Source organism: Perna viridis, chromosome 2 (assembly GCF_037379345.1).
Source record: "Perna viridis isolate PV_CMFRI_1.1 ecotype Kerala chromosome 2, ASM3737934v1, whole genome shotgun sequence".
In the NCBI taxonomy this organism is placed as follows: domain Eukaryota; kingdom Metazoa; phylum Mollusca; class Bivalvia; order Mytilida; family Mytilidae; genus Perna; species Perna viridis.
The window spans coordinates 6,676,070-6,778,207 of NC_142446.1; the positions used below are offsets into that span (position 1 = coordinate 6,676,070).

General features: G+C 33.3%; 1 protein-coding gene and 1 non-coding gene across 6 annotated transcripts; one reads left to right on the forward strand and one right to left on the reverse strand.

Annotated features, from left to right (window-relative positions):
- Positions 1-2,576: 2,576 nt before the first annotated feature.
- Positions 2,577-81,257, reverse strand: LOC148623475 (serine/threonine-protein kinase Nek9-like). 5 transcript variants are annotated; one of them, XM_088565283.1, is made up of 25 exons: positions 81,113-81,257; positions 74,041-74,218; positions 72,789-72,841; positions 68,712-68,782; positions 66,633-66,738; positions 64,642-64,691; positions 61,978-62,059; positions 59,820-59,989; positions 57,591-57,705; positions 55,125-55,199; positions 54,243-54,305; positions 49,506-49,650; positions 41,166-41,366; positions 40,611-40,657; positions 34,144-34,302; positions 32,791-32,896; positions 30,991-31,152; positions 27,821-27,988; positions 26,143-26,193; positions 25,042-25,056; positions 13,934-13,951; positions 11,216-11,406; positions 10,174-10,377; positions 7,898-7,981; positions 2,577-5,795 (listed from the first exon to the last, which is right to left on the reverse strand). In XM_088565283.1, the coding sequence occupies exons 1-25, from the start codon at positions 81,236-81,238 to the stop codon at positions 5,706-5,708; spliced, it is 2,730 nt and encodes a 909-aa protein (XP_088421409.1). In that variant the 5' UTR covers positions 81,239-81,257; the 3' UTR covers positions 2,577-5,705. The 5 variants fall into 5 exon arrangements, with proteins under 5 accessions (XP_088421409.1, XP_088421410.1, XP_088421411.1 ...); XM_088565284.1 differs by lacking the exon at positions 25,042-25,056; XM_088565285.1 differs by lacking the exon at positions 13,934-13,951.
- Positions 69,044-69,291, forward strand: LOC148623476 (RNase MRP). Its single transcript, XR_015920464.1, has one exon.
- Positions 81,258-102,138: the final 20,881 nt, after the last annotated feature.

Consider the following 102,138-nt stretch of genomic DNA (forward strand, 5'->3'; position numbering starts at 1 on the left):
AAGATGTACCGGTACATATTTGAAAGCAGTATAGCCAGCAGATAAGGTATTTATGATGTTCATTTTTCCATTAACTTTTCATTTTTCGTACTGGCATTTTGCAAGTTAGAGTTTTTAGCAAATTTCATTTTAATTTTTTATTATTTTGAATATCATTGTGTCAGGTTAATGGATTTGATGCTAAGGTACCTTGTTATAGTGAGTACTTATAACGAACTTTAATGGGTATTTTGTGTAGGATTATAGTTAACTGTGGGTATTACATTTAACTGCTTGATTGTTGAGTTGTGCTCTATTTATGTGTTCAATCTGTTTTGAACATGCAAATGCAATCTGATTGATTATATTTGTTTGAATATTTGCAATAATGTTCTATAATTTGCATCTATTTAATTAGTTTTGTATGCGTCTTATACGTCTCTTTGTTCTTAGTTTGTAGATCTTTTCAATGTCTTCTGATTCTGAATTAAAAGTAATTCTATATTCATGTTTTCTTTGGGCCATTAATTGCTATCGAGCCCCACTTGGTCACACTTGTTTTTCGTTGGACTTGTGGTTCAATTTGGAACAAAAGTTTTGCCAATAGTCTGTTCTAGCAATTTCTATAGTTTTTGAAATGACTTAAGTTCTTTTTTATATTCTTGGTGATCATTTTCGGATTTTGACTTATTGAAAATACGTTCTTTATTACGTTTTTCTTTTTTTAGCGTCAGTGCATTGTTGAGTCCACCACGGACAATTTACTCGTTCATGAACAGTGCCGTTGGTTTTTGGTATTGCAACATCTGCTATATTTGTAATTGCTTGACATAAATTGTGATTAAAGAAATCAATGTTTTGACTAATGATGTCATTAGGATCGACATCTTGACATAAAGTTGAAAAAAGTCGCCAATCTGCTTTATGAAATTGCCAACGTTTGGCTGTACAGATATTTGTCTTGATGGTTTGGCATATAAAGTGGTCAAAATAGGATAATGATTTGAACCTAAGGAGTCAGAATGCACATAAAACAATTAATTGTTCGCCAAAAGAGGAGATGTTAAGCTAATATCCATATGTGAAAGTGAACCATCGTGGTAGCTGTGTGTGCCTGTACCGTCATTCAAAAATATCAAATTATTATGTTCAATCAAATTTTCTAAAATTTTACCATTTTTGTCGGTTGATGTTGACCCCCATAACGAGGATTTGAAATTAAAATCTCCAACAATGACAATATTGTCTTTAACCTTATCAATAACATTTGCATAATCTTCTAATTTAAGATCTTGATCTGGGGGGTCTATAAATGTTAAAAATATTGATAATTTTATCTTGACAGTTAACTGCAATACCAATGGATTCGATAAAATTTGTGCTAAGAGATAGTTGAGTAAAATTTAAATCTTTTGCTACATATATGGCAACATCGCCGCCTTTTTGTTTTATTTTACCCTTAGTAATTTTAGTAGCAACTCTGTTTTTAGTAACAGGTTGATGATATCCTTGTAATTTGCCATATTTTTTATCAACAAAATGGATTTAAGGTGTGGTGTTTGAAAATTTTTTTACCATACTTTGCACAATTGGTCTTAAGGTCACTGTGACAGTCATTGATGTCAGAGTTTTGTGATTTTGATTAATTCCCTGCGGCTGTTCGCTTTGGAGTAATGAAGTGACAGGTGTTGTTTTTACAGCCTTGGCATAAGATTGATTTTTATTGTCATTAATTACCACAATTTCCGGTGAGATAGGAAGTAGTCTTCCAGTGGTGTCACCTGTTTTGGGTTTTATGGCTTCGGTGTTGTTTTTAGGTTGACTTTTAGATTTAGCCTTTTTGACTGCTTGGTCAAAATTTAAATAATTAACATACATCTCAACTAAAAAATGCCACCTGAATTGACTAATCAAAGACCCGTTTTTTACTCATGTTATTAACTCAATCTCATTTTCAAACACATTAAGCATATGTAAAATACAGAGACTCAACAGTTACATGTAAAACTCCGAGCTCGGCTCACTGCTGCTTATATGCAGAACGAAATCATATGATAGTCACGTGATAATAGCAAAACCATGTGTACATGTAAACAGATTAAAGTCACTTCCATTACACAATGTATGACACATAGACAAATATGTCATAATTCAAACTGGCTCTCTGACACTAACTAAATAACTTACAATTTTTACTCTATGGAAGCCCACAACTAATACATGAGGAAACAATGTATTTTTCATATCCTGGATTTTCTCTCTAGTTCACTAGTTACAGCATTAGTAGTATATAGTTTATACATTGTATGCTCTCTAACTTCATATTTATACATTGTAAAAGAAAAGGACTGGATAAGTATGATTTAATTTTGTCCATTCCATTTTGTTTTTAGCAAAACAAATTAGTTAAACCACACCATTTTCAGAGAAAGCAGCATAGAAGTGATATATAGTTCAGGTTTAACTAAAGATAGAAGCTCAGAAACTTCATTACACATTTAACATAGTGAAATAAGCTTTCTAGCTTAATGAGCAGCCATATTTCTTTTTGTACAAATGTATTTCTGCACTCTCCATTTTGTTAATAAAAATAGAGCTATATTGAAAACGATTTTATTTACAAAAGTTGAAATGATATTGTCAAATAAAGGTAAAAAAAATCTAAATAGTTAACAACTGATAAAATGGACGGTACCTATATAAAATCAACTGTACTAAAGCACATGATACGCAAATATTTAGTAGGCGTGAACTTTCTATAAACTCTCTCTCTATATATACATACAAGTACTTCACATAAACATTTGTATGAATCCTAGAAAATTCTCGCCCAGTGCCTGTGGATACACATTTCTTCCATTATTTAGTCCAGTAAGGCAAAGAAAACTTAAATGGTAGATTCTCTTACAACCTTCTTAATAAAAATATACAGGGTGGATGGGTGGATTTTATTTTTTAATCTTACCAGATATTTGCTAGTCTAACTTTAGCTATATGAAGTATAGATATGTTCTAAATCCATAGTCAAATCAGTTTCAGAGGAGAAACATTGTTATGAATGATTTATGTGAAATAGTATCTCAGTATTCAAGACTGACTCAAAAAAATCCTGATTTTGATATTCCTGACCCATTATTTGTTATTTATGTCAATTTTTTAGGGGTGGGAGAGATGAGAATCTACTGATCAATTTTATTTGGCCTAACTTAGAAAGGAAATATGAAAGGGTTTATCTTAAATGTAGATAAAAACTATCAAAAATATGATAAAAAAATAGTGTTCCATTACCCAAGAAATTTCAATTTCAAAGGAAGATAAATCTCACGATACAAGCAAATCCTACTGATTGTCCAAGAAATTTTGGTTCAAGTTTGATCCATTGAAAAATGTAGTCATGTGAGCACTAACAAGGTGTAATGGAAAGACTGGCAGGGTTTGTGGCAGGAACAAAAAAATCCACAAAACCTTATCATACAATGTGAGGACAGATAGGAATATACCATAAAATTTCAGTCAATCAAAAGAAAGACATGTGAAAATCTGAATAAAAAATATAAAAAAATTTCTAACAGAACTCAGGTGATATACGATGAAAGTAATTCTCAAAAAAAATAAAAAGATCTTTAAAAATCAACCATATCAAAATAAATGATCAATATGGCATAACAAAAAATGAATGCATGTGTGTTTATACAGGATAGAACACATAAAAAACATTAAAAAATATATTGTGGGTTACAAATTTCCATGTGTAATATCCTTATGATAGAATATACAGCCAAAAAAAAAAAAAATATAGCAAAATTCAACATGCTTAAAATGTAGGAAATAAATTTTCAACTTCTCTATAATATGAGGTGCACATTTTCAATATGTATATAATTACTGTGTAAAGTCTGAATTATATTGCTTGAATACTTTTTGAGTAACAGATTACACTGTTCACAACATAAAGTGACAAAAATGGTTAAGTTCAACGTGCTCAAAATGTAGGAAAGAATAATCAAGGGAACCAAGGTTATAGCGGTAATCAAAAGAATGTAATCCAGGGACAAAGACCAGACACACAACAAAGAACATGAAGTAACTAAAATCATACATATAAAGTAACAAAAGCAAATGAGCAACTCGGACTCCACTAAAAACTGGGAGCATGGACCAGGTGCACTAAATATTAATTAAATTTCTCCATAATCTTCACTATATATATATAATCACTGTGCAAAGTTTGAATTATATTGCTTAAAAACTTTTTGAATTACAAATTACACAAAGTGAGTACCCATTAATGTGACAGACCCATGGACAAATGCACAGACAGAGTGGAGTGGCTACTAGGCCTACTGTCACCGTTGGTGACACAGGTAAATAAATGTAAAAGATACTACCTGAAATGTGTATCAGTACACAGAACCAAGACATAGCTACAGTTAAATGTGAAAAGTATAATTGTTTTTTCTAAAGAGTCTGAAAGTATTGTGGGCCTTCAAAATACAGCATCATTTAGAAAAAAACCTCTTTTTCAATATCTAAAGGAATATGTTAAGTTTGTATCAAACCTTTAAACATTGCCATGAAATTTAGTAAAATGTGTGTCTTCCTTGCTAACAAAATTTTTTTACAGATCTTCATTGGCAAATGCAGCTTTACTGTGTAAGTTACGTCAAACTGGCAAAAAAACTGGGTTTTAATAAAACATATTTTGATGCAGGAAAAATTGGCCACATGCATCAATTCAAATATGCTTAACAGAACTATTTCCCCCAACAATGACCCTTTTTAAAATTATACCCTTCTACAACATGACTGAGTTTAAAGTTTTTTTTCTGTGTTATAACATCATTTTACTAACAAAGAATGTGAGCAAAGTCATAATAAAACTGCTTAGATGTTTGAAGAGTCAGTCTCTGTAAGAATCAGGCAGTGGGTGAAACATGATATGAAATAACCCACCACTTTGCAATGTAATTTGACTATATGTACCATCAGAATCAACTAATGAAGAGAAGATTATATCAATTTGGAAAAATTATTTATAATTTCGATAAAATGCATTGCAAATGAAATTTCAAGTGCTCAATCGTAAGCTTTCTATTGTGGCATAGTTCAATTTCATAGAGATCCAAGTATTTTTCCTCAAGTTAATGTCCAGAAAAATTTAAGGTTTTAGTCCTTTTTGGTCCCTTATTTCTAAACAGTATATGTTATTACCTCCAAAATTAATCCCAGCTTGACTTTCATGGTATGGAATAGTGTGATAAAATTTTATCAAGTGTGATACACTATTACTCAGGCTATTGTGAAAAAACCCCCCAGAATTTTTGCATTTTTGGCCCCATTTCCTAAACAATTTAAGTCATTACCTCAAAAAATCTATTGCAGCCTGACTTTTCTGGTATGGATTTCAAAGAGATCAATGCACTTATGCTCCACTTATTGTGTGGATTCTTCATTTTGAGTTATCACGCAACGTGTGGATGGACGGACGGACGGATGGACAACGTTATTTCATAATACGTCCCGTCTATATAGACAGGTGTATAAAAATGGACACAATGCTGACCATGACATTGCCATAACATTACAAATATGACAAGTTTTTTTGCAGTAAGATCAAAGTTTTATACGGTAACTTGGAAACACAATTCACAAAGAATGAAAAGTATAATACTACTCAGATTTCCAATTGTTAATGACTGTCACAAGTCATCAATAACACAAAACAGTTATGTTGTTTCAGCTGTCTTTTGGCTACTTGGATGCTTTACTTCACACTCTGCCAATTTTGTTGCCTGAGTTTTTACGAGTTCTTTTAACTGAAGTGAAAAAAAAACATAATACAGTGAGCATAACATATAGTGTAACTTGAATTCTATGTATCACTACATGAAATATTTAGTAAACTGTAACAAAAATCATCATATTTTAATTAGAAACTGTTGCTATGCAAATAACATTATTTATGTGATAAGTGTTCACCAAGATAGGTTTCCTACTATTTAAGTCGATGTTCTCCTAAATAGGTCCATCACAAAGTCCATGTAATGCTAATAGAGATCCAAAATTCATTCAGATCAAAATAAAGCAGGTGCACAGCATCAATTCCTGATACTACAGTAATATTCATGAAGTGGGTTACATGTAGTTATGGACAGACAATGGATACCCATTACTTCAATCTGAATCCACAGTTAAACTAGAAGGCCTGTATTGCTCACCTGGAGCTCATTTCTTAGCTTGTGAATATTTGAAGTCAGGAATAAGGAAATATTTCAGCAATAGAAACCTTTCCCCTTTCTGCTAAGGTCTAAAAGTACAAGGGTTGATCATAAGGGGCACTTCATCAATCCAAATTCTTTCCATCTTTCATCATTTTAAAATATTTATTAAAAAACATTTCTTGACTTTCAAGGCAATAACTTTTATAAGAAGTTATCTTACAACTTTAACTAAATGGAGCCTTATTTTAGGGATAATTTCATCACTTGAATAATTCTCTCTAACTGTTATAGTTTACAAAATATTGGCTAATAAAGAGCATCATGAAGTGCAGCATGTTAAGACTGCAGCATGTTGAACTCTGTTCGCTTGGGGGAAAATATCAGTTTTTAAGCATAAAGGACTTACAGTATATTATGGTAACAATATACCTGATATAGCACAAAATTTGAAATTCAATTAAAGGTGAAAAAGGTTGCTTAATATCAAAGAGCTTTGCCATTAATCCCTGTAACCACAATATAGACCATAAAAGATATAAATTTGATAGAAGAATGCAGGCAGGGATTTTTATAAGGAATCTAATAATTTTTTTCCCCCAAATCAGATAAATTTAACAAAAGATTTTTTTTGGTGGGACCTCCTTTGACCCCTTGCAATGTGAAAACGAAAAGAAATATCTGAAATCTAATTAAAAATTTCATAATGATCCAATAAAAAAAATTGCTTAATAGTAACAACCATTTCCTCCTTTTAGCCCTTTATTTTCAAAAAGGGTGGGGCAAACCCCCCAAAACTATAAAGCCTAAGAATGAGGTGTTTCAAAAAGATCAGATATGTTTATCATTAGGAGGGGATTCAAAAGTGTGACAGATAAACAGAATGACAGATTGCCACTTTAAAGTTTATAAACTTAGGGGGAGATGATGACTTTCTCACATGGAAACTGTATTTTTTTTATAATGTATAGTATGTTTGAGTTTTATAAATCTTAAAAAAAAAAACAATTCTTCACAATAATTTAACTTTCCTACTGTAGATCCTTTTCTATAGTACATACAAACTCTGGAAAATATTTTCCAAATTTTATCTTAACCAACAAAAACAATACCTGTAAGGCTTAATGTAATATTAATTTGACGTATTCTACTATTTTTGTATGCTCAAGAATTAGAAGATCCATTTGAATATCTATAGATGTCAATTAACCATTACAAAAACATGTTTCCTAATATAGGATATTCAAATTAATTGAAGTGACCTAGCTTTGTTATGTAGCCTGTCCACGGGGATTTCTGTTTATATTCACATCAAATAATCAAACAGCTGTTCCAACATTTAAACAGACAAAATTAAAGTATTTAAAATCAAAATTGCATTAAGCCCAATGTGAATTTCTTAGTAACTGAATTATTTTGAAAAATGATTTTACATGTATATGATTTTTTTGCTCAAAGATTTATACAACTGAAATGACAGAAACTACCAATAGATCAATAATGCCTGTTTAAATGGTAAATAAGAAAATATCAGAATAAACATTTATCTAAATATCATGAAATTATTTGTACAAGACATGACATGAAATCTCATTCTCATTCTAATTTAGATTTTGAAAGTATTCTGCTTAACAAAAACTGCCATGGCTGAGAGTTAAAAAAAAAATTGGAATAAAATGAAACAAATGACAAGGGTTTACCTCCTTATTCTCCTTCTCTAACTCTGAGATCCTTTGCAGCAATTGACATACAACTAATGACGATCTTTCCATTGTCATATGGTCCTGCAGAAAAAGTACACTCAATTAAATTAAGGGAGCATGTATAGACTTGACAGTAAACTCTAAACAGGAGAAACAAAGCTTTAATGTCTATAAAAGGAATAGCACCATTTCCATTCCATTTTGTAGGGACGTATGTCTTTTTTTAATGTTGATTTGACCAAGCAGAAATTTTAGGTAGGTGATTTGGTAAGGAATTTTCAGTTTTCTGTTTTTGAATTCTCCTAAAACCACTCATAACCAGAAAATGAAAAATGTGTCCAAATCAGTTTATTTGTTAATTTCGTAGAACAAACATTCTGATAGTATTACATAGCAGACAAAGTCCCCTACATTTAGAACACTCATTCTGATAGTATTACATGGCAAGACAAAGTCCCCTAGATTTAGAACAAACATTCTGATAGTATTACATGGCAAGACAAAGTCCCCTAGATTTAGAACAAACATTCTGATAGTATTACATGGCAAGACAAAGTCCCCTAGATTTAGAACAAACATTCTGATAGTATTACATGGCAAGACAAAGTCCCCTAGATTTAGAACAAACATTCTGATAGTATTACATGGCAATAAAAAGGATACCCTACTTACTTCTAAGTTAATCAAGTTTATATACAGAAGTATTTACTATATCCAATGTAGTAGAAATAATGACATTATACAACTCATTATCAAAACAAAACACCAAATATGAAATCATTATAGAAACAGCCTGACAAATATGAGTAAGATATGTAAGTAGACGAGCAGGTGGATGAGCAAGCAATTGTTTTTTTATAGTCCTTCAAACAATTTGTACAAAATAAGTCCAAAATTGGTTCCATTGATTTTAAGGATTAAAGCTTAGTTGACCAGTTGCTCTATAAAAGAATATGCATACTTTTTAATGGTTGGATTTTCTTTTCTCTTATAAGTAGTCATGAACAAACTAGGCTTTAAACTTGACACAGCTCTGAATTTTGATAGTCACTTTTTTGCCCTTATTCATTAATGGTTCCAGTCAAAACCTGCAAAATCCCAAACTTCCTGTGGGGATATGGCATTTTGTGGCAAAGTTTCAAAATGATCCATTCCTTTTCACTAAGTTATTATCTAGAAATTAGAAAACAAATACTTGTTTCTGGCCCCTTTGTGACCCCTCATACTTAATTGGCTCAAGTCACATCCCATAAAAATCAATCCCAGTTTTCCTTTTGTGGCATGGCACCTTGTAGTAAAATGTATATGAGATCCAGTCACTTTTACTCAAGTTATTATTTGGATCAGAAAAATGCTTGTTTCTGGCCATCATTTGGCCCCTAATTCCTACAGAGGTTCAAGTATTAATCCCCAAAATTAATTCATCTTCCTTTGGTGGTATGACAATTTGTAATACAATTTCAAAGAGATTCATTCATAAATAGTCAAGTTATTGTTTGGATATCAGGAAAATGCATGTTTTTGACCCATAATTTCTGAAAATATTCAATAAGAAAATAGGAGATGTGGTACGATTGCCAATAAGACAGTCATCCATCAAAAGCCAAGCAATGAACAATTTCACTTCTACAGGTCACTACACCGTCTTCAATGGTGGGCAAAACCCATACCATTAAGCAAGCTGTATAAGACCCCAAAATAGATGATGTGAATTTACATAAAAGACAAAAATTGACCTAATCTTATGAAAATGAATATCAATGAACATAAAAAACAAGACCCTGAAAATCAATCCAAGTCTTGACTATTGTAGTTTGGAATATTGTGGAACAATATCACAAACATTCCTATGCTTTTTAAAGTCGAGTTATATAGTATGTAGTTAAATTCTATGAAATGCTGTGTCTAGGCCCCTTTGTGGCCCCTAATTCTAACATGATTGAGGCCATAACCCCCAAAACAATACCAACCTTCCCTTTGTGGTTTGGAACCTTGTTATAATATTATATAAAAATCAGCCTACTAGTACTCAAATTATCGCACAGAAACCAAGTGAGGATGACTACAATGGGGGCAACAGTGCCATACCAAGACAAGACCACAATTTTTTTGCAGTCAATCATTGAGGTAGTCTACCCATATGCCAAATATCAAAAGATTTCAAAGTTACAGACTGGTTCAGACATTTAGATGGACCAACTGATCAGTATAGGGCACCAACCATTGACCACAAATACAAGATTACTACACCCTAATTTTACTCAGTATCTTACTTTATCAGGCACAACTTCAAACTGTCCACTTGAATTATCTGATGATGGTATTATTTGCTTTGTTGGTGGGTGTATAATTGGTGTTGACATGGCAACAGACATTTGATTGGTTGATGACTGTACACTGGATGGATCTTGCCTGCCTAGATTGCTTGGTATCTGCTGATTTATAGGTAAAGGAATAACCTCTGCATCTTCCAATTCCTACAGCAGAAACAAATCCTAACTAAAAGTGTATAATAAATATACTTCTCAGAATACAAAAACTATAACTATTGAAATTATTTTGATATTTTACTATATCACATTTTGTATAACTTACAAGCTGGTATCATCTCCAAAAAGCTGGGCAAGGTGTTAATCAATTATACTTTTAAAAATCAAAACAGCATAAATATCTCATATTTTTATATAAAGCAACAAAAAAAAAAAACAATATTTAGGCCCTTAATTCCAGTCACATCCTCCAAATTCAATCCCAACCTTCTTTCAGGGGAATGGAACTTAATGGTACAATTTCAAAAGATCCATTCACTTTTTATACCCAAGTTATCATACAGACATCAGGAAAATGTTTAATGAACACAAAGTGCCAGATGCCATTCCTGAAAAAAATATTCAAAATTTTGGCAAAAAAAAACCTTCTCTATCAGCCATATATAGAAAAAAACGTTGATTCAATATTGTCTCCATAACTTAATGTTTAGATTTTCAAATGACAATTTAGACTACAGCTGCTGCTGAAAAAAAACATTCATAATTTTAGGGTGAAAAATATTTTTCCTCTTGACAAAAAAAAAATTGTTCGATTATTTTTTATAAAATGTTTACAGGTTTATACTTGTATAAAAAAAAAAAAAATGTTTGATTATTTTTTTTTTATACAAGTATAAACCTGTAAACATTTTAAATGTATTGAGAAAGAGCATGACAACCAATAACCCACATAGAATATTGTAGGTTAATCACCAAGGCAACCAGAAAATTTATCGTGTTAGTCAAAATTTCACTTGAAATCATAAAGAAAAAATATCATACATACTGCCTTTAGCCACTCAGGAAGCTCAGATTCCTCGGTCTCCTTAGGAACTATAGACCTCTCAGTTAGAACTTCAGGACTTGGAGGAATCCCAGAATCCTTTGTGCAATTGGGTATTTCCTGACTAGATATTTCTTTAGATCCATCACTGAATGCACTATCCTCTTCTGTTATTGTTGGAGAGGGAAGAACAACTGAAATTTAAAAACAGAGCTATGGAAGGACAAAATGTGTGTACTTCAATACTAGTACATTGTAATGTACATACTATAATGACAGTAAAAATGACAGATCTGACACTTAGCTGCTTCCATAATTAATCAATTATTCCATATAAAAGATAATATTGACTAACGTACTCAATTGCCATTCTAAGCATGTCTAAATAACACAATCATATTATAATTTTTGTTTTGGCAAGTGTCTTGTGGGCATACCTTCACATAGGTATTCCACTATGGCCATGAAGTAGCATGAAGTGCATGATAAGAACCTTTTCCCATATTTTTATTAAGAAAAAGACATACTGCAAGACTTTGCATATAAATTACTACTTTATGACCAATAAGAAAAGAATATATACCTGTATATACATTGTCAAATTCAGGTTTAATGACTTGTGTGTATCTATCTATATTACCTCAATATAGGTCACATTCACACTAAAGTCATAGCAGTTGTGATGTAACAAAATGTGAATGTGAACCAACGTATAAAATTGATTATGTACCAATGTATTGTCAAAGGGGTTTTAAATTAACCTAATCAACAAGATTGCTACAAGTAGCCATATGACCCCCGCTGCTGCAAAAAAGTTGAATTGCAAAAGCCCCATAACACCTGTAAAATTTGTCAAATCAAAATGGCGATGCAATCAGATCAACTACATATGGAGACTAAAAATCCTACAAAATTTGAACAAAATTTGTAGAATGGTTTCCAAAAGGTTCAGTCCACAAAGTTTTCCTATAATGTAGCATGTACAAATTAAGCAGTCTTATAACTCCTGTAAAATTTGTCGAAAGCAAAATGGCTGTGCAATGTGATCAACTACATATGGTGAACAACCGTCCAACAAAATTTGAACACAATCTGTTGAGTGGTTCCTGGGGAGTTGCATCCACAAAGTGTGACAGATGGGTGGAGGGACAGCAGTATTTCTATGTCCCCTTCGGTGGTGGGTGACAATTAAGTAGGTCCAGTGCAAGTCTAGTGTTGGTAAAACATAACATCAAATAAAATTCAAATTCTTTGACTAAATAGACAATTATTTTGACAGATCAACAAATCTGTCAAAATTAAGGAAGAACATGTGTTAAATATACCAACCCATACATTAACTGGGTAGAATCCACAACAACAAAAAACACAACACAAGATCTTAAAAAATTAAATCCAGTTTTTCTTATGCTTAGTATAAATTGTAGGATAAAAAAGAACTTGGTAGATTATTATCAAAGCCTTTTTCCCTTAAAAGGGAATCCCTATGGTTTTGTCCACAAGTAGAGCCAATTTTGTAAAAATCAAAATTTTTCACTGAAAGCTGTAGAAAAGAAAGACAAATTGACAGGATAAAGAAAAAAATTAGAAAAATCAGGAAAAGACAAAAAATCAGCTGCTGTCTAAAGTCCAAGTCAGCTGTTGGTCCTGCTGAAGCCAATACCTTATTGTAATCTAAATCAATGTTTTGTTTAATTAAACATGTGTTTTTAATTATTATTATTCATGTATATGTCCTCTTGCACAACATGTGTTGTGTTTGAGGTTGTTTAATTAACTCTTTGATTGTTCCTGATTTTTTTTATTTGTTTGGTAACTTTAAAAATGTATTTGCAGTCCTCCTCTTTTGATACAGACAAATACCTGTTCTCTCTGACATAATAATGAGTTAAAAATACTTAAAAAAAAATAACAGGGTAAAATTTACTCTGTGTTGCCCACACCAAAGGGGTAGTGCCTTAAAACAAGGGTTTGGGAATAGTATAAAGTTAAAAAAAATAATAGATTCAAACACTGCCTACAGTAGAAGTGATTCATGGTGTAGAAAAACCCTACCATATAACTATGTCTTTTTTTGTCTACATTTGCTATATTATCACTTAACAATAGTCTTTTCTGTTTTCAGATATGAAATTTTGAGTAAACCATACATTCTTCTTCCACTAAAATCAACCAAATCACTCTTGCAATGTGCCAATTTCATACACAATCTATATAATTTTATCTCGAATGTGCAACAACCGAGTGACAAACTAAGACTGGTTATGCGGTCTGTAACTGTCTCTAAATGATAAATTATAGTGAATTTGGTGGGTTTTTGACATGCATGAATCACCCACTGTCTGATTTTTATGAAGGCTGATACTTAAATACATTCATGGTACTAGCACATTAAATTCTTCATGGCTTATGACCTTGTTTATATACAAGTAGCCTTTATATTAGTTTGGTTTGACTATTAGAGAACACTTTACAGCAATCAGAAAGCATTGCAGAAAGCAAAGTAAAAAATCCAGCTAGCTCAATAAAATGGCGTTAGACATCAATTTATAATTTGTATGAACATGTTGCATTCAGTCCTTTATACTGAGATAAAAATACTGCTGTTCTTTTATATTTGAGTTATATTGCAGCAAAGCTGTTCATCATAAGCTACAACTAAAGCTGCATTATAATTTAACAGGGCCAACAAGCATGCATTACAATCCCCATAGATCTTACCTTGGCGATTATGTTTGCCTGGGTGAAAACACATAAAATTTATCTTCTATTCACAAACTTGCAATGTATCACAACAACTTTGATAACTGACTATAACCTGCTAAAGAGACATGTTTACGAGATGACAGAATCTCACTTAGACCTAAATGGGCAACAATACATTCTTTATGAAAACAGTATTAACTGAATACTGTGAGCTCACAAAGAGAATACCCATGCATTGAATGCAGTTAAATGTGCTCTCACTAACCACTTCAAATGTTTCCATTACTTTACATGTTGAAAAAGTAATTTTCAAAGTTTCAATGTATATTCCCAGGACCACTGTTACATACCATAGTGAAGCTGGAAAAATAAGGCTTTCAAAATCATTACACTAATGGTACTATGATGATCTTTCAAATTTTGCACAAAATTTACTTGGAAAAAAAAATAATAAAAAATCCAATTTTTCTGATAACTGACAGCTTGTACGAAAATTACTCACACATGTAAACAATGTTCATACACTTTTGTAGTAAATTACAAATATGATTTTAAAGCACACATTCTTAGCTTTATTTTGACTACTTTTGACCAATATACACACAGATTATGCACTTACAATGCACAGATCTAGGTTCAGTGTGTTTTTGGTACTACATACAAGGGTGGCACTTTGACCCAGAAGTGGTAAATTCTGACAGTATCTATATTCCTTCATGCATAATACATATGATGCCTTCCCATAAGAATTTCATTTGAATCCCTTGAGTGGTTTAGGGAGCATTGTGGAGTGGTTTAGGAGAGTGGTGGAGTGGTTTAGGGGGAGGTATGGAGTGGTTTAGGGGAAGTTGTGCCTTAAGTTTGATTCTTTAGAGTGTGCTTACAAGAATGTGGACAGATGGACGAAAGACAAAGAGACAGATGAAAAGATTCCTATATACAACCCTGAACTTTGGTTGTGGGGGTATAATAAATCAAACAGTAATGAGTTATAACAAGGTCAATAAAAATCGATAATTCTAAAAGAGCAAAAACCAGTTAGCAACATGTAACAATGTTGTCAGTATAGCCTCAAAAGCACAAAATAATGATATTTGAATTCAAAGACTTTCTTTATAATACCCTCACCATCCTACATCAATGTTTAATTCATGTATCCAATGTAAATATAAGTTTAAATCAATTCCTCTTTTTAATTTGAAACTATTTCTGCATCTTACCATGGTTAATTGACTACATGGTAATTTGAAAGGTACATATTTATCAATAAAATTTAACAAATATAAGTATAGAGCTAATAACTTACTTGTGGTTTTTTAACTGGAAACAAGGACCACTCAACCGGATATTCTACAATATGGACATATGGCAACGTGTAGGTCAGGGCAAAAATTCATCAATTAAAACTTTTTTATTTTTATTTTTAATTTTAAAATTAAACCTTCTATAATTTCAAGGATTAAAAAGGTCTTAATACACATGTATATTAAGTCAACAAGAAGTATTTATATACTTGATTCAATTGAAGAAACATTTGTGGGTTTGGGAATAATGAATATTTCATCTGGAATAAAGTTGAATTCTGTCTTTATAGTTTTGAAGGTATAAGCCAAAAGGTGAAAATCATAAGACTGGCATTTCATGTTTCACAAACCCCCTTAGTAAAATGGACAACAGACCCTTCTCATCTTAACTATATACGTATGTGTGAAAAATTCTCAATCCAAAGTCCTCCCATGAGGAAGTATATGTCATATAGTCATAGACTACTTTACAGGTAGAAGAGTATATGTCCTACATGCTCATGGACATTGACAACCCTGCAGGTTAGCGACTATATGTCCTACATGCTCATGGACATTGACAACCCTACAGGTTAGCGACTACATGTCACACATGCTCATAAACAACCCTGCAATTAAGAGAGGATGTCACATATGTTGATGGACACCCAAGAAGGAAAGAGAGTACAAAGTTATATGTCACACATGCTCATGGACAACTCTAAAAGTAAAAGTGTGTAGGTCATAATGGTCATGATCTACTCTACAGGTTAGGAGGGTATCACAGACACCTTACAGGTAAGAGAACATATGTCACACATGCTAATGGACTATTTTGCAGGTAAGAGACGGGGTGGATCCAGGATTTGAGTTAAGGGGGAGCATTAATTGAATTAAATGCAGTGAAAAAATATTATTGGGGTTAAACTTATGGTAAAAAAAAATTGTTCTTACAGATTTGGGGGGGTGGGGGGCATACACCCAGTACGCCAGTCCTTGGATCCACGCCTGAGAGAGTATTTGTCACACATGGTAATGGATAACCCTGCAGGTAAGAGAGCATATGTCACACATGCTAATGGACTATTTTGCCGGTAAGAGAGTATTTGTCACACATGGTAATGGATAACCCTGCAGGTAAGAGAGCATATGTCACACATGCTAATGGACTATTTTGCCGGTAAGAGAGTATTTGTCACACATGGTCCTGTACAACCCTATAATAAACAAAAACTAACATTCAAGAAAAAATGACATTTTTTTCAGCTTTTGAGGTGATATGCTGGGTACACACCAATGAATCTGCACTTGTTAACATTGATTTTTTAAGATTATTTCACCAACAAAAAATATCAGAAATGATTACCATAGTGTAAGCAGAAAACAACAGAATTACACTTTTTAAAGGTAAAGCAGTAATACGACTTAGACCATAGAGCTATTTAAGGTAACCAGTAATACGACTTAGCCCATAGAGCTAGTTTAGGTAACCAGTAATACGACTTAGGCCGTAGAGCTAGTTAAGGTAACCAGTAATACGACTTAGACCGTAGAGCTAGTTAAGGTAACCAGTAATGCGACTTAGACCGTAGAGCTAGTTAAGGTAACCAGTAATACGACTTAGCCCGTAGAGCTAGTTAAGGTAACCAGTAATACGACTTAACCCGTAGAGCTAGTTAAGGTAACCAGTAATACGACTTAGACCGTAGAGCTAGTTTAGGTAACCGGTAATACGACTTAGACCGTAGAGCTAGTTAAGGTAACCGGTAATACGACTTAGGCCGTAGAGCTAGTTAAGGTAACCGGTAATCCGACTTAGGCCGTAGAGCTAGTTAAGGTAACCAGTAATACGACTTAGACCGTAGAGCTAGTTAAGGTAACCAGTAATACGACTTAGACCGTAGAGCTATTTAAGGTAAAGGAGAGGTATCACAATTTGTGCTGTATCTACTATAGTAATGATTTGGCATACTGAAAAAGCAAGTGTTGAGATTAGATTCAGTACAATTTTCAGTCAAAGGAAGAAGTATGTTTCTCATTTACAGACCTTTTGCATGTTACAGCTGAAACAATGATTCATACCATATTTAACCAACAAATGATATGTACACCCCATGCTTATCCAAATCTTTCTATGTATCTTTCTATGTTTAAAAGATATAATTCTTACAATAATTATAAGCCTTGATATGGGGCTTGAGTTTGTAGAGTTGTAGACATATTAAAACAGTGTTTCAATGGCAACTTTAAGAGGATGCAGCAAATGAATTACTTGCATCAGAAAGTCTAGACTGTCTGTAGAGAACAATCCTTAAAAAAATTCTGCAACCTCGTTTACAACTGGTCAAGAGGTTTCCAAGTCACTGAACCAAATGCAAAAGTTTACAGATGTTAGAAGAAAAATGTTAGCAGACAAACAACTGACAAGCAAAATGATGTCATCAGCCAACTGTAGCATTCAATGATAATAAGATAAAATAATGTCATCATGAGGTTGTGGAAAGTTGTCAAAGCCAAGGGGTGGTGTTGGGAATGGGCTCTCAATATCATTTTAAATGCCCATTTCAGCACATGTCTCAAACAGCCTCAGACAACTTAAGTCCAACTGGTGGAACTGGTCCGGCTGTTTCAACTGACTGGAGAAGGGGTGAAGGCAAGTCACTGGTGCCTTAAAACCAGACAGCCTCGGAAACCTTGGAGGGTAGCCCATCTAGGAGAAGGAAAACTCTGATCTAAAACCTCCGCTGCCTTGTGGCTACACCCTTCAACAGGGAAAGGCTTCAGGAGACAACCTCAAGGAAAATCCAGAACTAGGAATCTGTAACTTCCTTCCTGTACTTCCAGGATCAGAACTTCTGTTCAGAAGCTAGGGGTGAGGTAACCCCGACAGAAAACCTAGAGTGCTGAAGATGGTGGTGTTGGGTGACAGACCACAACACCACGCACAAATGGCCAAATGACACTTGAAACCATGAACAAACGATTTGGTGGTCTCGAAGGAGCCCAACCAATGCTACTGGAGGTACATTAGTTTTGTCTTGTGGAGTCAGGGGACAAACAAGGAGAGCTACTGACCATAGAAAGATCAAATTGAAAAGAAAAGAGTGACCACATATTAACATCATGCAGTAGAATGCAGAAGGGGTATCAAACAAGAGAGAACTTCAACACTTTCTTCATGAAAACAATGTGAAAATCAACTGTATTGAAGAAACACATCTGCAAGAGGACAAACCTTTTAAGATCAGAGGATACCAAGTCTTCAGGAGTGATAGAAAGGTAAGAAAGAAAGGTGGTGTAATGACTCTTGTAAGAAACAAACTTAATGCCTTAGAGACAAAAAAGTTTATGGAGGAAGCAGAATACATTAAAATCAAAGCAACTATTGAGAAAAGCTTGTATAACATCATTAACTTCTACTGTCCCAATGATAAGAAACTGTCACTAGATACCATAGAAATACCAGACAGTTCATTCCTCACAGTAGGTGATTTCAACAATCAATCATACAGTTGGGGATATAATACCATGGACAAATGAGGAAAGACCATAGAAGACTGGCAGGATGAAAACCACCTTATCCTAGTCAACAATGCCACTGACGCGCCTACTTTTTATTCTCATCGATGGCATACAACCACCACACCAGATCTAGCTTTCTGTACTGACGATATACACCAAAAAATCAGTAGAAAGGTATGTGACCAGCTAGGAGGCAGTGATCATCGACCTGTCATGACATCCATTGCAGAAACATCTGAGTATGCTCAGCTACCAAGATGGAATTACAAGAAGGCAAATTGGAGTATGTTTCAAGCTAGAACAAATGAACTTACAAGGGACATAGAAATGGAGGGAAAGAATATTAACAATGTGGTGAGGCATTCAACACTGTTGTGTTAAAGGTAGCAAAGGAAAATATACCAAGAGGTATAAGAAAGGACTACAAGCCATACTGGTTCAGTGAGATACAGGCAACAAACGAGGCACTCACAAGGGAAAGGGTTGATGCAGAACTAAATCCCAGTCAGGAAAATAATATCAAACTCCAAAAGTGCAAGGCCAAACATCTAAGAACAAAGATTGAATGCCAAAGGAAAGGGTGGAGAGAGAAAACATCATCTATGGATATGGAAAAAGATACAAAAAACTTTGGAATTTGACAAAAGCACTGAATGATGAGGGAAGCAAAGGTGAAAAGATCATGCTAGAAATTGAAGGAGAAATAGCCATAGGGAAAGCGGTAGCAAATGAATTTGCTAAAGGCTATGAGAAAGAAAGCAACACTGATATACCACCATCACGGAAAAAAGAAGTAAGAACTGAATGAGAGAAAGATCAAAGGTGCCAACACATGAACTTATGCAGAGAGATATCACCATGTTTGAGATGAAGGCAGCCATCAGAAAAATGAAAATGAAAAAGGAACCAGGTCCAGATAACATCACCAATGAAATTCTTCGACACCTTGGCATCTTAGCATTAACAACTTTGCTAGAGATTCTCAACCTGAGCTGGAGACAAGGTCAAGTCCCTCAATGTTGGAAAGAAGCCGTAATGATGCCAATACTGAAGAGGGGGAAAGAACAACTCGAAAGCCTCAAGCTACTGCCCAATTAGCCTAACAAGCAGTTGCTGCAAATTAATGGAGCGTATAATCAACAAGTGCCTACAGACATACTTGGAATCGGAGAACATTCTTGGTCATGAACAAGCTGGTTTTAGACAGTACAAGAGCACAGAAGATCAAGACAATACATCTATCTCAAGGAGTCGAGGATGCATTTCCATCAAAGAAAGTAACGATAGCTGTCTTTGTAGATCTTCAGAGAGCATTTGACAAAGTTTGGAAAGATGGCCTTCCTGTTAAACTTCTTAGATTTGGAGTAAGTGGAAGAATGTACAAATGGACCAACTCATATCTGTACAATAGAAGGGCAGTACTCGTAGATGGGAAGCATGGCCGAAAAATACTTCTAAAACAGGGTGTACCACAGGGAGGAGTATTGCCACCAACTCTCTTCATATATTAATGACCTAGTTCTAAAACTACCAAATGGTGTACAATCAGCACTCTATGCAGATGATCTTGTCCTCTGGTGCTCTGAAGAGTATGCAACTACTGCAAGGTACAAGATACAAACAGCATTAGATATGGTAGTCAAATGGGCCAATGAGTGGTGTGTTACCATCAATAGAGAGAAAACAACAGCAACCCTCTTTATACTCTCACCTAAAACCCAATCTGTCAAACTGACCATGGATGACATCCATATCAAAATGGAAGATCAGGAAACATACCTTGGTCTAACCTTCGATAAAAGACTTACATGGAAACAGCATATAATGACAGCAGAAGCCAAAGCCAGACAAAAACGAAACATCATGAGAAAACTTGCTGATACAAACTGGGGTGCTCATGAGAAAGTTTTGAAATCTGTCTACGAGGGAAATGTACACCCACATCTAGAATATGGCTCTAGTGCTTGGATGACAGCAGCTAAGTCTCACCGTCAGACTCTAGATAAAGTCCAGAATCAGGCACTCCGCATCATCACAGGAGCCATGAAATCAACACCTATTGCTAGTATGGAGGAAATTACAAACATACAACCATTAAGTAAGAGAAGAGAATGTAAAGCTATGATACAGGCCACCAAATATCAATGCTTACAAAACCACCCAATGAATGAGAGACTGAAACAACTATCCTCAGGCGGACTTATAAGATCCAGCTGCACTCTAGAAACAAGAGCATTGCAAAGAAAACACCAAGAACATCTACCTAAGCATGTCAAACCTATAGATTTTAAAATGAATGACAATCTATGTGCAGAGAAGGAGGACAATGTAACCATTCAGACAACAGTTCCGTTACTTAGTGCCAAAGATGAACAAACATTGTCAGAAAAACTGTATCAATGAGCATGCTGGAAGAAGAGTAACCATCAGAATTGTGGGCAAGAGTTTACACAGACGGTTCAGCCACAAATGCAACAACAAAAGGAGGGGCCAGTATTTACATAGAATACCCAAATGGAGTACAACAGTCAATGGCAATACCAACAAGATTACATAGCTCCAACTACAAGGCTGAAGAAGAAGCACTCATCCATGCAGCAAATTACATCAAGGAAACTGCAGAAAATATGCAAGTAGTATTCCTAACAGATGCCCTCTCCGTAATACAAGCACTAACCAACAACAAACTACCACAACTTGAAAGAGCTATTTATTCCATCAAGAGCCTTAAAACTGTCATACAGTGGATACCTTCACATTGTGGAATCAATGGAAATGAAAAAGCAAATAAGCTAGCAAAGGAAGGTTCTCAACAACAGCAAGATGAAAATCCTGTCTGCTACACAGAAATGAAGACCATCATCAAGTCTCTGCACAATACCCCTCAGAAGCTACCATCAACTAAAAAGATTTCAGCAAACCACAATCTTCAGGCTCAGGACAGAACACAACAGACTCAACCAATATCTGTACAGAGTTTTGAAGGTCATACCATCACCTATGTGTCCTTGTGGAGAAGCAGACCACAATACAGAACACTTTCTGCAGATGCGCAAGTTACACCAGGCACAGAGAGAGAAGATATGGGATAAACCAACCCCCATTACAGAGAAACTGTATGGACCTGTGGAAGACCTACAGAAGATGGCCAGATTTGTTGAGGAGACTGGCATTCAAGTGTAATGGTGAACAACAACAAGAAGAAGAATGTCATCAGCCAACTGTAACATTCAATGATAATAAGACAAAATGAAAACGATTTGAGTAATCAAGATATTTACAGTACTTAGCATGACAGTCTTAACACCTGTCATTGATCAATGTACAAGATAATACCAAATATGCCCACAGGACATGGATACTCCTGCCAATGCTAAAATGCAAAGGAACATTAGAAATAGATATGGCCAGGAGCAAGAACTTTTCAATAAGTTGTTGTGCGACCAAGCTAAATAGTTTCCATCAAGCTAAAACTGCTTACAAAATATCAAAGAGTTCCAATGAAGAGTTGCTGAGATTTTTGTAAAGAAATATTTATCAAACCCTAAATAATGAAAAAAGAAACTGGCATAAATAGGCAATTAGTGTGGGACTGAGGTTAAAGCTTCCCACCAATCCAGCTAAAGCAACAAAAAATATGAAGCCCTAAAAATTCAAACAAAAGGCTCCCAGGTGCCTGAATCACTCACCATGTTAAATTTTTGCCTTTCAAGGGCAACAACTCTAACAACGAGTTATCCAACAATTTTGGATCCATGCAGACTTTGGTAGGACTTATTATAAGGATCATTTCATCAATTGAAAGTTTCATTCTAACTATTATAGTTTTCAAGATATTGGGTGAAAACTGCTAAAAATGTAATTTTTTGCCTTTCAAGGGCTATAACTCCAACATGGGTCAACAGTTTTTCACCAACATTTAACCATAGATAGATCTCATCATGCTGAATACTTTTACCCTGTGTCTGAATTTGGTTAAACTTAACGGTTTTGGAGATATATGTAAACATCTGCTGTCTGACCCCTATGTTCTATTTTTAGTAATGGTGGCCATGTTTTTTTAACAGATCAAACTCCAAACGGTCATTTCGTTAAGGATACCCTAAAAAACCAAAAAGACTTTCAACTTTCATTGAGTTCCGTTTCGCTGTTTCTGAGAAGAAAATTTTTGAAATAACATAAAAAAAATGTCAAAAAAGGGCAATAACTCCAACATGGGTCAACAGACTTTCACCAAAAATTGACCACTGATAGATCTCATCATGCTGAATACTTTAATTCATGTCAGAATATGTTTTAACATGTAAAATACTTAATTTGGATCATCTCCTTTAGAGCCCACTGACAGTAATTTTATTCCTTCATCTACATATGATACCTTATCTCCCAATAAAATTTCATCAAAATCCCTTGTGGTTTAGGAGGAGTTGGGCTACAAGAAATATGGATAAACAGATGGACAAACAGATAGACAGGGTGATTCCTATATACTCCCCAAACTTTGTTTGCATGCACTTATGTATTGTATACTAGTACTCATTTTGTGGCATTGTAATTTACCTCTGTAATTTGTTTATTTTTTTGTGAGGGCCTCAGGGAAGATTAGTTCTTAACCTTTTAAAATAAAGTAAAGTATTAGTATTACTTCTTGCTAAAATTTAAGAGTTTGTATATAACCTCCACGATAACATTCTATCTTTATTTAACTCAAAGTGATCATAGTAAGATTTACACACTCAACATGAACACAATCTTGACACAATATAAGGCAACTGCATTGTGTTTATTTGTTTCCAATGTGTGTTGCATTTTACCTTTCCTTAATTTCAATATCTATACATTTAAATGTAAATCCTTGTGCACTCTTTTGAAGAAGAAGTGACATGTTAAAAAAACAAGAGGCTCACAGGAGCCTGAATCATTCACCTGGTTAAAGTTTGTCTTTCAAGGGCAAAAAATTTAACAAGGAGTTGTCCAACAATTTTGACTCAAGAAGACTTTGGATGGACTATCATAAGGATCATATCAGTGATTGAAAGATTTTTCATCTTTCAAGGGCAATAACTCTTACAAGGAGTTGCCTGACAACTTTGATCCCTGAAGACTTTTGAAGGCCTTATAATAAGGGTCATTTCAGCAATTGAAACAATTTAGCTAAACCTAATGGTTTTGGAGATGCATGCAAGAAACTACTGTCTGACCCCTTTGTTCTATTTTTAGTAATGGTGGCCATGTTTTTCAACGGATCAAAAATCCCCACATCAGTTCTATAGGATACCACAAGGAACATTCATACCAAGTTTGGTTCCAATCGGTCAAATAGTGTCAGAGGATAAGATTTTTTAAAGAAATATCATTAAAAATATCAAAAAAATGTGGAAAAAGGGCAATAATACCAACATGGTTTAACAGATTAAATATGACAATTTGACCTCAGATAGATCTCATCATACTGAACACTTTCACCCTATGTCAAAATTTGGCTAAACTTTACAGTTTTGGAGATATATGCAAAAAACTATTGTCTAACCCCTATGTTCTATTTTAGTAATGGCGGCCATGTTTTTCGACAGATCAAAACTCCTCAGATCAGTTCTATGCAGTATACCCTAATGAACATTCATACCAAGTTTGGTTTCAATTGGTCAAGTAGAGTCAGAGGAGAAGAGTTCTGAAAAATTGTTAACTACGACGGACGACGACAGACGCCAAGTGATGGCAATTGCTCGCATGGCCTTTGGACAGGTAAGCTAAAAATACAATACTACTACATTGTGCAGCTTCCATAAATGTGAGTTTTGTGAATGTTAATTGACCAAATAGAATCAAAACTTATTCAATAATTATGAACCATATGTGGACAGTAGTTGGAAGTCATTTTATACATCATCTCTGATTTCTGAGAAGTTGACTTGAAAAGAGAAATTGTCAACAGTCACCAAGTGAAAGCATAAGCTCATATGGATGTTTCCTTCAGGTAAAAAGTATAAGTATTGGTTTGTATAACCTAATTATATAATTTTAATAGTGAGGAGTATACCTTTTAGAAACTGTCACTGACTTTATCAGTTTACCTAAAATACTAAGTTCAAGGAGCTAATGGTGAATCATGTGTAAAGATGATTTATCATTCCTACAAATTTCAGTTAAAATGGACACCTAAAATGTAAAACTATAATATCACTGAACTTGAAGAAATATATAACATTACTTTTTGGTGAGATTAATATAATGAAATGATTTTCAATGAATGTGTTGCATTCCCAAACAATCACATCAGAACTGGCTGTGCTATTAGTAAGAACTCAGTATACTTACCATGAGCAAGTGGGGCTAAACATATATTGGATTCATATCATTTCATACATTTCTAGAAATTTAGACTTACTGAAAAGAACAGCTTACTATGTCTTCCAAAGCTGTATATATTAATAAATAGAAAGTGGTGCACTAACAGCCATCTTTGAATCAATAAAAAGTTTCTAGAAAATTTGATGTCTTGATCTATGAAGACGTGAAATGGAGATCATGGAGTAACTACTTTTCTGTACGTGTTTATAATTTTGTTTTTGGACCAGCTGAAGCCTGCCACCTGGTGTGAGGGTTTCCTCTTCGTTTATTAAAGATCCATGGGTGGCCTTGACCTGACATTTTTCATCCTGACTGGGTTGTTGTCTCATCATATTCACCATATCAATTCTCGTAATATTAAACTATACCACCCTTAATTGTTGAGCTGCACTTTTATCAGACTTAATTAAGGTATTTTTATAAGGTAAAGGATTATTTACTACGTAAGAATTGTAATGACAAGGACTAAACACACACTGTCACTTTATCAAATTTGAGCAACACAAAATAGAAAGCCATATTATAATTTATGACCCTTGTTTTTTCTCTACCTCAGATTATTAAATCTTTATTATTTTTGAATTGACTTTTATATCATACAAAGAATATTAGTAACCAAGCAAAGACAAAAACATATTAACAAATAAAGCCAAGAAGTTGCATGAGATGCTGATACCTCACACTTATTAGTAAGGAAGTTGTTTCCTGAACATAAATAATAATTGTAGATATTGAATCTATTTTCGATGAGTGATTTATGTCTAAACATGGCTTCATGAGGAAGTTTTTATTTGAAATGAATATTTGATTAATACAAAGTGTACTTAAATAGTGTAGCTAAAATTTTACAAGAATGAATGATAAATGAGTTAGGTACATAGATCATAATTTAGATTTATAATGTTTTGATCAATAAATTGAGAATCATATATCTAATTTAGAGACAACTGACAAAATGCAATTATATTTGTAGATGTATTCATTTATTTGTAGCTAAATAAAACTGTTTAATCTTTTTCCATGACCTTAGTACCTTCTCAATATTGATATAGTTCAAAGTTTACTTACAGCTGGGTGATGATATTCTACTTCTAATTGTCTTTTGATTCAACACTTTTTCTGAAAATGATAACAGTATGTAAGCAGTACAAAGCATTGACCAACAAGTTGAACTCTAGCATAGAACTTTTGTTACAATGACTCATAAACCTAAGAATAATGCATCACTTACAATAATTCACATTCAAGGTACAAGATCCCATAAAATAGCTTGTTTCAAAGTCTACCCTGCAAAAGATTTAAAACAGAATTTCAAAAGGAACACATTGACATCTGAGTCATAAAAATCAAATAAAAAAAACTTTCCTATCAATACTAATGATAGCACCCATTATCCCCCTTTTAGGCCCTTGTTTTAACCCTTACCATGCGGGAACTATATATACATATGTATATGGTCATGGGCTGTTTTCCAATCTTTGGGTTCTGGCAAATTTATTTTTCACTTTGGAAACCATAATTTCATTTCATATGTAAGCAGAGTGAATGTACTTCGAAGTGAGGCTATTTATACAGAGTTTGATAAAAAATAAGGACTTGACAGCTGAACAAGAGGTCATGAGTTAAGAAGGCCACAAATGTTGTGATTTTTTTTAGGGTAGGGCTCAATTCTCGGCCTGTAACAACAACAGAATGGATCCATAGTGCTTCATTTCACCTGGTTTCTATAGAATAATGATGTCTCTCACCACTCCCACCCACAATGTCAACCCCATATACTAACCAATTCCGGTTTTAGGCCAATCAGAGGCGAAGATTTGCAAAAAAAAACTAATTTTTTCTCATTAGTGACCTCTCTGGAGACCCCCGACCTTCCACTTATGACTGTAATGAACAATGTTTGGTTTAAATTACCATCAGAGGGAACAACTTTTAGAAATTGCACTTCACACACTGTCTTAAGCCTGGTGAGCACCACATCCGATGAAAAATGACAAAAAATTACCAAGCATGACCATTTTCAGACAACAGACCCATATTCCTGTGCATGCCCACTGACCCACCACTTCCTCATCCCATTCACCCCACCCTGTGATCACCAACCTTTATCTTATATGAAACAATCAGCATCAGCATTATGATGCAATTAATTTGCATATAATTTGCATAAGTTTGCAAAATATCGAAATCTAGACATTTTTTTCAAACAATTCAATATGGTGAGAGTTAAGAAGGGGTGAGGCAAAGACATCAAGACAGCCAAAATTAGATAAATTGGATAAATTTAACTTACTTTAAACACTAAACAATACCTACCATGAGGATGGAATGACAACACTAAACACTACTTGCAATGAGGATGGAATGACAACACTAAACACTACTTGCAATGAGGATGGATGACTATACTAAACACTATCTGCAATGAGGATGGAATGACGACACTAAACACCACCTGCAATGAGGATGGAATGACAACACTAAACACTACCTGCAATGAAGATGGAATGACAACAATTAAACACTACCTGCAATGAGGATGGAATGACTACATTAAACACTACCTGCAATGAGGATGGAATAACAACACTAAACACTACCTGCAATGAGGATGAAATGACAACACTTAAATAATACCAGCAATGAGGATGGAATGACAACACTAAACACTACCTGCAATGAGGATGGAATGACAACACTAAACACTACTTGCAATGAGGATGGAATGACAACACTTAAATAATACCTGCAATGATGATGGTGTGCCAATGTCTGGCAGCTATGTTTGGTACATCATGCAAAGATCCAAATACTGGTCTGGGGTAGGCAGTACATAAATTGTTAGGACCTTTTCCTTCATATCTGGCACCAAGACGACCATTCTCACCATTACCCCATGAATAAATTTCATTATCTGGAAATGTGATTAAATGCATTAAAATATCATTGTAGTTGTGATATAAAGAAACTGTTATCATTGAGCACCATCTGTGGTATAACTTTCTATCACCACCAGTTTTATCACAACAATCTTATAGGTATATATATATATCAAATATTACAGACCAACTTGTTATCACAATGATACAAATGATGCAAAATCACAATAAATTGATTCACAGGATGCAGCTTGATAGGGCCCCAATGGTTGAACCATGAACAGTTTGGGCAAGTATAGACGCAACATTCAAGCTTAGTACAGCTCAAACTTAGAATGTGATTAAATGGTAAATACAGTACAAGTTTCTGACACAGAACGAAAGTATTCAAAGAACTTTTTAAAAAATGCAATTAAGCATTTCCCCAGTCAAATTAAAAGCCAATCTCGCAGCTCCTAGTTTTCTGTTATGTCGCATGTGAGATCATTTCACACACGACATAGCAGAAAACCGGAAGCTTCAAGATTGGCTTTTAATTAGATTGGCATTTTCCTAATTTCACCCAATATCCACACAATGAAAAATAAACATGTCAAAGAATACCCAGAATTTAGTTTTTGTTAGGCCACATGAGATAAAACATTGATATTCTGATCTTATCAAAGAACACCTAGAATTTTATTTTTTGTGGTTATTATTAGACCTTTGTCTGAGCTAACTGGATTAAAATTCCTAGTTACAGTATTCAAAATTGTGTTAGATTATAAGCATACAGTAATAATAATCTTGCTTCATATACATCTACATATGATGCCTAAACTTCCTATGATGTTTCATCAAAAGCCATTGAATAGTTAATGCTAGATGGATAAGCTACATGGACATAGTGATTCCTGTACATCTCAAAATTTTGATTGTGGAGAATCAGTGATGGATCCTGAGATTACTAATGAGAGGAGTGAAAACTATGGCCAAGAAAATGTGAAACATTAATGCATCACTTCCCTGGATCACTCTATGACAGCATACCTGGTAATAAAAAGTCCTTATTGACTATTACATTGAACTGGTCTTAATTACATTTGTAAGGTAGCTCATCTGGTTATAGAAATTGAAAAATCACTAAGTTTCTGTGTACACGGTATGCAATATTTATATCAATATAATACATTTGTATTGATATAAGTAAATCCTTTTTTTACAATTAGCACTCTTTCTTCGATGTTAGAATATGCTTACTTTACTTCAACCAAAAATGATAGACATGTTCAAAATATGTGACTATAAAATGTAAGATCTATAAATAGATTACTGTAGTAATTTCTGTGCCTTGTGTATTTCCATCTATTGTTACAGATTTGAACACTTGGTCCAAAATCCAAAAATCAATTTACAGGGTTAGATTCGAAGGACTCCAACTTGTTTTTCCCTGGACATAGGAAAATGCCTTTTTTAAAGGCATTTTTTGGTCCCTAATTTATAAATGGTGCATGCCACATTCCCCAAATTCAATCTAGGCCTTCCTTTCATAGTATGGCACTTTGTGGTACATTTTCAAAGAAATAAACTTACATTTACTCAAGTTATTGTCCAGACATCATGAAAATGCTTGTTTCTGGTCCCTTTCTAGCTCCTAATTCCCAAATAGTTCAAGTTACAACCCCTAAAATCAATGCCAGGCTTCCTTTCCTGGTGTGACACCTTGTAGTATAATTTCATAAAGACCTATACACTTATTCTAAGTTATTGTAATGAAGTGTCTAAGGAGAGTGAAGACAAGAACAGCATGATACCATTGTATGACCACAATTTTTTATTGTGGTTGTATAAAAATGTGCATAATGTCATTTAAATCATTGTTGTACATCCCTTTTATGACATAATGTATTAAATTATCATATTAACAATAAAAGTTTTCAACATTAATAGTTTCTGAACTTTTGTCACCATAGCTGAACTACACATCTCCAAATAGCAGCATTTTTATCTAATAACATCTAATTACATATTCCCCATATCTCCTTTTTAATTCATAAATCAGAATAAGGGTTTTTGTATATAAAAAACAGCTGACTTTTTTTTGTTCTAATTTGAACAACTGGAATGGCAACAATTGTTTTGGCACATAAAGAAATTTCATGCAATATTTTAATATGACATCCGAAATATAATTCATTTAGATATTCTGTTTAGTACTATTAGAAGAGGAACTTCAGAGGAAAAAAACATATCATAACAGATATTAAGTAATTGTGACAGGATTCAGTAAACCTTTGTCAAGCAAAAGAGTCAAATACTGCTTCACAAAATAGAAAGCTTCGCTGAGCGCAGCAAGAACAGTTGGGGCAAGTGTAGACACAATATTAATTTTGACACACTATGTTGCACAAAATTTTAAATTCAATTGAAAATGTTCAAAATCAGACCAAAAATTAAAACAAATTTTTTCGGGTGAAGCCCCTTTGACCCCTTATATCTCGAAAACCATAAGAGATATCTGAAATCAGATTGAAAATTGCAGGCAGGGATTTTAAAGAGGAGTCTAATAAATAAAATTTCGAAAATAGACTAAAAATAAATGTTGAATTTTTTGGGTGTTGCCCAACTTTGACCCCCTCTAACTTGACAACAGTTCAAAACACATAAAATATACTAATACATTTGTTTACCACAATTTATTAATGAACACAATAAAAAAAAATAATTAAAATCAGAAAAAAAAAAACAATCCACAAAGGTTTTAATACAACACCTATTTTACACTTTTTGGCCCCTTATTCTAAAGTGGTTGGAGCTACAAAGTCCAAATTCAATAGAAACCTTCTTTTAGGGGTTAATTCATATAAAAAATATCAGAACAATTTGCCTACCACAACTTAAGTTATTGCACAGAAATCAAGTGTCCCCAGACGCCAAATGGGAAATAACATTCACGACTGCAAATTTTTGGGGTCATATAAAATTATCCTATGTGATATTAAACACACTCCAATAATAGAAAACAACTGTTAACTGTTTTGAACATTTTATAACAAACCACTAGTGGCAGCAACAGTATAGCCATTTCCACATGCAACATTTATCACTTGTTTTCCTGTCAGCTCTCCTCCGACCTTTACCACAGTCAACCTTTTCTTGTAATCTCCAACTCCTAGTTGTCCATACTTGTTTGATCCAAAAGTTAATAGGTAACCATACACTAATAATAAAAACACCAAAAGTTAATAGGCAGCCATACACTGATAATAAAAACACCAAAAGTTAATAGGTAACCATACACTGATAATAAAAACACCAAAAGTTAACAGGTAACCATACACTGATAATAAAAACACCAAAAGTTAACAGGTAACCATACACTGATAATAAAAACACCAAAAGTTAATAGGTAACCATACACTGATAATAAAAACACCAGAAGTTAACAGGTAACCATACACTGATAATAAAAACACCAAAAGTTAACAGGTAACCATACACTGATAATAAAAACACCAAAAGTTAACAGGTAACCATACACTGATAATAAAAACACCAGAAGTTAACAGGTAACCATACACTGATAATAAATACACCAAAAGTTAACAGGTAACCATACACTGATAATAAAAACACCAAAAGTTAACACACCAGAAGTTAACAGGTAACCATACACTGATAATAAAAACACCAGAAGTTAATAGGCAACAATACACCGATAATAAAAACACCAAAAGTTAATAGGTAACCATACACTGATGATTAAGACACCAAAAGTTAAAAGGTAACCATACACTGATAATTAAGACACCAAAAGTTAATAGGTAACCATACACTGATAATTAAGACACCAAAAGTTAATAGGTAACCATACACTGATAATTAAGACACCAAAAGTTAATAGGTAACCATACACTGGTAATAAAAACACCAAAAGTTAATAGGTAACCATACACTGGTGATTAAGACACCAAAAGTTAATAGGTAACCATACACTGATAATTAAGACACCTTATGATAGTATATGGTTTATGTTTCTAGTTGTATTTATCGGTACCATATGTAATTACAGGTCAGTGAATTTATAGTCAATACTAGCAGCTCTGGCAGCCTGAATCACTCACCTGGAAAACTTAAAATCATGTCATCATTTGATCGTTTAAAGTCTAAATAGCCATCTTGTTTAACCAAGCAGAACCCAACTTATAAGATGTTCAATGGCAACTCTGAAAGGCCTCAGCTACCAGCTAAGGCATCAGAGCAACACAAAAAGTGGATCGTTGTAGAGGGCATTGAGGTCATCAACCCTATTATTGGCTTAGTAAAAGCAAAGATATAGGCCAAAATGGCCACCTGAGCCACTCAAAAAGTACATTGTTTGTAGAGGGCATTCAGGTCATTAACCCTGTCAAGTTTCAAAACATTGGTATCTGTGGTTTCAGAGGAGTTGATGGTCAATCAGAAGCTTAAATGACTATTGGCAGCCATCTTGTCTAATCAAGCGGAATCAAAAGTGAATCTCTTGAAGAGGCTCTTGCATATATCATTTTTGCCGTTTAGTTAAAATTGGTCGAGGGGTTTTCATGTAGTTGAGCACAATGTGAAACATTTATGGACAACAGATGCAAAGTTATGGCATAAGCTCACTGGGACCTTTGGAAATTATTCATGACCCTTATATCACATGTCATTTCAATTTTTTATCAATATTTGTGTGTAAGGATATATATGTTAAAACTTTCAGCACTGGTTGCTGTACATCACATCAGTAATAGTCCTTTTATGACTGGTACACATTATATGTTAATAACATGGTAGTTGATAGTGTAAGTTTTAGACAGATTCTATGTTAACCTACTATCAATAGCAGCTGAGTGTGTGTTGCTGGTAGCTATGGTAACTATACTATATCTGACCAAAGGCTTTACCGTGCTGAATGTGTATTTACAAGGTATATCATAACTCTGAAATGAAACAAACAAATATATACACAAATCAATAAAGATGTGAAAAAAAATCATGAGAAATTAGCAAAACACTATTGTTATTGATGTTTTTGAATGACTATGAATATTTTCGAATCTGAGATTTTATCATATCAATGAAGTGCACATGGCTTGTTGATATTTCCTCATTGTGAGTTATCCAAAGTTTATCATAATGTTGATACTTAATGCAATCTAGGATTTTTTTTCAATGAAAAAAAAATCAAAAAATTTTTTTTAACACTCAATATTGTTCAGCTTCACAGATCTTATGATTCAATACGCATAAAATCATGAAATACCCTGAAATATAATGAAGTAAATGCACAACAAATTATAAGCAGTATTTTTGCCTGGTCTATTCAAATTCCACTGACTAGTTAAGTTTCAGAGGAGTTGCACAAATATACTGCTTTAGAAGTAAAATATTAAAAAATTCTGAATTCAAATGGGCATAACTCCTACAAAATTTCTGAATTCAAAGAGGCATAACTCCTACAAAATTTCTGAATTCAAAGAGGCATAACTCCTACAAAATTTCTGAATTCAAAGGGGCATAACTCCTACAAAATTTCCTGGTAATAAGAGCAACTACCTATGGTTTCTCATTCAATGAAATTCAGTGAATAGTTACAGAGAAGTTGCACTGAACAGCTGCTTTACAGTATAAGTATATTTAAGAAAATATGTAAGTTAAAAGCGACCTTTCCCACACAAAATTAAGAGAACAAAATTCCTAGTAACATGAAACTACATATGATGTCTTTGTTACCTATCAAGTATCAGGAAAGAGAAATTTTCAAAGGATCTGAGCTGCAAAGTCATTTCATATATCCACATTTCCCTCTTTACCTATTTTCTTTTCCTCATGCCAGCCATTTCACAAAAACACATTTCCCTCCCTACCATTTTTCTCTTCCTCATGCCAGCCATTTCACACACCCACATTTCCCTCCCCACCATTTTTCTTTTCCTCATGCCAGCCATTTCACAGACCCACATTTCCCTCACTACCCTTTTTCTTTTTCTCATGCAAGCTATTTCACACACCCAAAGTTCCTCACTACCAGTTTTCCTTTCCTCAGTCCAGACAATTCACACACCCAAAGTTCCACTCTACCAGTTTTCCTTTCCTCAGTCCAGACAATTCACACACCCAAAGTTCCTCTCTACCCGTTTTCTTTTCCTCAGTCCAGACAATTCACACACCCATATTTCCTCCCTACCTGTTTTCTTTTCCTCAGTCCAGACATTTCAGAATTAAGTCCTAGTTTATTATGTTCATTACTGCCACAAGCCAAAACACGCCCTGTTGTTGTTATCAGAAATGTTCCGTCACTTCCACCAATAACATGCTTGACTAGATGTTTTCCTGGAGTCTTAACCTATGATACAGAAAGCTAGTACAAAATAAGCATTCTTTTTCACCTGTGAGATTATTTCCCAAATTTTCAAAGGTCAATGTTCCTACTATAGATAATCATATGAAAAACTAGAATAAAGTGATTTGCATGGTGAAGCTTGATACAACTGCATAGGTCAAAACCCTGAACAATTGCAGCAAGTATGGACACACAAATCAAATTTGACACAGCTTTGTATTTTGATTAGAATTAGACATTTGACACTGGATAAAAATTTGACCAGAACCAAAGTACTCACTTTTTGGCCCTTATTCATCCTAAATGGTTCCAGTCAAAACCTGTAAAATCAATATTACGATATTGTTGTTGTTCAATTCAAAAGCAATTCATTCCCTTTCACTGAAGCTATCACCCAGATATCAGAGAAAAATACTTGTTTCTGGTCTCCTTGTGGCCCTTATTCCTATTTGACTCAACAACTCTAAAAATCAATCCCAATCATTTGTGGTATATGGCACCTTGTAGTAAAATTTATATGAGATCTATCACACTTTTACTCAAGCAATTCTACAGACATACGGTAAATGCTTGTTTCAGGCCCCTTTCTGGCCCCTAATTCCTACATACGAGGATCAAGTCTTAGCACCCAAAATCAATCCAAGTCTTCCTTTGGTTGAATGGCACCTTACAATACAATTTCAAAAAGATTCATTTACTAAACGTCAAGTTATTGTCTGGACATCATAACAAGAGCCTCCCGGGAGCCTAAATCGCTCACCTGGTTAAATTTTGTCTTTCAATGACAATAAATTTAACAAGAAGCTGTCTAATAATTTTGACTCAAGAAGACTTTTGTAGGACTTATCATAAGGATCATAACATGGCTTAACAGATAAAAATGAAAATTTTACCACAGACAGAACTCATCATGCTGAACACTTTCACCCTATGTCAGAATTTGAATCAGAACGGTTTTGGAGATATATAATCGAAAATCTACAGTCTGACCCTAATATTCTATTTTTAGTAAAGGTGGCCATCTTTTTTTTTTATAAAAAATCTATAAAAAAAACGTCAAAAAGTGCAATATAGCAACAACAATAAAATGTCAATAAGTGCAATAACTACTAAATGACTTAACAGGTTTAAATGAAAATTTGACCACAGATATTTGACCTTTAGCCAGGTGAGCTGAAAATGCATTTTTCTAACCCCACTTTTTGGCCCCTTATTTCTGATAAGTTCAAGTCATTAAAACCAAAATTGATCCAAGTCTGACCATTGCGGTATAGAATGTTGTGGAACAATATCATAGACATTCCTATGCTTCTACTTGACTTATATAATAAAATTCTATTAAATACTTGTTTTAGGCCCCCTTTTGGCCCTTAATTCTAAAACTGTTGGGGTCAAAACCCCAAAAATCAATAATAACCTTCCATTTGTGAGTTAAAACCTTATAATAAAATTTTAATAAGAACAGCCACCTAACACTCAAACTATTGCACAAAAACCATGTGTCTACCAACAACTATGACGACAGATGAAGACAGCACCATACCAATATACAACCACAAATTTGTTCTGCAGTTGTATAAAAACTGCAAGCAAACCTCCATTTGTGATACCCCAACTCCTCTCCATAGAAAACATATTTGAAACCACATAAGTGATTTTAGTCATTCAGACGTAAAAACAAACTAGAGGCTCTAAAGAGCCTGAATCACTCACCTGGAGAATCTGAGGTCATGTTGTCATATAACTGACAATTTAAACAAAAGGTTTAGAAAGTTTCTGCTACTAACGTCATTCCTGAAATCCATTGAACCACCTGAGCCACATAAATGCAGAGATATAAGCAGAAATGTGTTTCCCCTTAGGGTTTCAAAGGCAACTTTCAGGGATCACAACCACCCACTGAACCACCTGAGCAATACAAAAAGTAGATCATTTGTAAAGGGCATTGAGATAATTAACCCTATCAAGTTTCAAACATTGGCAACACTGGTTTCAGAGGATTTGACCTTGGAAAATTAACCAATCAGAAGCTTAAATAGCCTCTGGCCGCCATCTTGTTTCATCAAGCAGAACTTTTGTAGATGCTCTTGCAGACATCATTTCTGCTAAGTTTGGTTAAAATTGGTCATGAGGTTTTCATGTACAAAATGTAGTTGAGCAAAATGAAAAAAATTCGTGGACGACAAACGTAAAGTGATGACATAAACTCATGGGAACCTTTGGTCCAGGAGTGCTTAAAAGGAGGTGCACAATGGCATCATGTAATAAAGAATATGTGAAAGTTTTTAATATGCCATTCAATGTTTCCAGACAAATTGCACATCAGAAGGTGGTCCCCTTTCATAGACCAATGACAAAATCCATGGCTTACATCAGGAAACCCTAAAAGTCATTCTGAGGGGGAGAGGGAGGGGGTACTGGAAATTTAATTCTCAGCTGCTTTGAGATCTTAATTATGTAGAAAAAGTTAAGATGTGCATAAATGACACAGTATCTCAATACTATTCTTCTGGAGATGTGAATGACCCTTTGAATATTCAACTTTTATGTAATGATCAGTTGTTTTTTGAAATCCTTAAGATGAAGATTAGAAGTATGTCAATATCATATAGTATTGCAGCAAAGTCGAGAGAGGAAAAGGAAGTGATTATTACTCTGGAAAAGATTAACAGAATCTAGAAGATGTTATGAATTCGGCACCTGATGCCAATACATTATTATCTTTAAATCAGAAGAAGTCCGAGTTAGAAAATAAAAGAGAACAAAAAATAGAGGGCATTCTACTTAGATCAAGAGCAAACTGGCATGAAAATGGAGAAAAATGTTCACAATATTTTTGCAAACTAGAAAAGAAAAATTTTATTAAGAAAACCACTACTGAATTAATAGATGAGAAGGGTAATCACATTTCTAATCATTCAGAAATTCTTCTTGAACAACAGAAATTTTATAAGAATCTGTATTCAAGGAGAATCTTTAGCACTGATGATGAATCTTTTTTCAGTCACAATGTTAAACTCACAGAAGAACAAAGAAACTTCTGTGAGGGTAACCTTACATATAAAGAATGTGCGGAGTCACTGATAGTAATGGTAAATGGAAAGAGTCCAGGCTCTGATGGTTTTACTGCAGATTTTTACAAATTCTTTTGGAAATATATTGGTCCATTTCTTTTTCGTTCTTTGAAATTCGGATATCAATCAGGAACTTTATCAGATTTTCAATATCAGGGAATTATTACTTGCATTCCAAAAGATGGTAAAGACGTTTTATGGGCAATTGGAGACCTATTAGTTTAATAAACACTGATATAAAAATAGCTTCCTCTGTAATTGCTTATAGAATGAAATCTGTATTACCATCTATTATTAGTGATACTCAAAAGGGATTTATTAAAAACAGATTTATAGGTGAGAATACTCGATTGTTGTATGATTTAATGCATTATCTTGAACAGCATGACAAAACCGGTTTATTATTACTTGTGGATTTTGAAAAAGCATTTGATTCGATTGAATGGGAGATTTTGAACAAAGCACTTAAGGGTTTCAATTTTGGTCCATCTGTTTCTAAGTGGCTGGAAATTTTCTATTTGAAGGCCAGAAGTTGTTTTATAAATAATGGTCATATGTCAGACTTTTTCAGTCTTGAGAGAGACTGTCGACAAGGCGACCCCCTTTCACCTTATTTATTTATTATTGGAGTGGAATTACTTGCTATGAAGTTAAAGGCTAATAAGAATAATAAAGGCATTGAAATTAAAGATAATGATACATTATTAAGTCATTATGCTGATGATACTTGTTCTGGATGGTAGTGAAGTTTCATTGAAAGAAACACTTGATTGTTTTGAGTCTTTTTATAAGGTATCTGGTTTAAAGATGAACACTTCCAAGACAAAGGCTGTTTGGGTCAGAAATAAAAAATATTCAGATCTCGTTCTTTGCCTGGATAAACATCTTCACTGGACACACTCAAATTTTAGAGTATTAGGAATTGATTTTTCTCTTGATCTTAATCGTATGTTAGATCTAAATTTTTCAAAAAAAATTAAGGAAAATTCTGCTATATTGAAGAGCTGGCAACACAGAAAACTTACATTATTGGGTAAAATTACTGTAATTAAAACTCTAGCACTGCCAAAATTAATATATCTTTTAAGTTCACTGCCTAACTTACCTCAGTCAAAGTTAAACGAGTTAAATTCCCCTCTTTTACAGTTTTATATGGGGTGGGAAACCTGATAAGATCAAACTGACCACTTTGATTGGTGATATAGCACAAGGGGGATTGAAGATGATACACCTGCAGTCTTTTAATAATTGTATTAAAGTTAGTTGGATAAAGAGACTGATTAACAATTTGGATGGGGATTGGCAAAAATTACTTTTATATCATGATCTAAAAAACTATGGCAGTGATAGAGTTTTAAAAATCCAGAAAGAAAAACTAAAAGAAATAATGGATGTATCAACAAATCCATTCTGGAAAGATGTATTTGACAGTATGTATTTAGCAAAACCACGTACAAAAGTTTGTATTAAAGTAATTTTATCGTTAGGTATTCTCAATTTTGTAGATGTGTGTGATTCTCCTTTTTATGTTAAATGGAAACAATATGGTGTACAATATTGATCTAATTGATCCTCAGAACAAGAATTTTTGTACATTTCAACAAATGAAACAGAAGATTAATACAAACAATTTTGTCAAATATTATAGTCTGATCTCAAATGTTCCAAAATGTTTTAAAGATCACATAAAAGAAAATACTGCAAATGTTAGTTTAGTATCATTTAACCCTGTTGACAATTTTTTTCAAAGGATTGTTACCAGCACAAAAGTGAAGTTTATATACAATGATTTTATAGACAATGTTGTTTAGTTACCCACTGAAAAATTTTTGAAGTGGGAAGACTTACTTAGCTGTGATATTGTTAACTGGTCTAAATATTTTATTATTTTAAACAAAGCATGTAAGAATTCTTATTTACAAAATTTTCAGTTCAAATTGTTACATAGAATTATTCCAACAAATTCTTTCCTTTTCAAAATAAAATTGACAAACACAAACTTGTGTACTTTTTGTAATTCTCAAGAGGAAACATTAGAAAATTTGTTCTTTGATTGTCCAGAGGTTCTTCAATTTTGGACAGCTTTTACTCAACAGCTGAGGTTATATTATGCAGATTTTGTTTTTGATAAAGAGAAAGTATTATTTGCATTTAAGTATGAAACTTTGTTCATTAATTTATTATTTATAATTGCTAAAAATTACATTTACAAGTGTAAATTAAATGAACAAAAACCAAACATTACTAATCTAAAGTATAAGATCAAGAGTTATCATGCAATGGAACTATATGTAGCAAAGAAAAATAATAAAGTTCCGGTAGTGGAAAGATTCTGGGCCCCTTTGCAATACATTTTTCCTAATTAATGTCTGTATCACATGTATTATTATAATTGTTATTACTGTTATCATTATTACGATTACTATTATTTTCTGTTGGTCATGATATTAAATTAAGAGCATATCTACTATCAGTAAATTTAGATTTGCTATACATATGATAGAGTGAATGCAAGTGTGAGTGAGTCAGATTTTAATATTACATACCATATCTTATTTCTTTCAATTTTTTCTCAGTTATATTTAAAAAAATATATATAGTCTGATCGTTTACAATTATTATATCACCTTTAATCCCTGCCACACCCTAGTCAGGTGGTGATTTAAGGGTAGCTGTAAAATCCTGACTATTCAAAAATAAATAAAAGATAAAAAAAAAAGTCATTCTGATGGAACACAAAATATGAGCTGCACAATGCCATCATGTAATAAATAATCTGTGAATTATTCCTTAAATTCCATTCAGCAATTTCAGGGGAGTTACAAATTAGAACTGGAAATAGATGAGCCAAGGAACAGAAAGACAGATGGACAGACATCATGATTCCTATATACCTCCCACAATTCAAGCAGAGGGTAAAACAAATGATTACAATTTAAAAGAATATTGAGACCCTTGATATCAATTACTGGAAAGAAACTGTGCTTACATTATATTCTGATGAGTCCTTTCTGTTAACTGTGTACAAATTTCATGTCAATTTGATGTTACTTGAAAAGGTCTTAATATTCACTGACTCCATGTTGATAGATTGTCAAGTTCCAATAGTGTATGGTTAAATTTAACCATTATCCAGGAATGACTTAACAGGACACATTTATAAAAGACAATTATAACTTTATTTGGGATTAAATTTAGGAGTGTCCAAATTCATTTGGTGACTTTAAGTGTACATACTTTTTGTGGAGAAATGTAATCATCTTCACTGTTCAGTCCAAGTCGACCTGTTAAGATTAACAACACTTACATTCAGATAAAATATTCTTACATACTTCTTTTTAAAATTAGCATATTAAAAATTAATAAATAAAAGAAACAATCTGTAAATGAAGGAATAAAGTACAAATATAGATATTCATTTTCATTTAAATATGCTGAAGCACTCCTTTACACATTTAAATGTGCTGAAGCACACACATTCAATCAAACATATTATATTGCACTTGTAATCCAAGGAACATGTCAAATTATCTATTTTTCCATGTATACAATCTATATCACTGGTCTGTATCTATTTATCTAAGGTACATCTTTGTACTTGTCAAACTCTATACACCACCAGGTATACAGTCTCAAACACTAGTCTGTATTTATCAACCTAAGGTACTCACCAAACTTTAAACCCCACCATGTATATAGTCTTGATCATTGGTACTCAACAAAGTTTATACACCACCATGTATATAGTATTGATCATTGATCTGAATTTACTCATTAATCCAAGATACTCACCAAATTCTCCACATCCCCAGGTATACACATCTCCATCTTTGGTCAGGGCAACACAATGGTTGTCACCACAGGAGATTTCCTCCACTGGTTTGGAGGAGAAAAAATCCAACTGGGTCAAACATAGAACTTCATCTCCCATTGCATTACCTACTCCAAGGCAGCCATAATAGTCTGATCCACAACTGTATACTTGGCCAACATCTAAACAAACAGGCAGCATTGATTTATATTCTCTTATCAAAGTAAACCTAATAATAAGGATGAGAGAGAGTACCACATGGAGATTTAACATCAAAGCAAAGACGAGAGTGCACCTTGTGGTGATTAAATGTAATCAAAATAAAGATGAGAGTGCACCTTGTGGTGATTAAATGTAATCAAAACAAAGATGAGAGAGTACTTTGTGGTGATTTAACACAATCAAAGTAAAGATGTGAGTGCACCATGTGGTGATTAACTTAATCAAAATAAGGATGAGAGAGTGTACCTTGTGGTGATTTCATGTAATCAAAAGAAAGATGAGGGAGAGTACATGTGATAATTTAAACTAATCAAAGTAAAGAAGAGAGTGCACCTTGTGGTGATTTAACTTAAGGGGTAGACCTAAGGAAAGGGACACAACTCTTACAAGTCATTGGAATGTTTGTATTCACTATTTTACATCAATCTCATGTAAGCATCAAAGTAACTAGGACTAATTTTAAACTGTTTCAAAGGTTTTGGTGACACTGAATATAATACAGTGAAACTTCTCAAAACCAGCCACCACTAGGACAAGAAAAAATGGCCGGTTTGTGAAAAATAGCAATGCATTCTAAGAGCTGTTCCATTATTGTGTTCTATAACCCTACACCTTGTCAGTTTGTTGGTCGAGACATGTTAAATGCCGATTCAAAACTTTTGGCCTTTTATTACATTTCAAAGCTTGCATCATTTTACAAACGGTATTGCAACAAAATAATGTTCACGGTTTTGAAAGAATGTGTATTTAAGATCAAAGGGCTATTGATGGTAATTAATATGTATTGTTTTCGTAAATTACCAATCAACAAAGTCTAATAACTTCACTCCTATGTTGTTTTGCCTTGGATACAAGTCACATTAAGGCTAAAAACCACTAATTCCACTTCCCATAGGCTTCTATGCTAATTTCACAATATTCAATGGCTTCTCTGGACTTTACCTTAACTTTAACCTGCAGAGGACTATATATCAGCATGATTCTACATATGTCAGCTCACAATCCTCAGAATGGCATGTGGGGTTAGCAGACTTGCAGTGCAGTACTGGTCACCGGAAGTGAAGTGTCTATAAATAGCATGGGAAATCCCAGTGTTTTCACAAGATAGGGGTATATTTAGAAATCATTATGGAGATTAGGCTTCACATCACAAGAAGCAAAATGCACCTATACAATATACAGAAATGTTTTTCCTTTCAGAAACTGTTTAAATTTTTTAAATGAGATGAGAACTTTTTTCACAGCACTATGAGGAACAGGGGTAATTTCTGCGTAGGACTATTTTTGCGTACGTTCCAAATGCTCGTTGGTTGAATTGGTGGTCTGTAACCTTAATTAACAGTTAAAAGATAGTAAAGATCGTACTATTGAATGACCCCTGTTGCCTGACGTATGTATGCAACAATTAACACCAACCAGTGACAAAATGTGATGACTGGATTAAATTTGCTGATTAAACAACTGTCCCCTTCAATTATCATCTGTCCACTGATGGAATGCAAACCAGTCAGTGAATGAATTATTATTTACGTAATATTGCGTAGTCATTTACAGTTTTGTTGACACATTTATTACAGTTGAACAATAACCGGGCGACTAAATTGAGAGGTTGTTTTTATTTGAAATATGTAACTAAAACTGTAAAAAAAAACAGGCCGATGTACAGTTTTAGGGGGTGGCCGGTGTATTGAAGACAAAACACACAGGTTTTAAGGTATATCGGCCGATTTGAAGGGAAGACTGGTTTTCTGAGGGTCCAGTTTGGAGAAGTTATATCCCTTACCCTAGGTCTACCTCCTTAACCATAAGGTGAGTGAGAGAACTTCGTGGTGCTTTAACACAATCAAAGTAAAGATGAGAGAGATAGTCCATTTCTTTAATTTACAGTGCCTGATTAAATAAACATAAAAAAAATGCAAAAAAAATGTGATACAGCTTGATAATACACGATAAGCCAATGGTGACAGGTATTGACACCATATCTGACCTTAAGATGTCTCTTTGTTTGGATTATTTATTGTGTTGGATTGTGTTAAGGTTTGACACCACATAGGTTTCTGCTTAAGTTATAATGCAATTACAATGACATTCATCAGAAAGTCAGTCAGTGACCATAAATATATACTTGTAAAATCAGTGTATTTTGATCACTAAAAAAGAATGGTTGCATTATAAGTTATTTTTTAGCTGAGAAGGAAAATGATCTGCAATCTATGTTGAATACTTTGAATAAATAGTGTTTTTTCTAATGATTAAGTTGTAAACTTATTAAGGACTAAAACTGATCATTTAGACTACTGTCATATAAAAGGTTTTGTTTAATGGGAAAAATGTGGATATGGTATATAAATATACATATTTGAGTTTGGCAATAAATGAATAGTCAACTTATAATATGACTATATAAAGCTGTTGCAAAGGCACAGGGATGATTAATACCAAAATGTAAATCTGATGGTGTATTTGAATAATCTGTTTTTTTTAAGATTATTTAGTACACTTGTTATGTCAATGATCTAATATGGTGCATCAAATTCGTGTGATAGAAATTAGACATATAGTAATCCTGTAAAAAATAGTAATGAATTTTTATGGGTGTTGGCAAGTACACTCCAAATCTATCATTATATCACCTTGGTATCATGTGTTATCAAACAATGGTCTAGTATTTTTAGGACATCGTCCAGGTTTACCAAGATGTGTGATAATGCAAATAAATAAAAAGGTATTCTGCTTGGGATTATACTAGAATAGAAAGGCCTAGGGTGTGATTAAATTGGTCCACATTAATAATTGTCATGAATTATTTCCATGAAAATGTTGTCTTTGTACTTGATGGTTAAGCATCCTCAATACACACCACAGACTATTTCAACAATGGCGGAATAGGCAGGCAGGAATGTAAACAACGTCCAGTCATATATGTGAAATTATTATGATTCCATTGCATTTAAGAGACTATTTCTGTTCTAAAGTGATTTTGGAAGACTCAGTGACATTTCTGATGTATATATAATGCGTAAAAATAAGTCAAAGAGAGGAGAAAGGAATAATAGTTCAGATCAAACAGGTTTGACCCCACCGGAGAAAACGGCCTCCACAGGAACACACTTACAAAACACGAACACTTCTCAAGTAATAGCCCAAGCAAATGAATTGATATATGGTACTTTGAGCCCACAACATGTATAACAAGATGTTTCATATATACAACAAACGTTTCCGCCGCCGCAACCTTGGCCAACTTTTCCAACTCCACTACAACCCTCTTCATTTCACCAAATGTACCCACTTCAAAGCACACCAATCCATGCATCCCCTAGCCAAACTGATACAAAACAGATACCTCCTGCATCCCAGAGATTGTCGCCTTCCCAGCCTATTGACCTGAATATGACACTTCAGAGTATTATTGCCAATATGAACACTATGAATGGTAAATTAGAAAGTCTTAACAATACAAACAACTTTATTCAACAGAAATTACAAAAACTCGACATTCTAGAAGAAATTAATAAAAAACTGATAACTGTAGAGGAAAATATTACACAAATGAAAACAGAAATTAATGACATTAAAAACATTCAGGAACAACAGGCCAAAACAATTCAGAACGAAGAGCGACATCATCATGAAATTGAAGATAGAATGCGATACTTAGAGGGTAAAAACAGGAAACTAGAAGTCGAAAAAAACGAAATACATGAACAACTCCTACAATTCCAAACACACTCGATGAAATATAACTTGATATTCACTGAGTTGAACGAGGCAGAGGATGAATCCAGAGAACAAACTGAACAAATTGTGAAAACATTTATTGATAAAGAACTAGAAATTGAAAATGCGAATGATATACAGTTTCAGAATGTGCACAGACTGAAAATATGTAATGATGGTAAACCCCGTAGTATCATTGCGCGATTCATAAACTATTCTGATCACCAGCAAGTGCTACGCGAAGCTTCCTTAAAACTGAAACTTAACCCACAACACTGTCTACCAACAGTATCCTCAAGAGATAAGTGAAAGACGAAGAGCCCTTGTCCCAAAACTTAAAGAATTTCAAAGACGTGGTCAAAATGCAAAAATTGTGTATGATCAACTGATTGTAAACCCACAGCGCTATATACCCGAACCCCATGGTGACCTCAACATTCCTGGACAGACATAGGTCAACAGCTCGGACACACATGAACGGCTATCAAGAAATGATTTCAAAATAACATTTATAAATGTATGTGGACTTAAATCAAAATTATTAAACATTGATTTTTGTGATATGATTAAATTATACGATATCGTATGTATATTAGAATCCAAACTAGACAAATATGATGTTCTTATGGTTCCAGACGGTTATGATTATGTCATAACAAATAGAAAATTGATAAAGAAAATCTGGGGGTGTAGTAATTATTTACATTTTTATTTGTCAGAGTACATTACATTTTTAAAATCAGAATCCGAATTCGTTCAGTGGTTTGAGATTCATTCAAAATTTACAGGTCTATCAGAAAAGGTTCTTATGGGTTCGGTTTATACTCCTCCAGAAAATTCAAAATATGCATCTGAAAATGTGTTTGATGAAATCGAATCAAAACTTATATCATTGTCATCAAAAAACGCAAATTATGTTTCCCTGTTTGGCGACTTTAATGGTCGCACTGGCACTATGCCTGATTATGTCATAACTGATGTTGATTTGCTCGACAATTTAGGTTTTTTGAACAAATTAGATGATGACAAACTAAAGAGAATGTACTCCTATCAGGTTTTACTTCATAATAAAATACAGTTGGATAGAAGCTCTCAAGATACAGGAAGAGCCAACAACTATGGTAAAAAAATTATTGACATGTGTAAAAGGTGTTCCCTATATATGGTCAATGGCAGAATTGGATTAGACAAACTAATTGGAAAAACTACGTGTAAAGATATAAGTCTTATTGACTATTTATTGTTATCCTCTGATTTGTTTAATTATGTAAATACCTTCTCTGTTTTGGAATTTGATCAGAAGTTCTCTGATGTCCATAACAGAGTTCATTTTTCTTTTTCATTTCAACATGGTGAGCAAATAAATCCAAATAATAATAATAATAAGTCTAATGATAAATTCTTTGTAAAATGGAAGTCTCAGTTAATAAATCAGTTTCAGCAAGAGATTCCAGCACACCTTAGGGCAACTGACACTAGACTCGATGACCTAATTGTAACAGATAACAAATACAGCGTCTGAGGTCGTGGGTACTTTTAACAAGAGGGAAAGAAAAGGTAAAAATACGGATAGCAAACCGTGGTTCGACTCCGATTGTAAGAAAAAACGCGATACTTTTCATAAATTTAAAAAGGAAAATAATTCAAATACATCAATCGAGAATAAAAACTTACTAAACTGTGCGTCTCGTGAGTATAAAAAACAAATGACCTGTAGTTATAAAAATTACCAAGAAAAATATATTCAAGAATTACGTAAACACTCCAAATCTGACTCGAAGAAATATTGGAACATTTTGAATAGACTCAATAAATTGTCTAAAGACAAGCCCGACATACCTATAGAAACTTTCTATGAATATTTTAAAAATCTTAATGCAGATAATGTAAATGATGAACCTAATAATTATGAGATCAATGATGTTGATCTTCAACTTATTGTCACAAATAACCCTCGTATTGATGACATTATTAATGGGCCAGTAACTGAAGATGAGGTAAAAAGGGCAGTTTCCAAATTAAAAAATGATAAAGCACCGGGGGTAGATGGTGTTATCATTGAATACATAAAAAGTATACCACCAGAGTATATACCTTTATTTTGTAAACTCTTTAATGTGGTCTTTGACTCTTCAATTATACCCGAAAACTGGCTAATCGGAATTGTAAAACCAATTTATAAAAAATAAAGGCGACAAATTCAACCCAAATAATTTTAGGACAATCACACATATAAGTTCCTTAGGTAAATTATTTACTTCAATTTTGAACGATAGACTAAACGACTTCTCATGCGAATTTGACTTGATCTCTAAAAATCAGGCAGGATTTAGGAAAGGACATTCAACAACTGATAATATATTTGTGCTTCATTCTCTGATATCCTTATATTTGTCCTCTGGGAAAAAATATACAGTTTATTTATTGACTTTAGAAAGGCATTCGACACTGTCTGGAGGACGGGACTATGGCAGAAACTCTAGAGTAGTAATATTAAGGGAAAATGTTTCAAAATTATCTACAATATGTATAATAACATAAAATCCTGTGTCCAATATAAAAATGAAAAATCTAATTTTTTCCCTTGTTTAGTAGGAGTTCGACAAGGTGAGAATTTGTCTCCCTTTCTCTTTTCTATATTCCTAAATGATTTAGAAACCTTTTTCAAAGATTTAAATAATGAGCCACTACAAATGATACAACAAAGAGGTCAAGACATACTACAAACATATCTGGAAATTTTTGTCTTATTATATGCAGATGATACTGTAATCTTGGCAGAATCTAAAGAAAATCTACAGAAGACGTTGAATATCTTTGAAATGTACTGTGAAACATGGAAACTTTCAGTAAATACTAGTAAAACTAAAGTAATGATATTTGGTAAGAGAAAATCTAAAATAGATTATGTTTTTAAGTTAAATGATACTATCCTAGAAATTGTTGATCACTATAACTACTTGGGATTGCTTATAAAATATAATGGTTCTTTTAATGATGCTAAAGATGAACTCATTGAACAAGCACAAAAAGCTCTGTTTGCCTTATATAAAAAAATTAGAAACTTGAATTTACCTATTGATATTCAAATTGAACTTTTTGACAGTCTTGTCGAACCAATTTTATTATATGGATCCAAGATATGGGGTTATGAAAATACTGCGAAGATTGAACGTGTACATATTCAGTTTTGCAAACGCATTTTAGGACTTAGGAAAAGTACGCCTAATTTTATGGTACATGGTGAACTTCAGCGATTTCCGTTAGACATAAATATTAAATTAAGAATGGTAGAATGATAAAAAATGAAAATAAACTGAGTAGCATTATGTTTAAACTGTTGCTAAATTTACATCAAAATGGTACGTGCTATTCAAAATGGATAGCTTACATAAAATCAATTTTTGACGACTGTGGCCTAAGTTTCGTTTTCATGAATCAGCAGTATACAGATATTTCATTATATAAGCCAATTATTAAACAAACGTTGAGGGATCAATTTATTCAAAAATGGTTTCAAAGTTTAGCGGAATCGTCCAGAGGTTCTTGTTATAGTATATTCAAAACAAATTTCTGCAAAGAAAATTATCTACTACAGCTTTCGGGACAAGCAAAGCATTTGATTACAAAATTCTGATGTTGCAATATCAATATCCCAATAGAAAAAGGAAGATGGCATAATATTCCGAAAGAAGAAAGGATATGTGTGTTATGTACTGAAAATACAGTGGGGGATGAATTTCATTATTTATTCTTATGCAAAAATGCTAAAGTTGTTGAATTTAGAAATAAATTTATTCCATCATATTATATAAAAAATCCATCAACTAATAAAGTGAAGTATATATTTAGCTACTGCCATAAACAACTTTTGAGTAACATTGCTGTGTTCATTAAAAACCTCTGCTCGCTCATCTGAAATACATGCTTTGCTCATTTACTGATTTGGTTTCATATATTGATACTTTCTAGTCTTCTCTAGTATCACTCTATTCCAAAAATTGGTATATTATCTTTATTTGACCTGTTTTTCTTTATTTAATATATTTATGTATATATCTGTATGCTTCGTTATCTTATTTCATGTAAATGTTTATACCTGTCTGTTTTGTTATTTTTGTATCATGTATATATTATGTCCTCATGTAACACATAACATGTGTCTGAGTGTAAATAAAAGAATCAGAATCAGACTATATATCAATAGCCTGAATAAAACCAGTTCACACAAAATGTTATAAGAGGGGAAAAAGCCTTGAATTCACATAAGTGGCTCATCTTGCAAAATGTTAAAATAAATTTTTTAAAAATAAAAGCCAAACAAAATTGTTGATACATGTAATTCTGGTTACTAGGCCTCTGCATAGATCTTGATCTACCTGTAACAGCTAAAGTGAAGTCTTCCCCACAAGAAACCTGAATGAATCCTCCACCACCAGGTGAATCTATCTTCTGTGGAGCCTTATATGCTGATTTGTTTCCTTGACCAAGTTGCCCAACTATTTCTGCTCCTCCTTGAACATTCTGCAAAAAAAATTTAATTTCTATGAAAATGATCTGAACATTAAAACAATATTATTGGTAGGTAACATACACACATACACTGGTCCATTGAAGATTATGGAAGTAGATACAGTTCACAAATTACATATTTTTTTTTATGGTACATATCAAATTTTGTGTTGTATAATCTAATAATATGCTTTGCAGGGTACAGCAAGATATGCCTGCAGAGGTTGAAACCTACATAGTAGTGACAAGTATAGATACAACATTCAAACCTGATACAGCTATCATCTAATGTTTGATAAAGGATAAGATTTTGACCAGAGTAGAAGCAGTAAAATAACTTGTGTCTAAAGAAGATCCAGGCAGAAGGTGGCACATGCCAAATTTTATTTTTAAAAAATGTCATCCATAAGAGATTGCATCTTTTCATAGAAATGAATTTTAGTATGTAAGAAAAAAGTCCCCTGGCCTGCACTAAGTCAAGATTTGAATTAATAGAAAATGTATGGCAAGTGTAGAAACACGGTATAACATGTGAAAAAGACCATTTTTCATATCAAAGGTGTAGAGGATCTCAAGCTACAGCTGCAAGCCACATGGAATAAAGTGACTGAAACTTACCTTCAAAGTTTATACAAATGGATTCACTTTGAAAGTCATCATCTCAAAAACAGTAAAAAGACAATTCTTTTGGGGGGAGGGGGTGGCCCCCTTTGGCCCCTTATCATTAAAAAGAACCTTAGAGATATCTGAAGTATGATTGAAAAATCACTAGCTTATGGTAAATTAACTTGACTCTCTATGATTTTTGATTTTGAAATAACAATAGACAGTTTCAAAACCCAAGGTAACCTAAGGAGTTGGCAAATTGGTAACCAAAACCAACCATAAAAAGTCAGTAACTCTCTATTTACATGCTAAAACAAATTTTATCTATTCACAAATTCTTTTCCCAAGAAAGAATAACAAAATATTGCTGAACTCAAATTTACACTGGAATCATGTGACAATTGATTGTAATTTGATAATTCTAATATGACATGCTCCACAGCTCTTTAGACTACAGCCACACAAAAAAATGATAAGCGCATACCAACATTTTGTGCAATAGGCTGCGTCTATGAAAATAATATGAATAAGCTAGTCATAATAGAATCAAAATAAATCATGGAAACTCCATTTTATCATTGATTTACCACGGGCTGGCCATATATGTAACATTGTTTCACCCCAAGCGATATCAAGGGATGAAACAATGCGACATATATTGCCAGCCCATGGTCAAGAGAAACTGAAGTCTGCCTGAACAAGAAGGATATTCCCCTGGCCTGCACAAAGTCAAGATTTGAATTTATAGAAAATGTATGGCAAGTGTAGAAACACGGTATAACATGTGAAAAAGACCATTTTTCATATCAAAGGTGTAGAGAATCTCAAGCTACAACTGCAAGCCACATGGAATAAAGTGACTGAAACTTACCTTCAAAGTTTATACAAATGGATTCACTTTGAAAGTCATCATCTCAAAAACAGTAAAAAGATAATTCTTGAGAGGGGGTGGCCCCCTTTGACCCCTTATTATTAAAAAGAACCTTAGAGATATCTGAATATGATTGAAAAATGCAGGCAGGGATTTTCATGAGGAATCTTATAAAAAAAAATTCAAAATTAGACCAGGAATAAAAAATCTTTCTGTAAGGTGTGGCCAATTTAGCCCCAATAGACTGACAATGTTATATGCTATTTAAAATTTGTTAAGTTATCTTAAAACAAGATTTAATAAGAAACAAATTTAAAACAAAATAGTCAAAATTGAATGAGAAGTAAACCTTCTTAATTAATTTTTAAATAAACACCTATATACCCCTTCTGGCTCATTATTTGCAGAATGGAAGGGGGTCACTGACCCCATTTTAAATAGCAAGCTTCCTCAAATAGCAAGTAACAAAAAGATTTGGTTCATTTTCAGTTTCACATGGAAATGAAAAAATTAACGACAACATCATAACATAGTACAACCAAAATTTTTTCATCCGTATAAAAATCCTACAAGGTTAAATTTTGGGCCATTTGGACTCAAATCTACAACAATTCAAGAAGACCTATAACATGCCTGTGTCACCACTGTGTTAAAATCAGTGCATAAATAGCTTCAATATATGCATAATGTTGGTACACATAAAATTCACACAAATTTCCCAAGGTATATACTAATCATAGCACATACAGCTGAACAAAAAATGGGTAAGTCAAATGTAATAATTCATATTAAATATTTTGTCAGATTCCTCTATAAAAGGAGATTTTCATTTTCAATATGTATGTACAGTAAATATTGTGCAAAGTTTGAATAATATTTGTAAAATCCATTGAGTTTCATGATAAAGAGTGTAGATACAAAAATGTGAAGAAAAATGGCTTAGTTTAAAAATCTAAAAATATTTATTTAAGGTGCATTTCTTCAATGTGTATATCAACACATTGAAGTTTTAATAACACTAATCCAATAAGCTTTGTGGTTAAAGATTAAATAAAGTAAATACCATTTATGAACAAAGTAAAATAAAAAGCTTCGCAGAGCATGGCACAGTGGTCAAACCCTGAACAAGTGTGAACACAATATTATTTTTGACACACTAAAGTATAAGGATTTACAATTCATTATGGACACATATAATGGTTTGGACACTATATTGCACAAAATGTTGAATTAAATTAAAAATTTTCAATACAGACCAAAAATAAAAAAGTGTGGCCTCTTTGACCGCTTATAACTAGAAAACAGAAAGGCATAACTGAAATCTGATTCAAAAACCCAGTCAGGAATTTTAATGAGGAATGCAAAAATAAAACAAGAGGCTCCCAGGAGTCTGAATCACTCACCTGGTTAAATTTTGTCTTTCAATGGCAATAAATTTAACAAAAAGTTGTCTAACAATTTTGACATGGCTTAACAAATCAAAATGAAAATTTGACCACAGATAGATTTCATCATACTCAACACATTAACCCCATGTCAGAATTTGGCTAAACCTAATGGTTTTGGAGATATATGTGATAAACTGCAGTCTGACTCCTATGTTCTATTTTTAGTAACGATGGCCATGTTTTTTGACAGATCAAAGAAATAAACGTATGTTTTGAGCAAGATACCCCAAGTAGTGTCAGAGGAGAAGTAGCAAAAAAACACCAAAAAAGGGCAATAACTCCTAAATGACTACATAGATCTCATCATGCTGAACACTTTAACCCAGTCAGAATATGGCTTAAACCTTATGATTTTGGAGATATATGTGGAAAACTACAATCTGACCCCTATAATTCTATTTTTATTAACAGCAGCCATTTTTTTATGGATCAATTATCTAAACAAAAATTTTGTGCAAGATACCTTAAGGAACATATGTGCAAAGTTTCAAATAATTCCGCAAAGGAGTTTCAGAGGAGCAAATTTTTTGAAAATTGTTAACGGACAACGGATGCCAAGTAATGGCAATAGCTTACATGGCCTTCGGCCAGATCAGCTAAAAAGTAGGTTTTTTTTGTGTAGCCCCTTTGACCCCTTATAATTCGAAAACTGTAAGATATCTTAAACCTGACTCAAATATGCAGGCATGGATTTTTATAAAGAATCCAATAAATTAAGAATTTTTTTAAATCAGACCATAAATAAAAAAAAAGTTGAATTTTTCCAGCATTGGCCAACGTTACCCCATATAACTTCAAAACTGTCCGAAACACATAAAATCTACTTGATACATTTCTTTATACCAGAATTTAGTAAGGAGCACAACAAAATAGAATAATTAAAATTTAAAAAAAAAAAAAAAAATTATACATGGGTTCCAAAAAAACACCATTTTGATCCTTTTTTTCTAAAACGGTAGGGGCCACACAGTCCAAATTAAATAGGAAGCTTCCTTTAAAGGTAAGAAAATCATTTCAAAATTTCAGAATAATTGGGCAACCAAAACGCAAATTATCGCACAAAAATGAAGTGTCCCCAGACGACAAAAACTGTGCCTTAACATATGACTGTAAATTTTTTGTGGTCTTATAAAAAATGTTTCAACATGCTTCAATGTGAAAATGAATTTACCTCATTTCTCAATAATAAGAGATGCACATTTTCAATATGTATACAAGTATTTGTAAAGTTTGAATAACATCTGTTCAATACTTTTGAGTTACAGATTACACATGGTAGATACCCACTAAACCTGATGGATGGTGAGACAAAGTCAAGTGGCTACTTAACCTGATGGACAGTCGGACAGAGTCAAGTGGCTACAAAAACCTGATTGACGTTCAGAATTTCTTTTTTCAACCATTGTTTCGACCCATTTTCCTCAAATGATATGGGTCACAAAATCCCAAATTCTACCCAGCCTTCTATGTTGTGGTATGAACATTGTGGTACAATTTTATAGTGCTCCATACACTAATACTCAAGTTGTTGTAGAGACTCCAAATGTCATCATATGACAGAAGATGACAATGCAGACAACAGCGACAGCACAACACCATAATATTATAGCGTTGCAATTTTTTTGCAATTATACAAAAAGTGACAATACAGTAGATATTTGTAAATCAGTAAAACTCACAGCCCAAGTGTACAGTTCTTTCTCCATTGTAACAACAGCAAAATGAGCATAACCAACAGCTACCTGAAATGTACACATAAGTTATAGAAAGCAAAACAGATAGTGAACCTAGACAATTTCATAAGATTACTAGCTTCAGAAAATCTATCAAAAGAAAAAAAACAAGAGGCTCCCAGGAGCCTGAATCACTCACCTGACTGAATTTTGTCTTTCAAAGGCAATAAATTAAACAAAAAGTTGTCCCAGTAATTTTGACTAAAGAAGACTTTGGTAGGACTTATCATAAAGATCATTTCAGCAATTGATAGTTTCTTTCTATCTATTATAGTTTTCAAGATATTCACTGAAAACTAAAAAATTCACTTTCAATAGCAATGACTCTTACAAGTAGTCATCTGACAACTTTTAATCCTGGAGGCTAATGTAGTCCTAATAATAAGGATCATTTCAGCTATTGAAAAAAATTGGCTAAACCTGACGCTTTTGCAGTTATACACAAAAAATAACTGTCTGACCCCTATGTTTTATTTTTAGTAACAGCGGATGGATAAAAAATCCCCACATCAGTTCTAAGCAGGATACCCCTAGAAACATTCATACCAAGTTTGGTTTCAATTGGTAAAGTAGTGTCAGAGGAGAAGAGTTTTGAAAGATTGTTAATAATGACGACAATAACAGACACCAAGTGATAGCAACAGCTCACATGGCCTACGGCCAGGTGAGCTAAAAACAGCATAGTTATGTTGGTTTAAAATTGGTAAAATTAAAACAGTACAAGAAGAAGAGTAAGCAAAAATCCCTTATTCAGATTCATTGGGTATAATATATGTAGTGCCTTTATTTTAGTTTCACTTTTAATTAGTCCTTATACACTTTACATACCTGAACTGCACTTTTGCTTTTTGTAAATAAATCTTGTTTTACTGGTGTAAACTTTCCTCCACCCCATTGGTAAACCTGGTAAATACATTTAATGCATGTATATAGTTACTGTTCAACATCTTATTGAATTCCACAACCATTTTTCAGTCCATATCAAATTCAGACTCTGCCTATGGTAAACAGATTCATGGTGTAGAGAAACCAACAGAACAATCAGTGCTTTTTCAGTCTACATTTGCTATATTTTTATGAAACTATAGTCCTTTCTATACTCAGAGTTTTGAGAAAACCATACATTCATCTCCCACTATAATCAACAAAATCAAGAATAATAACTAAAGTGAATACACAATCTATATCATGCCTATCTAAAGTGTGGTCACCAAATGGTAAATTAAGACTTGCTATGTAGTTTTTGTTTTTGAGTAAGAAACAAGTATGAATTATGTGGGTATTTGATATGCATGAATCAACTCTTGTCTGATTTTTATGATCTTTTTGAATGAATGCTACTTATTATCCGATTAAAACTAGAAATGCTGTGAGCAAGCTCACAAAGATAATACAACCCACTACAAATATGAAGTTAAATGCATAAAATATAAGTTAAATTATCTTTCTTTAGAATCCTCTGAGAGGAGGTACATTCTTTCATGCAAATCTACATACCAACCTTCCTATAAAATTTCGTGAAACTCCCTGAAGCAGTTAAGGAGTTGTGCTTACAAGGTTTCAACATGTAAAACCCTTAAGTTGGATTATCTCCCTTTGATGTCCTCTGACAGCAACTATACTCCTTCATGCACACTGATTTATGATGACCAACCTTCCTATAAAATTTAATCAAAGTCCCGAGAGTGGTTTTGGAAAGGCTGCACTAATGAGGTTTTAACATGTAAAAACCCTTAAAATGGATTATTTCCCTTTGGAGTCCTACAACAATTACTACATTCCTTTATGCACATTTACATGTGATGCCCAACCTTACTATAACATTTCATCAAAATCCCTTGAGCAGTTTAAGACGAGCTGTGTTGATAAGGTTTTAACATGTAAAACCCTTACATTGTATTATGTCCCTTAGTAGTTCTCCAACAGTAACTATGTTCCTTTATGTAGATCTACATATGATGCCCAACTTTCCTATAAAGTTTTATAAAAATCCCTTGAGTGATTATGGAGTTGTGCTAATGAGGTTTTAACATGTAAAACCCTTAAGTTTTATTATATCCCTTTAGAGTCCTCTGAAGTAAATATGTTCCTTCATGACGCCCAATCTTTTCATCAATATCCCTTGGGCAGTTTAGGGGGAATTGCCATGACAAAGTTTTGTCATGAAAACCCTTAAGTTGAATTATCTCTCTTTGGAGTCCTCTGACAGGGTAGTCAACATTAGGATGCCAAAGAACCTATTATCCTCAAGTGTTTTAAGGACAAAAAGGAAAAATTGGATCAATGTGACTAGGCTAACTACATGTATAAGTTAGTTTTGACATGGAGTCTGTTTGTTTGTTTTGTTTGTTGGGGTTTAATGTCCAAGCAGCAATATTTCAGCTATATTCAGACGATGAACATGAAATTGATGATAAAATGAACATGAAATGATGATGAAATGAAAAAGGGTTGGGACACAAGGACAATGGGGTCGACAAATTTTGATTGCCACTGGAAATAGGGAGAGGTGGGTAGGGTCTGGCAATTTAGCCTCCTGTGATGGAGCCCTATGGTTCCTACTCCGGGAGAATACCACAGTAGGGTTCTTTAACATGATAGGAATGTGGCATCTTTCCCAACACGGTGCACCATTATGGTTTGCAGTCAGGTTTTCCGTATTATAGCCTGACAACCCCAGCATGTAACACGCCAGGGGTACCCCATTGCACCAAATGGGGCACACATCCCAGTTGCTCTGTGGGCAGAGCGCCCTAGCCCCTGGCTAGGGTTCTGAGCACTATTTAGTCACCTTTTACGAGAAGCTTAGTGCTGCTGCAGGCCTATTCTTTTAACACCCGGACATGGAGTCTGAGTGAGGAGCATCAAAGATCTCATGAATCAATTCAGTGTCATTGGTTAAGTTTTAATACCAACTTGCCATAAGTACAGATGTGTTTACTGCCATGTAACTATTATGTTTCAGAGAGTGTTAAGTTAGGGTAGAATACACACACACATAATCTTATACACTTTTTTCTTGTTAATACCAAAACTGAGTTATACATGTAGAACAAATCCTTACCTTGTTTGGTCTCAGCTGCATTAAAACCCTGCAAACCACAACAGGACAGCTACCAAAACCAGTTCTATGTCAAGAACTTAAACAAACCATATTCAGTCCTAACATGTTCAAAATATCCTTTCACAACAATCTCCCTTAACCAAACAGAAGTCAAGTAGACCTTTAGTTTACAAAGAATGATTTTGCTGGGTTTATTTTCCCATTAAAGCAGAGCTATAATGATTACATACCTCACTTGTTTTTGACTTGATTATGGGGACAGTTTCAGTAGAATATGATGACTGTAATCGAAGTCGCCGTGAGTGAGTGTTCAGTTCCCAAACCTTCTTTTTCATTTCATCATTACTATAAATAACATGAATCAATGTACTACAGTCAAATATGTAAATATTAAGTAACCTATAGCAATTCATATTAATATGAAATAAAAATTAATAATTTTTTTCCTGTTTATTTTAGTTTATTGTAAATACTAAAGTATGAGAATGTATATAAGATGAGGATTCATCTATTCAGCAAACTATGTAAACTGACCAAACTGAATTCCAAAATACACAGCCCTAAACAATGACAAAGTATACAGCCCTAAACAGTGACAAAGTATACAGCCCTAAACAGTGACAAAATATAGAGACCTAAACAGTGACAAGATATAGAGACCTAAACAGTGACAAAATATAGATCCCGAAACAGTGACAAAGTATACAGCCCTAAAGAGTGACAAAATATAGAGACCTAAACAGTGACAAAGTATACAGCCCTAAAGAGTGACAAAGTATACAGCCCTAAACAGTGACAAAGTATACAGCCCTAAACAGTGACAAAATATACAGCTCTAAACAGTGACAAAATATAGAGACCTAAACAGTGACAAAGTATACAGCCCTAAAGAGTGACAAAGTATACAGCCCTAAACAGCGACAAAGTATACAGCCCTAAACAGTGACAAAATATACAGCCCTAAACAGTGACAAAATATACAGCCCTAAACAGTGACAAAATATAGAGACCTAAACAGTGACAAAGTATACAGCCCTAAACAGTGACAAAATATTGATTTTTGAAACCATTCATGGAAAAATTAATACTGATTTAATACAGGTAGTAAATATTGAAATTATGCAGGATAATAACGCCTAAATAATCAATCTGAACTTGGAACATTGATGTAGTTTACAGGATTGTAATTCCTTAAGTCATTTCTCCTTATTCTTGTATAATGTTATAATCTATGCATAAAACTTTTTCAAAACTAATTGAAAAGTTAACGAAATAGATAATTTCAAAAAAGTTGAAATGTAGATATTTCATGTCAATTCGAACAGTTTAATCCTGTTAGAAATTTGATTTCTACATTCATATTAAAATGAATTATTGATATCTTTATAGTTTTTAAGTATGTGATTTATTTTTTTAAAGTGTGTATATATAAAAGTAACAAGAGGCCCACAGAAGCCTGAATTGCTCACCTTGCTAAATGTTGTCTTTCAAGGGCAATAAATTTAACAAGGAGTTGTCCAACAATTTTGACTCAAGAAGACTTTGGTTGGACCTATTATAAGGATCAATTAAGAAATTGAAAGTTTCTTTCTGTATATCATAGTTTTCAAGATATTAGCTAAAAAACTATAAAAAATAAACAAAAAAAAAGTCATTTTTCACCTTTTAAGGCCAATAACTCTTACAAGGAGTTGTCTGACAACTTTGATCACTCAAGACTTTTGTAGGCCTTATAATAAGGATCATTTCAGCAATTGAAAGAATTTAGCTAAACCTAACTGTCTGACTACTATGTTTTATTTTAAGTCACAGTGGCCAAGTTTTTCAATGAATCAAAAACCCCCACATCAGTGCAATGCAAGATACCCCAAGGAATATTAAGTTTGGTTCTAATTTTAGTAGTGTCAGAGAAGAAGATTTTTTTAAAGAAATAAGATCAAAAATAGCAAATAAATGTCAAAAAAGGGCAATAACTCCAACGGCTTAACAGATTAAAACAAAAATTTGACCACAAATAGATCTCATCATGTTGAACACTTTTACCCTGTCAGAACTTATCTAAACATAATGGTTTTGGAGATATATGCAAAAAAAACTACTGTCTGACCCCTTTGTTCTATTTTTAGTATGTTGTCCATGTTTTTTCGACAGACCAAAAATCCCAACATCAGTTCAATGCAGGATATCCCAAGGAAAATTCATACCAAGTTTGGTTCCAATTAGTCAAGTAGTGTCGGTGGAGAAAATTTTTGAAAAATTAACAACAGTGACACACTGTGAAGACGGACTACAACGACGATGACGACGGATGCCCAGTGATGGCAATAGCTCATATGGCCTACCACCAGGTGAGCTAAAAAGCAAACAATAGAATTTCAGTTAACCACCAAAACAAGTAACTGATATCTTGATGTATATCAGTCACTTACTTGTTATCTCTGAGTTTATTGGTCACTTACCTATTATCTTTAGTGAATATAGGACTAGAAAGTATATCATCAGCAGATGGACGATCAATAGATTGTTTCTGTAATGTCATTTTAACAAGATCCCTGATTTCTTCAGAATACTGTGATGGTAGAGCTTCATAATCTCCTTTAACTATCTCATATGCAAGTCGTAACTGGTTCTGATATATATGCAAGATTATCAATAAGAACATTAATAAGAAGTTATTCTGTGTTTTATACCAACTAAAATGTTTACAGACTTACGGAGAGAATCGTTTCATTAAATACTTGGCTTGGAATTAGTACTAATACATTCCATAAGAAAAATCTTGAGAATTGGGCTAAACAATACCGGTATATTGTTACTCAAAACAACTCTGCAATATTTCAATGGCAATTTCTCAAGAAAAATAAAAAAAAAGCCACAAGCACAAAAGACAAGGAGCCTGAATAGCTCACCTTGTTAAACTTTGTCTTTCAAGAGCAATAAATTTAACAAGGAGTTGTCCAACAATTTTGACTCAAGAAGACTTTGGTAGGACTATCATAAGGATCATTTCAGCAATAGTAAGTTTCTATCTATTACAGTTTTCAAGATATTGCCTGAAGACTGTAAAATTCATTTTTCAAGGGCAACAACTCTTACAAGGAGTCACTTTACAACTTTGATCCCAGAAGACCTTTGAAGGCCTTATAATAAGGGTCATTTCAGCTATAGAAATAATTTTGCTGAACCTAACGGTTTTGGGTTTTAGAGATATATGTGAAAAACTACTGTCTGACCCCTATGTTCTATTTTTAGTAATGGCAGCCATGTTTTTTGACAGATCAAAAATCCACACATTAGTTCTATGCAGGATACCCTAGGAAAATTCATATTAAGTTTGGTTCCAATTGGTCAAGGAGTGTCAGAGGAGAAGAATTTTGAAAAAAATAACATTAAAACTAGCGAAAAAAAAATGTCGAAAAAAGGGCAATAACTCCAACATGGCTTTACAGATTAAAATGAAAATTTGACCACAGATAGATCTCATCATGCTGAACAATTTTACTCCATAACCAAATGGTTAAACCTAACGCATTTGGAGATATATATGCAAAATACAACTGTCTGACCCCTATGTTCTATTTTTAGTAACGGCGGCCATGTTTTTCAACGGATCAAAAATTCCCACATCAGTTCTATGAATAATACCCCAAGGACCATTCATACTAAGTTTGGTTCCAATTCGTCAAGTAGTGTCAGAGGAAATGAGTTTTGAAAAATTGTTAAGGATGACAGATAAAGACAGACGACAACAACGATCGACGTCAAGTGATGGCAATAGCTCACATGACCTTCAGCAAGGTGAGCCAAAAACAAATTAAACAATGAACTAATACATGATTGGTATGAAAACTACTCAAACCTCTTTGTAAAAAAGTTCTTAAGTTATTTAGATGATCAATGGGGATGATTTCCACCAATTAAGGCAAATAATGAAATATAGTGTATACATGTGACAAAATTAACCTTGACATTATAGCATACATATATGCTAAACATTTTTTTAATTAAGGAAGTATTCTATAGAAATAAACAAAACATATTAAAATAGAGACAAGATATACACTGCCAGCAACAATGTTAAAGATTTTTAAACAAATAAATATAAACCAACTTCCTTGGGTCAGATTTTTGTGATAAAAATGAAATATCAATAGGTAAATAAATAATTTGTCTAAATCCTCTATGACAATCAAATCCAACCTTCCTTTTGTAACACTGTAGTCATTATCTTGAATAAATGTTTGTTTATTTGCCCTTTTTAATTTGGTCTATCATACCTAAAAGGTTAGCCATAAGCCATAAAATCAACTCCAATATGACTTATGTTGAAGTAACCCTGGTGGTAAAATTCATAAAGATCCATAGAATTATAGTCAAGTTATTGTGCAGGAACCAAATGCCTCCAGAATTAAAGGACAGTATGACCACAATATTTTGTGGTTGTTTAAAAGATCCTCCATAAATTTGGAATGATCTATTAACATCACTTGGACAAAAACAGTTCCTTAGTATTAAGATCTCCTTTGGGTTATAGTAATAGAATCAATGCAATCAACTTGTAAAATAATTAGTTTTACCCATTTATTTTTAAATGTACAGAAGTTGAAGGATACTTACAGTTGCCTGAAAAACTCTTTTCAGAGTCATAAGTTCATACAACACACATCCTAATGACCATATATCTGTCTTGTAATTGTACCTGAATACAATAAATCCAGTTAAACTGATAAAACCAAGAAAACAGCAACTAAATACTTAAAGAGAGAAATACCACTCCTGGCTGATATTACGACTGCATAGTAAAGAATATGCACAGTAAAAAGTGACTGAGATAAAAAAAAAAAAAAAAAAAAAAAGGCTCCCAGGAGCCTGAATCACATACCTGGTGAAATTTTCAAAGGCAATAAATTTAACAAGAAGTTGTCCAACAATTTTGACTCAAGAAGTCTCTGGTAGGGCCTATCATAAGAATCATTCCAACAACTGAAAGTTTCTTTTAATCTATCACAGTTTTCAAGATATTGACTGAAAACTTAATAAAAGTCATTTTTCCCCTTTCAAGGGCAATAACTCTTACAAGGAGTCAACTGACAACTTTTATCCCTGAAGACTTTTGTAGTCTTAATAATAATAAGGATCATTTCAGCTATTGAAAAAATTTAGCTAAACCTAACGGTTTTGGAGATATATGCGAAAAACTACTGTCTGACCCCTATATTCTATCTTAGGTATGTTGTCCATGTTTTTTCAACGGATCAAAAATACCAACACCAGTTTAATGCAGGATATCCCAAGGTACATTCATACCAAGTTTTGTTCCAATTGATCAAATAATGTCAGAGAAGAAGATTTTTGAAAGAAATAACATTACAACTAGCAAAAATCATTGAAAAAGGGTAATATCTCTAACATGGCTTAACAGATTAAAACCAAAATTTGACCAGAGATAGATCTCATCATGCTGAACACTTTTATTTTTGTGTCAAAATTTAGCTAAACCTAACGGTTTTGGAGATATATGTGAAAAACTACTGTTTGACCCCTATGTTCTATTTTTAGTAATGGTGGCCATGTTTTTCAACGAATCCCCAAAACAGTTCTATGCAGGATATCCCAAGGAACATTTATACCAAGTTTGGTTCTAGTCAGTCACGTAGTTTCAGAGGAAAAGAGTTTTGTATAATTGTTAACAGCAACAACGGATGACAACTACAAGAGACGACAATGATGATGGATGCCAAGTGATGTGCTAAAAAACAGTCTACCTAAATGCTGGTTTACTTTTGTTCTATCACTTAGAAATAAATCAACCAAAAAAGTGTTGACAATGCCAATTTATGTCTTACTAATCATCTTTCATGTTTAAGTCAACACAAATTGACTGACACAGCACATATTAGGGTTGTGGTAGACAAAATGTATTTCTCATATACAGATAAATTGCTTTAGAGACATTCTGTGTTTGTAACAGTCATAAAACACCTGAATGGTCATTATTTTGTCTAGTACATGTAGTGATATATACTTGATAAATAGAGCCTTGGAATTGGAATACTTAAAGTGTTGTATAGGTTAATTGGTCTAACAAGAGTCCCTTATCAATTTCTTTTAGGGGTGGAACAATCCAGCAGATAACACACAGTGGAGCACAAGAATCTCTCTGGTTATAAAAATGCAACTGATAGTCTACTTATAGTAAAAGTTACAAAGCAATCCACCTGTAGTCAGAGTAATCAGGAATCTATGTGTGATCAGAGTTACAGGGAATCTACTTATTCTATAGTTAAAGACAATCTGTCTATTCCTAATTACATCAATCAATGTGTAGTCAAAATAACAGTCAATCAATGTGTAGTCAAAATAACAGTCAATCAATATGTAGTCAAAATAACAGTTAATCTATGTCTAGTAAAGGTTACAGCAATTTATGTGTAATCAAAATGACTGGCAATCTATGTGTAGTCAGATTAACATGCAATTGATGTGTAGTCAGTTACAGCAATCTATGTGTAGTCAGAGTTACCGCAATCTATGTGTTGTCAGATTTACAGTGATCTTCATGTAGTCAAAATTACTAGCAATCTATGTGTAGTCAGATTTACAGAAAATCATTGGTTAGCGAAAAGTACTAGCAATCTATGTGTAGTCAAGGTTACAGGCAATCTAAAAGTAGTCAGTTTAACAAGTAATCTACGTGTTGCCAAAGCTACAGGCAATCTATGTGTAGTCAAAATCACTGGCAATATATGTGTAGTCAGAGCTACAGGTATTCAATGTGTAGTCAAAACTACAGGCAAGCTAAATGTAGTCAAAACTACAGGCAATCTATATGTAGTCAGAGTTACAGGTAATCAATGAGTAGTCAAAATTACATGCAAATCTATGAAGTTAAGAGTAACAAACAATATATGAATAGTCAGAGATAAAGGCAATTAATGTGAAGTAAAATTACAGGCAACCCTTGTTTAGTCAGAGTAACAACAAACTTCAAAAAATTGATCAGATTATTGACAAGGCTAAGTGATGGTTGAAAATAAAAACTAACTTATATGTTAAGTTGGATTATCCTGTTTACATTACATACTCTACAACATCTAAATTTTCTTGCTAATAATACTTCAATGTATTTCTTAAAAAATCAAGATTACATTTGTGTCACAACAATGCAGTATTTTTTCATTTAAGTACAAAATAATATGAGAATCAGTTTAATATTGTCATGTTCAGGAAACCATTTCAGAAGAAACAGACACAGTATTATTTCATCGTTTAAATACATACTTTTGTCCTTGAATAATTTCAGGTGACATGTAATAAGGTGTTCCTACAACCTGCAAAACATACACATTATGCTTTAGGTAGCATTAAGAATAACAAACCAGAGCAATGAGAAGTATGGCATCCTTTGCTAAGTAAAGAAATTGAAGCTGTAAACTTTGACCTTGAAAATAAACAAGAGGCTCCCAGGAGCCTGAATCGCTCACCTGGTTAAATTTCTGCCTTTTAAGGGCAATAAAACTAACAAGGAGTTGTCAGACAATTTTGACTCCATTTGATTCATTGGACACACTTGTAAGCCTTATAATAAGGATCATATCAGCAATTGAAAGCTATTGGCTAAACTTCACAGATTTGGAGATGTATGCAAAAATCTGCTGTCTGACCCCATTGTTCTATTTTTAGAAATGGCAGCCATGTTTTTTTCAGTGATCAAAAATCAGTCATTTCATTAAGGATACCCTAAAACTCAAAAATGCTAACTTTCATTGAATTTTGCAGAATAGTTTCTGAGGAGCAGATTTTTTAGAGTAATAACATCAAAAACAGCAAAAAATGGGCAATAACTCCAACAAGGGTCATCAAATTTTCACCAAAATTTGACCACAGATAGATCTCGTCATGCTGAATAATTTTAACCCAAAGTCAGATTTTGGTTAAACCTAACCGCTTTGGTTAGAAGTTGTAATAGTAAATATCATTTATCATTATGAAAAAAGGACAGATTTAAACAATTTATATCATACCTATTTCATTACTGTGTGATTCTAAGTCTGTGTTGTGTGACTATTTGAGTACTTTGAATATCCCAAGCAATGACCTTAGGTATTTCATGGATGACGTCAAGTTATGAGTCACTTTTACTGATAAAAATCTTGTTGCTATGTTGTTTTTTAAAATACCTTGCACAATGCACCTCTTAAAATATAGCCAGATTACCAATATCACTATACTGATTTTATTGGAAAATGGAAATAATGACCACAGATAGATCTCATCATGCTGAACACTTTTATCCAGTCAGAATTTGGCTAAACCTAACGATTTTGGAGATATATGCAAAAAACTATTGTCTGATCCATACGTTCTATTTTTAGTAACGGCAGCCATGTTTTTCAATGGATCAAAAATCCCAATACCAGTTCTATGCAGGATACCCCAAGATACATTCATACCAAATTTGATTCCAATTCATCAAGTAGTGTCAGAGGAGAAGATTTTTGAATGAAATAACATAAAAAATAGCCCCCAAAAAAACGTTGAAAAAGGGCAGTAACTCCAACATGGCTTAATAGATTAAAATGAAAATTTGACCTCATATAGATCTCATCATGCTGAACATTTTTACCCAGTCAAAATTTGGCTAAACCTAACCGTTTTGGAGATATATGCGAAAAACTACTGTCTGACCCCTATGTTCTATTTTTAGTAACGGCGACCATGTTTTCGACAGATCAAAAATCCCAACATCTTTTCTATGCAGGATACCCCAAGAAACATTCATACTAAGTTTGGTTCCAATAGGCCTGGTGAGCTAAAAAAAAACACATAAAAAACTAACTTTATGACATAGGACTTCCATATTTACCCTTGAAAATTTTATTTGCTTTCTTTGGACTATTTATGGTTCAAGTTAGGTCAAAACCTATTGATGAATTTTGATTCCATAGTATTATCCATTTTTTAACAGATGACAGAAGGACATTTATGTTACCATATTCTCATCACGACTTTGTATGCAAGGGCGTACTAACAACTATTTGATTTTTATTGCTGGGGCTAGGATTAAATGATTAAAATAGATGAGAGCCCATCAGATAGCCATCCACCAAAGGTCAAGCAACGAACAATTTAACTTCTACAGGTCACCACACGGTCTTCAATGATGGGCAAAATCCATACTATACCATTAGGTGATTTAAAACATATATGATTTTCATGATTAAACCTAAAAAGTATTCAAATGTAGATATATAAAGCAAAACAAGACTTACACTTTCTGCCATTTCGCTTTCACTTTCTAAAACTCTGGAAATTCCAAAATCTCCAAGCTTAATTAAGTCATTATTGGTCATGAATATGTTGAGTGTTTTTATATCTCTACAATGCAATAAAAACAAGAAATTTAATAACAACTAGAAATACTGCCATAGAGCTCACAAAGAAAATACTCCCCTCCCCCTCAAATATGAAGTTAAATAATTTAACTGTAACTTCAGCTAAAAATTGACTTGTAGGTACGTCTTCTATCTGATTTTTCTTTAACCTCTGACAACAAAAAATCATGTAATTGATTTGTACTTCAGCTATTATTTCATTTCAATGAATATTTGCATATAATAAGTTTGCAGATGCACCTGAGAATAAGGCACAGCCTATTGGATTTTCTGTCAATAGAGGGGAATGGGGCCAAGAGATTTTTGAAGAAAAAAAAATTCTGGACATGATTTTTTTCCCAAAAAAAATAGATATAGCCCCTAACTGGACTAATGCCCTCCACAGCCTGTTGAATCCTGTTTATATGGAACCAGTGTGGACACACAATTCATGGGCGATAGACTAAGCAATTTTGAGGCACAATTTTGCTCTCATTCCAAACAGAAATCAGACAATATGCACACATCTCTATGGGAACCCTCCATTGAGATTCATTACAATCCTGCAAGTTGTTAAGGAGGAGTTGCAGACAATGTATCAGACCAAATACTGCTGGAAAAAGCCTAAGGTCATCAGCCATCATTTCAACAATTTTTTGCCCAAACTTAAATTCCTGAGAGTATGCCCATGTCCATGTGGTTATATTACATCCAACAAAGTTTCATAACAATCTTGCAAGCTACCTAGAAAATAGTTGTGGACAGACAGACAGACAGACAGACAGACAGACAGGGTGAAATCTATATAGCCCCCACCCAACTTTGTTTGCGGAGTTTATAAAAATTTCATACACTTCCCCTGGAAAAAATTAAAAATCCTGATCTTGTGGCCATAATTATAACTTGAATCAAGCAGAACAATACTTCATTCATTTTTTATTTACAATGGCCCAACCAAAACATGATTTGAAACTTTTAATGCTCTTTATTACAAGAATCATTTCATCAATTGAAAGTTTCTATCAATCTATTATGATTTATATTCCGATAATGCTAGTCAAAAACTGGAAAAATGTCATTAGATCGTCTTTCAATGGCAATAACTCTAATAAGGAATATATAATTTTAACCCATGGAAACGTTATTAGAGCTCTTAAACCAAAAAAAGGAAGGTGATTAATATTTTACTGCTTTTTTATAGTTTTTAGGTAAGAATTGAGAAGATTTATCCAATGCTATATTATTATTGCTATGGAGATGGTAACCAATTTGTTTTGACTTGGAAAATGTCATATAAAATTAAAAAACTAGATGCTCATAAAATCATGATGGTGACCGAAAAATCCTACTTCCAAATAAATTTTCATGTACTAATTGTGTGAAAAGAAAAAAAAATATGGGCCACATGAAAATCCCAGTCCCCAATCCCTAAAAAAAAGAAAGATATTAAAAATCAGTGTCCATGCCTAAGATACATGGAGTCTTTTAAGGGAATATTTGAGAAAACATCATGTAAAAGACAAATGTCATATCATGTTAAGGGTCTCTTAATAAATGCTAAAATGATTTTTGTATGATATTCGCTCATTTATAATTATCAAAATTATTGTAAACTGTTCAATAAAAAAAATTCAATTAACTTCAAAGAACATGGGCAGATCCCAGACATTTTGAAATAGAGGGGTGCCAGCCAGGGTACCATGGCAAAAAGGGGGGACCTAGAATATTATTTGCCCATATTCTTTGTCAATTTTACACCTGAAAATAAAATTTTTTCCAATAAAATGAAGGGGTGCCAACTCCCTGCACCCCCAACCTGGAGTAATACATTGCTGACATTATGAACCTTGCACTAGAATAATGTAATGGGACAAAAATCACAATCATTAGAACAAATTAAAGATGAACTAGAGCATACACTTTATTAAAGCTCTCAATACTCAAACTTTACTTGAAGCCATTATAAAATATGATTACCTGTGAATGATATCATAGCTGTGAATATGAGATAATGCTGAGACTAACTGGTAAAGATACCATTTTATAATCTATAATAAAGGCAAAATAGAGTTATCTCCCATTATTGTATAAACCATTAAGGAGGCTAAACAAATTAAGCCTTAAGGGCAAAATTAGATTAAAGAAAAAAACATTTTCATATGATAATGGTTTAAACAGAAACACCAAAAATAAAGGGAAAAATTATAGTTTTTTTTGTTAATTGAAAGAAGTAAGAATACCTCTAGTTTGAGATAAAGTGTCATCTACTGACATAAAAAGAAATAAGCCACTCAAAAAAAGCTAGTCTTGTTCTTCTCTAATACTTGTATTTTGAGGTTACAAACTGAGGCATTATGTCTCCACAACCTTAGGGAAAGTCCCCAGACCCAGGACAGAGAGTGTCCAGCTACTGATTCCCTGCAATCTGACCATAGCTCACATTAAAGGCTGTGATGTCTAGACGGAGCTGTGGGTGGTTAGATGTTTGTCATAGCAAAGTCATGCAAGTGCTTCCCACTGGGGGTAGTAACACAATGGGGCTTAGTTTGGGGAAGGACAGACAGTTTTTTGTTGTTGTTTAAATAACTTGCCATGCAGTCATGTTCATGTTTCTGAACATTTATTGTGTATGTCACATAAATTTAACATTAGGAAACACATTCTATAAAATCTCTTGCAAGGTGTTTAGGCCCATGTGCAACTCCAAACACTATTGAAATGGAACAGTGAAATAAATGTCCTTTCATATAAGCTTGACAGAAAAAGAATAAAATATAAATCACTTACACTTACCATGTCAATCTTATTTTGACAGTGTCACATGATCAATGGATTTTCTTACACCCAAACTATCATTTGGCATAAAATTGTAGAAATTTACAAATATTTGCTTACACTATGTACAAATATTTCAAAACTTTTGACATGTACATGACATTTCAGATTACTAATAACTTGTTGATAGATACATTTCTTCTGATGAAAAATGTCCGTGGAATTGTATAAAATGTGAGTACTTATGGTGATTGACCAAAACCTTGAGTACTTACAGGGATTGAATAAAAACATACATCAGAACAAAATAAACCACAAGTGACATGTATAAGTACCAGCAGAAACCATCAATAAATGTTACAATAAAAATATAAGAATACTGGTAACTAAATTTAGATACTATGGATATTTCTTGAGCTGTAAAGAAATCATAATTCACTACATCCTGTGTATAATGTTTATATAATTACCCTTTACTTTGGGTGTTACTAGTCTTTTGATTTGGTATTTAGTTAAAAACTAATTTCAGTAATAAGCCACAAGAATCTCAACTTTAGTGAATATAGGTAGCCCTGTTGCAATTTGTACCGCTTCTGTCTGAAGTTTTCCAATTTTAGAATTAATGACACCACAATTATCCCAGACTTTATGCTGTGACATACTATTGGAATGTACCGGTACAATTATCCCAGACTTTATGCTGTGGTATACTACTGGAATGTATCGGTACCATTATCCCAGCAATTATGCTGTGGTATACTATTGGAATGTACCAGTACAATTATGCCAGACTTTATGCTGTGACATACTATTGGAATGTACCAGTACAACTATGCCAGACTTTATGCTGTGACATACTATTGGAATGTACCGGTACAATTATCTCGGACTTTCTGCTGTGGCATACTATTTGAATGTACCGGTACAATTATCCCAGACTTTATGCTGTGGCATACTATTGGAATGTACCAGTAGTTTTTTTTCCCTTTATTAGTTAGTAGTTGTTTCAGCGACTTTTTGCCTTTTCATGTCTCAGATTCTTGTGACTATTCCTTTAAAACCAGAAATTTATCAAAACCCCAAAGTAACTTACATCAACAGAAGTAAACAATTCACCAAATTCTCATGGAAATTACTGGAAGTTTTTTTTTATTTATTGTCTGCACCAAAAGAAACCATAATTTGTCCTATCTATTAACTGGGACATATAAAAACTGTGGACCAAACATTTAACATTTATCAGACATGCTTTTGTCCTCATTAAAATGATACTATAACACTAAATTGTTTCCTGTTACTGGCCAAAAAAATAAGCCCCTACACAATTTTAACTAGAATTATCCAGTTAAGTGCTGTTCACACTGGTGGTTTTTTTATCCTTGTGAAAATAACAGCATACACAGAATTTAAAAGATTATATGATGTAGAGCAAATTTTGCATTTCCAATATACATGTAATTTAGAAATCCTTAAGCCTTAATCTGATTTGTAAATCAATTTAAATAGCATCTGACCTCACACACAGTTACAAATTTTGTTTCATTTCATATTTTTCACAAATTTGTAAATCTGCCTAAAATTAATTTGCAATTAAACTCAAAAACTATTTTAACAGTTTTTATTCTCACACTGCAATTATACTTCAGATTATCAAAATGTACCTGAGATTTTCCAACATAGACACTTTTTATTAATTTGATTTTTTTTTTAAATTACTGCTCTTCTTAACCTGTTTCTTTATTATTGAATGTTAATAAATACTGAAAAAAACCTAATAAATGGGTTATAGGGATCATTCTTAACATATTCTGCAAAAGCTAAATTTTCTAAATACAGATTATTTAATTTTCAAAGCCAAAAATCCCCTCAAATCTTCAATTGATTTGAAGACTAATCTTAATTTTATTTGCAGCAATGATAATATATTACTAAGCTGAATAATTACAGGAACTTATCTACTGAATTTGATACAGATACTGAATAATATAAAAAGAATTACATGTAGACTACATTTTGTGTAGTGTTCAGATATAGTAAGGTAGTTTCTCTGATGAACCGGTGACATAACATTTTTCGATCCTAAAGGATCAAAAACCCAAAAAATGCAATGCTCACTAAACTAATAACCCTCATGCTCCCATTTCATAATATGCACCATTTGACCACAAAATTGATTTTGATAATCTGAAAAAGGAGAAGCACAATGGAAATATGTAATAAATATTCAGTGAAAATTACATTGAATTCCATTCAGTGATGTAGGAGGAGTTACAGATAAGTGATCAGCACCCACATTAAAGAATCACAATGTCTGTGTTTTTAAGAAACCTCTAAAGTAATTTGGACCAATATCTAAAATAAATGCACAAAGGGAATATGTAATAAAGATTCTGTGAAACTTTTTTTTAATTCCATTCATTGAAGTAGAAGGAGTTCGATAAGATATGGGTACCACCATGTTTGTGAATGACAGTGACCATACTTTAGTTTACTATGTGAAACCTAAAAAGAAACATTCAGACCAAAATCTGATAAAAGAATAGCACTGCATATGTTCAATATTTTAATAGATTCTGTAAAAGCTTAATTTAATTTTATTCAATGGTGTAGGAAATTAGAGATATGTACTTCTTTGTGTATCAGAAGGATGAAGACACTAACAAACAGGGGTATAACAAAAGTTTTTCTACCGATTCTCTCCCCCTGAAAGAGTTATATTAAAATTTTGAACATAATACATGTCTATAAAAACCCATGCTTCCCATTCCCCAACTAAACCAGGTGTTACATATATTTGTTCACCCAGTGTGCTGCCTCTTTAAAACTGATTAAAAGCAACTTACCTTTTTAAACAACCCCTTGGACACTTTTTTTAATCACAAGAAATGTATCTAACAAACAACTAGCTGTTTATATTCTTAAATATTGTTTAATTTCATCCCTTTCAAAAATACTGTGAAATGGTGTAAAATTCTATGACAAATAATTTTGTAAGCAGATGTTAAAAATAAAAATAATTTGGGGTTTATTTACATCAAATGATAGTTGGAATGGTTGGGAAATGGTAATAGTAAGCACTTTTTATTTTGTCCTTGTTCATAAAGACTAAAATAATGGACTCTTTGTTCCATTAGTGTTAACCTTGTGTATTAGCTTGGTCACCCTGATTTTACCATATTTAAATAAAGAAGTGATATTGCAATGTTCTTTGTGCATTATAATTAAAATATCTTTTTAAAGCAGTGCAGCCTAGAAAGAACACTTGTGTCATTTTAATACCTCCTCTGGAACCATAGCCTCCTGCTGTGCAATCTTATGATACAATGACCCATCTACAAATACAAAACCAAACCCAGTTATAGTATACATAATATGGGGTAGGCATTGCCTAAATCAGCGAGCATTGTGAGCCTAACCATACATGTACCGTCTGAGCGAGACTCAAAAAAATAAAGGGCATTACAAAGAGGGGTTGACCCGAATGAAAATTTTTGCATCGCAAGTGCAATATTTATTTTTATGTATTTTTAAGCAGCAAGCAAAATCAATATTTCTATTTGAAAATCTGTCTTGATAATTAGATCTAATTGGGGAGTTTTATATCAATAAATGAATAACTTTCCCCAAAAAAATTCCAACCCCATACCCCATTTCCCCCGCTCTCAAAATGGGCAATAACTTTATAGCACTTCGCAATACTTTGATTTTTTATCCCTTTGGGCATCTCTAGCAACATCCATTTCAGTTCTGGCCTGTCAGGTCAATCTGTACAGATACCGGAAATATTACAGTTCTCCACGGACGGTGGAAATATTTTACACATATCATGTGACGTAAACAAAATTCAGACGATAGCTGCAAATTCCAAACAAGAAAATGATTGCCTTTCCTATCTTATCAATCAATTTTGATAATATGATCGTAGTTTTATTTTTTTCCAAGGCGGGTTAGGTTCTTGACAACAGCAACAGTGGAACAGCCGAGATACACATACCTACATCCACATGTTTGCCAAAGTTTTTAAAAACATAACATTCACTTCTTTAAATAAGTTTTAAAAATAGAAAAAAGACTTGAAAACTATCAGAAAAGATGAATTTATTTTTACTGAAACGTAATCTTAACCTATATATTTTTATTTGTTTGATTGAAAGAAATGATGAATTTTCTCCATAAGGACAGTCACTTTTTGTTACTCCCGGGACATGACTTTTTTTCGTTATTATATTGGGAACCTTAAGGGAAGTTTAGAAAGTACATGTAATAACCGTAGAGCTCACACCGCTTCGCGCCGTGCACTACTATACTGAATGTCAAACTAAGTATAACAGAAAAGTCATTCATTCTTATCATAAAGAATCTATTACATTATAATTTAAGCCAAAATATAATTGTGGTGACACCCTAATTGGTTTTTTTCCACAAAATACAGTTAACATTTTTTTTCGCTTCATTCAGCACCCATTTGAGTATCCTTTCCTGACCCTTCCAAGTTCCTTTTCTTTTACTTATACTCATTAAACAAACTTACTGTTGGCATACTCCATTTCTATGAGTAGAGTCTCCCCATCTAAAAAATGGTTGTAGTATGTGATAATATTAGCATGGTTGAGTAAAGAGAGAATATCCACTTCACTGAGAGCATCTCTTCTCTCCTTGTCTGATAGCTTTGCTAGGTTTACTTCTTTCCAAACCACTAAACTTTTATCCTATTCATGACATTAATTGTAAATTTATATAAACATATCACCTTTAAAATTTGCAAAGTTTAATATAAAAACAACATGTAGGAAAAATCAATGTTTTGGTTAAATTGAATAAATTCAGCATACCAAAGAACCCCAAGAATTCAATTTTTTAAACTAGAACTGTGTGTGAGCTCACTTAGTGATAGTTCCTGTTTGACAGATGTAAAATGCATTTTTTAAGTCGCTAATAGTGTTAGCGACTTCTTGCACTCATAATTTCTGTACTTAATATTCGCACATGATTTGCATTTATGTGTAGTCATACGCCAGTGAATATTTGACGATAAGTGACTTTGAAGACTTCAGTCTTTGATTTATTCCTGACATCTTAGGCTAAGAAATGAGTGCCTGGTGAATAAATAAGGTCCTCCAAGAATCCTGGTCTTACCCCAAAAAAAACAGTTACCAATCCCATAAAGCTTTCACCTGGAACTCATTTCATTTCATGCCAGGAATAAAAAAAAAGTAACTTCAGCAATTTAAACCTTTCCCCATCTGCTACAATTCTTAAAATATTAAAATATAAGCCAAAGACTGCAAAAATAGCTATTTTCAACTTTCAAAAGGGTAACTTCTAATAGGAGACTTCTGAGTATGTGCATATGCTCCTTCTAATGGGAAACTTGTCCACCACTGACCAACCCATCCCCAGTGTAACTGATTCAGTAAGCCTACCATTTTTATTTTTTTTTATATTGATATATATGGTAAGGGAATTCTACCTTTTGAATGGCACATCATTCTGAACCACACCCCTACCCCCACTGGAAACATCAACATCCTAATGAAAAAGAGGAGGGATGCAGGATCAGAAGAAATTCAGACTAACTATCCAATCACTCCCAAGTGGCAAACCAATATTTGCTTTCGCCACTTCATTTGTGACCAAAATTGAAAACTATACATACAACATGTATGGTGGCTGTATGAAATTTCGATCACCTAACAGCAGTTATCATATTATTTCAAAAATTTGCATACGATATCACTTAATTGTTTTCTCTTTGAGGCCTGTTGTTTTATAGATTTTTTGCATAGGATGACGAATATTAGTGCATTTGATTTTTTTTTCATTCACATGACACACACTTCCATCAGATGTGTGTCAAATACTGCTGACCACCCTAAAGAAGTTCCAATAAATGCTTGTTGAGGATTTAAATTAGCATTACTATATAATAACAAATTGTTGAAATATTTTGTTTACAATTTAGCACAATGAATTTAATGTTGCATCATATCAGTTAAAATTGCAATGAATGTTTTGATTAATTGAAATATTTGAAGATTGATTGTAATTTTATTAGACTGGTGATATAGATTTCACATGTAATATTATGAAGACAAAAAGGGACTTTACTGAAACTAAAGCAATCTTTAAAGACCTTTTTAAAATCCTCACCCATGGTATATGTGCTGCTAATAGGAAAAGGAAACAAATGATTAGACCAATTGTTCCAGCTAAGTACAGAAGATTGTGTGAGGTTGATACGCCAGTATCAGAATTTTTGTTTGGAGACAACTTAGATGAAAAGGCGGACCAGTCGGACAAAGACGATAAGAGGTCTGACAAGTTATCTATGTCTGAGAGTCAGGGTCCTTTTTAAGGAAAAAGAAACATTACTGAGCAATACACGAGCCTTGGGGAAAAAACAAGAAATGGCCAACAGGAAAAAAGAAAAGCCACTTCAAGAAACGAAAGAGAAACTAAGTGTAAGTACATGTAGTTTCCAGCTATACAACACACCAGATAATTTTATTGGTGGACAAATTTCACAGTTTATACATAAGTGGGAGTTGTTGTCTATAGATCCCTGAATATATAATGATTTAACTGGGTATACTATTGAATTAGAGCATATACCTGATATGTACAAAATGTTTGTCAATATCAAGACATCTAGAAGTTGTCTTCTAATTCATTTATACTACATTTTTTTCTAAATTTTCTGCATTTCTAAATTAAGATATTTGGAGGAATTGAGATGATATAAACGAAATTTAAATACAGTAATGTAACTTCAGTTAAAAACTCAATGTAAGTTGAAAAACGAACTTTATTTAATAACAAGAACAAATCAAATATATACATCAAAATCCTTCTCCTTTAGATCCTCGTAGAAAAGAGAAAAGTTTACTAGTCAGAATGGTCCTTTGATTTATGACACCATTACCCAAGTAAGTTTGCAGATGAACAGTGGAGGAAAGTTCAGAGCATTAAATGCATTTTTGGGGGTCACAAAGTTACCAATTGAAAGGTAAAAGAAAATTGTGGTAAAAACACTCAGGAAGAATAAAAATAAGTGCATTACCTGTTTAATTCTAAAATTTTGTCTGATATAGACATTAAGTTACTCTGCTGCATAACCCTGTTTTCAAACGTACTCAAAGTAGTGGAAATAATTTAGCACTGTACATACATGTTTTGTATGTGATCAATTTTACATTGAAATATAAATGCAAAGACCATACATACTGCTCAAAATAATTTACATACCTATAAGGCATGTATAAGCCTTAAGAGCTCAGTTCTTTGTTTTTGAACTATAACCAACTTTAAATAAAGTTTTATTAACTTATTATCTTTTTATTCATATTTTTACATGTATATCGTATACTAGACTCCTATGACCAGTGCTCAATAATCAAAATTTTGTTTGGTTTTCTTCTTTAATAAAAGCATTTTAAAAATATTTGTGATTTTTGTTTTGTCACATTCAATGCCAAGTATTCAAAATGGGGAAAGATTGAGATTGCGTAATAGTGCTCCAAGGAAGACAATATTGTGCTATAAAAAAATAACCAGTATCATATAGCTAGAGAAATAAGTTGGTCTTTTATTGAAAGTACCATAAATTTTCTGTTAAAGGCTTATTTGTATTTATAAAACATTAAACTAGAGATATAACCACATGTACATAAATTCTTTATTCTTTATTGACACAAACACAATTACAATAATTGGCAAAAGCCCATATAATTGATACATAAAAGTGTAACATATATAGTAGCAGTATACATGTAAATAGAATATTAATCAAATGTTATGAGAAGAGATATTTGTTATGAAATAAATTTTTTCTGATAGAAAAAATAATATCTAAAAAATTAGTGATAATCTTAAGTATAGTATACGAATCACTGAGTTTACATTGTTTCAGTGTGTAGTAATTAATTGAATCAATATCTTTTTTGAGGATATTTGATAATTTGGATATAAATTGACTTCTAACTCTGGATTATTTTTCACATTTTAGCAAAAAATGTAATTCATCTTCAACCTCCCCAGAGTTGCAAACTTTACATAATCTCTTGTTTGCAGGAATTGATAGATGACGGCCTTTTTCTATTTCTAAATTATGGCTACTGATTCTAATATTGCAAAGAGAGGATCTTTCTGATCTTTTTTGTAAAATATCATCAAAGCTTGCTCGTTTGTATCCAATGTGTAAATTTCGATAAAATGTTAGTTTATTTGAATTTTGGATTTGGGAATGTTGCTCTTGCATAAATTGATCAGTTATTCATTGTTTTATATTTGATAAAATAGGTTAAAAGCTACATTTTGGATAGATTATGTGTGAAAAACCAAGTTTATTGATAATAGAATACATTCTCTTTGCCCAAGTGTTTTCTGAGGAAAGAAGATCATTTAAAAATTTAACACAGGAAAACATAATTTTTGAGTAAAGTGGGAGTCGTCCAAGTTCAGAACGATATGCAGCGTTTGTAGCTTTGCAGTGTACACCAAGAATTTCCTTGATGAATTTTAAATGAAATTTTTCTACAACTGAGTTATTAAAAGTACAGGTATCAATATCTATACCCCAGACTTCACTACAGTACAAAAGAATGGGGCTAATTAAAGTATCAAACAGCTTTTCTAATAAATGACATGAATGATCTAGCCCTACTGACTTTTTTATCTTGAACAAAGCTTTTCTAGCCTTTTCCATCAGCAAAGATACAGCTAAATTAAATTTACCATTATAATGTAACATGACACCAAGATAACAATATTTTGGTACTGTTTGAATGATATCATTATTGTATGTAAACTCATTAATATAAGATCTATCATTTGAATTAAATACAATAATTTTAGATTTGGACACATTAACATATAATTTCCAATTACAGCAATATCCATGAACAATATTTAAACTAGTTTGTAAACCTTGTTTACTTTCAGATAATATAACTAAGTCATCAGCATATAAAAGACAATTTACTGATATATCCCCAATTTTTACAGGATTGCAATTATTCGTCTTTAATACCTTTACAATGTCATCTAAAAAAATATTAAATAATAAAGGACTCAAAACATCACTTTGTTTGACACCACATTCTGATTTGAATGTGGAACTTAGTCCATTTGAAAATTTGATTCTGTTTGTAGTATTATGATATATAGAAAATATTATTTGAAATAGTTTTGGAGGGACATTTATGTGTAGCAATTTCTTTCTCTTAAATGAATGTAATAACTTCCATTTTCTACATTGACTCCGGTAAGACCTTCATGATAACTTCCATTTTCTACATTGACTCCTGTAAGACTTTAATGATTTTACTGCGTAAATAAAACATGGGTTAACTTGATTGTGCAATACCGGTATCGTCTAGTGTAATCAGTACATAAAAATGTATAGAAAAGTTCAGATTTTTGTAAAAAGGACAATTATTTTCCATTATGTGCACTTCTTTTCACAATTTCAACCTAAATTTAATTTTGTAAATGCAAGGATTTTTATAGTAAAAAAAAATTGGTAAGAGGAAAATCTGCACAAAATATTGAAGAAAAAAAACTGTCACAAATTCAAAAGAAAATAATTATACTGCAGCTAGGAAGTCAAGGGTACACCAAGAGAACAAAAAATAAGAAGTGAGAATGACTTTAATTGTTGAAAGAGCAAGCAAAAATTCCATATGCAACCTCACATGACCATCTACTTGGTAGATATGTAGGTCAAGATCCACCTAATCAAATAAGAACTTACAGAGGATGTTCAAAGAAAAAGCTTTATCAATTATGTTTAATCCATGGTAGGTTGTGGTCATCCGCTGTCACATGAGCATCTGAAGAAATATGTAATTGAAATTGTGAAAAGAAGAAGCAGAGAAATATTATATAATTTTAAAAAAAGGTCCTTCCCACAGATGGATCTCAAATTTCATGAAGCATCACAAAAACATCATATTATGAAAATCCCATTCTTTAGAAAAATGTAGGGCTGAACTAACACAAACACAACTTGATCTGTACAGCAATTTACTAGAAAGTACCATGAAAAAATTTAACCATCTCAATGACCCCCTCTCACATTTTCATCTGTGATGAGTCTGGATTTTCTGGACGTTCCAATACATCCAAAAAAAGTCATCATACTTAAATATATATTCGGCATCCATATCAGACACAAGTGGCTGTCTCTGGTCATATAACTCTTATGCAAGCAATACCCGCAGGTGAACAACTGTCATGCTGGTTCGACAGTCTCGTCTTCTTTCTATGCAACTGAAATTTTTCCTCTGAATAAATCTGCTGTTTCTTGCGCTCCAGAAATCTCAGGGTTTAATGAAATGTCTATATCAAACTGAGGAAAAATGTGAAAGTTGTAGACCTTCAACACAAAATATGGGCCTAGTTGCCGCAGGTATCGCAAACATTCTTGTTGAACCATCCCAACCTAAACCCAGTTGAAAAAACCAGCAGATATAACAAGGGTCTATCCATCAAAATTGTGCCCAGACAATGACAAAGTACAAAATACTAAGGCTAATACCAGTAGAAATCAAACGACTGGTGATGCACAGCCTTCTACCAGCAACATCTCCGATGTAACTTGTAAATCTAAAACAGTAGCATCAAAACAAAAGAAGTCACACCCTAAGAATGCTAGTATCACAAAACAGTAAAAATCAGTAGGCAACAAAAATGTAATGTCTCAATGCGGCAACATAGTATACGGTATTTCAACTAATATATAGCCTACGTTCTGACATTATAATGTGGCAGAGCGCCTACCTGCATTGTAGTAGGTAGTGAGATTTAAATAGCCAGTTAATTGACTTGGCTAAAGGATTAATTCTTTAGAATAATCGGTTTGTCGCTGACTTGTCACCTAGCAGCCCTGGGTTCGATCCTCAGTGGCGGAGTATAATTTTGTGAGTCAAATCATGCTCTCCTGTTACAATAAAAATTCACTTTTAAATATATCTTGTTAAATCCTTAAAATAATATCTAACCAAGTCCCCCTAAAATTGATATATTTTTTTTTATCTCCCAGACAGCATGTGCTTCTACAATTCAAATAATGAACGTGCATGAGCAGTTGGGGTGTGGTATAACTACCATGTCTATCATGAAATGATGAGCCAATCTTAACTGATTTGATTTCACTAACCAGTATTACTTACAAAAATATAACATAATATGTCACCAGAAAGAATATTTTTCATACCACACTTTGGGAAGCTTGAAACTTCGGTTTCATTGGTTTATTAACATTATTTAGCTCTGGTATAATGCTGTTCTGATTTTGGAATTTTCAGTGTTTAAAAAGTTTGTCCCCTGATCATGTCACACACTTCACGAACCTTTCCTTATACTGTATAAATGTAAACATACGATACTTTAACTTTGACTGAATATTAACGGCAAAATTTAAAACACACTAACAGTTTCATCAAAACATCATAAAACAATTATTGAGCAATAGTTACTAAGACAGGCCAGTCTATAATTAAAATACGCCTATAAAGTATAAGCTTCATTTGTCAATTCATAGCAGGTAATTTGTAAATAATTGTAATGTATCAATATCGTGTCGCAATAATTGAAATAAAAACCTCAGCCTTCCTGTAAAGATTTGCCTCTCCAAAAGCTCCCCTTCCTAACACTTTTACATATATATATGACGCTTCAAGAGCGTTTTCTTGGTTTTTCAAGTCAGGATCCACTTCGTCGGACGCCATTTGTAAACATTGCCAAGGGAAGTAATCATTGGTAGGGTCTAAAATGTGTAACCCGCACCCGTATTCGTACCAACTTCTCCCCGTACTCATATAATTTCATTCGTTTAAACGGGTAGTGCATTAGAATGAAATTATTTTCTCCTGGGTGTTTCATCATATGTAGTCTAGAGGGCGCTTTTAGGGTTTTTGTTCACGCTTCATTGAATTAAGTTTCCCGGGTTTTGTGCAAGTTTTGTCATTCAGCACGACGACGCGTTACACTGAACAGGTTAAATTTTTATTTTTGGTCATATATACATATATATATATATATATGTTTTGATATATATTTATATTATGAGTGTTTGATGCATCCTGTAATAAATTTCAGTCGGCGTTGTCGTGCGACCATCAACTTTACTGACGTACTATTTGACCTACCCATTTTAGTGTTCATGGTACTGTTAGTTTTGGTTCATGTTGATTATGTCTACTTTGATGAAGCTTTGGTACCAGAAGAAAAATAATGGTTCGCTAAAATATCCATTGCCACGGCATATTAAGAACTGAAAATTGCATGAGATGTGGAAAAATCCGTTTCAAATCATGTCTAATCAAGAAAATGATGTTTATTTTTCTAACATTTCTTGTTTGATCGGTTTTCTGAAGTCGAAAGGTCTAAAATGTGTAACTGGAAGTTGCCATACCAAACCAATTATTGACTATTTCTCACTTTCCTATCCAAATTTTACGGTTTTCTAAAATCATTAAGAGGTTAAAACTTCACTGTAAGACTTTTGATAAAGTTTTTGAAAGATTTGATATTGTTTTAAAAATGAAATGATTGAATTTGAATTCCGTAGCATACCTAACGTCAATCCCCGTACCAGCAAAGAATGGATACGATGTTATCCAGAATGAAAAACAAACTCTCATATACAGAGTCTGATGCGATTTTGATTTATCGTCAGTGCAAATTTTTATAATATGATGTTCTAATGTCAAATATGCATTAAAATTGCACAGATAACAAAAATACTGGACTTTGATTTTGGGTACGGGAATTTCGGGTTACACATTTTAGACCTCTTGAAAAGAGAAAATCCAATAAAATTTTTTTTTCGACAAATATTTTAAATATCATTAAATCTAGCCTAACCATCATATCATTTTGTAAATATGTACCCAATTTCAGCCGGAAATATCATGTAATAATGAAGAAATTGACAAAATAGTATTTGGGTACGTGGAAAAGTTGGTACGGGTACGGGTATGGGTTACACATTTTAGACCATACCGTTACAATTGATAAAGGTGAGTCAAAATTAAGTCTTTTTTCAAATCGGCAAACCCTCTATTCTTGCAAACTTACGAACCAGTTAACTTGTATAAATAATGAATCAGGGTAAACTAAGATTCTTTAATAAAAATTCTGAATAATACTGTACTACAAAAATTTTTAACAATGATTTTGGCTTAATCAGGGACTTTACACAAATATATACTTATATAAAAAAAAAATTGGTAATTAGGAGACCTTTTAAGACGCATTTCTTCTAGACTGGTTCCCGATCGCAATATTCTGTATGTTACACATATACAAATATGAGAGAGTGTATTGCTAGTAGCTATTACCTGGAACGCGGTCCCGGGAACCAGAATATATTTCTTCATACCCTGATTGAAGAGTCTGTTACGCAGATATTTAAGGCGTTCAAGGAAATCAGAGTATCTATCTATAAATCTTATTGATGAGATGACCACTGTTGTCAAATTCGAGATGTAGGTGAAAACAAATACTATCATTAAAAGAAGACAACCGGCGCAGTAAAATTTTGTTCCTTTTACTTCAAAGTTTCTACATTTCTGTCAAATGCACGTCATTTCAAATTTTTTAACATGTGACAGTTTTTTTCGAACGCCACTAAGTTATCAGTATTTGTAATGTCAGCTTGTTGTTGAAAAATAGCTCCTCCAAATGTGACAAATGCGTTATCAATGAGAAAATCAAGCATATCGCAAATCTGCTTTTCTGTGTAGCACACTTTGCCCTTCTGCGATGTTTAAGAAAAAATATGTGGATTTGTAAAGAACAACATGTTTTTTTTTTTTGAAACAGCAAAAGATTAACGAATAAGTCCTTTCAAACGATATTTCAATTTATTATGTGGAAACGTAGTGTAAAGAGTTGAGAAGTCAATAGTTTGGAGAGAACTAATTTCCGAAAAGCTGCGGGATTTTAGGTTTTGAAGTAATCTTTAGAATTTTTAAGTATCCACTTATGATTATGGCCACAACGAGAATAGGTGCTATTGCAATAAGCTTGCTGTCCATCCTTCACTGCGGACAATATCTTTGTAAGATGAATTGATATCTCCTTCGCCGAGCAAGATGAAGATCCTGCTATATACCTTTGTATGGAATTTTATGAAGTTTGGGAATCCAATACAATTAAGTAAGGTAAGTCCTCACATTTTATTTCGATGTTGAGAGAAGACATGCAGTGCAGGACTTGTGGTTGTTTAGAATTTCATCTTTACCAAAAGTAGCACGTTTGTATGTGGCATTACCTGGGATGTTACTATCAATGCCCAATTCTTTAATAAGGCAATTGAAGTAATGCGCTTTACAAACAAATACAATATTGTTTGAAGCTTTGTCTTCAGAGACGATAACAATTTCTCATGTAGTAAGGAGAGGCATTCAAGTGCCTCACGATTGTTGAATACGGACTTGGGTCTTTTATTGACACATTTCTGGAGATTGTCAATACGATTCCGTACCAACCATCGGATGGCATGTATCCAATCTGACAAGGACTCGATTTTTTGTTTTTTTTTAATTTTTTCTCCCTTTATCCATGATCTGGCATAATCTTCAACAGCATTCATTATGGTTTCCAATTGATGCGCCATGGTTCTCTGAATTTTGGACCATGAGAAACTACCTAACGTAGGAGTTCATTCTCAATGATATTCAAATTTCCAGTTATGACATGACCAGAAGGACTATTATTAAAGAGATAAGAATCACAGTCACATGTCAGAGGGGATTTTAAGTATTTCTCAATGTTTAGATTCTGCAATGTCTTTTTGTAGTTGAAAATTTGACTACTTATTGTCTTAGTGTAAGAGACAATAGGAATAGATTGATTTTTGAAATATGGTGGAATTTTGGAAACTATCTCTTTACGATGAAGAATTTTGCTGATGTTAATATCATCTATTCCCTTGTTGGAAAATGGAATATGTATAAATTTCATATTCTCATCATGAAGAGGTTCGGATCTATCAGGTTTAAAAAGACGGAATTTGGCCACGTCAGATATAATGCTGTACAATCTGTGTTTTATCGAAAAAGGATCGACGCCTTCTTTGAGTCCGAAATCTCTAAGATCTTTTAGAAAGGTGACTGGTAGTGAAAAAAAGATTCAAAAAATATTGTATAAAAATGACTGTGCCTGTCCCTGCATTTATTCTAGTGAAACTAAAGGCCGATAAGATTTACATTTGACTTGGTGGGGGAAAGATAAATTATTCAGGACTTTAGTTATATATACAAGTGTGGACACAGACTGGTATTGTCCGGGGGGAAAGTATGGACGCCGACTGGTATTGCCAAAAAGCAAGTTTGAACATACATACATTTTGTCTTGAAAGAGTTATTAATGGAACCAAGATTCTAGCGGAAATCAAAGTAGTGTTATCCAAGGACAAAGACCAGACATATGAAACAGACAAACACAACAATGAACATAAAATAACTAAAATAATACAAACAAAGTAACAAAAGTAAATGAGAAACTCGGACTTCACTTAAAACTGGGAGCATGGACCAGGTGCACCGGTAGGTTGAACGTGTTTGCATCGTTTAGAAAACTCCATTTACTGAAATCGATAATTGGATTATGCACTATTAACATGTGTTACTAAATGTCTACTGATATCAATAAATGGTGACCAAATTCCACAATAACTTGCCACAACCATAAGACATATCATACACATATTACATTGCTTCTTCCTTTAAGGTGTAATTGTGTGATTGTGTTGAACTTGCTATGTCCTGTTAATAAGGATTGACTATTTCACTTTATGTAGATTAGCTTGGAAAATATCTGGACTCTCAGTTTTTTAGATTCACAGAAACCGGCAACAGTATGTTATCTGTCAGTTACATGGATTGCCCTAATTTTAAAACGGTAGGGCCATAAACTCAAAATTAAATTTGAGCAATCCTTAATTAATAGTTAGTTAAATCATATCAAAATTTCATAACAATTGATCAACCATAACCATAAAGTCGTCGCACGAAAATCAAGTGAATATGGACGCCACCGACGATGACATCGCCGTTAGCACCATGCCAATATACTACCACAATTTTGTTTCGGTGATACTGTTATATTATTAAATATATACATATATATCGGCAAATTAGGAATTTGGACATGCTCCATTTTCAATTCCTTAAAAAGCCTATCAATTACTCTTCCTTAGGATCAAATTAGTAGTGAGTGATTTGCTAAGAATTTACATCTATAAGGTCTTTGTTTTTACATTAGTCCTAGTTAAACAGTTCTCTAGCAAAGAAAAATGAACTGCACAATGGAAAAAATTCCCACTAACAGTCATGTACTCAACGAAAGACATTCGAAATTCTTATGAAACAAAATTGTTATGATACCGGTATATAAAAGACTTTAATGTTAAATCTATCGGTAGTGACTCACAATTAAAACTTCAAGATCAATATATTTCAACTAAATCTTCTGTCAAACATTTTTTATCTAATTCTAAATAGTCACATACATTTGTAGTCTGAAAAATGTTTCCTTGGACAAAAACTGTATACTTAGTTTGCAGCTGTATAAAATATATCAAGAGGCATTGCCAGTATCATTTGGTTTCGGAACCAACATTGCGTGTATGTACATTCAGCACTTCACAACACTCATTAACTTTCCTTTATAATCTTTATTTGTATCTATATAGACTAATACTACAATGTAATAAGTTGGAATTCCGTTCCTTCATACCCCAAGCCATGTCAGAAAAAAACTTGCCAGACAATCTATAGCACTGCTCGAGTAATAACTAGACCATCCGTTTAGGCCTAAAAAAATGTTTCCGGTCACCATACTGACCCTCCCTCAGACCCCTTACTCAAAAGTTTTATTTGAAATTTTGAAAAAGAAAACAACTAAAAAGTCTGCCGATCGTCTTTCAGAAAAAAATGAAAAAAATTGAAAACACACATGCCATGAGTGTGCTCTTGGTCGTGGATAATCCCTTTTAGGATTCGGCACTTGAGATATTTTTGTTTTGACCACCTCCGTCAAAACAAAATAAAAATATCTCAAGCGCTGAATCCCAAAAAGGGATTAGGCTGTGAACTAAGTCTATTACATGTTTAGTCTTTGCTTATTTGGTTTTCATTGTATCTTTATGGCTTATTTACTTAAAAAGGACAAATGAAAATAAATCCTTATTTACCGACCCTACAAAATTTTAGAGTAGTGCTCTGAAACATAACCTTACTTTTTTCGGCCTTGGAAATTTCTCATCAATTGACTGGCATGCACTGGAAAGTGTTGATTTTATCCCCAAAAATTGTTCCTGGGTCAAAGATTCAGCAAATCTTGTAGGCTATACAATGCTTTATATATGCGTGCATATCACAAATCGGACCACTAGATCACGGATCAACATTAAAGCACGTGATAATGCATCAATTTTATTAAATTTAACGAATACGTGGTGACATGACAACTAATTGCCCTGAATACACAATGACCCACATTCACGGGTTTGACTATGCCCTGGTACTGATTGATTGATTGATTGTTGGGGTTTAACGTAAGAGCAGCAATATTTCAGCTATATTCTGACGACGAACATGAGATAGATGATAAAATGAACATGAAATGATGATGAAATGAAAAAAAGGGATGGGACACAAGGACAATAGGGTCGACAAATTTTGATTGCCACTAGAAAAAGGGAGGGATGGGTACGGTCGGGCAATTTATCCTCCTGTGGCGGAGCGCAAAGGTTCCTACTCCTATCGAATACCACAGCAGGGTTCTTTAACGTGCGAGGAACGTGGCTTTCCCAACATGGTGCACCACTACGGTTTTGCGGTCAGGTTTTCCGTACTATAGCCTGACAACCCCAGCATGTAACACGCCAGGGGTACCCCCATTCCACCACCTGGGGCACACATCCCAGTTGCTCTGTGGACAGAGCGCGTAGCCCCCGGTTAGGTTTCTGAGAACTATTTAGTCGCCTTTTACGACAAGCTTAGCGCTACTACAGGCCTATTCTTTTGACACCCGGACCTGCACGGGGCGCCCGGGTACTGTGTAAACACTTTGATGATTTACACCGTCTGTGAGAGACCTCAGACGATAGCCAACAAAGATATTAAGAAATCCCTCAGTCCGTCGTGTATTACACATTTGAGTGCAAATCGGGTCTAACAACATTGAGTATATATAATAGCACTAAAACGAAAATTAAACCAAGTATAGAAACAGTCAGCTGATTGTCAGCGTTACTCATATCGTTGGCTAACACTGTGTTACGAAAGAAATTTGGGGATTTTAGTGGTTTATATCCAAAAAGACAGTCGAATTATCTCCTAGAAGCAACGATGTTCTAGCTTTATAAGCACGACATGAATGATGTAACGGTTATACGGAAAGTGCTACCATTTTCAACTGTATTGTTATAGTGTTATTTAAAGCCGCATTAGCTGCCAAACTTGTTCAGTTTTGATTCTACTGAATTTTACTGATAAAATGAAATAAGTTCGTAGTAATGCAATTGAAGCAATAGCAATAGCAGAATATTGTGAAAACGTTTTTTGAATCAAAGAAGATCGATAGCTCAGATCTAATTATTTTTCGCCATTATTTTCGAAGATTGCCGACAGGACATTAACCTGGGTTAAAAATACTTTAACCTTGGTAAAAAAATAACAATAACGGATACACAGGTAAGCACGTGTCTTGTTTACATTTCATTTCATCTATTTCTTGATTAGTTTTCAAATAAATAGTGACTGTTAATGACCATATTTGTGCCACATTATATCACAATACGTAAATTTCAAAAGGATCCTTGCATTATATTCTAACTTTTTTCTTTTACGGCTTGAGTCCGACGATCTTCGTTGCCATTGAATAAGGTTACAGACCACCAATTCAACCAATGAGCATTTGGAACGTACCAAAAATAGTCCTACGCAGAAATTACCCCTGTTCCTCATAGTGCTGTGAAAAAAGTTCTCATCTTATTTAAAAAAATTAAACAGTTTCTGAAAGGAAAAACATTTCTGTACATTTTATAGGTGCACTTTGCTTCTTGTGCTGTGAAGCCTAATCTCCATAATGGTTTCTAAATATACCCCTATCTTGTGAAAACACTGGGATTTCCCATGCTATTTATAGACCCTTCACTTCCGGTGACCAGTACTGCACTGCAAGTCTGCTAACCCCACATGCCATTTTGATTATTGTGAGCTGACATATGTAGAATCGTGCTGATATATAGTCCTCTGCAGGTTAAAGTTAAGGTAAAGTCCAGAGAAGCCATTGAATATTGTGAAATTAGCATAGAAGCCTATGGGAAGTGGAATTAGTGGTTTCTAGCCTTAACCACTTTCGGTTCGCAACCAGATTTGTTTTTAAAAAGCGACCCTTACAGCACATGCGTGGATTAAGGTCACCAGAAGTCACATGCATACGAATTTATCTAGGTCGATTTTTTTGTCTTGCAAGACAATAATATATAGACACCTGTTTGATGTAATTAACGCATTTTATTTGTGGATATTAAATGAAATCAAAATTTCGTAGAAATAATTCAAAGTTAAGGCATATTTCAACAGAAACAACAATTTACGCAAATGACAGCTAATGCAGTTTTAATAAGTTATAAAATTGACAAAATTGATAATGGTAAAGTAATGATGGAAATACCGAGGAAGGGTGTGTTCTCAAAACACTAAAATATTATAAATATGTCAAAATTTACATGTAAAATCAACAATTACCAGTAAATTAATGAATTTGGTTATTTTCTAAATGTTAATCAAGTATTTCAAACTCGTTATTTGTAATAAAAATTAAATCATTTTAAAGAAGTTTCTTTAAACTTTTAATTGGTGGTAAATTCATATATTTAAACAAGCAGAAAGATACAATGATTAACAGCTTACTGGGGTATAGTTTATGAATCTTGGATTATCTAGAAATCTTATTGCAGGACAATGAAGTACAAAATCTAGATTTGATAGAAAGTTCATGCTCAGAAATGTTTGATGTATATGTCAAAATATTTGTGATGCTTTATGCAGATGATACAATTATAATGTCAGAAACAGAGGAAGCTATGCAAAAAGCATTGGATGTGTTTGCTAATTACTGTGAAGAATGGAAGTTACAAGTGAATACTGAAAAGACAAAAGTTATTGTCTTCAGTAAAAGAAAGTGTAAACAGCATTTTCAATTTCAAATATATAACAAAAATATAGAAACAGTAGTCGTATACATATCTAGGCACGGTTTTCAGTTACAACGACAGTTTCACTATTGCAAGAAAGCGTCTAATAGATCAAGCCCAAAAAAGCTCTTTTTGCTCTCTACAGGAAACTAAGAAACATTCCAATGCCAATAAATTTACAGTTGAAGTTATTTGATACTTTGATATCACCAATACTGTTATATTCCTCTGAGGTCTGGGATATTGAAAATAAGCAAAACATTGAAAAGGTGCATCTTAAATTTTGTAAAAATATTCTTAAGCTGAGAAGCAGCACTCCAAATTTTATGGTTTATGGAGAGTTTGGTAGAATTCCACTTAAAGTAAGAATAGTTAGCTTTTGGGCAGGAACTATGCAAAAAGAACAAAACCGGCCAAATCTAATGCTTTGGCTTATGTTAAAATTGCATGACAATAATCCAACCAAATTTAGGTGGGTTAACTATGTTAAATCTATCTTGGATGATACGGGTCTTAGTTACTTATGGAACGAACATGTTAAGGTAAATATTAACTTAAGGTCGCAGTTAAACAGACATTATGTGATCAATTTTATCAGTCTTAGTTTGTTACAGGTTGACAGCACATCTCGAGGTGAATTCTACTCCACTTTTAAACATGAATTCAGAATTGAACCATATCTTCTCAGATTGTCCCCATCAGGACGTATTCATTTGACAAAATTAAGATGTTCCAACTTAAAACTACCACGGAGTCAAAGAATATGTAATCTTTGTAAAGAACGGACGGGAGATGAATTTCACATATTCTTCCAGTGTAATAATCCAACAGTTAAGTATTTAATATCTCGTTACATCCCAGATTACGACTCAAAGCACCCAAATATGATTAAATTTGGTGGGTTATTGTCTATCTGAAATGGTCAATTATACAAAAGAGTGAGCTTTTTTTACGAAAAATTGCTAATATCTTATGAAAGTGAATGTGTTAAAATATAAATGTGAATATGTATGTATTCACATATTTTATGATATTGACTGTTCTGCGTATTGTGTCTGTGTATTTGTCTTATTTACATGTATGTACATGTTTGTATTTGTTTTTGTTGTCCTCTTGTACACCTACTGTGTCTGAGGCTATCAATAAAATCTTGTCTTTATGAAAATGAAAATTTTGATATTTCTTTCTCCAGACATAGGTACATTAATATTTCTTTCAATCTTGGCGATAATACTATAAAATGTGAGAATGAAGTAAAACTCTTGGGAGTAACGATAGATAAACTGGGAAGGTTAACAATTTACCACTCTTTTATTTTGTCCAATTTTAATTATTGTCCTTTCACTTGGCACTTCTTTAATGAGGCTAATACTAATAAAATGGAAAAAAATAAAGAAAGGGCCCTTAAATTTATCTATAACGACTATAGTAGCACATATGAGAAGCTTTTGTTAAAATGAAAAATGCCATCCCTGAAAGTACGAAGAATTAGAGATATTGCAGTTGAAACTCTCAAGATAATAAATGAACAGAGCCCGGTATATCTACATGACCTAATTGAAATAAAGGAAACTAAATATAATTTCAGATATCAGAATACAGCAAAACTACCCAGCGTCAGAACATCAAGGTATGGGTTGAACTCCTTTAAATATTTTGCTGCAAAAACCTGGAATCATCTTTTACGCAATTTAAGAATCTTCTAAACTCATGGAACAGCAGGTCATGTCATTGTTCTGCTTGCTATTCATAACAGCTCTGCTTTATGCTTTTACATTGTTGACTATTTTAGTGCTGCTATTTCATTTTTAATCCTATTTTACATTTGCTACTATTTGCCTTATATGTCGACTAATGATTTATGTATATTTGCATGAAAAGGACTAGATAGTTACCATGTATTGTACTTGTGATGAAAATGTTATTTATTGTAGTGCATGTATGTCGATTTTAAAAGCTCTCAGGAGGTTATGTTGTATTGTTTTTTAATATCGACGTTAAATTAAGCTTCTGTATTGTATTGTATTGTATTGTACCTTTTAACCAGGTACCCTGTAACTAATATACTTCTAATATATACGCAGGGCAACTGTAAGGGTACTTAGGATTATAACCAAAGTATTCGTGTGCTGAATCAATTTATATCGATCATTCGAATTTTAATGCCTCAAATACGCATCGAATTATCGTTAAATTGCAAAAATAGTTCGGTGATCGAATTCAAACGTACATCAACACAAGCTTATTATTGTAAATGGTTAATAATTGAAATCTATGATTTATTTTTAAATTCACCATTCTGATTACGAAGGACATAAAAAAACATACACACCAAAGTTCATGATGCATCGTAGCAGTGCGCCAGTTTGCGTAATTTTCAGGTTCGATGTCGGTTTACATGGAACACCCAGATGAATGAACACAAAACTCTCCGACATACTGCATGATTGAACTACAAGATGTAATGCCACTATTTCATGTCCCCATCACTTTCTATGTTAAATTCAGCTATTTACAAGGCTGGTGCTAGAGGGGTTTTATCATGATGGACACCCTTTATCTTAACTCTGATAAAAATATCAACATGCCTTATGTGCCTTCTAAGAAAGAATGGTAAAGTGAAAGTAGCCAGATGCAGAAGTCACTACTTTCGTTTTGAAAGTTAGCCATGTTTTTGTTCAGAATTATTTTACCCAACACTTAAAAGGAACTAAAGTTTTAAGGGTAGGAGTTGATTCATTCAGCTATCTGATGATACCGAGTATGTATACCACTACTAAACTATGAGAATGACAGGTTGCAGTATTGGGACTACTTCGTGTCATGCTTTCATGTGCAGGCGACTGGTTCCCGAAATAGTGGTATTACATCACTAACTACTGGTTTGCTTTCCCTAGTTTATAAATTTTCAAGTTGAAATTCAATTATTCGACCTCCAGGTCGTAATCTGTCAAATTATTGATCATTGAAATAAATCATGTCCTAAGATACATGTCACTCTCAACTAGCTACGCCTTATAGCTCAAGTGCTACACGTTATTGCATAGACACCTACGTGTCATGTATAAGCGCTTAGTTTCTGGGAACCTAGTTCTAGAGACACGCACATTAACATAAACGCCAAAGTCTTAGAATACAATTCCAACATTTTGTCTAGCGCAGGAAACACTAGTCATGCACTTAGAAGGCCCTGGAGCACCTACAACTCTATTATCAAAACACATGACCAAAATAGCCAAATAGAATATTAATGATTATTACAGAAAGCAATATCACCAGATCACAGACTGATATCATTTCGAGAAATGCATTATCGAAATTCCTATGCCACCGTCTAAGCAAAATTTTATTTTTATTCGTCATTGTCGCGGGACGGTTACTGTAACAAATACACGACACAGTACCGGTAATATATCAGGATGGTTTCGGAGGTTATGCCACCTTTTTGTTAAAAATTCAAACAAACAAAAATGGCCTGGAACCCTTTCTTTATACAAGTTTCTTGATCGGAACCACTGCCCCTTTTTGTAAATATTTGGATCCATCGGGGCCTGCATGAAATATCCGAAGTGGTACTCAGTATTCATCTTTATAAGACATTAACTCTGAAACTGATTGGCAACCAGTATTATCTCGCAGGGTTTTCACTTCTATATACAACATCGCAGGCTTTTCTTTTCCAGATAACCATCAAATGGTTTATTAAGTGTCTAAAAATAGAATAGGCAACTTGAATATATCGACAGTGATTCGGGTAAATAAACAGGTAATGATCAGAGGTTAGAGGTCAACTATTATTAATTGGATCTTTATTAATACAAACCAAATTAATCAGCACATCTAATTGGCAGTAAAAGTTGTTCATTGGGGTAAATAACATAAAATTCTGTTTGATATATTAAAAATAACAATAAAGTGGACCAAACTGTCTGCATTTGAACTGTAATGGGGTATGCCAATGGGATTATTTTCCTGCGATAGTGTCAGATAATTGCATATGCTACCAGGCTTAACAAATCTAAAGGTCTTCCATCTAAATTAATAACAATGTATGAACCTGTGTTTTTGTTTTTTTAAACTATTTTAAACAACTTAAAAATACACATTTACCAATTTGTTATTTGAATGTTTCAAAAACTCGTTAATAATCATATAAAGGTTTGGAACTTTAAAACTTTGTTTATTATGAAGACCCCATTTGAGATATGTAAATGTCAAGAACATGCAACAGAAGACTGTAAATTCCCCTCTGTTTATCTTTGATGTGAAAGACTTTGCCAGAATTGTGAAGAAACTGTCGTAGAAAATGAGAAATGATTATTGTTATACGACTGTATAGCATATGTAGACTGAAAAAAAAACATCGTTTGTTTGATGGGTTTTTCTACACCATGAATCACTTTATCATTGGTACTGTCTGAAATTTATGTGGACAGGTTTCTTAACTAAACACTGATGTTCTTTCACTCTTGTAAAATAATAATAAGAATAAAATAAATAATGTATCGAATCTGTGTCTCGTCAATGTAATCAAACAGAGCGGATTGAATGTCTCCATCTGCATCGATACTGAATAGGGTGTCCATATCCAAATTTAATGATCCTGTTCTGAAATATTTTAAATGCCTCTGTTTTTCTCTGTCCATATATATCATATTTTATCACATTAACAGTATCAATGTCCCGGTGTTTCAATTTCTCAACAAGTGCATTTGTTATCTTCCACATGCATATTAGGTGTTAATATCCCTTTGAGTATCCTGATCTATTAGTTAGGTGCTAATGTCCCTTTAGCTTTGAGTATCGTGATCTGAGTCCATTTAACCAAAATAAAATGCTTCTTAGTTGGATGGTATAATTCTCTTTTGTATTTGACATGAGGGTGATGGTTATACAATGTAGTATTTCCCACTTCACTCATGTCCCATTGCTTCTGCCATTTGATTGTTACCAATGTCATAGTGGCATGAATAATGTATTGTTTGGTTATAGCTGATGTTTGGTCGCTCTTTTCTGCATCTTTGGCAGCTGCTTTTGCTAGTCGATCTCCCTCTTCCTTGCTTTGGATGGCTGCATGAACCGGAGTCAAATTAATGTTTACTAAAATGATTTTATTCTCCAGTATATGCTATAAGCTCCCAGGTGACCGTCTATGGTTATTTAGACAGCCATATTTTGTCGGAGGGTGGGGTGTTAGCCGAATCCCTCCAACAGATAAACTGGCTGTCTAAATAATCATAGACAATTACGGGAGTTTATAATATTTTTGTATGATTTTGCTTATTTATGTTATTGGAAAAAAGTAAATCTTTGTATCAATTATATATTTTTTCGGAGTTTTGTTTGGAAGTCATTCGGCTGTTTTTGTCTTAGCGTCCAGGTCAAATTATTGAAATGTACATCTAACAGGGCTCATAGGACCAAGTTCGTGTATAAAACTGGATTCTTTTATTCCATTCATACCAAACCTCATATAATCTGTACATATATAGACTACTGCTACAATGTAAGATGTTGGAATTCCGTTCCTCCATACCCCTGCCAAAGTCAGAAAATAGCTTTCCAGACATACCTCTATCATTGCTGGAGTAATAAAAAGACCATCCGTTTAGGCCTAAAAATGTTCCTGGTCACGTACCGACCCTCCTTCAGACCCCTACCTATAATTAAAAAAAAGTCTGCCGATTGTCTTTCAGAAAAAAAGAAAATAAAGCCAAAGATGTTTTTTTTCTATCCTAGATGGAAAAACAGAGTTAGAAATACTGCTTGTTTATATTTAGAATCGATTGTAAACACACATGACGTGAGTGTGCTCTTGGTCGTGGGTAATCTCTTTTGGAATTCGGCACTTGAGATATTTTTTGTTTTGACCACCACCATCAAAACAAAAACTATCTCAAGCGCCGAATCCCAAAAGAGATTTGGCCATGAACTAAGTCTAAAATTATTAGGTGTTTAGCGTTTGCGTATTTTACTTTCATTGTATTCTGAGTTTGGTATCACTATAATGACCTATTTCATTTCAAAAGTTTTAAATAAAAAAAAAAATCCCTACCTACCAACGCGCCCCGTGCAGGTACGGGTGTCAAAAGAATAGGCCTGCAGCAGCGCTAAGCTTGTCGTAAAAGGCGACTAAATAGTGCTCAAAACCCTAACCGGGGGCTAGGGCGCTCTGCTCACAGAGCAACTGGGTTGTGTGCCCCAGGTGGTGGAATGGGGTACCTCTAGCGTGTTACATGCTGGGGTTGTCAGACTATAATACGAAAAACCTGACTGCAAACCATATTGGTGCACCGTGTTGGGAAAGATGCCACGTTCAAGAACCCTGCTGTGGTATTCGATAGAAGAAGGAACCTTTACGCCACAGGAGCCTAAATTGCTCCAACCTACCCATCCCTCCCTTTTTCTAGTTGCAATCAAAATTTGTCCACCCTGTTATCCTTGTGTCGCATCCTTTTTTCGTCGTTTCGTCATCATCATTTCATGTTCATTTTGTCATCCATTTCATGTTCAACGCCTGAATATAGCTGAAATATTGGCGTAATACCCCAATAATCAATCAATCAATCTACCTTTCGACGCTACAAAATTTCAGAATGGTGATCGGAAACATAACTTTATATTTTTCGGCCTTGGAAATTTCTCGTCAATTGGCTTGCATGGATCAATAAATTGACTTTACCTATCTGTCTTACATGCACTTGAAACTGTTGATTTAATCCCGAGAAGTATTTTGCTGGGTCAAAGATTCAGCAAATGCTGTAGGCTGTACAATATAAGCGTGCATGTCACAAATTGGATCAAATTGATACAGAGAAGATATGTAAACGTATAGAAAGGTCTGAAAAATTCCCAACGATGTTAGAACTGTCAAATTTAAAGCTATATTTTTATATAGCCTAGCTGGCCGAGTGATCTAGGGATAAGGACTTTGTGCAGGCGGTGTTGCCATAGATGTCACAGCGGTACGAGTTCGAGTCCCGCGGAGAGAACGACCAAAAATTTGCATCGCAAATTTGACAGTTCTAACATCGTTGGGAATTTTTATGACCTCTCTCTCTCTCTCTCTCTCTCTCTCTCTCTCTCTCTCTCTCTATATATATATATATATATATATATATATATATATAATATCAGCATTTTTCAAGAACATCATCGTGCGTAAAATATGACATAAAAAACAAAAACCATCATTTCCATTAAAAAGTACTAATTAAGAATACTGTGAAGAAAGATAAATAATTCTACAAGGTACATTCTACCATAAAAATCATATGCGTTTCTCATGCTCAAAGCCGCTCGACGAGAAAGCATGAGAAACTCCCTCTCTTTCAGAAATATGTAATATCGAATATATTATGGAAAACAAGCTTAATTATATGACACGTATTCTTGGTGAATATGGAAACTTCAACCGTGTTGAATTTGGCAACGCAATATGGAGTAATGTGCTTAGACCGGCCATTGCTCACGGATGATGCACTTGGATGTCTTTCTCTCCAACAAACCAAGAGGTCTTGAGTAGTATACAATTAGTACGTGGGCTGAGATAACTCTTGTGCGCCCCACTCATCAACCAAAATATGATTTTCAAATACCACTATACCTCCCATTTACGATATAATAAGTACTCGAGCTGAGATAACCCCCGTGCACCCCCCACTCATCAACCAAAATATGATTTTCAAATACCATTATACCTCCCATTTACGAATCTTTTTGTCAAAAAATAAACTGAGGCATATTGTATTTTTTTGGCTACTTTTTATACCTCGTTGAGGCAAAAATCTATTTGTAAAGTTATTTGCTTCTACGAACTTCTACTTTCTACAGAACGAAGTAAACTGACATAAGTATGTATCGTCATGTAGCCCAATGTCTCAGCTTTACAATAGTACCAAGAAAGTTGCGGTAACACTTAAAATAAAAAAAAATGTACCCCTACACTGCCGTAAAATCGCTTAAATTGACATATATGTCAAAACCCCTAGAGTATTTATGTTCAGTAAAAAATGGCTTATTTGGTATTTTCTGTTTAGTATTATCACAATTTATACTTCTGGGATTCTTTTGATGATTTTTGGCGATTTTCGTAGTCAGAATTTATCAAAAAAGCGAGAAATGGGATTTTTGATTTTTCGGTCAAAAGTCACATAAATTCGACTTTCCAAGTTATTGCTCCACTAAAACGACTCAAATTTGGCATCATTCAATAGATAATTTAATTTTCTACATAAATGAGCCACGAAAAACTAATTTTTAGGAAAGGATTTTTTTCAAGAAACGTTAAAAATATTACCCCTACCCCTAGAAATCTGGTCTCAATATCAAACAGAATTCTCATTCACCGCATACCGACACCGTTAAACTCATATTTTAGGTATTCATAATTAAGATAATGATGTTCCCAACATATTTGATCAATTAAGGCGATTTTCTTTTTGGGGTAATAATTACTATAAAATCGTAAAAAAAAGGAATTTTCATAATTTCAGAATTTCTTCTATATCACCCGTTATTTCCCTTTTTTTTCAGAATACCGTAGTTCTATCAAGCGTTTGTGTAATACAGTACATTAATATAGTGTCTTAAAATTAGCCCAAGTAATAAATATTTGAATTTTTCCAAATCAAGTTAGGTGAACAATTACCACCCCTACCCATGAACATAAATGCCTCAACATGAAGCCAAATGTTAATAATATATATGTAAACGGTAAATAATAGACATGTTGGGTACTGTTTTTTTTTTTAATTATCGATGTAATCAACATATCTTCTCATTTCAGGCGCGTATTTTTTTTTTCAGTTTTAATGAGTTTTTCGTAAAAGGGGGGATTTTCAGAATTTCATATTTTCTTCAATTCCACCTATAGTACTTCAAACAAGCTTTTGTATATATTTTTAAGAATACAATTATATAGTGTCTTAGCTTTGTAATGAGCCCAAGTAATAAATATTTGAACTTTTCCAAGTCCAATTAGGTGAAAAATTGCCACCCACCCATGATAAGAATACTTAAATATGAACCAAAATGTAAATTTTTAGCACATTATCGATGTAAAAAAGACATGTTGGTTACTATTGTTTTAATTATCGAAGAATTCAACATATCTTCTCATTTCAGGTGGCGAGTCATTTTCATTTTCAAGCTGACAATAATGCGTTTTTCATAAAATTGGGAATTTTCGGATTTTAATATTTTCTTCCATTTCGCCTGTCATGGGCAATGTTTTTCAAGTACCTTACTTCGAACAAGCTTTTGTATATTCAAACACATTTATGTAGCATCTTACCTTTCTAATGAGCCTAGGCAATGCACAATTAAACGTATTCCAGGCCATTTTGGCGAAAGAATGGTACCCCTACGCGCTAAAATCTGCCCCAGTGTGAAAGAAAATGATTGTTTATAGCATACACGAACTGTACGCAATGTCTGTCTGGCAAAATTATGCTTTTATTGTCCCGAAGACGACAAAATATTACAAAAAAGGGAAATTTAAGAATAAAACAGATTATCACGCATTTTAGCACGTAAATTGTATAATATTTGTTTAAAATATCACAATTTTCACATGATTTGATTTTGTTTGCTATCATTATTATTATACATATAAGGTTTCAAAGAAGCAACTATGATGACTGATTGGCACACATATATCCAACACCATTTAAAAAATGCTAATCTACCACATACGAATTCTGGGTTTATCACGGTAATTTTAGTGTGTATGTGGTACGATTCTTTCGCCTTTATGGCTTGGAATACGTTGAAGTATGCAATGCCTTGGCTCATTAGAAAGCCTAGATGCTACATAGATGTGTTTGTATATGCAAAAGTTTGTTTGAAGTAGGATATTTTAAAGAAATTGTCAATTATAGGTAAAATTTAAGAAAATATGAAACTCTTTGTATGAAAAACTCATTATTGTCACATTAAAACTGAAACATATGCGCATGAAATGAGAAAATATGTTGCATACATCGATATTTAAAACAATAGTACCCAAAATGTCTATTGTATACCGTTAATATGCCAAAAGTTCACATTTTAGTTCGTGTTGAGGCATTTTTTATCATGGGTAGGGGTGGCAATTTCCCACCTAACTTGACTTGGAAAAGTTCAAATATTTATTACTTGGGCTCATTTTGAAGCTGAGACATTATATTAATAAGCCGTATCACATAAAAGCTTGTTTAAACTACTGTATTCTGAAAAAAAACGACAATATCGGGTGACATAATAAAAAATTCTAAAATTCTGAAAATTTCCCTTTTGCCGATCTTATAGTAATGTCACCCCCAAAAAGGTCTAAGCACCTGAATTGATCAGATATGTTAATTACATTATTAACTTAATTATGAATGGCTAAAATACAATGTAAGTATGCTGTGAATGATAACTCTGTTTGATATTGAGACCAGTTTTTAAGGGGTAGGGGTAATATTTTTAACGTTTCTTGAAAATCCTTTCCTGAAAATTAATTTTTCGTGGTTTATTTATGTAGAAAATTAAATTATCTATTGAATGATGCCAAATTTAAGACGTTTTAGTCGAGCAATAACTTGTAAAGTTGAATTTTTGTGACTTTTGTCCGAAAAATCGAAAATTCCTTTTTTCGCTTTTTTGATAAATTCTGACTACGAAAATCGCCAAAAATCATCAGAAGAACCCCAGAAGTATAAATTGTGATAATACTAAACAGAAAATACCAATTTAAGCTATTTTTCGGCGGGGTAGGGGTACATTTTTTTTCATTTTACCTCAAAACCCCAAGTATTACCGCATTCTTTTTGGTACCATTGTAAAGCTGAGACATTGGGCTGTACAATGATTCCTAAATTTGTTTAGTTTGTTCACACATGCTATCCTAGGAAGGTTAAGACGCTTAAACAATTGAGTCACAAAAATCTGTTTGACCCAGTGGGGTACAAATATAGGTTTATACACTAAGGTGCACGGTGGACCCTCCCAGCCCATGGAATAAATACTGAGCGGCACAGACTCTTTTTAAAACTAAAAGTGAATATGGTTAAATTGTCCGCTCTCCTAGAATTTGGCTGGGAATCTGTAAATGACTTCCTAGATAGACAACGCGTATAGTACTATCAGTATTTACTCAACACACTGGAGGGGAGACTTTGTAAAGTAGTGTTTGTATTTCCTCTGTCGAATGACCTTATTTTCCATACATCAAATCTGTTTTTGAGAATGTAGGACTTGACTTTTGTTTCGGTGCGGATAACTTTTAGATAGGTAACGTCGATGTTTTTATGGGCCGGTATTCGAATTCTGAGCTGCATCGAGATGTTTCTACAACGTCTACAGTACCTTGTCTGAATACATGTATTTTTACAGACAGATAGCACAGCAGGGATACCTCGCAAGTTGGGTTTCGAAGGTTCAATATTGAAGTTTTTGTGCCGTACTAATGCATTATTTTTAAATAGCAACTTAATTTGGTTTCGTCTGAAGGATTCGGATGATTGCAAACTCTGTTCTGACAGACCATCAAAGTGAAGATTTGGGACATTTCTTTTTAGAATGCCCGACTCTTGCAGGTGTCAGAAATTATCATGTGTTGATAATGAACATTTGCGTGTGAATTTGACTGATTTACCTCATGCTGTTAAAGTTCGGTTTCTTGTTGGTGACCAGGTCTTATTTTGATACGTTGGGGACTGACTTATTGAATCGTCATTTTAACAAACGATCGTCTATTTTATCGGTCACCAATGGGTAACTTTTTCTTTTTTTTTATTATTGAATCTCAAGTTATTATTTATGTATCGTATTTAGGAAGAATAGTTGTAATGAACACTCTTACAACAGTGGCAATTATCAATTCATTTTACCATTCAGTTGCACTATACAAGTACATATGACCATTTTTAACTTGTCACTTTGAATTATTTTAACCTGTATTATTTAGTATTTAAAATATACTTTATGGACGCAATCGTCATTACACCGAAGACGATTGCCCCCGTTGTAAAGGGGTAGTTTCCAAATAAAAAAAAAATGGTGTAAAACTGGGAAGCATATAGAAAGCATGCAGATAACTTTTGTTACAAAAACTGAAAAAAAAAATATCTAAAGAAAGATGACCAGAAGGCCCTTAAGTCCAAAATCTTTTTAAACAAACAAACAAAAAGATAACATAGTACAAGGAAATGACAAACCATAGAGAGATTTGTTAACCTTTCAACACATTTTTTTTTTGTAATATGGGGGTGCCAAAAATATTGTAGATTAAAGAACCTTAGTGAGCGCGCTCACATACCCCACGCGGCCCCATGTTGGAAACGCAAGTAAATTTGTTTGTAAGAGAAATACATGTAGAAGGACCCCGATAAAAAAGGAATAAGACTGATTTTTAGGCTTCAGACCTTTACCTTCTAACTAAATTCTGTT

Excerpts from the sequence above, each read along its gene's own strand:
- LOC148623475 (XM_088565283.1), bottom strand. The coding sequence starts at position 81,238 with ATGGCGTCCGACGAAGTGGATCCTGACTTGAAAAACCAAGAAAACGCT. Across the intron at positions 62,060-64,641 it reads GAAATTATTCAAGGACAAAA|GTACAATTACAAGACAGATA; the intron begins GTATGTATTTAA and ends TATTGTATTCAG. Across the intron at positions 26,194-27,820 it reads GCACACCATCATCATTGCAG|AAAAAGTGTTGAATCAAAAG; the intron begins GTATTATTTAAG and ends TATCATTTTCAG.